Source organism: Dipodomys merriami, unplaced genomic scaffold (assembly GCF_024711535.1).
Source record: "Dipodomys merriami isolate MVZ:Mamm:240054 unplaced genomic scaffold, mDipMer1.0.p SCAF_11, whole genome shotgun sequence".
Taxonomy (NCBI): Eukaryota; Metazoa; Chordata; class Mammalia; order Rodentia; family Heteromyidae; genus Dipodomys; species Dipodomys merriami.
The window spans coordinates 2,009,859-2,154,037 of record NW_027202382.1 but is presented as its reverse complement, the minus strand read 5'-3'; the positions used below and the strand labels follow the sequence as shown (position 1 = coordinate 2,154,037).

At 37.0% G+C, this 144,179-nt stretch overlaps 1 pseudogene; it reads right to left on the bottom strand.

The window, feature by feature from the left end:
• Positions 1–43,697: 43,697 nt before the first annotated feature.
• LOC138815902 (translationally-controlled tumor protein-like) lies at positions 43,698–44,396 on the bottom strand (annotated as a pseudogene).
• Positions 44,397–144,179: the final 99,783 nt, after the last annotated feature.

Here is a 144,179-nt window from a genome sequence, read left to right as displayed (position 1 = left end):
CTAGCGCTCTACCACTTGAGCCACAGCACCACTTCCGGCTTTTTTCTTTTTGCTTATGTGGTGCTGAGGAATCGAACCCAGGGCCTCATGCATGCAAGGCAAGCGCTCTACCACTGAGCCACCTTCCCAGCCCCATGAGTACATTTCTTATCAAGTATTGTTGCCTCCTCCTTTGTTTCCCCTTTGCATCCCTTCCCATTCCCACCCCCCAAAGTTGTAAAGTTCATTTTTCAACATGACTTGTACATCTCATCGTTGCAATGGGTCCTCCTATATCCCTATTTAAATGATTTGTTTTTTCCCTTCCCCTCCACAAATTATACCAACATCAAATACAGTGAAAATCTAGTCCTAGTTCTCTAAATTGACCCAAAGGAGGAATTTGGTCGTCAACTCGAGTTAGACCTATGAGTATGGGATCAAAATCAAACCTTGTATTGGAATGTACTTCCACTCTTACAACATCTGGCTCCTTCATTTTTCCATGGGATAAAATCAATTAAGAAAAATATGGGGATCAGTGTAATTCATTAACAATAATTAAATTACTAAAGTAACTAATAAAAGTTTTATGACATTATAAACAATTTTGAAAATGTGTACATTTGCCTACAATGTTAGTTTTCCTTCTCATTATTCTACAAACACATATGGAGTCAGCTTGATCAACTTTTAGAGGAAAGATAATGGAATCAGGAGAGATATAAATGGATTTGAGGAAGATGCTGAAAGTGCAGCAAGGTGAGTTTTACTCCAGTAACTCAAATGCTCCTGACATTGCAGCCTTCCTTGTCTCAAGGCACACCAAGTGTTCTAACATAGAGCTATGTTAGAAGTATAATTAAAGGACTTACATTATCTGCAAGTATTAATTCAAAATTCTATCCCTTCTCCCTTGGCTGGGGTGAAGAGGAGCACAAAATAGGTGGAAATAGTTCTACGCAATTTTACTTCAATATGTATGTGTTGATCAAGCCTTCTTTTTTCAGTCCACTGAAATACTCCTCATTCCATTAAGTTCTCTTCCCCATTTCCATCAAAGAGAGAAATAATTATCGTAAAACAGAGCCATTTTAACAGATTTTTTTTGTTTCAGCTGAATTTCAGTGAATAAATGACTTGCCCTAATACTAAATGAAGAGCAGCATTTCTAAAGATCTCTTCCTAATTCACTTCCACAGGAAACACCTCTATTTTACAAGTCATTCCAAAAATATTCTACACTTGATTTGTGTAAATATTTAAATAACATTTCTTCCAATATGAGAGGGACACTTTATTTGTGTAAATATTTAAGTAACAATTTTTCCAATATGAAATATTAGTTGAGAGGGAATCAGTAGTTCACACCTGTAATCCTAGCTAAAGAGGAGGGGAAGATCTAAGAATCTCAGTTCAAAGCCAGCCCAGGCAGTACAGTCCCTGAGATTCTTATCTCTAATTAGCTACTAAAAGGCCAGACATGACACTGTGGCTCAAAGTGGTAGGACAGTGCTCAGATCTGTCTCTTTGACCAAGCTGCCTGGATATATTAAGTGAAGTAAGCCAGGCCCAAAGAAACATAGGTCCCATGCTTTCCCTTATTTGCAATAAATAGTATATGTCTGAGACAAGCAGAAAAGGTCAGATAAGATGATGTTAAGGGAAATGAATCCCAAAATAAGGACACAAGTGGTTTTTTCTTTCTTGCTATTGTTTCTAACGTATTTATAAGGTACCACGTGATTTTTTTTTGTTGCTTTGTATGTCCCTCCCCCATGGTATAACCCCTGTTTTCACTGTATTTGAAATTGGTATAATTTGGGGAGCAGAAGGGATAAAACAAATTGTTTAAGTAGGGATACAGGCTGACCCATTGCAACAAAGGGATGTACAAGATGCTATGTTGAAAAACGAATTTTACAATTTAGGCGGGGGTGGGGAATGGGGAGAGTGTAGTTGTGGAGATGGGAGGAAAGGTATGGTAGGGGAAAAAACAAAAGAAGAGGCAACAATGCTTGATAACAAATGTACTCATTACCTTGCTCATGTAATTGTAACCCCTCTGTACAGTATTTTCACAAAAAAAAACTTATTAAAAAAAAGTGGTAGGACCATAGCCTTGAGCACAAAAGCTTAGGCCAATGCCCAGGTCCCAAGTTTACGCCCTAGGACCAGCACACACACACACACACACACACACACACACACACACACACACACACACACACACACACACACACACACACGAGTTTATGCCCTAGGACCAGCGCGCGCGCGCGCACACACACACACACACACACACACACACACACACACACACACACACACACACACACACACACACACACACACACACACACACACACCAAAAATGAGAAAAGTAAATTAAATAACCACTTTGTGAACCCTCAAGCTACAGGCAAATGAGGTCTGCACTAATTTCATCCTGAAGAAAATCCCATTCTGTAATGATTTTTATGTTAATTATTATCCTACAATCCAACCTATATAATGTGTCTCTCCACTACTCCAGTAATGAAGAAGAGCCTTTAACAAACAGCCTATTTCTTCTGTGAAACAATGCAAATCACAGACAACCAGTCTCAGGCAGTGATTACAAGTGCAGTTGGCCTGCTGTGCTTTCTAGACAAATGGCTGCTTAGATTGCTTCTCAGTATGGAGAGTGGAATTCACCCTCTGAGAGGAAGCTAACCGGAAAGATTTTCTAATGAAATATAAAAGTCAATTCATGCCAAAGGGCCCTGATTGAGAAGTTAAGGTGCTGTCATGTGAAGCTCAAAAATAATAATTTACTTTTAGTCAAAATAAACTAAGCTTTCAGATAAAAGAGATCCACAAGTTAGTTGAGTTGTTCTCATTTTCAAAAATTATTTGAACTTTTGATTAGAAAATTGTTCATAAAAATATTTTTCACAAAGAAAAGGTATGAAAAAAGAGAAACAAAAGGGCATGAGAAAAAATAATAAAATGAAAAGTAAAAATTATTAGTTTCAAAAATCTTATCAATAGTTTATCCAGAAATGTGACAAAGTATTTCCGACAGTTAATGTTACTGCTATCCAAATATTCCCTAGCTTGATGATAAGTTAGTACTTGTACAACTATGAATTTCTGTTCAGTATACATTTCTGAATTCACATTATTTATGAAACACCAATGCATCAGCTTGAAAGCACATCCTGACACATAATCCCCAACCTTCTTTTATCACCTCATTAAAACTTGAAATCACTCATATCAAGAATGCTTCCCATTTAGAAGTCTCACATTCATAAAATCCTTTTCTTGCATATTCTGTGTATTTTCTGTATGAACTTCTAACACACCCAACGAAGTATATAGCACTGGAAGTGCTGGACAAGGTACTAGTGAGCTAATAATTAGCATATGAATCCTGGGAGAAACAGAGTTATTGATCTGGTATAAGGGAGGTGAAATACAGATATGTTTGGAATGCTAGAAAATATTTACTTATGAGCAAATAGAGTTACACAGAAGGATTCTCATAGATGTTTCCATTCTGCTGAGCAGCCTCCTCCCTTGGGGACCGAAACTCAGAACAAAAAAAGGAAGATGAAAGGAATGTTCACTTTTCTGGTTATGTTGTGCAAGTGCAACTGAGGCCTGAAATTCTGCTCCTAGAAAAAGCACAGAAGTCATAGTGATTCATCTTTTAATGTCTACCAAGAATGAAGAAGTGACATTTTATATCTTGTGAGCCAAATGAAGCCATCGGATGGACACAGTCTCTCCCACAGAAATGGTAAGAGTTTCTTATATTTACAAGAAAATTATAACCTGAATTCGTTTCTGATATTTAGGGAACTTTGATTCTTTATTTTTCTTTCCATAGTTTTTGAACAACCTAACGCTTTAGCTATTGGTGCTGGTGGGTAATTTCTTTCCAGGTTAAAATGTTCCCACTTAATCACATATGACTTCAGCGTGACTAAGGATATTCTACACGTGCAGTTTTCTTATGATAGAAGTCAGTGTAATATCATTTATTAATACTGTTTGTGGTAACTTTCAATGCCTGCTGAGTGACATAATTGTTTTAGTGGAACTAATATGACTGATTGCATTATGTTCATAATTAATTCATATTATTCAATTTGCTTTATGGTATGAGTGATGTAATAGTGAGGCTTGCTTTTTTATTTCATGTCATAGTCACACAGCAGCACTTGCCAAGACTTTGAATAAATCAAATCGAGCATGAGCTCACATATTTCAGGCTTTGTATGACCTCAAATGGAAGAAAATTCAAATGGGATTGCAAGATATTTGTTCACAAAAAGGAGGGATAATATTTAGGTGGCAATGTGCACGTACCATTAGGTCACAATGAAGACTTGGAGAAAGTGGGAAAAGACTGCAAGGTAGTTCCTACATTTTCAGAGCTCATTGAGAAAAACAAATATGAATCATAAGGCAATTTATTATAGGACCCTTGGGAATTTTCACCATTGTTCATTTACATGCCATGACACAAGCATTGAGAAAGGGATAAAGGCCCATCATGAAGATATAAACAAGTAAGACAGTTAACGAGGACTTGTGTGTTGCTAAGAGAAGGAATTCACTCAATGTCTTGAAAGAAGGCAATGACATAAATATATAATTTAAAAGATACATCTTGGGAGAGGACAATAAGAAAGAAGGATAAAAGAGGTAGAAATGAAGTCATATATATGAGTTTGCTTTGGAGGTGTTCTGGGTGTGGGTTTCCTGTGATCCTATTTTATGGTTGGACAAGGAACTAGTTTGTGACCACATATCTTCTAATTTCAGCATGATTTCTTCTGAGTATGGAGATACTATCATACAGAGCCCCATTGAGATTACTCTGAAGCCACTGATCCAATTCTCATAACAGAGTAGCAAGTACAGTGGGTAAGAAGAGCCAGAAAGTAGCTTGACATTGCCTGTCCACTATACCACTTGGTTGCATTTGAGAGTTCACTTGCTATACTTTTGTTCTCCAATTTTATTTTCAAAACCATCAGCAGATTAACAAACTTTCATAAAGTAACTATGACTAACACTTTGAAGTAAAAATAACCACAATGAAAATGGAAGATGGTAAAATTTCCATTGACCCATAAAACAATCTTGGCTTTATATATAAATCTTCCTTCTACTTCATTCATTTAAATCATTATTGTCTCATGTTCAGATTTACTGACAAAACATCAGTTATTTAAAAGTCAGTCCTCCTCACACTGCCCCCCAAAAACTTTAACACTTGAGCACCACACCACGTTTAAGACTTGAGGACCCAGGCAGAGTCAGAAATTTTCCCTCATACAATCCTGTCATCCATAGATATGAGAATAGATATCCCCAATTTCCTTCAGATTTCCCAAGAACCACAACAAGTCACAATCAATGACTGGACCTCTGTATATTAATGAATAAATAGAAAAGACACTGTACCGAGTCTTCAGTTTTGTGACTATTCAAGAGGTCAGACATGATATCTTCATGAAGGCTCTCTCTTCGAATCAGTGTAAATTCTCGCAGGAAAACAGCCCCTTGGCTTTGGTCTCCGCATACCTAGAGAGATAAGGTAGCAGAATTAAGCCTTCAGACAGTCTAGAGAGAGAGGACATGGAGGGATTAGTCTCAGAGTTGTAAAAACTTCTTGGATTCATTTCAAGTCTGATTAGGGAAATCAAAAACAAGGCACACAAATACATATTAATGTGAGAGCCACTATAATGTTCTGGCATGTGGTTCCTCTGGTGGATGCCAGGAAAATCCTCTGCTAAGGTCCTGCCTCTTAACTAGCTGGTGTCCATAAGGATGTTGAAATCCAATGAGTATAGGTTATCTTTGTGGCCAGGACCAGTGGGATTAGGCTCCTAGATCTATTTCACTAGGCTATTCATATGTATGCACCACATAGTGGGATTTGGACCCTCAGGGATCCATCCTTAGTCCAACAGTTTTGAACATTGAGTTGGGGCCTGTTGTCCTGTGAAGCATCTGGCAAATATGGAGGAGCTGGCCTGAGCCCAGAACTGACTTCCTGCATTTTTCAAATGCTGGTGGAAAGGGGAACTGGAGAACTAGTATCTAGAGCTTATCACATACCAGGTTCTTTACCCATGCTATCTTACAACAGTCCCACGAGGTGTCTGTTATCAGTCACACTTTTCAAATTAGGAACTAGAGGCACAAAGAGTTTCAGGAATTTGCCAAGTTAGTAAGTGTTGAAATCAGCATTCAAATACAGTTCTGACTCTAAATCCCTTAGCTTTCCATTCTATATCACTTTGCTACTGAGTTGCTGAAGAATCCTCAGTGAGGGACAAACTGTTAGATAACGCCTATAAATCCAAGGAATGGTCCATTAACACAGGCCTGCCCATGCTCCCCTTAGCTCACCAATTCTAAACAAGAATGATTACTGCAATATTGTTGGATTGCTCAGAATGGATCACACACAAACACACACACACACACATTCCCTGCACATAGTAATCACTCAGGAAATTCAGCCATTAAGAGTATATTTTATTTGAAATAAAACTAAAAATCTGTTCAAACATCTGTGAAATTTTGTAACCATATTTATAATAGTTGCAGTGAACAAATGGGTATCTATCACAGTGTCTTCATTGATTAACTGCTATAAATTTTGAATTTTTATACCTTTTTACAGTATTCAGAATGATTATAATGAATTTTGGAGTGTTCATATTAACTGATGCCTTCTTGATGTCTGCAATAGTTTATGATAAATTGAAATTATCTTAAATCTAAGTCTTTTGGAAAGGAGTATAGAATAGGCTGTCTAGAATAGACAGTTTTCATTGTGGTGTCTGAGAAATGTTGCTTCACATAACAAAAATGCTTTGTAGATGTGGTAATTAACATTTCTAATTAGCTGATTTCAATATAGAATTGGTATCTTGGATTTTCTATGTGGGCCCCATAAAATCACAGGAGATCTGGAAAAGCCAAGTGTGATAGAGTGCAATAGGTCTGAATGCTAATGAGTGCCAAAAATAAATAAATAACTAGTGAAACAAACAAGCAAAAAATTGATTACCTCTAGTAGGTAGGGACAGCATGGGAATTATTTCCAAAGTAATTTCCTCGTTGAACAAAGGAAGTATGAGGATTTTATTTGAGGAATCTATACATCTTCTTATAGAAAAGCACATTCCTGAACATGCTCTGTTTAAGTTTAAGGTGAAAGAAAGAAAGACAGCAATTATGTTTTATTTCTGGGAATGCTCAGTTCAAAGGCATGGGATCCATGTTCAAAAGGTTAAAGTGGCTGGGAAGGGATGTGAAGGGTAAACAAAGGAGGAGGCTGCAATGCTTGGTAAGAAATGTACGCATTATCCTGCCCATGTAATTGTAACCCCTCTGTACAATATGTTCACAAATAAAATTAAATTAAATTTAAAAAAAAGGTTAAAGTGGTAGACAGGAATGTTTCTTTATGTGCTCAGGATTTTTCCCCCAGAATATTTTAGTTGAAACAAAAGGAAAGGGCACTTTGAAGGCATGTTAGTAAAGAAGTTTACCCTATAGGTACTTATCTCTGTTAGTGGCTAACAAGAACTTTCTCTGCTGAGGGACAAAAGTCAGAGATAGAAGAATAAGTTAGACTCAGTGTGGCTGGGACTTGACTTCCCATTGCTGGCTGATAAAGGGGAACACAGAGAAAGCATGAGAAAGAAAGAAATTCTGCTAATCTATGAATATGGAATTGGACTCCAAGATATGTTTTGGCCAGTATCTTGATTTTAGCCAACTGAGACCCTGAGAATCTAGCTGTGGCTTTCCAGATTTCTATAGGATTTGTGCAATAAAAATTTGTGTTTTATAGTGCCAAATATATGGTAACTAACTATGGCACCAATTGAAGACTAATAGAACCATTAAGAGGCAGGTACAACAAATGAGTATTTTGTTATTTCTCCTATATTAACTTGTAAAAAGTAACTGATAAGTAAATTTGTAAAGGCAGAATTTGCAAAGTCTATGATTGAAAATGTGTTTTTCTAGATAACCTAATTTATTCTTTCCATGTTTAAAATGCATTTTTCTCTTTGGTCTTTGCTCCACAGCTATAATGCTTCCTTGAGTATATCGCTAACTATACTTTGAAACGTGTCTCTATCATCTAACTCTCCTTTCTGAACTTCTCCAGATTTATCCCTTCCTGATTCAATTCTTGCTGGGTACAGACTAAGTATTTGGGCTGACTCACAGCTCTTCAAACTCAATTACTTTCTGGAAAAAAAAAGGAACTCATATTTAGGTGACCTACACTGATGTATTTTGACTTTGTTGTTTGTTTGTTGTAAAAGGATTAAGATATGTTGTGAGCTCCTGAATCTTACTCAGTATCATCCAAAAGTAACAAACATGGAGACTGGATAATTGTGAATGTTAAAAATGTCAGATATAGAAACTTAATACTCAGTAATGCTTATGAGTCAATGACATTAATTAGTACTCCATCTCAGTAATTTTTAGTTTATTGCTGGTTGATTGGAGTTAAAGAGTCTCATAGCCTTTCTTGCCTGGCTTGGCTTCAAACCAGGATCCTTAGATCATAACCTTTTTGAGTAGCCAGGATTGCATATAGGAACCATCAGAAACCAGCTTCTTCCATTAATTCTTGTTTATTTTATTTTGGTACCAGCCTTGGGGCTTGAACTCTGGACCTGAGCTTTTTTGTTCAAGGCTATCATTCATTACTTGAGCCACAGCTCCACTTCCGGGTTTTTCTGGTAGATCAGTGAAGATAAGAGCCTCACAGACTCTTGGCTTTGAACCTTGATCCTTAGATTTCAGCCTCCTGAGTAATTAGGATTACAGGTGTGAACCCAGGGGACCAGCATATATTATGTATGTATGTATGTGTGTGTGTGTATATATATGCTCAATTCCTAACAACTACCAAGAACTACATTGTAGGACCATACTAAGGAACATATTTCCTCCTTTAGTGGCACAGTCATTTTATTGCAGACACGGTTGAGGCTGTGTCACTGTTGTGACTGCTATCTGCTCACCAAGTCTACCATCTTCTCATCATCTTAGGTTCACACTGAATAACATTTCCAAGCTCCTTTGTAGCTAATGTGGCTGAGGCTGAGCTTCATCTCATGGAAGTAATGTGTGTTACTATGAGTCATGGCCCATAAAAATCTCTCATTTCTTTGTCTGTGTTCTCTGTACCTCAGTTCTGTTTAAGGCAGACTCAGAGAAATTTTAGAGTCAATTATAAGAGGTAGCAGAGACTCTATCATCCTTGTTCCCTAAATGACTCCCTGACCTGTTAACTTTCCTGACAAAGAGAACAAAAAATTAATCTGTGACATTTGAGCCATTGTCTATTTTAGAGATTATTTGTTACCATGATTAACCCCATTGTTACCATAAGAAATGGTAGATGAGCACAAAGCCTGCCAGAGTACAGAGGAAAAGGGATTCTTTCACGGAAGGATTATTAAGCCTTTAAAGTAAAACTGCTGGCATAATGGCAATACAGCAGCCAGACAAAGAAGAGAAATCATCTATCGCAGGAAGAGAGAACATCCTAGGCAAAGGCATGCTTTCACGGATTTTTAAATATTCTAGTATGGGACAAATATGGGGCACATTAAGGCAAGTGGTAGGAACTACATTAGTACAGTAGACAGGCTCCTGGTATGAATCATGGTGTCTGAAAGATTTAAGCTGACAAAAAACTTGCTAGGACTTATGTGCTTGAAGAGGATTGTGGTAGCTGTCAGGCAATGAGCCTAGAAATGAAGTTTTTAGATCAGTGCAATTAATCAGTTGAGCACATAAGACCTGATGGCTGGTGAAGGAAGGAACAGATTTTATATATATATGTAAGACAATGGCTAACTGAATGCAGAAGACTTAGGTCACTAGTTTCTGCCTGGATTTAACCAAAACATAGTAGATAGTAGCGTGCACAACCAAACAGAAAATATAGAAAGAGCAAGACTATGGATTAGATGATGATGTTGGCTTCTGAGAAATAGAAACTGGAGTGCTTGAGAGGAAATAGTTGAGAGTGGTATACAAAGAAGATTCTGGACTGGAGATGCTCTGTAAGACTTGGCATTATATACGGAGTAGATAATACTTGATAACAAAGAACTTGGCAAGGCAAAGCCTAGAGAGTTAGAAGACACAAGAACTGAGATTAAAAACCCTGAGCCACATTGATATGTAATATGGAACCAGTTCGTTTATAAGAAAATAAAGTATTAACCAAGAAAACCTAGCTCAAGTTGACTTGGATTTGGGCTTTCTTGTTTTTGTGAAAACACTTTAATGTCAGCTCAACTTATACTATATTACAGACACAGTTCCTTGAGATTGGAGATCATGGATTACTGGGCTATCTATTCCCAATTCCTGAATTTAGTCTAATGTTGAGTGAACCTTGAACCTAAACTCTGATTTAAAACATTCAATTTCCCATTATCAGACTATTTTATTTTGTTTGGAAAATGTGGATACATTAGATTTGATATATCAAAAACCACTTTGTCTTGAGCTAGTTAGGAAAAATTGATTAAATTTTTCACTTACTGGGATTGATAATTTAGAGACATTAGTATTGCAAGTGGGATAACAGAAATTTAAGAAATGGTGGAAATGTGTCTTTGACCAATAGCTAAATTAGGATTAGGGATTAGACATTGAATCTCTTAAATCTACTGGATTCAAGCTCTATGTTTCTGCCTTCCTTCCTTCCTTCCTTCCTTCCTTCCTTCCTTCCTTCCTTCCTTCCTTCCTTCTTTCCTTCCTTCCTTCTTTCCTTCCTTCCTTCCTCTCTCCCTCCCTCTCTCCCTTTTTCTTTCTTTCTTTCTTTCTTTCTTTCTTTCTTTCTTTCTTTCTTTCTTTCTTTCTTTCTTTCTTTCTTTCTTTCTTTCTTTCTTTCTCTTTCTCTCTTTCTTTCCTTTCCTTTCCTTTTTTCTAGTCTTGGAGATTGAACTCATTCTGAGCACTGTCTCAACTTTTTTGCTCAAGGCTGATGCTATATCACTTCAGTCACATCTGTACTCCAAGCTATTTAGTGGTTAATTGGATATAAGGGTTTCACAGACTTTTCTGCCTTGGCTGGTTTTGAATTGTGATCCTCAGATCTCAGTCTCTTGAGTAGTTAGGATTACAGGACCAAGCCACTGATGCCAGGCCTTCAAAGAATATTTTCATCTACAGGGAAGTTTAGAAACACCTATGTGTTTTGATAAGATTTCTAGACTCATAAGGATTGTTAACAAGGGGAAAAAGACTGTCATAGGCTAGAATTTGTATCCTGGGACAAAGAATGCTATTTTACTAATTGTATATTAATATTTTACTAATATTTTAGAAATTAAAATACTACTGCAGTATTTTAATTTTTCAACTTATATTTTATTATCTTTAAATAGTTGTACAAGGGGGTTTCCATTTAACATGTTAGTTTATGAATTCAATGAGTGCATCTTGGTCAGTATTACCCCTTTCATTGTTCTCCCCCATCTCTCCCAACCCCATCTATTCCCTCAAAAATTTTTTCTAGATTCACAGGATATGTATTGAATACCATGACTACATTCTCCCCCTACTTCCTCTCTTCATTTGTCGAATTCTTTCTCCTTGAACCCCACCCCACCTCAAGTATCTGCTCTTCCTGGTATTTGTTTTTATTAAGACTATGTGTTAGCCTTTCTAAGGTATTACACCATTTAAATTCTCCCTGGTTACATTATACTTTGGTTAACATGTGTATGTGCACATATATGTGACCCCATACATGTTTACTTATGTAATTATAAAGTAGATCTAACACCTAGTATAGTCTTAATTTTTGCTTCAGACAATGACCCCTCTCTTTCTGACTGTTGGCACACCAATGCATTCCCAAAAGAACCTAGGAATGCAGATATACCAGTTCCTAGAGTAGAATCCCATTAGATCCAGGCAGGCATGGAAGCAATTTCTTGTTGTGATGTATATTCTCTTTAATGGGCCTTAGCAATCAATTATATAAAGATGTTTGGAAAGGATACAGGTAAAAATAGGAAAGTGGGGAGTCCCTCAAAAATCTATTCTCCACTCCATAAAAGTGAAGAGGAAGAAAGATAACTTAAAACTAAAACAAAACAGAAGTCATTAAACAATAAAAAAAAAATCTTTTGCATCTAGCTTTGGAAAACAGGCAGACACTCAAACTCTTCTACTGTGTGTGTGTGTGTGTGTGTGTGTGTGTGTGTGTATACATATATGCATACACACACACACACACACACACATATGTTTCCTTCATATTTTCCTACCATTCCCTGATATAAACTCTTTTACTGACTAACCTACTGGTCAAGACTGTGAGTCATCTGCTCACAATTAACATATTTGTTAGAGGACAACATAAAAATTCCCCCTTTCAGATTTTTGTCCTTGTAACAAGCTTCCTCTAGGCTCAAATTTGTGAAGAGAAAATTCAGAGCAACTGGTTCACATTTTGGAATCTACTATCATTAAAGAAGAGCCACAATTTCTATCAATTGTAATGTTTATGATGGGAGCTGATTATAGCTGGAACTTTCATGCAGCTATAATTTTCTTATAATTCTGGGGGAGGCTGCCATTTCTTCTAAGGCTAGGAGGGAGTTGTAGAAATAATTGAAGCTTAAACATACAAACATGCCCTCAAATTATTAGTTTATTGTTCTTCTTTCTTCGTGTAGTTTTCTGTGAAAACTGAAATGTAGCCAAGCTTATATCCCATGGGTAGGATTTAGGTTTCAACATTACTTACAACGTATAACACTGAAAACCACACTGTTAAGTTTTTTCCTACCAAAGGATTTTAGAAAGTAAGTTTTATGATCATATTTTGGTTCTAGTTTACTAAGACTTAAGATAGTGAAGCTATAAATTCTCAGAGGATTAGAGTAATAATTTAAACAACTTAACTGGCCACTGTGTTATCTGAATGTGCTCCTATATTTAAATACCAATAGGTACTGAATGATTGATGCCATGGTTATGAGCTCTTGGCCCAAGAAGGACACTCAAAATTTTATTGGATAAATAACTCAATAGAAAATTTTCTTAGAGCCAAAACAACCTCCTATTCTATCTCAGAAAATGGCTGCTAAGTCATAGAAAGAAATAATGAGAACTTACATGGACCCAAGAACCCAGGACAGTTCTGCCATGCCATCTCATTATTCCAAATAAAATCACTCCTGGCTGGAATATTCTAGGGTAGTGAGGTGAGGAAATAAATGAAGGATTCAGTTACAAAGGATGGGAAAAAAATATAAGCATCTAATTCTACCAAAGAAATTCCCTCATTACAATGGAGGAGAAAGTACTTCTGAGGTTTGCAAGTACCAAATAAACAATACTCACTAATGCCTGCAAACTCATAGTCATGTGTCAGAAGAGGCTCAACTGGCCCATCGTGAGTAAGCAACTTTGTTCTGAAAATTGTCAAACTCACCCAAACCTCTTCCCAGTTTTGCAATGAGTCACGAATAACCTGATTTCAATACTGAAAGCACCTACTTAAAAAGCCATTTGCACATCTTTAAAAATATTATTGACTGTGGTGGATAAATTAGGATTTTTAGACAGAGACTGCATTTCTAATCTTCCAGTCCATGCCTAAGGTAGGACAGGGGCAGCGTGATGCACAGAATAGCTTCAGGTGTCCCTGCCTAATGGACGCCAACTATGCAAGCTGATCAGCAGTGGTATACTCCCAAAAGGACTGGTTAAATATGGTCCTCAAGATCACTGGGGGTAGTTAATAAAAAGCTTTCTTATAACTGTATTTAAGCCACTGACATTTATATACCTGGTGTTTGGAGCTTAAAAACATTTCAGTATTCTGTTTGTTCTTCTACCAACTTTAATTACCATTTCTAAGGATTGTAAAGATAATTGCTAAAAGGTTAGAGCTAAAAGAAGTGAGATGGAACATGTTGGTCCAAAATGTTCAGCTGGGCCTCATAATTCTTGGTACAGATGTTCCTGCTTAGTTCAGGTCTGCTTTAAAGGAACAGCTATAATATGGTTGAGGCAAGGTGACCAGATGTAGCTGGATTTAAAGATCTGTCCCAGAATGTCAATGAAAAAGAAACTCCATTACTCTAGCAAAATAACCTTTATTGGGGAAGAAAGTTATCCTTAAAGAAATATCTACTTCATCTTTACCATAGATTGATATTTACCTTGTCAAGGCAAGTCTTCTTAAAACCAAGACAATAAAATAAAAAGCACGTAACACTCCTCAATTTTGTAGAGTACCCTTAGAACAATATATAATGGAAAACTAATAAGAACTCAGTCAGTACATATAAATTGCATATAATATGGGCTGATTTAAAGAGATGTAATGGTATTTCTGTTACTTGAATAATCATAACGGGCCTTGAAATGAAAGTCCTTGAAAGATCTTTAGAGACACCTTCTCAATACTCATCTTTTCAGCTGAGAGGGACTATCAGTTTCCTTTGTATGCACTGGATAGAGAAAACATGTAGGTTTTGCAATAGCTTTCTCTCTCTCTCTCACACACACATATATATGTATATGTATATATGTATTATATATGTATGTATATATATACATATATATGATAGCAAGTTTTCTAAAACAAGTAGCCAGTTACTTCTCTTTTTGCCTTATTCACCAAACAGTTAGAAATGTATAACCTAATCCTACCAGGAGGGGAATACAATGCAGGTTCCACAGAATTCTAAAGACATTTTGCATTAAAAACATTTCTGATATCTGATAGCATCTATGCTTCAGACCTACATTTTGATAATAAAAAGAACTATGGCACAGAAAAAGTACAATCCTCTGCGCTCCATTGTTAGATGTATAGGCACATTTTGGTCACAGCTACTAAGGTCAAAGGGAAACATTGTCTTTCAAGGCTGATGGATACAGTGAGTATCTGAGGTACACCTTGCATTTCAATACTTCTCTCTGCTCTCTCCATGGTCTTCCAGATATGTACTGTGTGTGTGTGTGTGTGTGTGTGTGAGAGAGAGAGAGAGAGAGAGAGAAATGTGTGTATATTTTATCCTACATGTAAAATAAAAGACTCCTACAATGCTGAGAATTAAGCAAAATAGTTGAGTATGTGAAGAAGGCTAAAATGAAGGAAGGGTGGAAGAAGAACATAGGAATATGTGTATGTATCTACACACAGTGGTGCAAGTCAAAGTTTTTGGATTGTATACTTGGTAAATGTTTAAGTAGCTCAACGTTATTATTGAGACTTTTCTAAAATGGTTTGCTTAGCTAAGAGGAGTTGGGATGGATGTGGCATTGTGGCTCAAGTAGTAGAGTGCTAGCTTTAAGCACAAAGAGGCACAGGGACAGTGTCTGAGCTCAAGTCCCAGGACCACCAACAATAACAACAACAACAACAACAACAACAACAACGAAGATAAATTGGGAGTCTAAGTAACATTCATTCTGAAGGGATGTCTTTGTTCATCCAGCTGTTCTGCTGAACACCGTTTAATAGTTGGGTGGCTGATGCTGTACTGCCAGGTACCTCCTTGCTTGCATTAAGGACATGTTTTCCACATATTGCTTCAGGGCTAAGCATAGCAGAGATACCAATGTAGATCCGTTTCTGAGAGATTAGAGCTCTTTGAGGGTGGCTTTTGCTCACAGACTCTCCACCATCTCACACAAACTTTCTAAGCAATGCACTACAGTCTGATGCTCTTCCTCTTCAATTCTCCTACCATCTCTCACAGAAGACACTATGCGTTACAGTCTGAAGGCTCTTCAAGACTCTTGTCACATTTTTTCTGCCAAATATATCTTTTCTATCCTTAATCCTGTCTTTCTCTCTGCTTCTGGGTGGGCCTAAGCTAACAGATTTTCTTCTTTCTCTCTCTTTTTTTTGACTCAAGTACTGTTGGACTATAATTATTTCATTTAACCATTCCTGTCTATATCAAAAACACTTCGTGACTCCATGGTGCCAAGGAAATTCCAGGAACACTTAAGAGTTTTCTTCTCTTTTCTCCACATTGAAGGTTTTTAAATTGTACACAGTATTTTGAAATAATCATCAGAACTGGGAGATGAGAGATAGCTCACTTTTAGTGCCATTATCTGGATCTGCCCTTACTGCTATTCTAGGATGCCTTGTCATCCTAGCCATGGAAGAGATGTACATCAGATTCACTCTGTACTTAGTTAGCTCAGTGCCATTAAGTATACACAAAATAGCCTTGGAAATAAGTTAAATCACTTTGTATAATTGTTAGCTCCTACTGTTTCACAAATTTTAAGGTTCCCCCACTCTTGGTTAGCAGCAGCAGCAGCCTGTGCTTTTCAACTTCTAATAGGGGATGGTTTTTGTCTCAAAAAGTCACATTCTCCCTTTCAAAAAACAATATTCTATTGCTGGCCATAAAAGAAATCCAAATAAAAACCACAATGAGATTTCACCTCACCCCAGTTAGAATGGCCATTATCAAGAAAATAAATAAAAACAGATGATGGCAGGGACACTAAAAGGGACTACTACTACTACTACTACTACTACTACTACACTGTTGGTGGGAAGGTAAGCTGGTTCAACCACTCTGGAAGGCAGCATGGGGGTTCCTCAAAAGACTAAACATGGAACTCCCCTATGATCCAGCTATCCCACTCCTGGGCAGTTATCCAAATGATCTCAAACTAGGCCACACTAAATTACCAGAACAACTATGTTCAATGCAGCATTATTCACCATAGCTAAGATATGGAACCAACCCAGATTTTCCATATCTTAGGTATGGTGAAAAATGGCCCTCAATAAAAAAATGGATCAAGAAAATGTATATATGCACAATGGAATTTTATGCTTTCTATCAGAAAGAATTACATCATCCCATTTGCAAGGAAATAGAAAGATTTGGAAAAAATCATATTAAGTGAAGTAAGCCAGACCCAAAGAAACATAGGCTCTATATTTCCCTCATTTCTAATAATTAGTATATGCCTAGGATAGTCCTGCAACAGAATCATAATAGCTCAATATCTATGTACATATGACCATACAGAATGATACTAATTGAAATGAACTCCAAGGCATGGAAAAAAAAGGTCTTTTTTTATTGTTGACCTTGTTGTCGCCAATGTACTGTATCTAGATCTTTCTTCTTATTTTAATTCATTTTTATTTTTCCATTCCTGGCCATCACTGTCTTTGATTTTGATACCCTGTGTAATATATATCTGATTTGGGGAAGGGAAGAGGACTAACAAAATGCTCAAAAAAGGACAAAGGGTGATCCATTGCAACAAGTATCATCCCAAGACACTATGTTGGAAAAGAACTTTCTAACTTTGGGGGCCTTTTGGAGTGGGGGCAGGAAGGGATAGTGGGAGGAAAAGGAGTGGGTAACCATGTTTGGCAATGTTACTCATGTAACTGTAACCCCTGTAAGCTTCTTCACAATTAAAAACTGAAGGAGAAATCCTAAAAAATGAAAAAAATGTTCTATCACAATTGTGTCTATACGTTATTAGTAAGAGTAGTGTAACACAGATAGAAGCTCAGCAATTCCATCACATCCCAACATACCCTGTGTCTCAGTCTCTAAAAATGTAAACATACAGAACTAAGAAACATGTGCATCAGTACTTAAATTATATATATCACTTAAAGAATCTCAAATATTTACTCAATATCTCATGAAAAGACCCAACAAAGGGGTAGGTTTCTCTTTAATATACAGAAAGCATTCTTTCATGCCTACTCTTTCTTCTACACCCATTTCTGATGCATCATTTTTGATGCAAGAACATAAGTTCTAACCTTTCTCTCTCAACTTCCAGGTGATTTCTATAACTCAGCTGATGTACTTTTTAGAATTATGAGAAAAGGAATCTTGAATATATTTTGGTATCTTAATTTTTTCACTCATTTGTATAAATAATGTTTTGTTCCTGTTAAAGCAGCATGATATTTGTATAAACAGGAAAGCACATCTTAGGCACACATGTCTATGAAGCAGCCACATGGAAAGGCTCCACGTTATACCTGATGTCCATAGACCACATGTTCAGAGGAGCAGATATTCTTGTGGCCCAGCTGAGCCCAGCTTTCTAGATGTCCCAAGTAGGGCATCAGGGAATGACTTTCCGACATTCCAATCTAATTAAGCTCCCAAAGGAATGCAATTGTAACTGATGTCAAAGGAAGCAGAAGAATCATCTAACTGATTTCTACTTAATTGTAAGAAGTAAAGATAACATAGTTGCTGCTTTGAACCACTAAGTTTTGAGTTGGTTTGCAGCCTAGCAACAAGTAACTCATACACTCTGATAATATGTGTTGAAGGAAGAAAGAAAGAGAAAATAATCTTCATAGCCCATGTTTTATAATTGGAGTGGGGGGGGATGGGCAGGGGAGAAGCACAGGACTAGGGGTGTTTTTCCTTTGGTTGTCTATATCTGTTAGCGAATGGAACTATTGTGTGTGTGCCACAACTTAGGGCCTGGGTAGGGTTCCTGAATGTTTTTGCTCAAGGTTGGTGATCTACCACATAAGCCACTCTTCCACTTCAAACATTTTGGTGATTAATTGAAGAGAAAATCTCATGGACTTTCCTGCTTAGGCTGCCTTCAAACCACAATCCTCAGATCTGACTCCTGTGTAACTAAAACCAACAGTACTTGGCTTAGAACGGGATTTTAAAATCAACATAAATGTTGCTTTTTAGCTGATATTTTAAGGAAGAAGACTCAGAATTTCCCTCTTAATTTTTTTAAGGATCTTTATTTGCCATTCAACAAAGCAATTCATGAATATAATGTATCTTGACCAATGTCACCCCTGGATCTCACTCATCCCTTCCTTACCCATTCCCTTCCCTCACTCCTGTTTATTTTGTAGGCTATACATTAGATTCTTGACTGCATTTTCCCCCTCTTCTCTTTTTCATTTCTTCTCCTCTTCATCCTCTTGACCCTACCCCATCCCATTTGAGTAATCAGTTCCTGGTGTTTTATTTTACTGAAATTTAATTTTGCCTTTCTAAGGAATTATACTATTTGAGATCTCCGTTGAATTTCCCATATTTCAGTTAAAAAGTTTGCTTACAATTGCATACCACACAAAGTATTTACTTGTAAGTGTATAAGCTAAATCTAGCTTCCATATATCAAACAAAACATGCATCCTTTGTTGCTCTGGGCCTGGCTTTGCTTAACATAATTTTTTCCTAGTCTTTCCATTTCTTTGCAAATAGTACAATATCAATCTTTCTAATGAATGAGTAAAATTGCATTGTGTATATATGCCTCATTTTCTTGATCCATTCTTTTTTGAGGGGTATCATCCACTAAGGGTCTTTTATTTTATGTCTTGTGTTAGTAATTTCAAAATTGCCCGATGCTGGAATTTTCTATTTACTTCAAACCTAAATAAGATAATCATATTATGGGTATTATAGTTACTAATAGTTTTCTTCCTCAGTATAAGTACTTGCCATTTCCATAAGAACTACATCTCTGAAAAATATTTTAGGACCCTCTTATATTTTGTTTACATGTTATTTCATAGATAAACTTGATAGTTAAGAAGTTATAGAAAGTGATTACTTCTTGGTATAATTACAAAGGTAAAGTCATTATTCTTCATCAATATTTTGAAAGTCCTCAAAACCACTGCCCTTCCATACTTAGCAAGAAATGCTTTTGGTATATGCTTATGAGCAATCTTCACTCATTCTTCCGGGCATCTACTCAAGTATTTTTCAGCCTTAAATGACAACATAAGGCTTTGGGATCAAGCTCCATAATGAATCAGGGCCACCACCACTGGCATAATGATTATTCACTACATTCTAAAATCCCAGCAATGACTGAAAGAGGACTGAGTTCTATAAATAGCTCAGTATTGACCTAAAGAAGGTATATACTGTGAGTTTTTAATTTCAGAATTTTAGAGTAACCCAGAGGCTTAGAATTTATCTAATTCAGCTTCTTCTGGGCCTGAGGAAAATAGATTTACTTTCCCAAGAACAGATATCTAAACAATTGTCAACATCCAGACTAAAATGGAAGTATCTTGTTGCCCAGTTCATGACATTCTCCACTCCAAGGCTCCAGTGTCCTTACTGTGTTTTCTCCCCAACTAAGTGGCAAGAATAGGATGTAAGTGACACAGAATCAGAGCTAAGTGTAAGCTTCATAACTCACTCACTAAATGTGGCTAATATAAATGCGGACTTGTACTTAAAATACAGTGTAGAAACAAAACATATGAAAACCATTTTTCTGTTCCATACTCCAAAGACCATAAAAGTGGGGTAGAAAGTTCATTTTTCACTGTCAAAACTTAAGGATAACTGACAAACCAGCAATTCCTGACAAAGAAAGACCGAGGGTGGCTATCTGGAAAACATATGACAGTTGTGTTAACAGGAGCATTTTGCTGAGAAAAGGGAGAAGGGGGAATACATAAGAGCTGTCTTCAAGTATCTCAGAGAGTCAGCATCCCTCCTTGGGCCTTCTTAACCATCTGCCTGCCCTTCCTTTCCTTCTCATGTGCTTCTTGTGTTCTAACTTGTCATCGCTGCTCTCCCCATGTTCTCTAAGTCTCATTTTCTACCCATGCATCCACAATCATAAGTGCCTGGTGATTATATCCTCTCCCTTGAAAGTTTCTTCCCCTTGGCTTCTGTAATAATTGAGAAGGATCTTAATGCTCTGGCTATTCCCTCAGTTTCTCATCTGTAGCTTCTCCCCCCTTCTCCCCCCGCCCCCCACCACATTAACCATAGGCAATCCCAGGGCTCTACTCAGAGGCATCTTTTCCTCTATTGCCTTTTGCATTGTTGACTGTTGAGCTAAACTTCCAGCCCTGTTGTTTTTGGATTTTGTACACTGGTTTCATATTTTGCAGTCGGGTCTGTGAATTTTGCTTGGGCTGGTCTCCAGTTCATGATTTTTCTGTCTCAGTTCCTGAGTAGCTGGGGATTCTAGATGTGCACCACCAGGGGCTGCTTTTCCATGATTTCTTGACATGTAGTTCTTCAATCTGTCATTGAGCCAGCCATAGCCTCTGGATAGATGATTTCCAAATCCATGATATTCTGAGATCTCTGCATTTGGATTTCAAGCTTTACCATTCCCTTTGGCTGGTATGCACCCCTCCTGTCTCCTGGTACTGAAGAGGACAAGTCCTTAAAACCTGCTTTTCCTATGCATCTTCCCTAATCCCTCCAAGCACCTACAATTTCCCCACCACTGAATCTACTCTGGTGTTGGTAAGATTTCCAGTCATAAGACCTGAATGGAAGTGCTAGATCACTGCTCCCCTGCTGTGTGAACTGAGGAAACTTAAAGTGAGAAAAGGAATCTTAGGTCCTCCATATGTAAATGAGGGTGAATAATAATATACCTTATGAAACTCATAATTATAACAAGTGATTTGTAAACTATAAAGTGCTATACAGAATTTGGCAATGCCATTAATATCAGGATTTTTTTTTTACATTGTTAGCTAGCAGAACATGTCCACTTGAATTAGTATTTCCATCTTGACTGAATCACTTGGCTAGGAAAACATGTGGACATTCCAATGTAAATAGCATTGGGGGGCTGTAGGAGACACATGTCATAATTTATTGAGATATGACTCCTGGCACCTCATTTTTAAACAAAAAGCAGAGTATATTATTACTTTGCTAATGACATGCATTTTCTTCTCTCTTGTGGTCACTCAGGAACTTGTCTTACTTCCACTACAAGACTGTAAAGATAAGAAGGTCAAAGACCCTGACCTACTGATCATACTACAAAGCCAAAAACAATAACTTAAACTAAGTATGTATGTGTTTAATTCTTTGAATTAAACTAAATTTAGCACATTCCATTTCAGCAAAGTGGAAATCAGCTCCTAATTCGAGTGTAATAGACTTTTTCAACTGGTGCCTTTAAGAAGTATTAGCATATATTAATTGTGCATAAGGTTTCATTTTACTTCTCTCTATATAGATGATATACTTTGATCATATTCACCTCTTCTTTCTCATATTCTCTCTCCCAATTGCTCTTCTTAAATTTTCTTATAAATTTTAGTGGATTTTATTATTATTCTTTTTATACGTTCATATTGATTATATTCTTCCCCATACCCTCCTACTTAGGGCATGGAGTCAGCTACTTAGTAAGAAAGTGATACTGAAGGCATTCACCCACAAACTAAAGAAAACATTTAGATGAATGCTGAGACACTGTAGAGGAATTAGGCAAAAAAGTATTGCTATAATTTCCACTGTTATCCACTGTTACTCCCTACTTCCGCTACAATAGTAGATGTAAATTAGATGTTTAGTAAATGATAATGACATTCATGTCCTTGGCACTACAGCTCTGCAAAGGTCTTTTGGCTTATTTATAGCATCTTTGGAACTCTCCTTCTTTAGGCATCTGAACAATAACTTCTTTGACCATTCATTGAGATCACAGATGATGTATAATTCAAATACATTCAATCTGTTTATTCTTTAAATAACTGGACTAGATAATGCAGAAACTACTGTAATAAATTATCCACCATCAAGAATTTGAGTTGAATTTGAGTTTAAAATGTTGCCCAGACCTAGTGCATTTTCCAGTCAGCTTCTTTCTTTAGACTCATCTGAGGATTCCAATTTTACTAGTCCCTTGGTCTTCTTTGTAAATGTCATTGTTACTTATTTCTATTGCACAGAAAACAAAAGTCTTATAGACATCTTTAAATTACTAAATCCTCAAAGTTACATGCTCCTGTCCCCATATTTCAGTATTTTCTCATAGGTTTGCATGATTTTTCTTTCTGGCTAATGCAAGTATCCTCCATCGATGCTTGGAATTGCATTTCTTTGCTGTTCCCAAAGGATTTTGTGCCATTTTTTTTTTTTATTATTCTCCTACATATTGTCATTATTTCCATCCCATTGACTCCTTCGTCTCTGCTATTCAGATGACAAGAGACAGAGAGAGGAGGAGGAGAGTAGAGAGAGACAGAGAGAGAGAGAAGAAACAGAAAATTATATTAAGTGAAGTAAGCCAGGTCCAAAGAAACATAGGTCCCATGGTTTCCCTTATTTGCAAAAACTAGTATATGTCTGGAACAAGCAGAAAAGCACAGATAAGGAGGCAACAATGCTTGATAAGAAATGTACTCATTACCTAGTTCATGTAATTGTATGGTATTTTCACAATAAAAAAACTTATTAATTAAAAATTTTAAAAAATATGATGTTAAGCGAAATGAGCCCCCAAATAGGGACACAAATGGTTTCTAACGTATTTATAAAGTAGCATGTGATTTTTTTGCTGTTTTGTATGTCCCTCCCCCATGGTATAACCCATTTTTCACTATATTTGATGTTGGTAGAATTTGGGGAGGGAAAGGGAAAAAACAAAATGTTTAAATAGGGACACAGATTGACCCATTGCAACAATGAGATGTACAAGACACTATATAAAAAAATCAACTTTACAATTTAGGTGGCGGTAAGGGGGTGAGGGAGTGTAGTTGAGGAGGTGAGAGGGAAGGGATGGTAGGGGAAAAACAAAGGAGGAGGCAACAATCCTGGATAAGAAATGTACTCATTACCTTGCTCATGTAACTTATTTAATAAAAAAAGAAAAAGAGGCCTTTCTTGTCTGTATTCTTGTGTCTAATAGCCAATGAAAGTTTTCAGTATCCTTCAGGGCTCCATAAGATAAAGCAAACAGCAACTTTGACTTTTGATATCATCCTCAACTGAAATTTCCCTGTCTAGAATTATCTAATTACACATGGCAAAATTTGGGTACCAAATCTAAGAGGAATTTTCCAGTCTTTATTTTACATGCACGAATCATGACCTGATTGACCACTCCCTTTTGCTTGAAACCCACTTTTGCTTTCTTTCCCCTGACACCACATCCTTCAGATTCAGGTTCTCTTCCTTAGCCTCCATTGTTTTGTATTCCTCTGGCCACTCTTTAAATGGTGGTCTTCACTAATAGGTAGTTACCAATGCTCAATTCTTATATTACTTATGTTTTATTCTGTTATTCCTGAACTACTTTTCCATGACTATGGTTAATTTTTAAGCCCGTGTTTCTCTAACTCAAATTCCACAATGTATATCCATTTGCCAGCTAAGCAGCACTAAATATTTCACAGCTATTCCCAGTTGAATAATTTTAAATGAGTCCTTCATTTTGATCATCATTTTTCAGTATACTTTTCTATCTGAAAAGTTTGTCAACACTGATATCACAGCTTCCTGTGTAGTGCAACTCAGAAACCTGTTAGTCTCCCTATAATCTGTCTCATCTTTTCTCTTCTACATTAAATTAATTACTAAATCCAGGCCCTGCTGCCTTCTGAATGTGCATCCTATTATACTGATCATCCTTGGTTTCCTTACTTTTTACTTTTTCCCCTGTACTCCCATAGTCCTCTTCCTAGTAGTTTCTCTAGTCCTTACCCCTTCTTTATTCTCATACCTTTATGCTGGAGTGAGATTTATGAAAAAAAACACAAAAAAAAACAGTTCCAACTGTATCAAGCTTTGACATGATATGCTCCAACAATTCATCATTTTCATGCAACATCTATCAAATTTTAGTATACATATAAGACAAACTGTGGAGTTCTATAATATGAATTCACAATTAAAAAGTCTAGGTTGGTGCCCCATTTGTTAGGAAATGGAAAGACTTGGAAAAAATTATATTAAGTGAAGTAAGCCAGGCCCAAAGAAACATAGGTCCCATGGTTTCCCTTATTTGCAATAACTAGTATATGTCTGAGACAAGCAGAAATGGTCAGATAAGTTGATGTTAAGTGAAGTGAACCCCAAGATAAGGATTCAAATTTTTGTTTCTTTCTGGCTATTGTTTCTAACATATTTATAAGATATTTCTTTGTTGCTTTGTATGTCCCTTCCCCACGGTATAACTCCTGTTTTCATTATATTTGATGTTGTTATAATTTGTGGAGGGGAAGGGAAAAAACAAATTGTTTAAATAGGGATACGGGTGGACCCATCTCATTGCAACAATGAGATGTTCAAAACATTATGTCGAAAATGAACTTTACAACTTTGGCACAGGGCTGGGGGTGGGGTGGGAGGAGAGGGGTATGGGGGGAGATGGGAAGGGATGGGAAGGAAAAACAAAGGAGGAGGCAACAATGCTTGATAAGAAATGCACTCATTACCTTGCTCATGTAATTGTAACCCCTCTCTACAGTATTTTTACAATAATAATATTTTTTTTTAAAGTCTGGGTTGGGGTCTGAGGGTAGGCATTTCTAATACATTGTTTGATGCTGTGGTCCAATGGACACACTTAAGTAGCAAGTTTCAAGCATCTCTTCTCCAAGCCTTTCTTATTGGCTCACTGTATTTCCATGAAGCCCTTTCCCCACCCTTTCATTCTTTGTTCTTAATGCTCCCATTAAAACACTGAAGACTTTGTGGATATCCATTATCTGTTCCTCTATATATTTACACTTTCAGGCCCATCTGATCTGCCTTCCAAACAATAGTAGTCTATGGGTTAATGTCCATCCTTTTCAGTTCTATCTTGGCCAATTGCTCTCCTAGCAGAGCAGGAGCTCCTTGAGAGAATGGCCTACTTCACTCATCTCCAAAGTCCCAGCTCTAGCAGAGTATCCTAGCCAAAAAGCTAGTCTCCAAACTTTGATGAATTGATACTTGATCTATTTCTCTATAGCACAAGACCCTTTACCAATTCCCAGTGCTGTATAATGACTTTCTAGTGGATAATAGGCTGGCTACTAATCATAAAACAAAAATTTCAGTGAGATAAGCCTTACAGCTTTTTTTTTTTTCAAGAAGTCAACAATGGCTAAAATGGGTACAGGCCAGGAAAAGACTTACAATGTGTATATGTATTACATATAGAATTAAATGTTATCTTACATGTAATCAACTGGAATTTAGGCAAATTGAGCACTAATAAAATTTTTTGTATGTTCTCCAAACTTTTTCATTTAAGTGTGCCCCTGAGATATTACTAAATGTGTTAAATGTGCCACCCATTACAAAATGGATAATAATGAAGGATTAGCTAATGAGTCACTTGAAGGTCCTGCTTATTAATTTTTACAGCCTCATTGCCTAGAACCTAATCATCAACTATTGTCAATATCCTGGGAGAAATGAGAAAAATACTTATTTATTAAAGATTCCTTATCACTTTACCTTGTTCACTTGTTTCCCTCCTCAACAGAATCCATGTACTCATCCAACATTTTCCCCTCCTCCTGGATTTTTGTGATTTTATTTGTATTTTCTCAGATTTCCATTTGGTTCAACTCTAGTATCTGATCTTGACTTTAAGAGACATTTCTGTTTTACAGTTACCAAATAAATTCCTTTACTCTGTTAATCATTTTTTATTTTTGGCTGTCAGTAAAGTGTAGGTGACTGAATGTTAAATAAACATTCTTTTTCAAACTGAAAATAGGATGTTCCGTTTGTTTATACTATGTAGACATGAAAAAATGTGTCTTTTTTTTTTTTACTTTGAAAAAAATCCACTCCCTTCACTTACAAAGATCTAATGTTTAAACGCCAAAGATGGTTGGGTTTTATACTGTGAAAATGATCCTAAGTTTCTAAGATTTTAAAACATTTACTACTACTTCTAAGGTGTAAGAATTGATTATGGCTGACACTACCCAACAGTTTAATAGGGGAAAGAGGGTGAGAGGTAGCTGCTTCCTAAAATGCCAAAGAGAAGTTTATATTTTCTCTTCAGAGACAACATGCTCCATGCTGTGCATTTGTAAGGAATGGTAGGATGCATGGCTACCTGTGTGAACTCCTGAGAAAGCCCAATTAATACAATTGAATAGAATGGTCTGTAGGTAACAAGGGGATGAGACTATCAGCAAACAGCAATTGAAAATTTATTCCCTGTGTTAGGTTCTATGTTACAGTCTTTATGCTTAAAAACTGTAAGATGGGACTTATAAGATACCCACTTCTTTGGTACTTTAGAAGTGTTTGTGACAGCAACCAAGAGAGAATTCTTCCAAATTTTGCCCAGTGTTCAATAAAGCAAACAGATGATCCTGAGCAATGAAGGAACAGGTGGAAACAGATTGCACTCAGTAGGTGCTAGATAATGAGAGTCAGCATACCACCTCAACGTAACATCTCCTAACATCTTTTTTTGTTCTAGTGTCCAAGCTCTTTCCTGATTAAGTTAAAGATCATGCCATTTCTATCTATAACTCTTTTGTCAAAACTATTGTAGCCCTAAGTTAGAACACGTATACTCTGGAGTTCTACAGTTAGAATTCAATTCTCACAAACTAGCAAGGTAACTTCAGCATAACTGTCTTTTATTTTATAGTTGATAGACCTAAGTTTTAGAGAGGTAAATTATAAAGCTAGAATTTGAATCCGGGTCTTTGTTTCCTTAGAAATTAAGGCAAAATATATTAGTAAATATTCTTGAATGACTAAATATCTGATAATTCTTTCTGCAAGTTGTAAATAATTCATAGACAATACCCATTTTTTTCAATGCTACATAATGTAAAAAGACAGAAAATAAGGTTAGAAAGGCAGAAATTACTTAGAAATGAGGGCTACCAAACTTGCTTTCTATTTGCAGTAAACAATCACAAAAGTGTGAGCTATAGATTTCATGCTCTGACATGAATTCATAAAGATGTCCTTGAATTTTTTTCAATAGCATGGAAACAGAGAGAGAGTATCAATTGAAAATGTCTTAAAAACTATGTGGGGGCTGGGAAGGTGGCTCAGTGGTAGAGCGTTTGCCTTGCATGCATGAGGCCCTGGGTTCAATTCCTCAGCACCACATAAGCAAAAAGAAAAAATCCGGAAGTGGCGCTGTGGCTCAAGTGGTAGAGCGCTAGCCTTGAGCTGAAGAGCTGAGGGACAGGATCAAGGCCAAGATTTCAGGCCCCACAACCGGACCACCCCCCAAAAAAAGAACTATGTTTTTTTGGGGGGGGTCTTGGGGCCTGAACACTGGGTCTGGGCACTGTCCCTCAGCTCTTCAGCTCAAGGCTAGCGCTCTACCACTTAGGTCACAGTGCCACTTCCAGCTTTTTCTGCTTATGTGGTGCTGAGGAATAGAACCCAGGGCCTCATGCATGCAAGGCAAGCGCTCTACCACTGAGCCACTTTGCCAGCCTTGACCTATGTTTTTTTTAACAGTACACTATTGCTGTCAATGAGAACCAAATATTCAGCAGTATTTCTTGACCATATGCCTTACAGATAGCATATAATAAAAATGTATGTTCTTTAATATAACATATCTATATCAGTATTATATAGAATAATTTTATCATCCTTAAAATATGTCCCTTGTGCTTCACTAATTCAAGCTCTCCTTCCCCACCAAACTTTTGGCACAGATCTATTTACTGTCTTTATAATTTTGCCATAAAATGGAATGCCATAAAATTGGAGTATTTCAGTATACAGCTTTTTCTTTTTTTTTTCAGCATACAGCTTTTTCTAATTGGCTTCATTCACTTGTTAATATGAATTTAAATTATTGATGTCTCTGCATGGCTTCATAGCTCATTCCTTCCTATTACTGAATAGTACCTCATTCCCTTATTGAAGGAAATCATGGTTGTTTCCAATTTTCTTGACAACTATAAGTAAAGCTTCTGTAAATGTTTGGCTGCAATGTAAGCTGTTTGGATTTCAGTCATTCTAAAAAGTTTTGATTACAGTTAACTTAGTAAGTTGTTAAACCCCAAACCTCATTGGTTTTAATTAGCATTTCCCTAATGTGTTTGTATGTTTATTTCTCACTGTATGTCGTCTTTAGTGACACATCTGTCCAGGGTTTGTGCCCATTGATTTGTTCTCTTCTAAGAGCTTTTGTATATCTTAGGTAGAAGCCCTTTATCAGTTATGTATTTTGCATACTTTTTTTCCTAGCCTGTGGCTTGTCTTTTCTTTCTTTTAAAAGCATCTGACAGACTAGAAAGGTGTGAATTTTAATTCAATATATTTGAATTGCATTTCAATAAGAATTCTGTTGAGGGCTGGGCCTGTGGCTTAGTGGTAGAGTGCTTGCCTAGCATGCATGAACCCCTGAGTTTGATTCCTCAGTACCACATAAACAGAAAAAGCCAGAAGTGGTGCTGTGGCTCAAGCGGTAGAGTGCTAACCTTGAGCAAAAGAAGCTCATGGACAGTGCCCAAGGCCCTAAGTTTAAGACCCAGGGCTGGCAAAAAAAAAAAATATTGATCAGTTTTCCTTCCATGGGTCATACTTTTGTTGTACATCTGTAAACTCATCACTAAGCACAAGGCCATATAGATTTTACTCCTATGTTTTAGCATATCAGTTTTATATTTTTGCATTTTATATTCTGATTTATGATCCAATTCTGAGTTACTATTTGTGGAAAGTGCAAGCTCTGTATATGGACTCATTTAACTGAATATAGATACCAATTGTTTCAGGACCACAATTGTGCAATTTTAGTAACATAAAATACGACACCCTTATATATTATGTGTGGTTATTCATGGATTAATGAATAAAATTAGCATTGTAATTAATAACTTTTTTGAGTTTCTAAATATTGGGAGCAATTAATGCGAATCATTAACAAAGGAAGAAATTGAAACAGTAAATACAGAATTCACCAAATGTGATATCAAATATACCAGTATTTAACTCTTAGAGAACTGAAAACAAGTGGAGGTGAGGCTCAAGTCAGAGTGTCAACTCTGAGCAAGCAAGTATATCAGAGCATGAGGCTCTGAGTTCAAGCCCCAGTAATAATAGTCCTGCTGGGCCTCAATGGCTCATTCCTATAATTCATTACTCAGGAGGCTGAGACCTGAAGAATCACAGTTTGAAGCCAGCTCCAGCAGGAAAAAAAAATCTATGAGATCCCATCTCCAAGTAAGCAGCGGAAGGCTAAATTGATTGTGTGGCTTAAATTATAGATTGCCAGCAATGAGCAAGAAGAACTGAAAACAAATGGTGGCTGTATTTGTGCAGATGCTACTTATTTATTGCATGAGGATTCTAACAACTAAATGGTGATATTGTCCTCCAGGGTATTTATATGTTAAAAGTGAACTGACAAAGAGAGAAGATGCCAAAAAAATAAATAAATAAAGGTATAGTGGTAACAAAAGAGTTAAGTCTTTTAAAATAACTTTCCATAGATACAGGCATCAGCCACCAGTCTTCAGCTATTCCCATGACTTAATTCTTTCATTTAAGATAAAGTTCTAAAGTTTTTCTAAGGAGCTAATGTCTTGCTGGGTGCTGGCTGTTCATGTCTATGATCCTAGGTACCTAGGAGTCTGAGATCTAGGAGTATTGTTCAAAGCCAACCGAGGCAGGAAAAATCCATCTAAATTCTAACTAACCACCAAAGAGGTAGAAGTAAAGATATGGCTCAAGAGGTACAATTCTAGTCCTGAGCACAAAATCTCAGGAACAGCACCCAGGCTCTGAGTTCAAACCTCAGTACACTGGCATACACACCCACAAGACCATACCCCTGCATACACAAAAAAGCTAATAACTTTAAAACACATTTTAAATTCACATAAACTTGAAGATAAATAATGAAAAGCCACCCAGGGAGTTAGAAAACTGTTGGAAGAATGAAAGAAGCATTGAAATAGGAGAAGATGGTTCTAAATCACCAATTTTGCAGCCATAAAGAGCTGCACAATATTATGATATGTTAGGGCTTCCACAGCCTTTACAGAGACATTTACTCAAAGTTACTTGTCTTTATATTATGTTTTAACTCTCAAAGAGATCATTCTATTCTTCATCCACCCCAAAGATAGGAAGAAAGTGCCACAAAAACACAGATCCTATAGCATTGTCTTTCCCAAGGGTATATTTTACTCAGTTGTTAAACATTCCCACAAGAAATCTGTTTGAAAGCCTTGAAACATATTTCATCTGCCCTGTCCCCATTTTCCTACAGAAACAAAATTAATTATTCCCTCAATAGCAGTTCCCTCACTCCTTTTAAAACTTTGTGAAGGAAATGTGGCTTTGTGCAAGTTATATTCATTCCTCTACCATGTATAATGAAAGAGCCTATTTAATATATTCATTGAGAGAATTATTTAAGCTCCAGTACAGCCCTTCATTTTTGCCAGGGATAAAAGAAACAAAAGGTGATTTGCTCTCGTGAATTTGTTAAAACCAGCAGCAAATATCAGCTTGAGTAGGAATGGGGAACCATCTACAAAGCATACACACGCATACACTTGACCCATGGGGTTCTGACAAGGGAGGACTCCAATATGATTCCATCAGGCAGAGGAACAAAAGCTCTGGCTGAAAAAAACACAAAAGCACACAGCAGCTTTGAGATTCGCTGCTAAGTAACACTGTCCTGAAACCCAGGCCCTACCCCCAACTGCTATTAAAAAAAAAACAAACAGAGAAGTGAAGTTTACTGACTGTGGGAAAGGAAGATATTATATAAAGAGAAAAGCCACAAACCCACTTTTCAAAATCCTTCAATGGAACCAGCGGACTTGAGCTCTAATTGAGCTCTTACAGAGAAGGAAGTTTTACCAGAGACTCCATAGACGTCCTCTGAGCATACCTCTCAGGAGGAAGTACTCAAACATGCATTTGGAGGAATGTAAGGATGCACTAGAGGTACATGCACACCTATGTCATTGCAACACTATTCACAATAGCCAAGCGCCCTACCATGGATGAACGGATCAAGAAAATGTGGTGTATATATATATATATATATATATATATATATATATATATATATATATATATATATACATATACATATATATATATATATATGTATATATATATATATATATATAATAGAGTATTAGTCAGCTATGTAAAAGAAAGAAATTATGTTTATTTCAAGGGAAATGGATGGAACGAATGGATGAAACTAAATAAAAATAATCCAGGTTCCAAAGGAAAAGGGTCACATGCTTTCTCTCATATGTGGATTTTATATATATTTTATATACGACAATACATTACACTATATTGTAATTGTATTTGTTATGTTTATAATTTATATTTTATATAAATGTATATAATGTGTTTGTAATTGTGGAACTGCTTATGGGGATAAAAGGGAGGAGATAAAGGAAAACAGATGGTTAGAACATTAACAATACCAAAATACATTGCATCTGTGAATGAAGATTGGCATTGGAGAAAGCAAGAGTTAAAAAAGGGGTTAATCAGATTAAAAAACAGTATGTGAGGTCTGGGAAGGTGGCTCAGTGGTAGAGCGCTTGCCTTGCATGCCTGAGGCCCTGGGTTTGATTCCTCAGCACCACATAAGCAAAAAGAAAAAAGCCAGAAGTGGTGCTGTGGCTCAAGTGGTAGAGCGCTAGCCTTGAGCTGAAGAGCTGAGGGACAGCTCCCAGGCCCAGAGTTCAGGCCCCACGATCAGACCCAAATAATAAAACAAAAATAAATAAATATGTAAAAACAGTATGTGAATGTATGAAATAACATGGTAAAAACCCTTTGAACAATTAATATAAAATGTAAAAATATATGCCAGTCATCTAAAATAGATCCTGGCCAGGGTATGGATACTAGAGGGAAAGGGAGGCAAACAGGGTGAAGGAGGATATGGTCAAGATACTTTGTGTACATATGTGAAGTTGGAATAATGAAGCTGTTGGCTCTGGCTTGGGAAGTGCAATGGAGGATAGGGAGAGAGACACATGAGATGAGTCTGATCATGGTATATTGTATGCATAGATGGACATTAAATGGAAGCCGCCATGTACAACTCACTGATGGTAATTCAATGTGGAAAAATAAGGTCTTAAGGTAATGGATTCACACTGTGCCTTGGGCTCTTAGGTGGGAGCTCACAGTGGATAGTGAGTAAACTCTCCCATTGCAAGCTTGTGAAACACAAACCAATCCTAATTGTTTTGGGGAACTGTCTCTGAAGATCTTCATGGTCCTCCTCACAGTTAATAATACTAATTCCACACTGCATTCTCAGACCTAGATTAGACCTCAATTCCTTTAGCACATATAATCCTCAAAAATATATCAAGAGCTAGCACTACTCATTCAGTTTCATACTCTAGAAAATTGCTGCCCTACCGGGCCAAGATTTGCCTTCAGAGAGGATTGTTCGTTTCAAAGTCAGGAGGGTTGTAGCACTCCTATGGACTCTAACATAGACACAGAGTTTGGATCATTTGCCTACAGGGAGATGTTTTGTTTGTTTCCTCTCCTGTAAATTCCTTTCAACAGTCATTCTCATTTTTAGAGAGTCAGGATGACAGAGATAGATGGCAGATAAATGCATCCATTCTATGGCTTTCTTGTTTCAAATCTGAGATCCTTCTGCTAGCTTTAGAATTTTGATCTTACTTGACTTCATGCTTTGTTCTTTCTCAGTTTTATCTACTTTACACATTGTTTTGGGTCTAGGATGGATGTTACATATCAAGCTATTAGGGTGCACTTAGCTGTAGTAGATGCATTGGGTATTTACTAATATTGCTTGCTCTTAGAAGTCTCATAGAAAAGGGTTCTATCATAAGAAAGCACAGAAAATCACTCCTGAGGCTCATGATTTTGTGAGGTAAAAACATAATGTACTACAACAAGTGCAGATTTTACAGAGAAAGTGGAAAGAGGCCAGCATAAGCGGTTGGTCCTGTCATGTCTTGCTTTTAAGGCCTGATGGTTCTGAGCTGTGCTTGTGGACAGAGCCAATCAATTTGGAGTTAGTCAATCATCTTGCCAATTTTTTATGTTGTTGTTTAAACATCTGTTAGTCAAGAATTGTTTTACAAGAGGTAGGGAAGATTGCTTGAGAACGAGAGGTTAAGTAACTTGCTCAAAGGTTAAATCAATAGTTAGACTAAACACAACCCATAATTCCCAATTCTCAGGCCACTCTTCTTCCCTTTGAGTCATACTCTTTTTTTGACTAGTTCTTGGCTACGTTTGAGAATAGTTATTCATACTTCAAATCTTGGAGGGGGGGGGAGGATAAATTATCCACACGAAAAAAAAAATGCCAATTGTTCAAACAGAAGTGAATCAAAAGTGATTCACATTAGTTTTTTAATTACTTTTATTACCATAACCAAAATAGACATCTGCATAGGTTCACCAATATTACCAATTTGGCTTTCCAATATAGTTCTTGCTTTCCTCTAAAACAACTATGATTAAGAATGTTTGCCTAACAATCTTCAAGAAAGCAAACAACAAATGCTGGTGAGGGCATGGGAGGGAGAGGGGTAAGAACATTAGTATCCTAGGACTGTAAACTAGTACAACTACTATGCAAATCAATATGTAAATTCCTGAAAAACCTACAGATAGGCCTACCTTATACTACTCTTGGGCTTATATCTACAGGAGTGCAAAATTAGAGTGGGACCTCATACTCATATTTATTGAAGCTCCATTCAAATAATTAAGGTATGGAATCAGCCCCCAAACAAATGAGTAGATCAGAAAATTGGATATATATATATATATAATTCTTAGCCATAAACAATAATGAAATTATATTATTAGCAGGAAAGTGGATGGAAATGGAAATGGGGTTCATGTTGAGCCAGGTAGGCCCTGCTCTAAAAGCCAAAAATTGCATGTTCACATTCATTTGTAGAATCTAGACATAAAATGATCACGTCATGATGATGATAATGGGACAAATATAAAAGGGGGATATGAATGCAAAAGTTACCTTGCTAGCTAACTAGAAGACAGGCAGGTAGGCAGGCAGGCAGGCAGACAAACAGACAGACAGACAGACAGACAGACAGACAGACAGAATAATAAATTCACCAAATCCTCTTTGAAGAGAGTGTGGGGAGGAAAACAGGGAAGCTGAAGAGACAACAAAGGTAGGGACCATGGCTGTCCTTATATAGTCAGTAAGCTGTGTGTAGATTATGAAACCATGGAAACAATATATCCATTCTATATTCATTCTCTAATCTGACCTTAGAAGACATTGCAAGTGGAAGAAACAGAGTCTGGGTATTCTTGGAATCTGTGGTTTGAAAGCTTTCAGAACATGTATCAGTGTCTCTAACATCCTAAGTGAGGCACTGCAAAAGGGACATGGATTCCCACTTACTGCATGTGCTTATTATATCAGTGGTCATGCCAGGTGGTATGAATGGAAAGATTCACTCATATCTGGACACAGCTCGACAAAGCACTGTTCCTTACCTTCTTGTCTTAGTGAAAACATGGCTACTTAGGGAAGTTCCTCACCGACAGATGTGCATGTTTTGCTGGGATATAAGATCTAGTCAATTTCCTGAACTGGAGATAGTCATTTATTTCTCAGTAACATGTGCTGGTGATAGTGTCTATGATGAATTTATATCTGATTTTCTGGAAATGCAGTTGGGCAGCTATTTTGAAGGACTGCTAACTGTGGCATTGTCAGGGAAAATTCTGACACTTCACTTAGAGGGGTCTCAAGAAGGGCAAGCCTCCAACCAGGACATGGAGGGCCACCTGAAGGTCTTATTGGCACATCTATGCAATTGGGCCATTGGGCACTGTAAGCATTATGCCCACCTTTGGTCCTCAGCTCCACGCGGACCTGCTGGCCCCTCCCTCTCTCCACCCAGACCCACCTGACCTTCCATCTACCTCACTTCCTATCCCCGAAACCCTGCTGCTACCTATAGTGGAAGTTGCCATGTGCTCTCTCTCCAGGGGAAATATGGCTCCTCTAATAAACCTTGTAATAACCTTTCTCCTGTGCCTGTCTGCTTCTGCATGGTCCCCTGGCATGGATGTGAAGGATCCCTGATCCTTTCAGGCACCCGTGAATTGCCTCTGGCTGTCTGCTAGGATTGGAGTAAAAGCTCTCCAATTTCTATAACTGTGGTCTGTTATTTGGATTGCTCTAAGTTGATGACTGTGTTCTACGCAGCCTGGACTAGTCTTTAGGAATCAGAACATTATGCTAATGAAATCCAGAACTGTTTTCCCAGCCTACAGTTCCCTGGAGATTCATGTTCCTCTATACCTGATGAGAGATCCAAACCTCTTCCTGCCATCTTCTCTTTTTTTTTTCAATAACCAGAATATTATGATGTGGGGATTTGAAACCATAACGTGTAAGTTCCAGACCAACTCATGCTGACCAACTCATGCTGACACTACTACCTGGTCCAGTGTGGCCCAGAACAAACACTCAACTGAAATTTGTGAATTCTTAAGTGAAATAACATGTGACTCCTCCAGAGTGCTGACTCCTCTGATAGATTTAAGTAAATAAAAAACAATTCTTGTTTTCAGAGCTCTTTTTTTCCCCATAAGCTTACCATACACAATGCAGATCCAATAATGATTAGATTAGTGAAATTGTGTCTCAAGTTACCCAGTTTTAAGAAACTCTATTACATTACATTAACTACTCTGGGACCTATTCTTGGAATTTGCATGTATTTTTGGTAATTTTTTGATGGTACACAAACAAATAGCATACCAGACTGCTGTCCTTTGAAAACCCTCCATACTGGAGGGTCTTGACTGGCATCTGGAAATATCTGGGGACTCAGATGTCAGGATGGATGGAATGACTTATGTGCCTCAACTGCTGGTAGAAACAATGTGATGGTTTTTTCCGAACAACTGCTTTCCATCGGAGAGTCTGGAATTCGGTGCAAGCAACATAGAGAGTATGTTAGCCCTCCCTAAAAATCCTGAGTCTCCAATAAGCCTCGCCTGTGGATGACATTTCCTCCCTGTTTTCAAGCTTTTTGCTGGCATTCTTCAATTCACCTGTGATACTTCCACTGGGAGATGGCTCTGAAGCTAGTTCCTGGTTCCCTCTGGGCTTTGGCCCATGTACCTTTTTTCCTTTTGCTGTTTTACTTTGTGCCATGGATATGACTACTTGCTGAATACTGTGCGAGTCTTGGCAAATCGCTGAATCTGAGAGTGGTCTTGGAACTGTCGACACAGAGGGGCAGAAATAAAGGCTTTTCTACAATTTCCAATGCTTTTCAGCTATCCTAATTTTATGCCCTTAGTTCCTTTGGCTTTGTATTTTAGTCTTTTTTTCCAGGCTTAATTTCCTTTTTAATTCATGGACTCCTTAAAAGTATGCTGAGGCATAATCTACATTTGATCACTCAGTTAAGTGTCTTAGAATTTCATAGAATATACCTAGTCGACAGTTGGTAGCTTAATGTATGGATGTCTCTGAATTATTTCGATTACAATGTCTGACTCAGAGTATAATTATCTCAATTGTTTGAAGTTGAGAATAATAACATCATCCAAATCACTAGAATTCCCAATCTTAATGAACCTTTGAAATGTAAGAAGATACAAAATACAAGCTTTGGTGACTGGCTTAAGACCATAAGAAATAAATAAGGAAGAATAACAGTTAAACTTAGCAGTACGACTGTAAAATATAAATTTGAAAACTTAAATTTCAAACTTTAGTAGACCAGTATCAGTGGGAAAAAATTGTGATTTCACCTCTACATCTTGTTTTGACTTGTGAAGTTTATAAGATTAAAATATAATCCACACAGCAATTGCATAGGATAGCTTCATTTGTCATTACTCGATAAAATTTTGCAACATGTCATGCATTCAACATTGTTAATTCATGCTTTCCTGACTACCTAAAAGTTGGACAGAACTGGTTTCCTTGGGACGTGAAGATCTTGAAGGATTAAAAACTTTTGTGTGGATTGTCCTAGGGGCCTATCAGGACAGTTAGCAGAAGGTAAACTGCAACGGAAGAAAGCAAGCTTCCCCTTTGGCTCCTCTCCCTCACCAACTTGGAAAGCTTTCATCCATCCCCCAAAGAAATTGTACTTGATGCTATTAAATCTAACAAGTAATGTTACTGGCTTTACTTGAAAAAGCAGGGAGAGGACTTTGCAGAAGTAGTGTATAAGACCCCGTGTGCCTTTCACTGCCTTTGGGAAGGAGAGGAGAGAATGGGTACCAGTTTAGGAAAACTCTGTGCTTCATTAATGCTGAAACAGAAGATAATGAGACAAAAGATTGCCGTTCCAACATTGTATTTAAAAATGACAATACCAGAAATCCCAAAGTTTGCTGACTTAATATGTTAGTCACAATACCATAAAATGCTAGAGGAAGAAATCTTAAAGAACATCCTATCTTATCCCTAGTTTCTGGGTGAGAGAAACAAATTTAAATAAATGAGATGATTTGCCACTAGTTCTCATAATTTCTAGAGACAGATGAGAGAGAAAAATCCACATTAGATAATCAGTCTTTCTTGTACATTCACAGATAGACAGACATGCATACCCTCTACCACCTTCACTGTTCATACACAATTGCTGCACACACAGGGACACATGACACATGAGATTCATGACTTTGTGTAACTCACTTGAGGTAGAATATTAGATCTAGATCTTGACATTTCGACAACCCAAGACAAGATGTGCTAGAAGGTAAAGAATCCCATAGAATGCTATTGCTCCAGGAAGGGTGAATCAAGTCAGCAAAAAAGCATATCCTCCTGACTTTCTCCTCCTTTGTTCTCTGGGCCTCCTATAACTGACTTGTTCTGCTCCCCCCAAATAATACTTATCAAAATGAACTCTAAGAAGCGGAAACAAAAGGTGTTTATTTAATGTACTACTTTCAGTTATTTCTTTTTTCTTTCCTTTTTTCCCCTTTGGCTTATTCCCCTGTGGACACTGTTGGATTTCTGCATACATTGCCTTGTATATAAGTTTATCAGATTTGGGGAAGGGAAGGGGAAATCACAGAAATGGTGGTACAAAGAGTGAACCAATGCAACAGTGATACTAGACACTATGTTAGAAATAAATGTTATACTTTGGGGGGGAGAGGAGTAATGAGGAGGGAAGTGGGAGAAAATGAGGGCGATAACACTCTTCATATAGAATTTATATGAAGGGTTACTGTAACCCTCTGTGAATCACCTTTGCAATAAAATTTTAAAAAATAAGAGTAACAGACCTAGAGTCTCCTCAACTTCATAGATCCTAAGTGGCATACTCTTCCTTGAAAATCTTAACCGCTGGCTATGTTTGTGAATACATAATCCAGTTGCTACCTGTCCTAAAAAAATACTTGTGAGATACTGACATATCCTTGGCTTAAAATCCTGAGGCTTGGTTTTATTTGAAGAAAATTCTAAGATTGCATCCATTATAATTACATAACTCTTCAATTTACAAAGTAATTGGAACACATATTACTTCATCACATTTATAATAACTAGTTCTCACCATATTCCCAAGAGGTGAATTTTGTGACCCTTACACTGACAGAGATGGAAAGTGAAGCTCAAAGGTTTGTTTTTGCCTAAGAACATGCAGCCAGCAAGAAGCTGAGCAGATACCCAAATCCAACTCAACATTTCAAACCTTAGGACCAAAAGTTTTATAGCTCAGCCCTTTTAAATTCTTGGTCTACCTGTTACATAGGTGATATTTATTTCAAGAAATCCATCCCCGAAGAACAACCCTGCTTGTCCAGCTTTGTCTGAGTGAGCCTGATAGGTCAAAGGTGCCTCTCTCTTCAATGTTTCTCTTCCCACATTTGAAAAAAGTTACTGCTCTCCACTGATGGCATTCTTAGTACTCTAGGAAAAAATGCTTTTAAGTGAAACTTCTAGTCACTAAAAGGGCCTTTAATTATTAAATAGATAATAAAACAAACTATAGGGCTCTACCAATATAGGCATTCCATCATTTCAAATGGGAATTCCTTGTAATTATTTTTCTTCCACAGGGTTTTATTTTATACATTGTTTTAGTTTTCTCCGAAGTCATTATATAAATCCCAGTGGAAAAATTCATCTATTGCAGAGCCATAAAATGTTTTCTTAAAAATTCCATCACCCACTTTATTACTGGAAAGCAAGTACAGAAAGACTTACATGTTAAGAGATTTAAGTTTGACCACTGGGACTAATGGAGCCTGGACTTGCAATATTAGTCTATTACAATTATTTTTTAAATGTTTTAAAGATACTCATGTGTTTTCCAGAGGTATACTGAAGGCTCAAGGCTTTGACCAGTTCCAGTTTATCCTATATAACACTAGAAACAACTCTCTTCCTATACAGGAATATTTTTAATAGTCAATTTTGTCATTTATTTTCAAACTTAATATTGCTTTATTTCCTATTTAAATATTTTAAAACATCTGTCAATAAAATAGAAAAGAAAATTTAGGATTAGCTTCTGGCAACAACAGATCTTTTCTAAAACCTTAGGATACTATCTATCACTTCATGGATCAATTTCAATAACCACGCTCAAATATCTATCCTCTTTGTTGGTTGATGGCCTTAGATCCCAACAGTCTCCTCTGGTTATCATTTCTTTCTTTCTTATTTCTAGTGACAATTTTAAAGGTCCTTATTTTATACTTCTAGCACTCACATGCTATGGGTATGGTGTTGTCACACAATACACACTCCTCTTGACCAATTACATGCACATTTATTATCCAATCCTGTATTTTCTAGATGCTCTGTTGACTGTATGTATTACAATTATCTAGGATAATGAAAATGGAACCCAAGGCACATCTCTGATAGTCTTCATTAGATTTGCTAATGCACCCCTTGCAAATATTTATTTTTGATATGTTTTTGTACAAAGGAATGCCATTTAGCAAAGCAGTTTATGAATGAAATAAATCTTGATCAATGTCACTAGTTTTAACATTCTCACCCATCCCTCTCCTACACACTCATTCCCTCGCTCATCTTAATTTTCAAGAATATACATTGGATTCTTGGCTGCATTCTCTCCCTCCTGTCTGGTTCATTTGTCCACTCCATTCCCCTTTCCCCCACCCCACCCCTTTTGAGTACTTGCTTCTTGGCACTTTATTTTGTTGAACTTTGACTTTGCCTTTCTAAGAAATTACACTATTTGAATTCTCTCATAAATCTACCATATTTTAGTTAATATGTTTTTATATCAAACTAAAAAGTTTCTGTGAAGCCAAGGATATAGCCAAAAAGGCAAAAAGAAAGCATATAGAATGGGAATTTTTACCAGCTACACAGCAGATAATGGCCTAATACCCAGAATATACAGAGAACTTAAAAATTCTTAAAATAACCAATAGCCCAATTAATAAATGGACTAATGAGAGACTTCTCAGAAGCAAGAATGGCCAATATAGACATATTGAGATTCCACCTTGCCCAGTTAGAATGGCCATTAACAAGAAGGAAAAAACAACAATAGATGCTGGAAAGGATATAGACAAAAGGGAATCCTAATACACTGTTGGTGGAAAAGTAAACTTTTTTTTCTTATTCTTCTTATTGTGTTGGTCTTGGGGCTTGAACTCAGAGCCTGGGCACTCTCCTTGAGCTCAAGGTTAATGTCCTATCACTTGAGCTGAAAATCTACTTCAGGCTTTTTTAAAATTTGTTTTTATTGGAGATAAAGAGTCTCTCTCATAGATTTTTAGACCTGGGTTGGCTTTGAATCCTGATCTTCAGAACTCAGCCTCCTGAGTTGTTTGAATCACAGGTGCAAGCCACCAGCACCTGGCAAAATATTAATTTTTAATGATTCCCAAGTGATTCAGATATGTAGCCAAATTTGGGAACTATTATGCAACTGAACTTACTGAATTTTGTAAGTACTCTTCCTACCTTTTCCACATCAAGTATGGAGGTAGTATGGGCAGTGTGGGATTGTATATGTCTGTCTGTCTATGTGCATATGTGGGTCTATATGTATGAAATTCACAGATACACACATGTAGGAAAGATATATATTCTTGACTAAGTAAGCACTTGATTTTCTATCTTATGGCTAATGGAAAATACCCCATTTCTTTTCAATAATAAAAGTTATATTAAATATTGCTTGCAGGCCTTTTATATTCCATCATTGTTTCTTTCCTGATGGGTCTCACCATTCTTATTAAATGCTGTTTTATGTTTATCTTTGACAACCTGGTCTGTAGGTTTAATGTATGGAGTGCTCTGGACAGTTCAATTATGGTTTATTTACCCCACTGTAATTTTTATTTTCCTCACAACAATCCCATATATGCAATTATCGCTGAAGGCTAGACTTAAGTAATATGTTTATTAAAAGCAGTTTCCTAAGCATAAGCGGAGATAGAAAGTACTACAGGTGAAAACCACGTTACCAACAACATGGAAAAGAAGGGCTAGATGACATTGCTTCCTATGTAACTTTTCTGTAATTGAAGGGACCAGCATAACAACTCAAATGGAAGATTAGTGTGGTTTTATACTCTTCCCTTTTGGTTGTAGAAAATATTACCATCCATATTTAAGCCTCCTAGTTGTCCTCAACAAGTCTTCCAGACTTTCTGATGTCCTTGACACTACTAAAGAAAGTAATCTATCTCCACCATAAACCCTGCCATTCTGTTTCCCATTTTAAAGATCAAGATATCATGTCAGATAATTGGGTCTCATTTCCACCAGTGAATTTATTCCCTTGTATTTTATAATGACTTTAGTAAATCTATAACTGTTTACTTGTAAAGTAAAACCCAGCATACACACTGGCAAATTCTGAGGGTGTTATATAGACTAGTACTACTTTAGTGTCAAATATGTGCTTAAGTTCAATGTCCAGTATGATGGGACAAATTTGTAAATGTCAAACATCAGGATGATGACCTCTTAACTCTTCTCAACAAATTATATAACTGCTCTTTTTATAGGATTCTTAGAGGCAGTGGGAACTTAGGGCCTCTTTCTTGCAGCAAAGCCAACCTCTGCCCACCTTGGACCATTTGTCAATAACCAGAATTGAACTTGAAGTCCAAAGAAGATAGTGAGTGGCTAGATGTTAACTTAATGATACTAATAATCAAGCGCTTTCAAGGACATGTGTCAGTAACAAACTTCCTGCTGTAGGGGTTCAAATAAGTAGCAGCACACTGTCTGTCCTTGTCAGGTTTTGCATTCACAGCATTCACAAACCTCTACATTAAAACCTTTCAGTCCATAGTCCTCTTTCCTTTCACTAGGGATGTCTACTTCCATACATGAAGTGCCTGTTAAATGGCTAGAAGTGCACTGTGCCAAGTTTGTGTTGCACAGATAAAGTTTAATGGGTTTTTATTTTAAGTAATGGCTTACAAATGTAGGCTAAAGAATTATGTGTCCCATTTTCATTCCTGAAAATCCAACAATATGATATTGTTACTGTTACTCTAAGTCCTCACAATACCTTCCCACATGCCCCTCTTCCCACATTTCATTAATGGACAAGATGTTATCATTTATTGAGTCAGGACCACAGAAATACATTTAATACCATATCTTGGCTAAGATCATCTTCTCTATTCTAGTTGCCTGTGTTCAAAGCTAGCTTGGGCAGGAAAGTCAATGAAATTCTTATCTCCAATTAACCACCAGAAAACTAGAAGTGGTGCTGTGGCTCAAGTGGTTGAGTGCTCACCTGAAGCTGAAGAGCTCAGGGACAGCGCCCAGGCCCAGAGTTCAAGCCCCATGACCTCCCCTCCACACACAAACACACAAAGTCTGTGCTCCAAATAAACCATGGTCAAAAGAAATGCAGAGTTCCAGATTTTTTTTTAAGTCCTCGTATTGTGTAGATGACAAGCCCCAGCCAGTTATGGTAACAGGTGATGGATCTAAAATAATTGCCCAATTCATTAACATTTTCCCCTTTCTAAACCATCCTTAAAGAAAATCATAAATGGTTGGCCAGGAGCTGGTGGCTCACCCATGTAATCCTAGCTGCTCTGAAGGCTGAGATCTAAGGATCACAGTTCAAAGCCAGCCCTGGGAGCAAAGTGCTGGTGAGACACTTATCTCCAGTTAATCACCAGAAAACCTGCTCTGGCTCAATTGGTAGAACTCCCCTTGAGATGAAGAGCTCAGGGACAGCGCCCAGGCCCAGAGTTCAAGCCCCATGACTGACAAAAAATAAAATAAAAAAGAAAAGAAAATCATAAATGGGGTCACATGATCCTCACGGTAGTCCAGGAGAGCAACCATGCCATCTGGATTCATGTTTCACCAATTAAAAACTGGTAGTTATTGAAATTAGCAAGGATGTGCTTGATTTGCTCTGCAGCTCCTGTCATAAAAGGCTTTACTCTTTCAGGTTTCCTTCTTCAAGTTTGCCTTTAAGTGATTTCATATAATCTTTGATGTACTTTTTTTTGTAGACTTCCTTTGTGAAACTCCTGCAAGTGATGGTTCATGACAATGTCTACACCAGTGACTATTGTTCTTTTAGTACCTCCACCCTCCAGACCTTCAGCGGAAGCATCTCCAGCAATGAATGAGCCATCAATGCTACCCTTGGTCCTACTGACCATCTTGCCCTCCATCTCCAGGCACAGCCCTTCCGCGATCTCCTGGATCTTGTAGATGTTGAAGAACAGCTCATCACGGCTGCTGAGGTCTGGTAGATGATCATGAAGGAGGCTGGAGGGAAAAATCAAATAAATCCTGGCCAGAACCACTCTGGGGGGGTGGAGGGGTGCTGGTAGAAGAGGATTTATTTGCTTTTACCATTGTAAGGTTGTAAGTATTGCTTAATCTTTCTCCCTATATGTTTTTTTCTTGGGTGTGGGGAGTTGGTTGCTTTTACAGATTCACAAGTGATTCCAGTCTCCAAACAAAATTGAGACCCTGGAGCTAAAAATGTGGGACACCGTGAAGCCACAGTGACCGAGATTTAAATGCAGATTCCACTAGTTGCTGATTATGTGACCATGAATAAGTCTTGTTATTTCTGGTTCTCATCTTTGGCCAACATAGCCAAAAGGTTAATGAGTGAGGCCTGAATGCATATCAGGAATTTTTAATAAAACACCTAGATGATTTTAGTATGTAGTCAAAATTTAAAATGGCTAGACTGATACTTTGCAGATTTATACTATGATATTCCATGTTAGCTCAAATCCTGGCACACAAAGCTCAGTAATGCTGGTGATTGTTGTTAAAACGGGAGAGAGGGAGCACTGACAGGAGCTAAGGTAGACAAATGAGCTAGAGCTAAGCCATCTGAGATGGCCCCTTTCCACTGAACTCACTGTAGTGAGGGCCTACCTAATCTGGACTCTGAGAGAGATCTGAACTCCCACTCTATAATCTATGGCAAGCTCTGGAACCTATTTGAATAAAATCAAGGGAAGTAAAATAAACCTGTTATAATCATGCACTCACACAAAACATGGAGTGAGAGAAACATGAACCTAACATAGTAGGGACAAAATCTGCAACAAAATTGATGGGAAGTCAGACCAAAAATGGCGGGAGTTTGGGTGAGATTGGGCTAAGCATATAAGAAGAAGATTAACTTCAAAGAAATAGAAATGAGATACTGAACATTGGAGTTACAAGAGGTAAATATGAAAGCTAGGAGAGTATTTCTATGACTTAAATGAGGTCCTAGTGAGCACATGGATCCATCTGGCTGTGATTGCTTTATGTAGTCTGTTAAATAAAACACTCTCATAGACGGGTCTTGAAGCACAAATTTAATTTAACATTGTACTTCTTTAACATAACTGAAAGTAGACAGGAAGGAAGATACTGTTTAATGTGTGTGGAGTTTCAGTTTGGGATGATAGGGAAGTTTGGAGATGGGTAATTATGGTGTTTACACACAGTATGAAGGTACTTAATGCCACCAAATTACATATTTAGAGAGGAATTTTATAGTATGTGTAATTTATTCCAGAGGGTGGACAGGGAAAAGTATGGAGTTGACCTTCAAAATTACAATATGACCAAGTACCTGACAAATGATGAGACAAAAGGGTTAGACAAGAAAAACCATATGTTTGCAGGTCTGAGTGTTCCATGCTGGCACTTCTGGGGAACAGGGGTAAAGTAAGGAATCCTGTATGATGATTCTTATGACTGTTATGGTGGACATTTTGTATTTTAGGATAGAAATAATGTATAGGAACAATGACTAATCCTTCATAGGTAGAAATGAAGACTGGAGCTTGAGTGACCGTGAGAAATGATTCCTAAATTCTGGAAGGATCACTGCTGTTACAAAATGGAATTCTATACTTGAATGCTTCACTTTCTTCCTGAAGAACTCACTATGATCATCTGGCCCACTTGTTCTTTGTATGGCTGATGACCCTAATGTGGCTGATGACCTCAATGTGGTTCTTCGAGGTCACTCAGGGTGATATAGGCCTCTTAAAACCTAATCTAGTAGATTTTCTACTTCATTTCAATGATTCAAGAGCCTTCAACTAGACTTTGTAGGGATAAAATCTCCCTGGGAAAATGGTAGCAAGAAAGATGAGAGAAGTGACAATTACTCTCTAGGAAGGCCAGTCAAGAGCATCTAAGAATGTAATGTAAGAAAGAATAAGAGTCCCTTGTAGATCAATCTATCTTTGGAAGGACAGGAGAGGAAACTTCGAAGAGAGAGTAAGCTGGGAAAGTTCTGGTAAAAGCTGGAATGATTATTGTCTCATTTCCACTGATTCTCTGAGCCATTTTACAACTTCATTACATGAGATTGACCTGCTCCAAGAAACTTTCCTCAGTGACTACGTCTCTGCCGGAGGATGCGCTCATGCACCCTCTAGTTCAATGCTGTTGTGGTCCTATTTCAGGAGATGTCAGCTTTATTTAAACACTGTTATTCAAAGACAAATTTCCCATAGAAATATTGGTATAATTTTGGATTTTGTTCCCAGAGAATCCCCAAATGACTTCCTACACCATAAAAACGTGGGGAGGAAAGTTAAAATAACGTACTGAAAATTATTTAAGGAACTTAGTCAAAATAAATGAGACCCAGAGATAGCCAGGGACACTAAAACTTATGCTTTAGGTAAAGTGGTGCTGTAGCAAGAACATACGTCTTAATGCCAAATGGGGCTATTCCCCAGGGCATACAGAATTGGACTATACTCCATTCCTCAGGCAATGTCTAGTTCTGTGATTGGTTAGTCCTTGGAGACCCTGGTTTCTCTGGCTTCCTAGCCTGATCTTGAGGCTTCCAGCCCACCCAGGTTTTAGTTCTAATGAAACTGAGTAAAACCACTAGCCAGGAATGGCAACTACTTTTCAGAAAAGTCCAGAAAAATTTGATGATGGATACTTTATTTGCCAAACCCTAAGTAAACTATCCTTTTCTATGTGCTAAGTCTACTCACAGTCTAAAGTTGGAGTAGAAAACCAGATTGTCCTTTGTACCTTAAGGGAGTTTTAGGAGACAACTGTCTGTTGGAAGAAAAATGTTCCTTATGTGTCTGGTCGTTTATATCTTATTTAGTGCTTTGTATGTCTGAGATGCTTTAAATACTATAATCATGTGTTTTTCTGGTCATCTAAAATGTTTAATCAGTATATTTTAAAAACTTGTGAGCTTGTCTCTGCAAAGATAAACTAAAGGAAATTGTGCAATCAGTCCTATGAAAGCCTCAATTTGATGACTGAAAGAATGCTTTATTTTAGCTGCTGCCAGCCCAATTCTACCAAAAAGGGCATGACATGTATTGGCCAAGTTTTCATTAAAAAATGTCATCATGACAACTGGCTGAAAGGATTAATGAAACAAAAGATGAAAATAAGTGAATGAACATTAGTTTATACTTGTTCTACTGGAAATATTTCCTTTCTCCATTTTAAGAGGATGACCTGCATCTTAATTAATAGTTCCTTTCTGGCCCCCAAAAAGCAAGATCTACTTTATGGCTATGGTATTTCTTGTCTTCCTGGGAGAAGTGATAGTGATCCACAGAGGAAAAAGAGAAGATGCAGAAGTTACTGAGATGACATGAAGTTAACAGGAGACCCAAGGGTTCCACGGGAGGTATGCCATGAGTTACTTTAACTTTCAGATTACAGGCATTCCTGTCCCTGTAATTTGAACTCAGACACAGCGCCTCCCAAGACTCCCAGTGTGGGCTGGCAATGGGCTACTCAAAGTGTTGACAAGGACCAGTTACTGGAATTATCTTACTAGATAAGCTTTCCTTTGCTCTTCCTTTGTCCTTGGAAAACAAGGGAAGACTTCTTGATCTCAGGGACACTTCTTGTTGATGGTGGAGCACTAACTAAATACCATCAGTGTTAGCTACTTTTTCATCACTGAGATAAAACACTTGAGAAAAATCCATTTAAAGAGGAAAGCTTACAGTTGCAGTCCATTTTGAGGCATAGCCTCATAGTAAGGAGACATGGTAAAGCAAAACTGGTCACCTCTGGTGGCCACAAAACAGGGGAAGAAAAGTAGACCTGGGACAAGGTACAGTCTACAAAGCACACCGTCAGAGACCCCCTTCCTTCAACTAAGCTACCTCTTAATGGTCCATTCAGCTATGAAGTCATCATGGGCTATACATGAATGAAGTTAGAACTCCTGAGATCCAGTTATCCTAATATTAAGTTAACCGTAATTAAGTACAGAATTCTCAAAACTCTTATCCATTCTCATGGGCTCATACACAATCTATAAATTGATACAATTAAAAGACACAAACTCATAGAAAAAGTAATGAGGAAAGGATTGGGATGAGATGGGCAGTTCTCCTTGGACACCTCCCCTTCTTTCATGATAGTTATGTCCAGTCCTTGCTCAACACCAATGACTAATATGACCTTGGAAGACTCACTGTTCCCTTCTGAACTACATATGCTTATGTTTAACAGCAACAGAGTGAAAAATACTTATATTTCTTTTCCCTAGTCTCTCATTCTGTCACTCACTCATGATAACTAGAATCTTAGGAAGAATATTTGCATTTGAAAGAGGCTTTTAGGATTTCACAGTTTAACACTAGGAAGTAGGGAAGATATATTTAGCAAGTGGGCCTTTTGTCTCCTTTAACCATAATATTATGCTCAGCTGAGCAAAGTTTATTCCTCACTAGACATAGATATGAAACAGATTATGCCACTGGTAAAATAATGTGCTATTAAAATGAGAAATTTCTTCCAATTATTTAGAAAAAATAATAGGAGACATATTTATAATTTTAGTGTAGTATGCAATGATTTATAGAAACACTTGCACATCATTTCTATGTTTTTATTATGCATGCATTCCAAGAAGAGCTTCTTTCTTTCCTTTAAGAAATCATTTTGCACCTTGGTATTATTTTAGTAAAATCCACAAAAGCCTTGTATGGCTGGCTTCCTTCTAGTGTTGTTTATAAAGTTATATCTTATCATATCTTATTACATAATATCTTGCATATTATTATACCCTATATTTTGTTTAAAAGGGTATAATATTAAACCCTATTATTTTCTGGCACAACATAGGAAAGAGAAAAGGGAAACTGAGAAGAACAGAGGGAAGGAAGAAAAGAGAAAGCTTTTTAACTTCTATTACATAGTTCTACATTTCTAGTGATCTCTGTTTCATGAGAGATGGTAATTCATGTACCATGCTAGATATTTTAGCCCATATGGCATGACTCGAGACTATTCTCACTAACACTAAAGGAATCCATAAACATGAAAACTGGTGTGTTTATAAATGCAAATTTCATTACCCAGCAGGCCACTTAATAACTTGAAAGGAAACAGAATACAATTTTGCAGTTTTCTATTATCATATCCTTCTAAAGCTAATAAAACTCTTTACAAAGTTCACCTGGATTTGAGTCATTAATTTCCAGACATCTTTCTTCATAACAAAAAACACTCTATTGACACAGTATAACACATACCATTTGTGAACGTCACGTAACTAGTCATTTTTTAGCCTTACAATGCACAGAGAACTCAGCAATCATTAGATGAGCTAACACCTTTTGATGAAAAATATCTGAAATGATCATTTGTGTTAGTCCTAAACAGAGGTCAAGGTACCATCTTTGTACTACTTCTTGGAGGAAAAAAAAAGTTGAAGTAACAGTGCGGGAGTAATTTTTACCTTACACAGAACTTGGAGACCATGGCAAATTTCCTGATAACCATTCTTTTTAAAAAATATACTTTTATTGTAAAGATACTGTAAAGAGCGTTTACAGTTACATGAGTAAGGTAATGAGTCCATTTCCTATGGAGCATTGTTACCCCCTCCTTTGTTTTTCCCCTACCATCCCTTTCCTCCTCACCTCCTCAACTCCTCCCTCCCTGCCCCCCAAAATTGTAAAATTCGTTTTCAACATAGTGTCTTGTACATTTTTATTGTGGGCTGCCAAATGGACATGTATATCTCCTTTCTTCCCACCCAGTCCTGAGGTCACTACCCTTCTCCTTAAAATAAGGATGACAAAACGTGAAAATATTCCATGCATAGCATGCCAAAGGTCTAAACTGGATGCATTGCTTTTCAAGCCCACCAAGCTAGAGGATCATTTTGGCACTGGCAATGTGTGCGCACACCGCCCCTGCCCCCTCCACACCTTTGCACCTTCTACATCTGCACACTCCATTTATTTAAAATTCCCTTTCATTTGATTCCCCAACCACTCCCACTCCATTCACACACACCTATTCCCACACCCATTTTACATGTTGTCTCAGGAATGTAGGACAATACAATCTACCAGGTAATCTACATAATGAATCCCAAATGATTCCCCAGTCTGTGAAGGAAAATGGCTGTGTCACCTGTTTTCTTTCTGCTAGCAAGCAGCAGAGGCTTCCCTTCAGCTTTTCTCGACAGGCCGGTGGCCTCGGCATGCCTTTCATGCTAACTCACCCTGCCTGGCAGGAAACCTTAGCAGCTGTGCCATGCATCACACACACAGCAATGAACTGAAGTGCTGTCTTTACAACTCCTGGATGCCTTGTTGCTGGCTGTATCACATCTTGACAGACATGCAATTTAGAAGGTCTCCCTTGTCCCTTCTTCCCCACCCAGGTTGGCAGAAAGCACCCTGGTGATGATGATGCATGCCGATGATGATAAACTGAAATATCTTGTGCAGGAAACTCCCTCCATCTTCTCACACTGCAACTATTTGAGGCAATCTAAGTTTTCAACACACTTTTTCCATCCAGAAGCATAAGTATAAACATGTTTTTCCCCCCAAAGCTTTGGAGATAATGAATTATATAATTCATCACGTTGTTTGGCTAACTACTCCATTTTAGATTTACCCAATCTTCTTTCATTTCTGTTAGAGAACCGAACTACCATTACTGTAAAATTTTAAAGTATTATGATGATGTTTAACAACAGCTGATCCTATGGTTCAAGAGTTTATTTTATGCCTGTTATAAGTGGTGGGCACTCTCTGAAGAGCAGTTGATGCAAATAAAATAGGAAGATGGTTGGCACAATGGCTCCAGCCTGTAATTCTAGCTAATTGAAAGGCAGAAATGGTGGAAGCACTTTGAAGCCAATGGGTAGAAAAGTTCAAGACTCATCTCAACCAATGACTGATGACAGAGATACATGCCTGTTATCCTAGCTACAGGGAACACAATGTCTAGGCACAGTGGCACATACCTTTCATCCCTGGAATCCTTGGGAAGCAAAAGTAGCAGGATCACAGCCCAGGCTAGTCTGGGCATAAAGAAAAACATTTACTTCAAAAATAACAAATACACAAAAGGGGCTAGAGGTATGGCTCTACCGGTAAAGCTTCTCTCTAGCAAACAGAAAGCCCTGAGTTCAGTCTCTAGTACCACTAAAACAAAAACATAAGAAGACAGACAAGAAAACAAGATAGCTATGGTACACTGTGTTACAGGAAATAGAGAAGTTCTGAGCTCTAAATGGAAGACTGGAGAAGGATCTCAGAGGAAAGTAATACTGGAGCTAAGTCATAAAGGACCCAGTTGTTTATACAGAAGAACAATAAGTGATACAAGTGGGTTCCTGAAGGAGGGTCTACTGGTTCTGATTTAAGTGGTTCATTATATTAGTAGTTTCTTAAAAAGTTGAACATGAAGTTTTAATATTAAAGCATTTAATTTAAAGCATTAATTAGAGCATTAATACAACATAACAGCTCAATTTCTAAGTACAGACTAAAAAAATTATATGACCATATGTTCACAGTCTTATTATTTACAATAATCAAAAAGTAGGAATAGCCAGGAACCCATGGCTCACACTTATAATCCTAGTTACCCAGGAGGCTGAGATCTGAGGATTGCAGTCTGAAGCCAGCTGGGGCAGGAAAGTCTATGAGACCCTTATCTCGGATTAACCAACAGAAAACTGGAAATAGCCTTATGGCTCAAAGTGATAGAGTGCTATCCTTGAGTGAAATCAAAGCTCAAGGATAGTATGCAGGCCCTGAGTTCAAGCTTTATGACTGACAAAAAAAAAAACCCAAAACATAGGAACAACTAATATATTTATTTTCTGAGTGAGGAAAACCATGGTACTATCATGATATATTAAAAAACATATGACATATATAGCATATAGTTATAATATTTGGCATATTTTATGGAATATTTATGTGCTATAAGTATACATATTATTTAGAATTTAATTATACTATAATTTATATGCTATGAATACATACTAGTTGTATGCTATAACTATTACTATATTACTACATATTACTATATTATTACATGTATTTAATATAATCTTTATATGCTATATATGTAATATATACATAATGTATATTATTATAACATCATAAAATATATGCTTCATGTTATATTATTGAATACACAATAGTCTATAATATATACAGTAGTATATTATTAAATTATATAATAATATACAATAATTATTCAATAAGGCAAATGAATAGTGTATCCAAGATATAACATCAAATAACCTTAAAGACTTAAGCTTAGCCATATGATTATTTTTCTGTGAAATACTCAGAGCAGGAAAATCCACGAGGTAGATAATTAGATTGGTATTTGCTTGGAGCTAAGGAAGGAGAGCTTAGGGAATGTCAGCTAAGTGCTACAGAGGCTCTTATGAGTTGATAAAAACATTCTTGTTAGTAGCATGTATCTCTAGCCTCCAGCAGCATCAGCAGAACACCCTCCACCCAGACCTGACCTCCACCCTATCCTTCACAAAGATTTGTTAGGAAATGGAAAGACTTGGAAAAAATTATATTAAGTGAAGTAAGCCAGGCCCAAAGAAACACAGGTCCCATGGTTTCCCTTACTTGCAATATCTAGTATATGTATGAGTCAAGCAGAAAAGGTCAGATAAGGTGATGTTAGGAAAATGAACCCTAAGATATGTATTCAATTTTTTTTTCTTTCATGCACTTGTTTCTAATGCATTTATAGATTATTTCTTTGTTGCTTTGTATGTCCCTCCCCCACAGTATAACCCCTGCTTTCACTGTATTTGATGTTGGCATAATTTGTGGAGGGGAAGGGGAAAAACAAGTCATTTAAATAGGGATACAGGTGGACCCGTTGCAACAATGAGAAGTACAAGTTGTCATGTCGAAAACGAACTTTACAACTTTGGTGGGGAGGGGGGAGGATTGGGGGGGAGGAGGCTGGGAAGGGATGGGAAGGGGAAACAAAGGAGGAGGTTACAATGCTTGATAAGAAATGTACTCATTATCTTGCCCATCTAATTGTAACCCTTCTGTACAGTATTTTCACAATAAAAAATTAAAAAAAGAAAAGAGAACTCCCAAGACAATATGATGGAAATTAACTGTACAACTTGGAGGGGGTGGGCTGGGGGGAAGACAAGAGGAAGATAAATGAGTGAAGGAGTAACAAGTTTGACAAGAAGTATACTCACTACCTTACATAGGTAACTGTAACCTCTCTATACATGATCTTGACAATAAAATTAAATTTAAAAAAAATTTAAAAGAAAAGAATACTCTCCCGAGACTCCCACTGGTTTCTGCAGGATAGGTCCATATACTCCCCATGCAGATCTAGCTGTGCATGCAGAGTACCTCCCACCTCTAGCCCCACTGTTATAAGGATGCCCCAGAATAGGGAGGAGCACCATTTCCCCAATGGGGGAGGTAGCCTTGTCAGCCTCAATAAAACTCCTTTTCCTGTATGTGACTGTGTCAGTGGTCTTCTGGGATGGGTACTTTTAATTCTAAAAAGTTTTTTAGAAGTGTGATTGCAAATGTTGTGTGCAAGGTAAGTTTGAGGGTGGGCAAATAACAGAAGTAGTCACCAACAAAACTCACTGTTGTAGGGTTTGTATTTGCATAGCAGACATGTACCATTATTTTCATTTATGTTTTCTCAGAGCAGGAATCTCAGGCATCTTCCTCTTGTGTGGTATGTTTGTCATACACAGCTACCTCACACATATCAGTCCTATGATGGGGCACGGTTGACTGGGAATAATCTAAATAGTAACTGAAGTCATCTCTGTTTTAGTACTTATCTTTCACAGGATTTCACAAAATTTTATTTTTCTTGTAAGTTTTTGGGTTTCTTAAATAGTCTACAGTGGGTTTGTATTACTTTTGTAACTAGGGGAATGTATTTTAGTAGTTTTTAATAGGTCATAGTAATATACTTGGCTTCATTTCTAAGTTGTCATTTCGGCATCTGTATTTGTAATAAAATAGCAGGTGGGTATTGCAATCACATTGCTGGATTCATTAATAACACAAAACAACTTAGGTTGAGATTTGTGTCTGCTCACCTGTCATGATACTCCAAGCTGTCTTATAAAAAAAATGGGAATCATTTCCAACACACAGCTTACTTTGATACATAGACTTTCTCTCGTTATGTAGATCTGTCTATATGTATTTAGGCAAGAGGGAGAAAAGTTCCTGATGACATTTTGCAAATACCAGTTGATTTCAAAACTATTTCCTTTTCCTAGAGCCAACTCTATTCTTTGGAAGTCTCATACCATCTGCCATCAATAAAACAAACCTTATCTTAAAACATGTTTTTTGAAATGTCATTGCAGTGCTCCACCTATTTTCTTGTGAGAAATAAAAAGAGATTTTGTTTGACTGCTACATTCTGGAAGAACAGACTATGTTTCTATGTATATAGTCTGTGTAAGAAAAGGGTTGGAAGGGCGGAGTCTAAAGACAGTATGTATGGATCGAGAAATTTAGCATCAAACATGAAAATCATGACTTTGTCAGCTCTGCTTCATTGTTGATTTTCAAGTTATATTATGTTTTATTAATTAAAATTTTAACATATATGTTCTAGCTTGGTGCTTCTCAAACTATACATGCACATACCTGTAGCTATACATATGCATATGTATTCACATATATGTACATATGTACATGAATTTTCTTAATATCAAGTTAAAATGTAGATTCAAATCCAGGAAGTTTGTACAAATACAAATTTGTGTCTATTCATGCTTAATAATGATACATATTCAGAAAAATCATAATGTAATTAAAAATAAAAATTCTAGGAATTGTATATAAATGTGGCATTTTGTTGGTTTTGAGGCTTGAATTCTGGGTGCTGTCCCTGAGCTTTACTGCTCAAAGCTAGAGCTCTGCCACTTTGAGCCACAGTGCCACTTCCAGTTTTCTATTGGCTAATTGGAGATAAGAATCTCAAGGGCTTCCCTGCCCAGGCTGGCTTTGAACTCTGATCCTCAGATCTCAGCCTCATGAGTAACTAGGATTACAAGGCATAAGTCACCTGTACCTTGAAGATGTTACTCATTTTTAAATTGAGAGTGTTCCATAGCTAGAGGCTTATTTAAAAAAAAAGGTGACATGAAGTTCTTGGCCTATAATCCAAGCTAATTGAGAGGATGTGGGCTCAGGACCAACCTTGGCGAAAAATTATAAGAACCTTTTTCAACCACCAAACCAAGCATGACATAAAATGCCTGTGATCTTGGATATCTAGTTAGAGACCAGTCCCAAAAAAACCTGTGAGAGGGCTGGGAAGGTGGCTCAGTGGTAGAGCGCTTGCCTTGCATTCATGAGACCCTGGGTTTGATTCCTCAGCACCACATAAGCAGAAAAAAAAAGCTGGAAGTGGTGCTGTGGCTTGAGTGGTAGAGCACTAGCCTTGAGCTGAAGAGCTGAGGGACAGTGCCCAGGCCCAGAGTTCAGGCCCACGACCAGACCCCCCCAAAAAACAAAACAAAACAAAAAACCTGTGAGACTCTACATGAAAAATTACTAAAGTATAAAAGAGTGCATTGTTCAAGTGCTAGAATGCTTGCCTACCAAGTGTCAGGCCCTAAATGAAATCTTCAAGTAATACTAAATTTTAATTTGCTTGTAAGTTTTTGGGTTTCCTAAATATTCTATAGTGGTTTGTACTACTTCTGTAACTAGGGGAATATATTTTAATAGTTTTTTAATAGGTCATAGGTAGTATACTTGGCTTTAGTAGTACTAAATAAAAAATAAACATGGCTGTGGTAGCCAAGCTTTCAAGATGGGTCCCCAATATTTCCTATTTCTTGGATTTCACTCTCCTCCAGTCCTCTACTAGATAGTTTATGGGCTAGCATGTGGTGAACAGGATTGAGTAATACTGATGCTTATACCCTTTCAGAGATCAGGTCCTAATTACTTGCTCTGGAAGAAGCCAGCTGCCATGTCATGGGCTTTCCAATGGAGAGGCACACCTGATTGCAAAAAGTACCTCCTGCCATCACACACATGAGTGACCTCAGAAGGGGCTTCTGTCACCCAGGTAACTCACCATATGCCTGTAGCCTAGTCTTCCTCTGTACCTTTAGGGAGCCTGCTCCATCACTACCCAGCCAAGCTGCTTCCAGATCCTGACAGTTCAAAAAAGTCTGTGGTTTTAAGCTGCCAAATTATATTTGTTACATAGCATTAAGGAACAAATATATTGGCGAAAACAATATACAGAGGAAACAATGAATCCTTGTAAAATTGGTCTAGCGGCCATGAGAATTTTAGAACTCTCACAGTTAAAAAGAACACTCTGTGTAATGAATGAAGAGGATCAGTCTTTTTCTGTCACTTGGAGAGCAGGGTGGGAAGAGGTGAGCATGCAGTCAGTCCCTTCTCACAGGGATCCACCCTGAGCACCCCTCCTGGCAACCTTATCACTATGAGCCCTTGCAGTTCGGCAGTCCACTCTGCTCTCCTCCAGAAACTGGCCAATGATTCAAGTGGTAGGAAGCACAACTCCTCCTTTTCCAAAATGTACCATGCCAATGGAGGAAAGCAACCCCATGTGATGATAGGCAGAAAGGTAAAAATCCCAATGCTTATCCTACATGCAAACTAAGCATATTGGGAAGACAAGAACCTTTCATAATAACAGCAACTGCTTGTCTGCTTTTCATTGCAGCTCTGATCTATCTGACTGACTGTCTGTCTGTCTGTCTATGTACCTATCTATGAGTTAACATAATTCTCATATCCATGGAGTGGTTTCCATGATTATTTCCATTCACAGATGAAGAAATGCCAGGTTAACTTGTTTCACGTTATGCAGTCAATATGTGCAAGACCAGTGTAGCTCTCAACTATACTGTTCTCCTCTAAAACAGCAAATGATTGCTGTATTAATATGCTGTTCACTCAAAATCCTCAAGGAGATGACATACTTAGCATCATTCCCTTCCTCCTTTATCTTCCACCTTGGTTAAGGAAATGAGACACTCATCCCTCATCTCCCAGGGATGCCAGCCAATGTAGGAGTAGTGGTACTTTCAAATCACCTATGATGTTTATAGAGGAAGATGAGTTTAAAGAAGTCTGTGAGGAATTGGTTCCTTTCTGCACCAAACTTGAAAGTTCAAATGACACTCCAGCTTCTTCAGTCCCACCTAATTCTAAGAGCTGAGCCTAGAAGGATAAAACTGTCCCTTCTGTATTTTGTGAGTTTCATATTTGGCCATGCTGTTTCTATGTTTATCTTTGTTTCTGCTCCTTGGATCCAAAGTTTTCAACCTTTCCCCCCATTAAAGGCGACTGCAGGCTGAGAGTGGGTTGGCCCAACACTCTCAGCATACCAACTACATCATGAGTAATGACTGGGTGCTTTCATTTAGGGATGAACCTAACAATAGGACTGAATCCAGCTGCCATATGTTGCCTAAACTGAACTTCAAACAAGGTGGAAAACACTAGACCTGTGTCCTTGGATACTGTAGCCTCAAGGACTGTTTATTGCTCAGTATCTTAAATTAAAATAGGAGATCTCACATCCCTTTCCAGTACATATCTCCTGCAGTTAGAGAGGAATCCTTCTGCAACAAGTCTATTCCTTCATTTTTAACAAGAATCACCTAGTAAACTCAAACTTTTCTTTTTCTGAAAAGCAAATGCATCTTAAAAAAATTTCAACCAAGATATAAATAAACCTTTTAGATTTTCACAACAGAAAGATAATTTACAAATTCATCCTTATCTATCAGATGTTTACCTCTAAGTTTGCTTTTCTCTTTTAGGCAACTGTAGATCCATGGGATTTCATTGTTATGGTGGGTGCTTGTTTTAAAACTTTGCTTTTAAGACTATAAAACTGTCAATAATTAATCATTAGAGCAACACACAGTTAGCATATATTTTCATCACTATGGCTAGCCATGGGAAGGCAAAGCAGCCAAAGACAGTCACAAAAGAGATGGCCAGACTCTCATGCCGTGTGTGTGTGTGTGTGTGTGTGTGTGTGTGTGTGTGTGTGTGTGTGTGTGTGCATGCACGCGCAGGTCCTGGGGCTTGAATTCAACCTGGTTATTATCTTTGACAGTTCTTACTCAAGGCTAGTCTTCTACCATCTGAGCCACAGCTACATTTCCAGCTCTTTTTGTGTGTGTGGCTAATTAGAGGTAGAGTGTCAGAGACTTTTCTGCCCAGACTGGCTTCAAACCACAATCCTCAGATTTGAGTAGCTAGGATTACAGGCATTGGGCAATCAGCACTCAGCGCTCAAGAATTTTAAAATGCAATTATTTGTTTAAAAATAATGATCATGTATTTATTGAACATCTACTGTGTCAGACAATATTTTTAGGATATTTCAAAAAATAAAACAGATACAGGTTCCTAACCTGAAGAGTATACTTTCTAAATGTGGGAGATAGGGCATTGTCATAATAAAAATGTATTAAATAATAATATATTAATTATAGCTAGTCTTCTGCATTCACAGTTTTAACTGTCTCTATTATACCAACATCAGAGCCATTTTTGAGTAAGAAAACTGAAATTTAATTCCTTATTCTGAGTTTTGAACTCCAAAGTGAGACATATGTGACATCCTCATGGAATGGAAGTATTTTAAATCAACATCACATTTACACTCCTGAAAGAATAATGACCAGGAACTAGTGAAAATTTTACCACAGGTTTTTAACTCAATGGGAAAAGAGGAGACTTTTAAAAATGCAGAATCACACTATTGCAGTGTGATTGGGCACTAGGGAAGCATGAATAAAACATATGTGAACCAAAAACACAATATGCAGAAGAAGATATTGTCTATACTGACCATGTACATTTTTTGCCATTATTGCCCCCAAAACATAGCATAGCAATTGTTTAATGTGACATTTACACCATGTGGGAATTCTAAGTAATCTAGAAATGATTTAATATATATAGAAGGATATACATGGGTTGCCTGAATGTATTACACCATTTTATAGAAGGTATTGGAGCATTCTTGTATTTGTTATCTGTGAGGGGTCCTGGAATAAATCCCTCACAGGTTCTGACTACCAATTATATTTTTGTTAGGTGGTAAGCTCCTGCATAAAGAAAATAGAAGGGATCTTGGGAGTAGTAGAAAAGTCTTATTTTAGTAAGACAGGAAGACTTATTAACAAAGTGAATTCAAATTTAAAGGATGTTTTTGATGTTGGTATAATTTGGGAAGCAGAAGGGAAAAACAAATTGTTTAAATAGGGATACAGGTTGACCCATTGCAACAATGAAATGTACAAGACGCTATGTTGAATAACAAAGTTTACAACTTTGGCAGGGTGTGGGGGTAGGGGTGGAGGGGAGTATAGTGTTGGAGATGGGAAAGAAGGGATGGTAGGGGAAAAACAAAGGAGGAGGCAACAATGCTTGATAAGAAATGTACTCATTACCTTGCTCATGTGATTTTAACCCCTCTGTACAGTATTTTCACAATAAAAAACATATTTTTTTAAAAAAAAGGATGTTGAAGGGACTTGTCTGGTGGGAGGAAGCGCTTTCTAGACAGTAGAAACCAGCCAATGCAAAAGACCCCAAGCAAGCATGTGCTTATAGATAAGAAACAACAGTTAGTCAGCTTCCTTGAATAAGAAGCACAGGTGAAAGTATCAGGAGGGGGTGAACGGAGGCCAGCTGTACCAGGCCCTGGAAGCCATTTTAAAGGCTTTGAAGTTAACTCTGATGAGGAAATCTACTACAGGGATTCCATCAGAGTGATGATATTGTATGACATCTTTTTACTGGACTTTTTTGGCTGCTGAATATGGGCTAAAGCATAAGCACTGAGATTCTTATAGTGACCCAAGTAGAAGAAGAAGGTAGTTCAAAACAGAAGGCAGTATGAAGCAAAATAGGACTGACTAGATTTTGAGCATACTCTGACAATGCAGATAGGATTCACAACCGAAGTATGAAAAAGAGAGATGTAAAAATATGACTCCAAGGTGTAGGCATTTGAACTTGAAGGCTGGGCTTCCTCAGCCAAGATGGGGGATGGATACACACAGGGAAGATGGTTGTTACATGCATTTAAGTTTGAGATACCCATTAGAAAAGGAGAGGTCAAGAAGACAATTTGCAGAGCCAGAGAACAGAAGTTTGTACTTGAGAGATGACATTTTAATAAAAACTGCATATTTTGGTCACCAAATAAGACACCTGCTATCTAAAGGATAGGCTCACCCCATTCAATGATCCATATGCCTTGTGAGATATGACTTGTGAGATTAACACTGTTTGCTGAAAACCAATGATGGGAGGGAGATAGTTCCTATAGCGCCTTGAGTAGAAGACCATTTCTATGTAATAGGTTAGCCCAACAGAGACAGATATGTGTGTAAAACAATATCCCAGGAATGGAGAGCCTTTGCCTGAGATGAAAATCTCATTGAGAATAACCAATATAACTGATAGAAATCTAATGGTGTTATTGCTTCCCAAAAATGTATCTCAAGAGAAAAATCCTATGTAAAAGCAATTTTATATTTTCTTTCTGCTTCTCACTATTCTTGAAGTTATTGACCCTCTCACTATGATCTGTCAATATGATGCAACTCTTTAATTGTCCATAAATGCCTACATTCAGACACTATTCAAGACAGAATCTATGTTCACAAATACTATTCAAAACAACAGCTTTATGCCTGAAAGGAAATTGTCTTTGCTTTGACTTGTGGGATAAATGGGTGGTGATAAACAGCATGGCATCAGAATCCAAGCTCAATTAGATATAAACTCCACACCAATGCCAGCTGTGAGACCATTAGTAAGCTACTTAAACTCTCAGCCATACCATCAGTTATAAAACAAAGCTAATCACAGTGTTCACTCTGGGCTTGATCATTAATATTAATAATAAATGTATTATCCAGAAAAATCATTAGAAATGTGCCCTGAACACACAATAAGCCCTAGAAGTATTCAGTCAATAAATGAAATCCTGATTTTCCTCCTTTAAAATATGCCTTGTTCTGCATACTACTGCCATTGGTGCATGGTTTTCATAGTTGTTATAGCTTTTCAGAAACTGCTGGCAGCTCTTAAATGTTTTTGAGTCTTATTCCCATAATTGCAGACTTGCTTCTCTCTCCAGCTCATCTCTGAGTTAGTTTGTGAGGCATGCCGGGTCCCTCTGCCTGCCTTCCTGCCTGCCTTCCAGAAATTGCCTGCAGCATGCCTGGTGAATTTCCAAGCTCCCTCCAGTCCAGCCAAGTAAGGTTTAGTGTTATTTTTCATCACCTTGACGTCAGTGAGAAATATCACTAAATTAATGCAAAAAAGATGTTCAATAGGATTTCATGAATAACTCAAAGCCCACTGCAAATACAGGATTGTCTGTGATGTTTCGAATTGATGGGACTCTATCTAGGGATTTCTAGCAATTCATAAACCAATTTCGGCTGACCGATTTAAAGTTTTGTTTTGTATAACCTGGCAAGTTCAGTGAAAGTAGAGCCCTTTCTAGACAAACACTCTCAATTGATTGAATTATGGTTGACAACTAATGAATACACAGCAGGTATCAGCAAAATTCCCTTATGGAGAAAGCTGACCACGGTCACTTGCATCCAAATGGCTTGCCTTACAACAGGACAGAGAGAATTGGCTCTGCCTCATTAGGCCTCCAATGATTTCTGATACCTGCATCCCCATCAGCCCTCACCACTGGCTTTGTATCTGCCTTTACCTTCATGTTCAAAAGGTATCCCACTTGTACTCAAAGCTGGAAAATTTTCTCTGATGTTTCTTGTGAACTGAATATGTGTCAGCTTTAGCTGCATGCACATTATATGCATATATGTACAAATCACAATGAATCTCATTTGCACACTGAAAAATAGTAGGCAATATTGAAGACAGCAAGGTTCAGTCCAAACTGTTAACAGAGTTAACAGGGTGAATGGTGAAGAGTACAGGTTGAGGCAGAAGAGCCACAGTCCCAGTCTTTGGCTTTAACAAGTCATTGGTACAATTCTTGAAATAGAGCTGGTATAAAGAATGTATGATAAGAGATGATAGATCTTGAGCATCTAGGTGAAGACAATGTGCTCGTCATCTTTCTATTACCATATGAAAACACCTGTCATAATTAACTTATAAAGGCGGAAGGATCATTTTGGTTCATGGTTTTAGAAATTCCAGTCCACAAAGGGTAGGTGAAGGAAATTGCTTCTAGGCTTTTGGTAGGAGTGCTGGATGCAGTAACAGGAAGCATATGGTGAATTAAACTGCTTACCTCATAGAGGGAAAAGAGCAGAACTATGGGAGGTGAGAAATAAATATTCAAATTATGCTTACCATATGGTAATTACTGTTCTGACACTTCTTAATATTACATCTAATTATTAAGTACATTTTATACTGCTGATATTCATGTAAGTATCAAGTAATGGTAATATAATACACATAATAATATCAGCACCTAATGCAACAACTTTATGAAGTATGTGCTGTTGTTCTACTTTAAGGATGAGAAAATGGAAACACAGAGAAGTAAAAACCTTCTCAAGTTTGTTGTTAGAGAATGATTAAGGAGATTTCTCTGTTGTATAAACCAAGAAAGAAGACAAAATATCATGACTGTAAGGCACAGGATGGGAGTTTGAGATAGGTCAAGATTCATAAGAAACTCTTAAGTGACAAGAAATCAGGAGGTAAGAGATCAGCGTCTTCTAAGAGGGTCAAAGAGGAAAGGCCTTAATCATTAGCAAATCCCATTGAGAGCTGAAGCAACAGGAAGACTAAAAGATATTAATTGGATTTCATGCATGAAAACAGAGTAGTTTTTTTGCCAGTCCTGGGGCTTGAACTCAGGGCCTGGGAACTGTCCCTGAGCTGCTTTTGCTCAAGGCTAGCCCTCTACCACTTGAGCCACAGCACCACTTCTAGCATTTTCTGTGTATGTGGTACTGAGGAATTGAACCCAGGGCTTCATGCATACTAGGCAAGCACTCTACCAGTAAGCCACATTCCCAGCCTCAGAGCAGTTTTAATGGAATGATGCTGAACAGCCATTTAACTCAAATAGTCTCCTTTTGCACTGCACCTAGTTTTATTTTCTAATATGTGGTTATTATCCAAGATCAAAATCTTTCTGCTATATCCTGCCACCTCAACAATCCCTGCCATTAGTCCCCGAGAGCTCAAATGTCTCAGATGGTCTGCCGTGTCTTCCAATTGCCTTCTTTATTGCTCTTAATCTGTTTCTTTTCCATTGTAACCTGCTCCTTACAATCTAATCCTAACAAAATGAATTGTTTTGCTAAGTACATCATATTTGCTCAGAACTCAGCTCTCATACAAATTTCTCTACTCTTAATTTTCTCCACCTTCCAGATAATTTCATATGCATTCAGAGTCAATTAGGAGATCAGTCTGGAGCTAGATATTAGAACTGGGTTGGGTAGAGTAGTTCATACCTATAATCCCACATACTCAGGAGGCAGAGATCAAAAGGATCACAGACTAAGGCTGGCCCTGGCAAAAATTCACAAGACTCTATCCCAACTAGTAGCTGCATGTGGTAGTGTACACCGTCATCTCAGATTTTTGGGAGGATTGTAGTTCCAAGCCAGTCAGGAAAAATGATCATCAAGCTCCCATCTCAACAGAAAGAAACAAAACCAAAACTGGGTGGGGGGTGGAGGTGGTATGTGCCTGTTATCCCAGCTATGGTGGAAAGGATATATAGGAAGATTGTGGTCCAGGCTTTTCTGGACAAAAAGTGAGAACCGTGTCTTAAAAATAACCAAAGCAGGGCTGGGAAGGTGGTAGAGCTCTTGCCTTGCATGCCTGAGGCCCTGGGTTCGATTCCTCAGCACCACATAAGCAAAAAGAAAAAAGGCAGAAGTGGTGCTGTGGCTCAAGTGGTAGAGCACTAGCCTTGAGCTGAAGAGCTGAGAGACAGCGCCCAGGCCCAGAGTTCAGGCCCCACGACCAGACCCCAGAAAAATAAAAAAATAACCAGAGCAACAAGATCTGGAGACACAGCTCCAGCAACAGACTGCTTGCCTAAGTAAGCATGAAGACTTAATTTCAAGCATTAGCACCACACACATACACACAAAAGGAATAACTAGGATTTCTTATCAGCTTGGCAGTTACTGATTAACCTTACAAGTGATTGTCCTTTCTAAAAACCTATTTTCTCTTGATGAAAATTTGTCATTTATTCAATGAGTATATATGAAGCGCTCTCTCATATCCCAGGTCCTGTACCAGGCTGTAGAGATGTAGCAGTGGTTAGAACCTCTGGCTGCATGAGATGTAAACTAGAAGGATCAGTTAATACTGAACTAGTAAATCCACCCACAAACCCCTATTAAATGAAACAACTTCTCTGTGTATATTAGAATTGTCTCCTTCTACTCTACAAGCTTTTGCTATAGTGTATATCATTATAGTGTAATGATTGATTTTCTGGGTGCTTTAACCTAAGCCAAGTCCCAAACAAATGACCAGACAGGTACTGAAATAGAGGTGGTTTTAGAGAGATGGTATCAGAATACACAGGTGAGAAAAAAATGAGAGAAGAGAGGGAAGAAACAAATATTTGTTATGGGCAGTTCATCCTCATTCTCCCTTCTATCTCACTGAGAAACTGTGGAAAATATTTCAATAGTGTCACAGCAGGAGGTGGAAGAGCTGAATCCCCCAATCCCTATTTATAGAAAATGTCCTTGAGGACAAGCACTCAACTCCACTTCTAAGTGCTTAAGCAACAAGTGACCTGAGGTGAGGCAAGGCAAGAATGGGCAGAAACTCAATGACATCGACTACACTGCCAAGTTCTCTTATCTGCCTTCACTTCAGAAGCATGCAACATTCATCTTCGTATTCATGTAATTTTCTAGGGCTCCTAGGGCAGCATGGCCATGCTGGATAGCATGAACAAACCTCCAGCGCATCAACAGGCTGAGTGAAGTAAATACTTGAAACAAGTTCCTTATTTTCAGCAACACTGAAATCTTAAAAGGCACAGATCCGCTACGCAGAAGGCTGAGATCTGAGGATCACAATTCAAAGCCACCCAGAGCAGGAAAGTCTTTGAGACTCATCTCCAACTAACCACCAGCAAACTAGAAGTAACACTGTAGCTTAAAGTGGTAAAGTTCTAGACTTGAGCAAACAAGCTTAGGGACAGTGCTCAGGCCCTGAATGCAAGCCCCACAAATGACAAAAAGAAAAAAAAGGGGGACAGATAATTAGCTACCTATCTGAGGAAGTAGTTTTCTTGGTGAAATACCAAATATGAAACTCACTGGGTAGATGCCTGAGTTGTTCCTATTGACCATATTTGGTGGGTTATGTGTTCATAATATTAGCTGATAGGGCAATTTCCCTAACCATATCCAGAAAAATTACATGGAAATTATCAGTGATTGTTTTTTGTGGGATCAATACTTGACCTATATCTTTTTGAAGATGTTGACCCAACATTTTTTGTATTTAAGGCTGTCTTTAAGCAAAAATCAAGATTGTCTGCAATCTTGTCAATTTTGGTCCATCTCAGATGAATTAAAAAGCTTATTGTTTAGGTTTTTAAATAAAAATATGAAATTTTAGGGGTAAATATTTGGTGAATGATGGTGATAGACTTCACACAGTTTGCTTTTTGGCATAAAATGACTTCCCATTTCATAGGAACATAAAATAAGCATATAAAATGGTTAAAAAGTCTTCTTGGACTTCAAATAACTCATACTAAACATACTGATGAGTTAAGTGTAAATAAATGAGAAACACATGGATAAAATTTTCCTTAAATACATAAAGCTTTAGACATTAAGTGAAAAAGAGACTGACAAAACACATCTGGGGTCTTGCCCACTGCACAAGTTATTTTTAGTTTGGATATTAAAACAAATGACAATTCAATATGTCCAGCTTGAGCAAAAACTCTTGATTTAGAAAATAATGTCTGTCAAATAATGATTGGGCAAACAGTATAGATAGTTAATAGAATATAGCTCTGATCCTGCATGGGAAGAAATCTTCAATAATCATTTGAAAGTAAGAGGTCAATTTTCTTATTACAATCTTTAGCAAGGGAAGTTTGGGGAAGATCATTTTACTCACCAGTGTAAATAATGAATGCAAGGAAAGAATAACTTTTTGAAAATAAAATCATTGCTACCATTTTTTTTTAATCAGTCATGAAGCTTGAACTCGGGGCTTGGGCACTGTCCTTGAGCTCTTTGCTCAAGGCTAGTGCTCTACCACTTTGAATGACAGCCCACTTCTGGTTTTTAGATGTTTAATTACAGGTAAAAGTCAGTCTGGCTTCAATTTATGATCCTCAGATCTCAGCCTCCTGAGTAGCTAGGATTATAGGTGTGTGCCACCAGTACCTGGCAATTGCTACCATTTTTACATGCACTGGAAATAAAGCATGGTTTTAAAGGAAGTAAGAGAGGTATTTGTTTTAAGTTATTTTAAAACTAAGGATAAACAAGAACTAAATTTTAACAGGTGAGGGTCTACGTTAGTGGTAGAGGGCGTACTTAGTATATCTGGGCTTAACCCTAGCACGAAGATAAAAAAACAAAAATTAAATTTCAATGCTCTCCTCTAGTTCCCTGATAAATATTATGAGAGTGATGAATAGGACTAAAAACAAAACAAATCAAAGTCTGGCCTGAGTCTGAGGTCTCATTAAAGAGCCTTTGTCAAAGTTGGTCACGTTTCCCAGAAGTAGAAAACAGCAATTTCCATCTAGCTGTGAGTCTTCCAGTCTGAGGCAAGGATCTGTAGTCACCATGCAAAGGATGGCAGCAGCTGCCCCCCCCCATCCCCACAGGTGTTTCTTCCACAAAAGAAACAGTGGGCAATTGGCTCAAACTTGAACTGAAAGCATTCAGCCTTCGATATCTTGGTGAGTGCTGCAGCTTTCTTCAGAGTGGTGCCAAGGAGGTAGGTTAAATAATTTATTTATCTGTGGATTTCCTCCCTTAAAGTGAGAATTTTCATGTCAGTCTTGGACCCCGGTGGCCTGAGGGCTCAGAAAGTCTTGTACTATACCCTGTCTCCCTCAGCATTCTCTGGGCCATCAGCAACCCAAACCAGTTCCTCCTCTGGTCTCAGTGTGAGTTAAAATGAGTGAGTGATCATGGGTAAGCCTTGAGATGCTCAAGAGCCGGGCACACAATACCCTCCATGGCCAGATGCTCTCAGATGCAGATCAGAAACACACAACAAATGCCTGAAGAAATAATTTAAAGAAATGGAACCCTGGGGCACCCACAAGGAGACTGCCACTCAAAGAAAAGGAAGCAATTGAAAATAGTCTCGAAGGAAAGAGGAAAATAAGCAGTGAACAAACACAAGGAAATCAGGGAGAGCCTTCAGTCACCCTTGTGGCTGGACTGGAGCAACACTTCAACTATACTCCTTGGCCTATGATCCACCTTCTGTCTTCTGGATGACTCTCGACTTCTTTCTTCTTCCGAATGAATTTGCACAGAACCATGAAAAATAATACTACTCATTTAAGAAAATATGACATAAGCCTGTCACTCTCTCTGCTTTCTTAGGTCCTACAGGCAGAGGCAAGTAGAATCCAAATACGACTCTGAGTCAGAGGGTGTAGAAGTCAGAGGACCTGGGGCACTCTGCAATTGCAGGAGTAGTACTAAGCTTGTCTCAGCTAAGAATTCGGAGGAGCCTGAAGTTCACTGTGCCTAAGAATCAGGCTATATCATTTTCTTTCTTTCTTTCTTTCTTTCTTTCTTTCTTTCTTTCTTTCTTTCTTTCTTTCTTTCTTTCTTTCTTTCTTTCTTTCTTTCTCTCTCTTTCTCTCTCTCTCTCTTTCTTTCTTTCCCTCTCTTCTCTCTCTCTCTCCCTCTCCCTCTCCATCTCCCTTTCCCTCCCCCCCTCTCTCTGTGTATGTGTGTATTTGGGGGGGGTGAGAAGGGGAGATGGGAATGATAAGGGGAAACAAAGGAGGAAGTAACAATGCTTGGTAAGAAATGCACACATTACCTCGACCATGTAATTGTAACCCCTCTGTACGGTATTTTCACACACACACACACACACACACACACACACACACACACACACACACACACACACACACACACACACACACACACACACACACACACACACACACACACACACACACACACACACACACACACACACACACACACACACACACAAAAGAGTCTTACAGGAACTTTTTCTTCCTGGGCTGGAAAGACACAGTGGTATAAGACCACTCAATTCATTATGGCCTTAGACTTTGATTCCTTCTATCCTACTATCAGAAACAAGAAAATGGGTAATTGCTTGTGAATTTCAGTTGCAAGGTACTTTTTCCCCCATAGTTTCTATATTACTATTGTAAAGAGTTTCATATGGAGACAGAATTACATATGATATCCTAGTTAACTCTCTAAAGTCCATGAAATTATTAGAGGATGTTAAATAGTACCACCATTAAGTTAAGGTAGAATCTAAGGCTAATATACAAATATTTCTAAATACCACCCTTACTATTAAAGATGCAATTTTTTTAAATAAATGGAAGAATTTAGAATAGAATTCTAGGGGCTCTCCTATGTCCCATTTTCTAAATGCAAACCAATATTTTGCTTTTTAACATTTTTCATGATTTGGCCTCCCCAAATCTATAAAAACATAATTTTCAAATCTCTCACCTTTCAGAGTTAATGTAAATACTTTTCACCCACTGCTCTCAAATATAAGATTCTTGGGCCTTACAGGAATGTAAACACTACAAATTCTTTCTTCAAAAGAGGCTTTTTCTTTGGAAAGTCTTTGCTCTCCTCTAATAAAGAACAACTCTCTGAAATCATTAAATAGAAAGCCATACATGTTAGAAAGAGAATACTATTTCTATTTGCCTACCAGAAATTGGCAGTATTTTGGTGGCAGGAAATCACCAGAGGCTCAGGACTGTGGGTGTGAAGAACCAAACTACCTTCCTAATTTGTTCAAGATTATACACCTGCCTTTCGGGTAATGTGTGAAGTCAGGGTGGTGACATCATATTCACAACAAGGACTTCATGTTTGTTGAAAAGAAAGCCCAGGAAACAATCTGGACTTTATGGATCTTTCATGTCTAAAATCCCCCCAAAATGGTATTTGTTGTTTATTTTTTTAATTTTTATTTTGTTGGTGTTTATTTTCAAGTCTCCAAACTTTTCTATGTATTCTCAAGTCCTAGAATTTAGTTATAAATCATATTTTTCCAAATTCATGGACTCTGAAAGAAAGTAAAACCCATCAGAGATGTATTTGTGGAATAGATATATCTCTAAATCACATGAGCAACTTAGTGTGTGTGTATGTGTGTGTGTGTGTGTGTGTGTGTGTGTGAATGTGTATGTGTGCCAGTACTGGGACTTAAATTTGGAGCTGGGGCACTGTCCTTTACCTTTTTCATTCATGGTTGGTTCATGGTAGGTAGAGTCATAGCTCTAGTTCTCCTTGTCCTATCCTTGAGAGAAGTGTCTCAAGACTTTCTTTCCTAGGCTCACTTCGCTTGATCCTCAGCTTTATGAGTAACTAAGATTATAGGCATGAGCCACCAGGCCTAGCTACAAATATTTAATAATCCAACCTCACTGAACTCTTAGGGTGGTGAATATTGCAAGTACATGAAAAAGATTAGATATAGGCCAATCTAACAACAAAAAAATGAGAAAATAAGTCCCCAAATGGCTGAAAGAAGTTCCAAACTAAAAACCTAAGTATGGGGTCTACAACATTTCATGTTAGTCAATAAAGTAAGCTTTAATATGGTGATTTTCTAATTCTACATGAGCTTTCTTACCTTTTAGAATATAACTCTGGAAATATGCAGACAATTTGATGATATATAGGGAATGGATAGCCACACAATTTTTTTTTTTCAGTTGTGGGGTTTGAACTCTGGGCCTGAGCTCTTCAGCTCAAGGCGAGCACTCTACCACTAGAGCTACAGCGCCACTTCTGGTTTTCTAGTGGTTTATTTGAGATAAGAGTTTTATGGACTTTCCTTCCCAGGCTGGCTTTGAACCACGATCCTTAGATCTCAGCCTCCTGAGTAGCTAGGATTACAGGTGTGATCCACCAGCACCCGGCTTGCCATACCAATTTTTATCACCTAAGCTACAGCATCTATCTACTTGGGTAGAAATTCATCCAAAATATAAAGCTCAAATATATAATTGTCATGATTGGCTAGCTGTGCCATAATGCTCCAGTAGAAAAAAACTAAGCAGTGAAAGCAAAGGTGTCATTTTCAATGTCTAAAAGAGATAACATAGACAATTCATTTTCATTTGTCTACATGCTGTCATTTTGATCATGGGTAATTGAGAATTGGCTCTAATTTAAAGCCAACCAAAACTCTTAAATGCACACAATCTTTACAAGATGTATGAATATGTCCTGCTTCTCTGGGTCTTTTCTCCTTTGCACAATAAACGTGCACCAAGCAGAGTTGAAACTTGTCTCACAAGACTCATGGCCTCAGGGTTCCACGGAGAAATACGGTGAGTGGCAAACAATGTTCGCTTTTTGCAGCTTTGCAAATGATAGGTTTTCACTTTATAAGGTATCTTCACTGCATCCTTGAAGCATCTACTGACGTAAAATGTCTTGGGCCTGCATTCCCAGTGCAGTCCTAGATCTAGAAACCAGTATTTATTTGTGGGATCCTCTCTGTTTCCTTCTCCCCTAGTTAGCCGCTTCCATTCAGAAACTGGAAGAAAGGAATCTAAAGCAAGATGCTTGTCATAAACAGTATGTTTCCATATACCCTCATGTACATCTCCCTAATCACTGGTCTGCCTAGTCAATGGTTAGATTAGATAGTCTGTGCAAGAAGCTAGCAAGAAAGAAGGGATGATGAGAACCCCCTAGGAAGTCAAACATATGAAACATTTGCATAGAAAATAAACCAAGACCTTTCTAACCAATGTTGCAGGGTAGTTTCTGAATGGAGGACCCAACCAGAAGAACCCAACCAATCCTACACCCATCTTTTAAAATGAGCCTTCTCAGTTTTTTTCGAACCCAGACATGATGTAGTGGGGTGATGGGTTTTAGTCTACACTCCAGAGAGAATTGCTTGCCTATTGTGTCAGTGGAGTTCCCAAAAGGAAAACTAGTATGAGGTGTTACTAACTTGAAAAGAATTATGTCTCTGTATACATTTGAATGAACTGTATCTTTCTATAACATCACCCCATGGAAACAGACCGTGTCTTTTACTGCATTTGGCATTATGGGTAAGGTCTTCAAAGTACTCTCTGTGAGGCCAGTTTACTTTCTGCTTTCTTGTTGCTATGTGATTTCTGAAATACAGCAATAGTCTTTCAAGTACTGTATTTTTCCACTATAGGCCAGAACACTCCAATAATTAAAAAGATGATGTTTTATAAAATAAGGGACTTAAAATATCCTGTAATGAACAATAGGTGATTTCAATTTGGCAGTATTAAATTTTAAAATGAAATGCATAGCTTGGAAAGATGTGAAAACATAAATTGGTCATTGGTTGGGCAAGGTTCTGAGGAATCCTAGAGGATTTTGTTTTTCCATTTCTTTCCAGACCATTCCATTAGGATTCTGTCAGACTAAACAAATATGTCCAAGTCCTGATTGTCCATAGTGATCAATTCATGGATAATTAAAACTCACAGATCCATAGACTCACAGAAAAAATCTGAGAGCTAGAATGAACACACATAGCATGTAGTCCACTGAACTGTTTTAATAGTTGATTAACCAAGATTCAGGACAATGAATATCTTACACAAATTTATATACCTCCTAAGTGATAGAGCTTAGAATAGACCCATGTATACTTACTTATTCGATCACTCCCTCCTATGCACTAGGTTCAGAGGTCACTAATTAATTTATATACTTAAAATATAACTTTGACCTCTCTCCCTAAAATAAATGATTTTAGGGTCATAGTTGCTGAGTAAACCCTAATTAATTATTTCACACTTAGTTGGATTATATTTTCTCTGTTCACCCTGAGTGTGAGGCATCACCAGCAGCGACAGGAGGATAAAGTAAGCCTAGAATATGAAAGGTTAGGGGCATGACTAATTTTATTTCTTAAAGGGACATCCCAATACTCTGTCTATGGCTCCCTCCAGGTAACAGAAAGCACAAGTGGTAAATGGGAAGTGGAATCAACATTGAAATGCTGGACACTCTATAGCACAAGGCACTGTAGGATCAGATTCAAGCTTTGTGATAAGGATGGAGCTACTCATCCTGACTTCATCCCTCTTTTTGGGTGGAAAGTTAGTCAGCAGGAGGAAGTTTATGGTAACTAAGAAGAAAGGGAAATGTTAGGTAAAACATGGCTAATGGTATAATACATATGAATCAATGAATAGAAAAGCTGATTGAGAGTTGGAAGATACAGTCCAAATTCTGTCCAAGTTAAAGTGATCTGAAACAGTTGATACAACTTTCTTGGCCTCAGCTTTAGTTTCTTTTAGCACAGATTAGTTCCTTGGACTTATTTTTCCAAGTAGTGATATTTGAATCTGGGGCCTTGTGTTGCTAGACAAATGTTTTATCACTTTAGACATAACCCAGCCCTTTTGATTTTAGTTGACTTTTCAGATAAGGTATCTGCTTTGGTCCTGCCAGCTTTAGATCATGCTCCTCCTGTATCGACCTTCTGAGTACCTAGGACTGAAGGCATATATATTCATGCCCAGCTTGTTTTTTGAAATATGGTTTCAGTAACATTTTGCCTAGGCTGGCTTTGAACTATGCTGTTTCTATCTCTGCCTTAAAAGTAGCTAAGATTATAAGCATAAGCTACCATGTCTGGGCTCTTAATATCCCAAAGGTTCTAAATATCTCATGTATTTTGTTATGCTGAGAGAATTCTGACTAATATGTTATCTTTACCTGGACATGATATAAGGACTTCAGGTATCTCTCTCATATATTTGATTTATGTATGTGCAGACAAATGGATATACAAAAATAAGACTGAGAAATTCTGAGCTATACAAACTGAAATCCTGTCTATGATGGAAATATATTATATGTATGTAAGTTATATCACAATGGTACTCCTCCCAATGCACAATTAATGTTTGCTAAGAAATTATGAAAATAGTAATATATAAAAACAAAGTCAAATTGATTTTAACACTGTATTTAATATGCTAATAAACATTCCCATTTCCAAAATCAGGGACATAGTATGCTAAATGCAACTGGAAACTGAAAGATTACCAATGGCATTGACAGGAAATATATTTAGAAATTTTGACCAAGGAGATTTCTGAATTATCAATTCTTAAGTATGATTCCATGAATATAGATAGGAAGATCTAAGATTCTTTTTTAATAAACTGACTCATAGAATGCTTAACCTTGCTATTTTATAGCACACATTCAAAAGCTATTGTAAACCTACAATGGCAAATAGTTCATGGTATGCCTAAAATATATATAATTATGTATTTTGAAATTGTTAACTAAGCAGAGAATACTCAACTGTAATACTCAACTGACATAAGAATTTGAGATTTCATATCTGATGCTCAGAAATTCATTCTGCCTAAATGAGAATAAAGCCGAGTTCTTATTTATCTTAGATTAGTACTAAAACTACATCTATAATCTTAATATCAAAAATAGTATTACTTTTGAGAGAAAATAGTTATAAGTATTATATCCAAATCTGATCATAATATATTTAGCATTTAATGTGCTTTCTAAACTTCTTATTTTTTCCACTGAAAACCACCCTCCAAATCATCAGTAATCCTAGTTCAGAGCCTGTAAAATATTTACAATGAAAAGTCCAGATGTCTTTAATTTTTCAATGAAAAACAAAGTGTTTCCCTGACCTTTCACAATTTGTGTACATATCACTAAAGACTTCTTAATCCCGGAAAATTTTTAATGTCTCTATTTGTTATGAAATAGTCCAAGAATGGAGTGAAACTCCACTTTTTAGACAACAGACCCAATGGCGACACATATACATATGTACAGGAAGGGCAGAAGACAAGAGAGAAGAGTATCCATTTCCAATGAAGCAAAAAAATTGTCATCACTGAGCCCTTCATCTGTAGACTTCGTTCCTCTTCAAATCACCTCAATAGTCATTTCTTAGCTCTAATCATGTAATTATGTGAAAACTTTAGAAAGCTCCCTTTATCTATAAAGTTAAGTACAGGTCCCTCTACCTTCTGTTCAATCCTTGACAATCTACATAGGTTTTCTAGTTAATTCCTACAACTTCCCTGACCAGATTCTTACTAGACTAATATCCTACTACTGCCTCACCGTGCCCGGGCTTTCCTCCTTGACACCATTCAAGCCAGCAGTTTCAAACCATATAGATACTGCAAAAATTACAGACTAACTTCAGAACATAAGCTGAAATTGAGAAGGGTTGGGTCAATCCAATAACAGGTAGGAAACGGGTTAATGGTAAGATCTGAAGGTTATGAGGCATACTGGCCCCTATAAATCACTAGCATTTCATGCCAGTACTCTTTTCCAGGTCAAGGCCCTGCAGTGAAAAGAAACTACAGTACAGAAAGTAGAGTCAAAATTGAACAATAAAAGAAAAATAGCACTGAAAGAGACAGTACAGGGGCCGGGAAGGTGGCTCAGTGATAGAGTGCTTCCCTTGCATGCATGAGGCCCGGGGTTTGATTCCTCAGTACCACAAAAGCAGAAAAAGCCAGAAGTGGCACTTTGGCTCAAGTGTTGGAGCGCTAGCCTTGAGCTGAAGAGCTGAGGGACAGGGCCAGAGTTCAGGCCCCACAACCGGAAAAAAAAGAGACAGTACAGAAAAGAAAAGGAGTACTCAAAAAGTAAACTATCATAAAAGTACAGAAGACTGAGTTCTGTGGACTTCGAAAAACTCACCCAAATGCATGATGGCTCTTTCAGAAGATCAGAGAAAGCTGATTATGATGGGTACACTTGTAATCCCAGCACTTGTGAGGCTTGAGGGAAAGAAGATTATGAACATGGCATACATAGCAAATTCTAAGGCAGCTTTGGTTATTTATAAAATCCTGTCTCAAAAAATGAACTGAAAAAAGTAGTTTAGAAAAACATGTTTCACATAAGGATAAATAACCAAAAATGAGGTCAACTCTTCAAAGATATTAAAAACCAAAAAGGACAATGAAACTAAATGATATCTTGCCAGAGAATATTTATTTATATATATATGAGATCAGACAGACAGACAGACAGACAGACAGACAGACAGACAGACAGACAGATATCCACAGAATAGCTTAATACTGTAATGAACTGGAAACAGGATTGGGAGTATCAGTATGGCTTCCTCTACATTTGGGGGCCTATGTAGAATGAGCGATGCAGCAGTGGTAGTCACTGCTAGCTCTCAGGTTAAGTTACAGAAAAACATTTTCCATAATAGAAAATTCTCTTCTTGAGGAAATGGCTGGTTCTAGGATTGAAGCAAGGAATCTACAAGATGAACCTGTAATATATTAGCAAGCCAGCAATAAGAATGATATCAGGAATTACTAAAGTAATGCTCCTTACTGACCAGTTTTAAGACAATTTGAACTTCCAATACTATGATCATTAAGACAAGGCTGAAACTCATCGTATAAACTTACATGAGGCATATATGCGCACACGCAAGTATTTGTACATGCTATGTTAGCTGCTGATCACTATTAAGTAGTGTCCAAAAAGCAGAATATGTGCATGATTCTTCTAGACACCTTGTTAAAGATAGGGTCTGATTTGGAATGTTTCAGAAGGGTTCTGGGAATTGTCATATCCAGTCAACTCAAAAACTTAACTGGATGGTATATCCATTCACAACATAGCCTGCATAGAAAAATAGCATGGAGGAAAACAGGGTTTGAAAAACTACCTTCACAATTTGATTTCTATTTAGACACAAGTGACATTTGGCTGGACTTGACAAAACAAGGCAGGGTGAACCTGAAGTAAATCAGGAAGTTAGACCTGTAATTGTAGCTAAAACCTGGAGTATGAGACTTGAAGGCCAGCCCAGAGAGAAAAATACCAGCAAGAATACATCTCTAAAACTTGCAGACTGGAATTGTGGCTCAAGTGGTATGGTGCCAACCATGAACAAAAATGCTGAGATCGCAAAGCCCTAAGTTCAAGCCCTATACTGGCACATGTACACAGGCATGTGCACACACACATGCATGTGCACACACACACACACACACACACACACACACACACACACACACACACACACACACACACACACACACACACACACAAAGGAAATCAGAAAATACTCAGAGGACCAGGTAGTCTGTGGCCATACAGATGCCATCTACAAAATTCTGTTCACTGAAAAAGAATAATTAATCCAAAATGAAGGAAGGAAGAAGGAAGAGAACTACACTGCTAAACCCCATCTAAGCAGCTCACACTATACTAGGTACGGTGGTGTGTGATTGGGACACAATGCTGGGGCAGTTAAAACTGCTACCATGTTAGTGACTCTTGAAAAGAGATTTTCCCTCTCTTGATCTGAATCTGTTCATATGACAGTTGGAAGTACGATCCAATAAGAGTGTGAAAAATGCATGTGATTTTTTTTTATCACAATGAGTATGACAAATGATAATGGTACTTATTCATAAGTTTTCTTGCTCTAGTTTCTAGCTTATGAAATCTACCCTGGGTAAGCTCTCCAATCTTCTAAATGCCTTTCCAAGTTTAACAAAAGAATGCATCACCAAAGGTACAATCTTACCAGGGGACCATTTTACCTTTCCACTATTCTATATGACTCCAATTGCCTACCATCTTTCATTTGTTGTTGGAGCAACCCCATTGCACATGCTCTTCCTGTATTTCTCTCTTCAGTTGAACTCTCTCTTCATTCAGCACCAGCCTCTTTATCGCTCAGTTCAAATACCACTTCCCCAACTAGCCTTCTGTGACCTCTTCCTCACTGAGAAATGATTTATTTTCGAAGGTCAAAGCTCAAATACCGTGTTCATCACAGTCTTTTAATGCCATTTCTATAAATGGCTAAAAATTAGGAGAACCTATTTCTCAGTTTCTAGAGGACTTGTTTTGATTTTTATAGTTGTGTTTGTCACTAAAGTACTCTAAGAAATAGTACTTATATTTTTTCTATCTATCCTCTTAGCTTATTGATAGGAGGAACATAGCAGCATCCCTTGAAAAATATGGTCATACAGTCGATAGGCGTTTCCTAAATCTAAAAGAACAGTTTAAACTGGTATTTAGACTAATTTCAACCCTGGCTTATTCATCTGAATTTCCTACCTTTAACCACAGAGAGAAAGATACACAAATATATTCTACCCAAACTGACTTTCAACTAAAAGTTGAAGCTTAAAGCCTATTAGTCACTTAGATCATCAGCCAAAGAGGTAACTGGATGAGATGGGAGGAATCCACATAGGGACAATGATACAGAGGACATTTTCTGATGTTTTTAACTTGTAGAATTATTCTTTACTATCTTTTTTCTAAACGCTGTAATTTCTCCTATATACTAAGAAAGACCAGTTACAGGAATATCTGTTCTCTACTTGCAGGCTGCTACCTCTACACTTCACTCTGAATACTCATTAGCTGCCAATCTCAGCACTAGTACAACGAAAGCTCCAAAAACCCCATCCCATTGGTCACTCCAAAAATGGCACAGCTGCAAAACAATGTCAGTTATGATTCGGCCCTAATTTTCCCTGTCAACAGCCTTGTTCAACTTCCCAGATATTCCTACTTGTTGCCAAACCCATTTTGTAAATGAAATCTGCCTTTTGAAAATCACCATATGAATATGTCAACAGGTCATGAAATATTTTCATTACAAATCTTAAAGAAAAACTTAGCTCTAAAGAAACAGCTTGGAGAACGTCTATTTCATTAAGTGCAAGTGTGAAATCTTGATGGAAAACATTTATTTTGGCAACTTTCTGTTCTACTGGTGGCCCCTAAGTATCCTAACCAGACTATCTTTGTGGGAGGTGGTTTGGAGTATTCTGGAGCAAATGAAAAAAATTCCTTCCTAGGAGCCCATTCAATTGTGGGGAAAGATGGGGGAATGCAACATGCAAATACCAGGCATCAGAATTATAATCTCCTTTGCCATTAACATCATTTTTCAACTATTCACATTAAGACAACAGAAGCAGCAGAAGAACTAAAGACATAATTTCCCATTCATTTTTTATTTTGGAACAAATGTACATGTGCACATACACATTTCCTTTCCTCGAATCAGTTGTTAAATCCATTTTTCCCTTCCTATAAGTGCTTTCAGCCTCTTTTGTCACTTAACCATTTATGACCCACTACATATCACTTCCTCTGTGAAGCCTTCCTGGGGAGAGAGACAGTGCTCATACAACCTTAGCTATATTCATGTATCATTGTATGTTTTCAGGAGATTTAGGAGTATGCAATAGCTCTTAAAATTAATTTCAGTTGTTTATCTTCCTTTTTAAAAAATTCACTATTCCATCTTCAAATTAACTTGCAAAATAGTAGGGCAGGAAGCATGGTTCAAGGGGTAGAGCACCAGCTGAACAAACAAGCCTAGTGAACCAAAGACCCTAGTCCAAACCCCGGAACTGTCAAAAAATAAGACAACAAACAAAAAGCTGCTTAAATGTCAATTATTTCACCTATAACCAAACAATTTCTATTAAATTGCTATAACTTTCTATATCCTAAAGTCAAATATATCTACTGGAACAAAAGTTCAATTTTTTAAAATCTTGAAATATAGCCAAATAGCTCTAGAGTGTATTAGAAAGTATGTTTCATGAAGAGATACATTAAAACTAAACATTTCAGCAAATTCAAGCTGACTCATAGACCATTCCTTTTCATACCATTTAACTTTCAATGATCCAGAAGAAATTCTCAGTACAAACTAGCTAAACACATGGGTATTTCCAGTCAATAGTTTATCAATGTAGGAATTATCCATGAATTAAACTTAATTGCTTTTAAAAGGGTATGATTATTTTCCATATAAAGCATTTCCATCCCCCAATCCATTGGGCTATTATTTTCTAGAATGTTTTGCTAACATTTTCTTTAGAATTGTAAGATGCAATGAAGCATGAAATATTTCTTGCTGGTGGCATTTCTAAAAAACTAGGGAAGGAATGAAGGAAGGATTGTGACTGAAATTAGCTACAGTACGTGATAAAAGAGAAAAACAAAAGCAACAATTAAAGTTAATATAATAAAGTACTATCTAACCCAAGTCAAGTAAAGCAAGAATTAAATATCCAATAACAAATTCAGACAAGCCCCATGAGAATTTGGACTGCGAGAGGGTTTTGCAAAAACAGCTGATTATAGAATGATTGCATGGGCCAATGTTTGAGATTTCTTAAAATTACAAGCAATTATATATTATCAAAACCTTAAGTCCCAAATATGGAAAACATTAAAAATGAGAAATATTCCCTTTTTCCAAAGCATTGAAATCAAATTTTAAAAGATAAAGTCACAATTTTAGGAAAATTAAAATGCAACACAGTCATTAAGAGCCAGTGCCCATTTTTATTGTTATAAGCAGCATTGTAATCATCTAGACCCATCTTTGTTGTATAAAATAATTTCAAAGCTCTCTAAAGTGTATTTAAATAAAATGGCCAAATCAACCCAGTACTGATAACTTAGGGTTATATTTTAATATCCTGTGTATCAGAGTGTACAGTACAATTCTTATCTTACTGCCAAATAATATGTTTTATTTTTATAGATATAAATCAGAAGAAGGTAGAAGAATTTAATTATCATAGCCTTCAAATTCAGGGAGGCAGCATTAGGAAGATTTTGATCTAAATTTTGAGGAGATTTAGGACTATGTGATAGCTCTTAAATTGATTTCAGCTGTTTATCTTACTTTTTTTTCACTACAAGTTACTTTGTACCAAGCCCACTGATAGAACTCAAGTCATTGGTCATTCTTGTATTTAGGAGTAGTCTCCTATTCCTCTAAACTATAGTTGCAACTGGTAAATGAAAACAGATTCCACTGGTCTACTGAGTGGTCACTGTGTCTGGGGAGGTGTCTCCTCCTCCAATCTGGACTTCATCCTCTATCTATTTTAATTGATGACAATCTCTATCAAGTCCAATAGACTTAGACGTGTAATAGACACTTCAAACTTAACACAACTAAACACGGATTTCCCGTAAAAGGTTGCTTCTCTCACTAAGTGCCAGTGGCTCAGGCCTGTACTCCTACTTACTCAGGAGGCTGAGATCTGAGGATCACTGTTTGAAGCCAGCTCTGGCCAAAAAAAAAGAGCCCACAAGACTTTTTTCTTCAACTAACCACCAAAAAGCTGGCAGTAGAGTTGTGGCGCAAGCTCTGAGGACAAAAGCCCAGGGGCAGCACTAAGGCCCTAAGTTAAAGCACCAGGATGGGTACACGCATGCGTGCTTGTGCACACACACACGCACACACACACACACACACACACACACACACACACACACACACACACACACACTACTGCTTCACATGTTCTTCTTGTTCTTTTGGTAAATGGCATGGTTAGCCATCAACCTGCTGAGGACAAAAGGCTTAGAATCCTCGTTGACTATTCTCATCTCACATCCTGTCTCACAACTGTTTTTATTGATTCTACCTTTAAAACGAATCTTAAAATCTAGCCATTTCTTATTAGTACCTCTACCAATGCACTGTCATCTCTTGCCTACAATTGATGAGATCCTCCAAAGGGATCTTCCTATTCTAACCATGTAGGTGATAAGAAAGATGGGGACTGGAGCTGTAATTGTAATTGGTCAGTTTTCTTGAGCATCAGAAATGATGATGAGTTAACACAAGTAGAATCTAAAGGAATGCCATTCCTACAGAGCAAACCATAGTCACCCAATCCACATGGCAAATTGCAAGTTAAGATAAGAGAACTAGATTTCAGCTAGATCTTGGAACTTGCTTTTTAGGAAGAGGTGTGAAAATTAGGAAAGCTTGTTTTCCAATGGGAACTGTGAGGAGGAGAACCTTCTTAGGAAACAAAAGTAAATATACTTCTATTTTAATCAGATTTTTATTTTCACAGTGAATTGCTGAATCTATATTGACATCTAGAAGGTTTTGCCCATATAGGATATGGGACAGCTAATTATCTTGGTCTTTATAGAAATGAGAACAAAGACTACATGTTTTATAAGATAATAAATCTTTTAAAATGAACAACTCAAATGTTAGGGTTACAACAAGAATGCTGGGGAGACAGTTCTAGCTGGGAATAACATTTACAAGTTATGAAGTTTACCCAGAGACATTGTTTAAACTGAATAACTTACGAACAGGGTTATTCACATAATTCTGAACAGCAGGCCCAAAACAGCAAATTATTCCTCATAAAGAGCTGTAGTCACACCAAGGCTCAGAATTCCAGATGACTACAAGTCTGTCTTTCACATAACTCTTTTAAGTGCTCTGAGATTTTCAGAGTTTTACATAAGCCTGAAATTACCTACAGCATATGAACCGAGTCATCTTTGTCAACATGAAAACCAGACACAGATTTTTCTTGGGTGATGTATGCCACTGTCAATCATATGGCATTATTATTCAGAAAAGTCTAGTCACAGTGGTATTGAAAGATTTCCCTACCTAACCACTTCTTCAAAGATATTTTGAGATGAGTATCTCAAGACATATAATTAAACATTACAATGTTCTGTTAAACCTAGTCTTATTAGAAAAATCTTGCTTTTAAAGTGCCTGACCTTATCTTTTAATTTCTCAGCACATCATTGTTTTAAAGATTTGAAGACTTCAAGTAATCCTTTGGGTGCTAGTCAAATCTAGATACCAAGTTTCATGACTAGCATAAATCCTTAAAGCAACATCAACAACAAAAAAAAACCTGACTTTTGATCACAAGCGATCGATTTCCATGTGGCTTTCCAATAATGCTTCAATAAAGATGTATTTTTAATTTCTCTCTTTATTCAGGAACTTCTATCCAATATTTTGCATCATACATTATTGTATTAGAATCCAGCTTCCTGGAAAATCAGTAGTGATATATTACTTTCATTTATAATAGATAACATTGGTTTTCACTTCTAAGCATGGGATTTCTATTGTCCTTATAATTTTCTCATGTGGCTATTTATTCAGTTAGTTCATTATTGGTACAGTTTCTGAGGCTTGAACTAAGGGCCTTGGTGCTATTTTTGAGCTTCTTTTGCTCAAGGCTATCACTCTAACACTTGAAACAGAGCTCTACTTCCAGGTTTTTTGGGTTTTTTGTGGGGGAAGGAGTAGTTTTATTGAAGATAAGAATCTCATACACCTAGGATGGATGGCTTAAAATCATAATTCTCAGATCTCAGTCTCCTGAGTAGCTAGGATTATAGGTATAAACCATCAGCACCTAGCTATAAGGATAGTTATTTAAGGAGTTTTAGATAATGATGACCAGGCATTATTCTTTCCCATTATATGTTTCGCATTTATTAGGGGGCTTCTTCACACCAGTTACCAAAGAGAAGTTGAAAGAGTAAGTCCAGCATCTACTTGTGTCTAAAGCAGAGAACCATCTAGAGAGAGGCTGGTAGATAGCTTTGGGACCATCTGATTTGAAGACACTTAAAGACAAAATAAATGAAAGATGCTCACATAGCATTTGCTTTTAAGAGATTCAGATTCTTAAGGAACTAAAATAGTGGATTTATTCAAGTAAATAGAAAAATTCAAAATATAACTGTCCACTTTAAGTTAACTATTCCTTCAAAAATTAATATGGATATAGTTTCACATCCCATCTCATCCATATATTACTTGACAAAATCAAGGTATTGTTTTGCTTTTATACAGACCTAGTATGCTAAAAATGAATTAAAATTTTAGCATTACAATAAGTATAGTAGAAAATGAGCTTATTGTGTCTTGCTTTTGTTTACAAAAATTATCAACAGATCTTCCAAAGAATGATTCATTCATACTCAGTAAGACCAATGTAATATACACAGAGATACCAAATCATAACATTTGTCATATAATAAGTATTCTTCATCAATATTAACTTGCACTCACATTATCAATATCAAGTTTATTCAGAACCTATCCATAGCAATCATATTTTATTTCCATAGTACATAACTTCCCTTCATTGTGCTCAAACAATTGATTAAAAGAATATCACATACATACTACTTTATCATAATCTATCATAGTAAGATGCTTACAATTCTAGCTACTCAGGAGGCTGAGATGTGAGAATTATGGTTCAAACCCAGACTACACAGGAAAGTCTGTGAGACTCTTATCTCCAATTAAGGACCAGAAAAATCCAGAAGTGGAACTATGGCTTAAGTGGTAGAACATTACTGCCTGAGCAACAAAGCTCAGGGACAATGAGCTAGACCCTGATTTCAAGGTCCAGAATCAGCATTAAACACATATATTTATTTATATTTATATATGTATACGTTTATATATTATATGTAAATACATATGTAAACAGACATCAGGAATTCTACCCTTGTTATTTAGTTTGGAATAAAATTAAAATGAAAGTCATTTTCTTATTCTTCAATTGTTCTTAATTTTCATTCCTTCAAGATAAGCTTAAAATAACATGCACTGAATCTTGGGAAACTAAAAAAAGTGTCATTAGATATACAAATTTTAAAAAAGTTTGCCTGATCCACCTGCGTACAATTTTCATGAAAGCTTGTTAAATATTTAACAGGACTGCCGAGTACTCTGTGTGCAAGGTCAACTATAATGCAATTAACTGTTCTTAGAGACTGGGAATGTTTTATAAAGTGAGAGCAATGAAAGGCAGAAAATAACAATGGAAAAGTTACTTGTATTATGTTCTTGAAAAAAGACTTTCATACTAAAGAAACACTAAAAATGAAATAGGAAGAAATAGTATATTTATAAGCAATACATTGGATAGCATTTCCTTAGCAGTCCATTCTGTAACTATACTAATTGTCTACGGAATGGATCAAATAGACTAGTCTTCCCAAAGTCTATCATTACCCAACGTTGCAAGTATAAGGAATATTAACAAATTTGTTCCAAAGCAGTAATCAGGTCAAGATATCAAGTCTTTATGTAGAGAGTTTGTATCATTGCTTATTTGAGGTTGCTCTATTTTTTAAATTTAGTCTCTCATAGCTATAAACTACCATCTTAGAAATGTCTTGTAGTATCCACAGATTCTAATATGATGTGTTTTCCACTTTCACCTAAGTTTAGGATTTTTTTTTTTGGTAGTCATGAAGCTTGAACTCAGGGCCTCTTTGCTCAAGGCTAGTGCTCTACTACTTTGAGCCACAACTCCACTTCTGGTTTTCTGGTGATTAATTAGAGATAAAAGTCTCACAGACTTTTATGCCAACACTGGCTTTGAATTGTGATCCTCACATTTCATCCTCCTGAGCAGCTTAAATTACAGGCATGAGTCACCAGTGACCAGCAAGCTCAGGAATTTTTAAATTCCACTTCTCTGATTTCTTCACTGACCACTGACCATATAAAGTTGTGTTGTTCAATCTTCAAGTTTGTGAATTTTTTGTAGTTTTTTTTGTCTTCTAGTTCATTGTATTATGATCTAAAAAGTTGCAGGAAATTAGTTCAGTAGTTTATACATGCTAAAAATTGCTTTATGGCAATTTCTCATATGACTATGAGAAAGCTCAAGGAGCTGCAGTTGGTGGTTGAAATGCTTGCTCAGACTAATTCATCTATAGTGTCATTCAATTCTAACTTTGTTTATTGATTTTTTTTGTCTTGAGGATCTATCTATTGGTAAGAATAAAATACTGGAGTAACTCACTATTTTTCATTAGGACATATTTCTTTCTAGCCAGTACATTTGCTATAGAAAATTAACTACATCAATATGTAGCCATATGTGTTTTTAATTATATGCACTGCATATATGTTTATAATCACTATATATATATATTTATCATTGTATTGTTCCCTTTATCAATAGATAGTATCCTTTTTTGTCTCTTCTGATTATTTTTGTCTATAGGTTTGTTTTCCTGTGAATATAATAACCCCTGTTTGCTTCCACATTGTTTGCTTAGAATATCATTTTCTGTCATTTCACTTTTTCTGTGGGTTACATATATATGCCTTTGTCCATGAAATATGTTTCTTGCATAAAGAAAATCATTGAATCTTAAATTATCCTATCTCCAAAAATGAATAAACACACAATGCTAGTGGCTCACACCTGTAATCATACCTACTCAGGAGGCTGAGATCTGAGGATCACATTTCAAAGCCAGCCCAGGAAGGAAAATCTGTGAGAATTTATCTCCAATTTACCACTGGAAGTGGCATTGTAGCTTAATTGGTAGAGTGCTAGCCTTGAGCTGAAGAGCTCAGGGACAGTGCCCAGGCCTTGAGTTCAAGCCCCAAGACCGACAAAAAAAAAAAAAAAAAAAGAAACAACAAAAAAGAAAAAGTAGACCAATATCACTGATGAATGTGGAAACAAAATCCTCAACAAAATACTTTCTAATTGAACAGAACAATAAATTAAAAGGACCATATACAGTGATCACATTGTTTTAAATTCAGAGATACAAGTAGAGTTCAAATACACAAATTGATACGAGTAATACACCAAGGACAAAAATTACATGGAATCAAGGACAAAAATTACATGAATACATGATAATATCAATACATATGGAAGAAGCATTTGACAAAATTCAACATCTCTTCACACCTAAATATATTAGGTGTAAAAGGATCATACCTCCACATACTAAAGCATATATGACAAATATGTTATCATCATAGTAAGGGAAAAAAATGAATGCATTTCCTCAACTATCAGGAATGAGACAAGGGTGTCAATGCTCTCTACTCTCATTCAATGTAGTACTCAAATACTTATTGCCCAAGTAATAAGGTAAGCAACAGAAAGAAAAGGGGGGATACAAATAGAAAAAGAAGTCAAGCCATCCCCTATTTTTAGTGATATGATCTTATACTTAAAAAAAAAACTTAAGGCTCCATTAAAAAAATCTGTTAACAGTGAGGAAGAGGATTACAGTATCTAAAAAGAAATATATTCTTTACCTGACTTATAACTGTAACTGACTTGTACTTGCCTTGTAATTGTAACCCATCTATATATCACCTTTATAATAACAATAAATTAATTAAGAAAATAAACGTCTTAGACTTGATCAAAAAATTCAGCAAAAATATACCAGAATACAAAATCCACATACAAGAATCAACAGCCTTTACATACACACTATTACTGAACACACTCAGAAAGAAATCAAGAAAACAATTTCATTCATAGTAGTATCAGAAAAATATGGCCAATGGAGCTGGAAAGGTGGCTCAGTGGTAGAGTGCTTGCCTAGCATGCATAAGGCCCTGACTTCCTCAATACCACATAAACAGAAAAAGCTGGAAGTGGCGCTGTGGCTCAGGTGGTAGAGTGTTAGCCTTGAGCTGAAGAGCTCAGGGACAGAGCCCAGGCCGAGTTCAAGTGCCACAAAAAAAAAAAAAAATTAAAAAAAATATGGCCAAGCACTATGGTTCACACCTTTAAATCTAGTTATTCAAAAGCACCTATAGGATTGTGGTTTGAGACCAGTTTATAAAAAGTTAGTGAGTTTCTCTCTTAAAAATGAGAGTTCAAACCTATAACCCTGACTGCTTAGAAGCATCATGTTCTGAGACCAACCAGACAAAAGCTTGAGATTCTAACTAAAAAAAAACAAACTAAAAACAAAAGTTATGGGCATAGAGCTCAAATGCTTAGATTACTTGCCTAGCAAACACAGGACCCTAGTTTAATCCCTAGTACCATACATAAAACAACAAAAACAAAAAACAGTAAAATCCAGGAATGACAGGAATATATCTAACCAAGAAGGTAGAAAGTTCTCCAATGAAAAGTATAAAACACCAAAGAAAGAAATTGAGAAAAATATTAAGAATATAGAAGTACCTCCCATATTCATGGATTAGCAAAATTCATATTATGAAAATAGCTTTATTTCTGAAATCAATCTCCAACTTTGAATCACTTCTCCTAAGAATAATGATCACATTAGAAAATTAATCCTAAAATCTATATAGAACCATAAAAGACCACAAGTTGCCAAAACAATTCTGAGAAATATATATTGCTAGAGTTACCACATTATCTGATTTATAACTGCATTATATGGCCACAGTCACAGAAATATTATAGTATTGGCATAAAATCCTATAGACTGACCAATGAAATAGAGTAGAAGACTCAGAAATAAACCTGGTATTTAGAGCTTTCTGGTTCTTGACAAAGTTGCCAAAACAATGTTGGAGAAAAGACAGCCAAATGGATCAAAGACCTTGAGGTAAAAGCAGATATCTTGAAAATATTACTGGAAGGAATAGGAGAAACACTAGGGTTCATTGGCACAGGTATAAACTTCCTAAATGAAGATCCAGAAACACAGCAAATCAAAGAAAGGTTGGATAAATGGGATAACATTAAATTGCAGAGATTCTGTATGATAAAGGACATAGCCAGCAAGATAAATAGAAAGCCCACAGATTGGGAGAGGATTGTCACTAGCAATACAACAGATAAGAACCTCATAATCTAAAAGATACCTAGAGCTCAAAAAATTAAGTCCCTAAAAACAAATCCTCAAAGACAAAACCACCCCATTAATAAGTGGGCTAAAGAATTAAAAAGAGACTTCTCTGGAAGGAAATAAGAATAGCCAATAGACACATCGAGAAATGTTCAACATCTCTGGCCATAAAAGAAATGCAATTCAAAACTGCATGAGAGTCCTTCACACCTCAGTTAGAATGGCCATTATCAAGAAAACAAATAATAACAGATGCTGACAGGGATGTGACCAAAAGGGAATTCTACTACACTGTTGGTGGGAATGTAAACTGGTTCAACCAAACTGGAAAGCACTAAGGAGGCTCCTCAGAAGATCCAGCAATCCCACTTCTGGGCATTTACCCAAATGACCACAAACAAGGCCACACTAAAGCTACCAGCACAACTATGTTCACTGCAGCATTATTTACCACAGCTAAAATATGGAACCAACCCAGATGCCCCTCAGTAGATAAATAGACCAAGAAAATGTGGTATATATATATATATATATATATATATATATATATATATATATATATATATATATATATATATATGCAATGGAATTCTATGCTTCCATCAAAAGGAATGGCATCGTCTCATTCATAAGGAAATGGAAAGACCTGGAAAAAATATTAAATGAAGTAAGCCAGACCCAAATAAACATAGGCTCCATGGTTTCCCTCATTCATAATCATTAGTATACATCTAGGAGAGTCCCAGCACAGGATCACAGTACCTCAATAGCTATGTACATATGACCATATAAAATAATGCTAATCAAAATGAACTCTAAGATATGGAAAAAGAGGGTGTTTTGTTGGTTTTTTTGTTTCGTTTTGTTTCTGTTTTTTAATGTATTGTATGAAGTTATTTCTTTTCCCTTTTGTTTTTTCCCCCTTGGTTTATTCCCTGTGTCACTGTTTTTGATTTTGGTACTCTGTGTCTTGTAAAGTTAACAACAAAATGGTGAGACAAAGGACAAAGGGTGAACCAATACAACAGTGATACTCATAAGACAATTTGTTCCCTCCCACCTCATCCCCCTCCTCTCCCCCCCCAGACTAAATTGTAAAGCTCGTTTTTCAACATAGTGTCTTGTACATCTCCTTGTTACAATGGGTCAACCTGTATCCCTATTTATTTCTTGTTATTGTTTCTAATGTATTAAGGTACCATGTGATTATTTTTGTTGTTTTGTATGTCCCTTCCCCACTGTATAACCTCTGTTTTCAGTGTATTTGATGTTGGTATAATTTGGGGAGGGGAAGGGAAAAAACCAAGTGCTTCAAGTTTTAAGCTCCTTAAAAATAGGAACTATGTTGCTGTCATTTACCTACTCCTACCTGTGAGGTGGGTTCTAGGGGGAAGGTGTAGACAAATGAAGGGGAGAATAATTCAGTCAAGAATTCAATGTATATCCTAAAAACATAAGAAGAGTGAAGGAAGGGGTAGATAGGGGAGGGGTGGGTGAGAATGTTGAAAGGGGTGACATGGATCAAGATGCTTTGTATTCATAAACTGCTATGTTAAATGGCAACGCCTTCATAGAACACTTAAAAATAATAATCAAAATATTCTTACCTACAGAAGGAACTCAGTAATAGTAGAAAAATGAATGTGTTAATCTGGTAGTACAGCAACATGGTAATGACCTAACTTGCCTAAATTTTCCTAGGTGTTCCCTCAAAGAACAGTAATTTTACTGAAGCTCAGCTTTCCACACAAAGACTCAAAAGGAAAGCTTAAATCATAGGAGCAAACATGTGTATAAAAAGAAAGAAGGATTTGAGGTCAGGATGAACAGGGAACTGAGAGAGAGCAAGGAAAGGAGAAACACTGTCCAAAAAGAAATATACTCTTTACCTCACTTAAGTAACAGTAATCCCTCTGTACATCACCTTTATGAAAACAATAAAAATGTTTTTAATGAAAGAAGGATTTGAAGGAGTCAAAACTGTTAACTACCACATTGTTTCAGGAAGATAAATAGCAACCTAATTTTTTTAAAGAGAACTATTATTTTCATTCTTGAATGGTGATTCAAACTTGAGGTAATGTTTTCAGCTGGGTAACACTTAGTTGCTCATTACTTAGGTGAGTGTTTATTCATGTAGATACTACTATCCTACTCCCTTTGGAATTCAATAGATTGATTGACAGTTTAGAAAATTGAACACTGGGTTCCATGGCTCACTCTGTAATCCAGATACTCAAGAGCAGATCTCAGGATTGTGTTTCGAAGCCAGGGACTCATAATTTTAATTAACCACCAAAAAGCCGGAAGTAGAGGTGTGGCTCAAATGGTACAGCACCAGATTAGAGCAAAAAAAAAAAGAGAAAAAAAAGAAAGTCAGGCAAAAAATATGAAACCCTAAGTTCAACCTTGAACAGAAAAGCCAAGCAAGAGCACCAGGTTCTGAGTTCAAGCCTTAATACTGGCACAAAAACAAGACAAAAAGTTGATCAATACTGTTTCATTCTTTAGATGTATGGGTGTGCATTCAACATCACATCCCCATATCAGCTCAGTACTCAGTCTGGAAATGCCCCATTCAGGGGCTTTGGCCTTCTATGTCCCGTGTCTCCAGGGTGGGCCTGAGCCAACAGTTTCTTTCTCTCATACATTTTTTGATGCTGGCTATGACTTTTGCCTTTTCTCCCTTTCAAAATGAAACTGTTTTCCTTCTTAGATTAATCAATGCAGTCAGCTGGAGTACATGCCAGAACTAAATGATTTTGGTGTGCTACAGCTGTAAAGTAATAAAATTGACTTTTATAGAAACCTTTAGATTGAAACTGACTGCTTCAAACTACACACATTAAACACATTCTATTTAATAGTGATCATACTGCTCAGCTTCAGGAGGGTGGGATTGGGTGGAGCAAATCCCAGGTCCTTAGGGCTTCCCACACCTCTCACTACCATGACATTTTGCTTCTAGTAAAACTCTTTTGGACATCAACTGTCACCTCGAATTAGCGGCTTAGTTTTAAAACATGCTTACAAGTGTACCTTACATACTTCTTTGTGTTATAGAGCTTTTAATAAGTCTTATAACTACTATTATATTAATCTCATTACAATAAATTAAATAAATGTCAATTGCTGTTACAGTAATTTATATAAGAGCTCAGAGGGAAGTAGTTTTGTTTTCTACCCATAAAAATTTTATAAAGGAAGAACTGAAGAAAAGGAAGAAAAGAGGAAGAAGAGAAAAAGGGAAGGTGGAAAAGGGAAAGAAGGATGGAAAGAAAAGAAAAAGAGAGGGAAATAAGGAGGCTCATTCATTCTATCTGGACTCTCTGTTTTTCTGTCTCTCTGTCTCTGACTCTCATGCTCTCTTATGATGATGATGATGAAAAACACATAGCAGTAAAATGAATAAAGTTACAAAATATAGCCAATGTAAGCACCAAAAGAAGGCTTATGAAAGATGAAAGCTACTGCCACACTTGAATCTTTCCTTAATGTTTTTTATTGTAAAAATACTGTACAGAGGGGTTACAGTTACATGAGCAAGGTAAAGAGTACATTTCCTATCGAGCATTGTTACCTCCTCCTTTGTTTTTCCCCTACCAACCCTTCTCCTGTCGCTGAAGTTGTAAAGTTTGTTTTCAACATAGTGTCTTGTACATTTCATTGTTAGGAGCACAACAAACAATGTAGAAAACCAGGCTGAATCATGATGTTCTGTTTAGAATTCTGAGGTGCTTCAAGAAATGAACCTAAAACATAGACTACCTCCTGGAAAGAAAGCAGACCTGCCTCCTCCCTTTAAGAGTTTAAAGTTTAGTGTTTTATGGAAGCAAGGCATCAAATAGGATGGTAACAACTTTTATAAATCTACCTCTTAGAACATTAACTAAAAGTAGGACTTAAAGATTGTACTATTCCCCAATGACCTGCTGAAATTTAGTAAATAATGACACTGGTTCACCACAAGTTGAGGTGACTTCCTCACTTTCAAAAATCCCTCAAGTAAATAATGTATAGTTATATATAGTTCCATGGGTATCAAAAACATCTATATATTTCTCAAATTTCAGTAAGATGATTTAGTTATGCATAAAATTTCCATGTTTTCACCCAGAATAGAGAATACCCCAAATGTTCTATATACACACAATGGTTCCATCCAAGGGATTTTGCTAATCCCCATTCAAACACCACTTTCAAATGGAATTTTCCCTATAATGTACAAATAAAAAATATTCAGAGCCTCTTAAGAGCCTTCATGATCCTGTCAATATCATCTAGATTGATATAGAAATCAGCTTTTCATGAATATTTATGCAACCAAGTAGAAAGGAGAAAATCCAATGGAGATATGGATGCTCTTCCGGCTGGGCATCCACATGAGTTGTACCATACATATCCACAATTTCTTTCTGAGGCACACAACTCAAATTATGCATTGCTGTAGGTCAAGTATTTTAGGGCAATTTTGAAGAATTGACACTGAGTATATTTAACCCACAAAATTCCAAGGAATCCTGGAATTTAGAAAAAAAAGGAAATCATATGGCAGACATGGTAAGCCTATACTCTGTTTCTTTTATAATGTCATGAACTTGAATGTGTTTCATTGATGAAGATAACAGTGTGATGACAACTCTATTAATCTACCAACAGAAAGCTATTTCTCTATCACTACCATTGTCTTGCTTCCTACATAGGAAACAAATATTGAATTAGACAAATGCAAAACATCCTTAATGTTGCTCCTAAACTGAAAATGAATAGCAGGTCCCAGTCTTTAGTAGAAAGAAAAAATACTATTTTTTTCCTGATAAGACAAAAAAGGTAGCCCCAAGTAGAAGAGAGTTTTGCACATCATTTCTTGCTAAAATAAATTAGGGAATTGTGCTATATTTTTCCTCATCCTCAGTGGACACAAAGATTATCAGACTAATGGCCACAAACCCTTAGAAGACAGGGGTACCCTATACAATGCCTAAATAAAAATATAGATGACCAGACACCAGTGGCTAGCTACAGAAGAAGCTAAGAATAGGAAGGTTGTGGCTTGAGGCCAGCCCTGACAGAACTTTGGCAAAGCCTTCCTCAACCTATAATTTGGCACAAGAGTTAGTGTCTGTCATCCTAAGCTATGTGTGAAGATAAAATTGGGAGAATCATGGTTCTAGGCTAGCCTCAGCAGGAAATTCTATGACATTTCATCTCACTAAAAGCAAGCTAGATGAAGAAGCATGCACCTATCATTCAAGTAATTATAGGAAGTTTAATCCAGAGTTCAAGCCCCATGGCTGACAAAACAAAAAACAGAAATAAGTTAAAATAGGTGATGGTAACCTGAGCAGTATGCTGAAGCAGGAAACAAGACCTTAACTCAAAAATAATGTGTAATCTGGGTGCCAATGGCTCACACCTGCAATCCTAGCTACTCAAGAGGCTGAGATCTGAGGATAGTGGTTCAAAAGCCAACCCAGAAAAGTCGTTATGAGAATCTTATCTCCAATTAACAACTCAAAAACTGGAAGTGACACTGTAGCAGCTCAAAATGAGCCTTGAGTACAAAGGGACTCAGGGACAGCACGCAGGCCCTGAGTTCAAGCTCCACAACTGACTAAAAAATAATCAGTATAAAGCAGTGGTGTATCTCAAATGGTTGAGCACCTGCCTAGCAAGCAAGCACAAAGCCCTGGATTTAAATCCCCGTTTCCCCCACACACACATCACATACCTGCACCACATACCCGCACATGTGTGCGTGCACGCACGCACGCACGCACGCACGCACGCACGCACACACACACACACCACACCACAAATAAAAAAATGAATATCAGGTAGGGAAAGATTTTTCTCCTATCTGAACAAAGTTGATTGATTGAGATATCTTCTGATGATTAATGTCTAGCAACACCACTATTTCTTACATACAATTATATATGTACAAAAACAACACTATTTTAAACACAAGAAAAACCACAAATAGTGAGTTCCTACATAGAGGTCATCCGCAAATACTATTAGTTTTAAAGAAGGAACCAAAGGTTGGCAGGACTTAGCTCCTCAAATATAAATCTAGAAGCTCTACAAAATGTAAATAAAAGATCAAACACTGAGGGAGATAAGCATGCTTTGCAGGTCTAGAAGGCTCTAATTGCAATTCTTATTTCAGACCACCATAATTTTCTTCTTGTTTTTGCACACTCAGTAATGTGGCTACCACATGAAATCATGTTTTTCATTAAAAGTAGTAACAAACATAAAATACATCAGTTGTCACTGAAAGTAATAAAAAAGACACTGAAAGTCCTTCAGCCAACACATTCATTTTTTTATTTATTTTTTGCTGTTGTAACTATCATCTCTGAAAAACTAGAAAAATGACAACTATGATCCAAAAGTGAGATCCCCATGGCTCGTGGCTTTTAGACCACCCAGAAAAAGCAAGCGTGGACATTTGAAGGGCAACGTTCTTCTTCTAACAGTTGCCAGAATCACTGAGTATCTTAGGAAGTTTCTGGCATTGTTAAAGACTTGGAACCATTAAGCTTGTCCCATATTAAAAGAGAACTCGGAGTGCTTTTTCTCAAATCAACATGGAGTTGAGCTCCAGATCAACTTGTAGCAAAGGAGCACATAGGAAGCGTGGCTGCTCATTCTCATTGTTTATCTTCTTTCATGTGATCTGTGCGGCACTGTCACCCAAGTGGCACAAACTCATCATCATGGAACACACAGTGGCCGTCCTCTGAGGGAGGGAAACACGCTTACAACTGTAGCCAGGACAAGCGACTCTCCTCTCTTTTCCTTTACTTGTGCTTTTCTAGGTGTTACAGATAGAAGCTACAAAAGTCATGTCACCTGTACTTGCCATTAGACCTACCATTACTGACCTCTGACTATATTCTTCCATTTTTAAACTATTTTAATTACTCATGAGAGATTTTCCACCTTTAAGAGTATGGAAAATCTCCATAATCAATTACTAATCTTTTGTCTCTATTCTGAATTATAATTTATTTAACTATTTCTTCACCATGGAGATCCTCTTATATGATAAGAATCCTGTTCATTCCAAGCAGCTTGACAGAACATACAAACAGACACACAGACACAGACACAGACACAGACACAGACACAGACACAGACACAGACACAGACACACACACACACACACACACACACACACACACACACACTATTGTTCTTATTTCCAAACAAATTCTAAATTGCTAGTGTGGCATAGTCTATAATCGAATCAGATATCTGATAACAGACAAAAAGATAAGTTTCAGATTTTGCTCAGGATTTGCATGGCAATGTCATCAGCAAGAATTCCTGTCATATTCCACAATGACTCTCTCTTAACATTGATCTCAAAACCTTCACTCTTGATACAGTCTCCTCTCTTTTCTGCTTCCTCTTTCCAAGTACACTTGATCTTTGACTTCCTTAAAGTCTTTTGTTTCTTGCTTCCTATGTCTTTTTGCTTTGGGTTCTTTCTTGCCTTGACTAGTAGACTCTGCTACTCTGGAATAAAACTAACTCTGAACCAACCTGTAACTTTTCTTCCCCTAGCCCTGTAGCTGGAAGATGAAGTGTTGTTGAAACAAGACACAAACTATATACTTTATGGCATCAGTCAGGTAGTGTTCAGTTACCAGTATGGAGAGAGATGTGTGGTTCTCTAATACATAGCAAACAATCATACATCCCTGCCTGCCTCCCATCCCATTGCTTTCTGCCTCTCCAACCCTCTTTTTCAGGACTTCTGATTCAACCAAAGATCCCTTCTGTCTCCTAATGAGTTTGTTTCATTATCCTCCTCCATGGTTATATTTTCAAACTCACCTTCATTGTTGGATCAGTTAATTCAAGCTTATTAGGCTATCTCAATATTTCCCTCCTGAAAATTAAAGGAACATATAGCCAAGCACCCCATCGGATTGCCTCCTATAATTTCTGTCATTCATTCATTTATTCGCTTACTTATGAATTACCATTCCCTTTCACTTTCCTCCATTTCATACTCCTCCAGACAAATTCTTCTATTATCTACATTTTTTCCATTTTATTAACATTCCAACCTGATGCAGCCCTTTGTCAGTTCTTGTATTGATACCTTCAAAGACCATGTCAGATGTGGCTCTCTCAGCACTAGTCTCTCTGTGGAATGATTAGATTTCTATTCCTGCTCAATATTTTCTCCTTCCTTGGCTTCCCTAGACTGTGTTGTCTCATGCTCTTTAAAAGTTTCTGTTTCTCAGACTCATTCCTATTCCCAGGTTTTTCTCTCCATAGTTTATCTGTGGGTTTTCCAGTTTTACTTGCAGACTCTCATTTAAGATAAACACAGATAACCTGATCCAGTACACTATATAGATGCCACACAGAATTCCCTACAATAAACCCTAATTCCAAATCTCCTCCAAACAAACTTGGTTTGTACTTTTTTCACTGCAAAAGACATCACATCATACCAACCAGAAAACCAAAGTCTCTAGTGTAGACCCACAGGTCCCTCATTCACATTCATTCACTAAATCCCATGATAGGTCTTTTAAGTAGCCCATAGCCTACTCTTTGCCTACTCTTTTCCATTCATTCTCCTTGTTGTCAATACCACTGCCATACTTTCAACCCTCCTGATCTTTCTCTTGGATTCTCATAGTGGTTTCAACTCAGTACTGTATCTGCATTCTAATTCGTTGTTAATTCTGCTCAGTTTCTCTCCCCCTGAGAAGCATATTGACAGATTCTCAAGGAAAGTGCACTCATACCACTGTACTGATAACACCACACACAAACATATACATACGTACACGCTAACACACAACTAGAGAATCAAGTCAAGTTAATGGGTAAGAATATATTCAGTATTTTGAATTGTCACCCATAAGTGAGTTTTGAAACCAAGTTAGTGAGGTTCAACCAGCATTGACAGAATGGTTTCCCTTATTTGTAATAACTAGTATATGTCTGAGTCAAGCAGAAAAGGTCAGATAAATTGATGTTAGGGAAATGAACCCTAAGATATATATTCAAATGTTTTTTTTTTCTTTCATGCGATTGTTTCTAACACATTTATAAGATGATTTCTTTGTTGCTTTGTATGTCCCTCCCCCACCGTATAACCCCTGCTTTCACTGTATTTGATGTTGTTATAATTTGTGGAGGGGAAGGGAAAAAACAAATCATTTAAATAGGGATACAGGTGGACCCATTGCAACAATGAGACGTACAAGTCGTTATGTCGAAAACGAACTTTACAACTTTGGTGGGGGGTGGGGGAGGAGGGCTGGGTGGGGGGATGGGAGAAGATGGGATGGGAAGGGGAAACAAAGGAGGAGGCTACAATGCTTGATAAGAAATGTACTCATTATCTTGCCCATGTAATTGTAACCCCTCTGTACAGTATTTTCACAATAAAAAAAGAATATAGTTAAGAAGTATAGTACAGATTATATCAGAATGCATGGCAAATTATCATGGTAAACTTACAATTTTGTTTCATTTTTACATATTTCTGTAATATATAGTTTTTACTCTAAATTGTGAACACATATGTAATTGAACTTATTTTGTTAATCACGCAAGAAAAGTTAAAGTGAAATCAGCTTTGAGAGCATTTTATTTAACTCACTAAATTGAAAATATTTCAACATTTAATAAAGTATGAAATACACTCTTGTTTTGTGTAAAGTTTTTGTAATCATGCACGTATGTTACTCTTAGTTCAGATCTTTCTGTCTTATTTCAGATACCACATTTCAAGTACCCAACAGCTACATAGTGTTAGAGACTATATATTGACTACTATAGGCACTACTATATTGGTTATGGATACATAGTTTCTAACTAAATCCATTCTCCTTTATACCTTATGTCTTCTCACATGCTGCTGCCTAGAGCTGGAATCTCCAGGTATCATTTTGTTTTTAAATAGCTCTAGGAAATTCCTAGTCATCTTTCTATCTTTACCTGAACTGGAAACTTCCCTAGCTCTACGAGGCCTAGCTAGATACCCTGTTCCAGGGTCCCCAAACACACTGTTCCTAAGCAAGCAATGCCCTCCTTAACAATTTCTCTTTGACATGCAGCCTTAGATACTTAGAATGGGAGATTTGATTTTAGAAAGTAGAGAATGCATATTACGTGCTTTTATATCTTAAGAGTGTAGTAATTATCACATAGAGGGTATTCATTAAAAATGTCTAAACACATTAAAAACTTCTGCATTCACAATATAAAACATTTACAAAAGGATCCAAGCCACCATCATGGCTTCATCTCGAGGACTGACAGGTTCATGTTTTAACATGGTAAAGTTGGGTTGGCTATGGGAATGCTACTTTTAGCTATCTGCACTGTTCATAGGGAAGAGTTGCTATCTCTAACAAGGGTATGTTTCTGAGATTCTGACTGGAAAGCCCTTTTCTGCTTTGCAAAAGGTGCTTTCTTGGGCCGTATAACCCAGCCTTACATCTCAAGACATGGCCAGATCCATCCACTTGAGATGGCTCTTGTTATTAAAATCTCCACAAAACAGACCTTAGTTTCCCTTTCAATTTTTTTTAAATCCCCCTGTTGAAAGCTTCCTCAAAACTCTAAATCCCTGCACTGAGCTGTCAGCCCAACCCCCCTGCATAGACTACAGGAAAGCCATAGAAGAGCTTACCATGAAGCTCTAGCAAAGAACCCTCTTATGCTTCAGAAACAGTAGTAAATCACCCTAAGTCTTCTCTTCTCCAGGGTAAACAATCCAAATTTCTGTAGTCTTTCTCCATAGATCTTCTTTTACAAGCTTTTAATCACCATCTCCAGATGAGACTCTCCAAGTACTGCTGTCCTACTGCTATTGTAATCTTAGTACTCCTGGCAACTCTATGTGCTGAGTATCACTCTGCTCTCCACTATCACTGTGAAGAATATTCTAGCATGTTATATAATGTTCTCAAGAAAAGTGGAATGTAAAGTAGCATCATGGTAATTCTCAAAATTAGGATTTATTTTGTATTAAATGTGGATTTCCTATTACTGAAATACACTAAAATGTGTATAATATAAAAATATATGTATTATAATGTTTCTCATCTCGTACCATGGCCAAAGGCTCTCTAAGATATGTAGTAGGCAAAGTGATACCTGTTAAACTGTTTGTAGATTTCCTGAATGCCAGTCCTTGTTCTATATATTAAATAATACAAATTGTAAGCAAAGTCAATCAAGTAAGCATCATCATTGTTATTACTGATAAGAAAATATTTACAGAACAATCAAATAACTTGAACAAAATATAAGGTTAATAAACAGTAGATCTCAGTTTGAAATCAGTCTTCCTAATTCTTAATTACTTTCATTTCTCATCTAATAGATGTCTTCTGAATCTAGTAATATTCCCTGTATTGACAACTGACTATTCATAAAAATTTTTAAAGCCCCCCAAGAATTGATGTTGAAATTAAAGAAGTATACACTAAGAAAAAAGTTTCACATGATACCTAGTGAGAATAGCTGTTGCTAATTACTTAAAAATATAGAAATAATATTTCAATAAAGAACAATTCTTCTAATCACATGCATCCTCCACATACTATATGGACATATTATATATTTTCACAGTGGTCACAAGATCATTATTTTAGATATTTAGCTAGATGCAAATACTTCTACTTACTGAAGCTAGTTTATATGAACATTTGTAATGATATTATGTAACTCAAAATTAATTCTCCTACTGGTGATAGCCTCCCAGCAATCCAAGAGTTACTGTATAATTTGTCATTGCTTTATTGTTGTCACTTCAGTACCTTGCTGAAATCCTCACTTTATTATCGAACAGTAAGCTCAAGACTGAGATTCCTCAACTTTGGTGGGAACACCCTCGTTGCTATTAGTAGCATGCAGAAGTGTAGTGATATTATAACATAGTAACATTTCATGAAAAGACGTTACATTAAAAGACATTACATCTTTTTGCACATGTTTTACTCATTCAGGTTAGACATCTGACAATGAGTCATGGTTATACTGCTCTTTAATTCATTGAAATACTTGAAAATCTCCCATTTCAGAAAGAGTGCATGGAGAGTTGAGTGAACAACAGTACACATAACTGGGAGTTAAAGATCTCATTTTGTTCTTCTTGTGCTTATTTGTATAGCTTTTCTTGATCTTTGGCCTGTGGCAATGATTTTCCCATTTACAGTCATTCAGTTTTAAATTGAGTTATAAAGTATGTTGATTTAATAATGTATATCAAAAAAGCCTAATGGCACATGGAATGGTAATAATTACAAGGAGTATATGCAAATGATTGATCTTTAAGCAAGAAATGATGAGGCACCATGAGTTAATCTACTCTTACTGGGGATGAAAATCTAAATCCTTAAAGATGTGCAGGCTTCTTAGTCTGTGACTAGAAACTGCAAGCCAAGAGAATAGCTTATTCTTTTTCTCTATGTACAGGAAATCCTTGCATACACATTCCTGCAGAGATGAGAATTTGTCCCTCTGGGTAAGAAATGAATCTGAAATATAGAGCTAGCCTTCATATTTTGGAGCTAACTGTGAAAAAAGTTTTACATGAATTCACTTCCCCAGCTGCAGTGGAGCTTTTGGACGTTTGAGATTGTTTTTCCCCAAGGTATTGAATTGCTTCAAACATATTTAATAAAAGTCTACATCTCTTTCAACCTTGTTCTTGTTCCCAGATTTACTCAGAGACCATCAAAAAATCTACAGCAAATATTACTGTAACAATCCATCTTGAACACCAGTGTGGTATTGTTGGAAAAGGATTTGATATTTTGTATTTGATATTTTGTTCCAACTTCTTGTTTTAAAGATATCTCCAAGAAATATTAGCCTTCTTAATGTCTATGAAGTTTTCTACTTATACATAACTGTTTTGCATTGCTTCATTTCCTTTTGTAAATATCTTTAAGTAGTTGTATAAAGGGTTTCAATTCAACATGTCAATTTATGAGTAACATGTGTCTTGACCAATATCACCCCTCCCATCATTCTCCTCCATCTCACCCAATCCCACCCATCCTCTCAATTGTCCTAGTTGTATTTTCACATTTGTCTGTCATCTTCTTACCCTTGACCTCATCTCTGCCCCCACCATGACACTTCAAGTTCTACTTTCCTGATATTCATTTTATTAGACCATAGGTTAGTTGCTCAAATGAGTTATACCATTAAAATTCACCCTTGTATATACCATACTTTTAATACATTTGTGTACATATGCATATGTATATTTAACCATGTATTTATAAATTATATCCAACTTGGACATATGAGAGGAAAACATGCATTCTTTAAGCATTCCCCAATCTCAAAAGAAAATATAATCCATAAAGGAAGCAAAGGAGCCAGTGTGATTTCATGGAAACTAGTCCATATATGAAATGTAAACTAAAGCAAAAATGGATGGTTCAAGTGACATAACACTTACCTAACAAACACAAAGCCCTGAGTTTCAACTCTAGTACCAACACCAAGTAAGCAAGTAAGCGAGAAAGCAAAAGAAAGCTAGAAAGAGAGATAGATAGATAGAAAAATAGACAGGTGTAATTAGACTTCCACTTTATTTTCTACAGATAGTCTTTTAAAATTAATTCTGACAAAACAGAAGCAAACACTCCATTGTGAATGATGAAATGAACAGCCAGAAAGTTCTGAAATCCCAGGGGCTTTAGTCATCTACAGTAAACTTGCAATTGAAGAGGATGAGAATCATCTGAGATGGAGGTGAACATTTTGTAGCCTTCTCCATTCATATGCCCACAGACTATATTCATCATTCCACTGTCTCCCAACACATACACCCTTCTTTATAATAAAGAATCCTATCCAACTTCATTTTCCTAGTGGGTAGAGCTCAAAGGAGCTCAGCCATACATCCTAGATCGACAATGTGCTTGTTTAAAAAGTAATTTCCATATGGATTGACATCTATTTCTTCTGACTTAACTCTGAAAAGGGGAGGAGATTTATAAAAATATACCAAATGTCATAAATAAGGACAGATATGGAAGGCTGCAGGGGGTAACATGAATCATGTGATTGCTGATACTGTAAACTACACAGAAATTTGGTCCTGTTTCTGATAATGAATTCCTTTCCAGGAAGGGTGAAGCTAAACTTTCCTGTGATAGTGAGGTGTGAGAAATTAGGTTTTAGAATGACCCAATCATTTTCCCCAAAGATTTTTATTCATGGGTGGATACTCAGACTCTAATAACTTTTCCTAATCATTTTATTTGTTTATATATATGTTTGTAGATAGAGATAGAGCTATTTCTCTTTCTCTCTATGTATGTATGTATGTATGTATGTATGTATGTATGTATGTATGTATGTATGTATGTATGTATGTATAGTGCCAGTCTTGAGGCTTGAACTCAGGGCCTGGGTACTGTCCCTGGACTTCTTTTGCTCAAGGCTATTACTCTACCACTTGAGTCACACGCCACTTTTGGCTTTTTTTTGAAGTTTATTAGAGATGAGTCAACAAAGGAGGAGGTAACAATGCTCGACAAGAAATGTACTCATTATGTTACTCTTGTAACTATAAAACCATCTGTACAGCATCTTTATAATAAAATTCAGTTTTAAAAAGAGTCTCAATGGACTTTTCCTGCCTGGCTTGGCTTCTAAACATGATCCTCAGATCCCAGCCTCCTAAGTAGCTAGGATTACAGGCATGAGCCACTGGCACCCAGCCCCAATCATTTTACTTAGAATGAAATCAAAGTCTACCACCTGTGTGGATACATACATGCTCTTCCTTAGGGTACATTGTGCTGTCCTGGGTGATGCACTTCCCATTACCACATGTCTGTCATTGACTTCACCACCTGAAAGAGCTCTGAACTGTACCATAGCATGTCTCTGTGACCTCTTTCAAGACTGAAAACTAGTCCTTCACAAATATGTTTTGATGAAAGAGAGTAGATTTAAGAATATTCTTAGGAATATAATATTTTATTTCAGTTACTAAAGGCTGTCCTTAGTTAAATATTACCAAATACAAGTATGCACAGACCAACTTAAAAAATAAGAGGGCTTGGCTACCTCTGATGGCTTCCTGGGTTTACTAGGGAACTGCCTGAAGGCTTCCTGGTATCTGCACATACAGCAAGTTATCTGTATGTCACACTTGAAAAACTAAAATCAGAAGAAGCCAAGTTTTAAGTCCACAATGCTGTCAGCTCTCACATTGCTCAGCTAAAGGCTTTCCATTGCTAACCAACTATTATGATTTCAGCAGGTGATGTAATATGTATCGCCAATGTTATGGTGGGTATACTCAGAAATTATCTTAGAGAAGAATTCAGACACAAAATGTCAGGTTGTGGCTCCTAAACGTCCCAGATATAGGTCATATCTGGACTGTTTAACCTTTTTCTCACCTCTTTAAGAATCTCAAAAATAAAGAAGTGAATTGCAAAAAAAAATAAGAGGGCTCGGGTCTGGGAAGGTGGCTCAGTGGTAGAGTGCTTGCCTTGTCAATAATATAAGGAATAAAATTATACCAAAAAGTAGGAAAATTTAAAAATCCAAGGAAGAGGAATTGTTTACAAGTAGCTAGTTAGTGGAAGGTTTCATTGAGGTATTTAACTATAAATGAGAGGACTGAATTTGAAAATATAGTTTAAAATTTAACATGAATAGAATCATTACTACAATCCACAGACTGAATGGGAAAAATGTGATTATTCAATTAGGCCATTTTAAGTTTTAGAATCTTGTATAATTCCTTAATTTCAAATATTTATTCTATGACTATTGTCCTTATAGGTTACTCAAAATTATTTCCTGGTGCTATAGAGCAAGTATCAGACCCTAGATTCATCTTCAACAGCACACACGCACACACACACACACACACACACACACACACACAAACATGCTTTTCTTATCCCACTTTAGAAATATTTTCATTCTAATTACTAATTAATTAATGTCAATATTAATTAACTAATATTAAATGAACAAGGTGGTTTCCTTGTGATATTTCCATATATGAAAACTATATACTCTGGTCAAATTTTCTCTATAGGTAGACTCCCCTTAATTCCTCTTGCCTCTTACAAACATTCAACAGGTTCTATTCATCTATTTTCATATATAGAGTACATTGACAATATTCACCCCTATTTACTCTGTCCTTTTATTTTTCCTAATCCCACTGTTAATCTACCCCCAAACAGAACCTGTTTTACAGTTTTAATGACCAAATTCTATATGAGAGAGAACATGTCATATTTATCTTTATTAATCTAGCTATTTTGCTTAATATATCTAACTCAATCTGCTTTCATATGAATGACATAATTTCATTCTTTTATGATTGAAAAGCAGTGTGCATGCAAGCCACATTTTCTTCATTGATGAGCACCTAAGTTGACTATTCACTAAAGCCAATGTGTGAAATTAATCTAGATGTCTATTCATTCTAGGGCATTTAACAAACATTATTACGGTACTTATTCAGTACCTTGAACAACAATATTCAACTACATTTTGTGATATTTTGCAAACTACTGATTTAGGCAGGACTGGGGTCCAAACTCCGGCCTCACACTTCCTAACCTGGCATTCTACCACTGAACCATTCCACTAGCCCTCATTTTTCAATCAGAATAAAATGTTGTAAATTACCCTGAAAATTTCCAGAACAGAAATACTCAGGAAACAAAGATGAAATAATTTAAATTTCTCTAAATTACCAGCTTTCTTAGGACCTCAGTCATGTCTTTTTAGGAAATAACATTGTCCATAAAACACCCATTTTTGCCATTTTAAGAATCCACCATTGATCAATAATGTACCTAAAACCAGTTGTTCAGATAGCTGTATATTACTTAACTTGCCTCAACTCACTGTACTGAAAAATGTACTGCCTCCATTGCACCTCTAAATAATGAACAAGACTAGCATTATATAGTCTTTTCTTGATCATAGGATCCTGTGCATGAATGCTCAGTCATTACTCTATGGAAAACTTCAGATGCCATTTGCTGATTCAAAGCATTTCTATTATTAGAAGTTTTGCAAACTCCTTATACCCTTTATCTGTTACATAGACTCAACTAAACTGACCATACACGAAAATCTTTGAAATGCAAAATAAATAAATAAAATGAATGATTTGCAAAACAGAGAGATCTGGAATTTGTTTCAAATGGTAGTGATAGAATACTATTTCAGTCAGATTCACATTTCAATAAGTGCTGAATGCAATGAGTACAGCACACAGAACACATCCCCAGCTTTTCTCGGACACCTCTTCTGATACTAGTTAAAGAAACAAGGTTTATTCACACAAAACAGTTAGATCCATGTCCTGAGACAAATTTAAGAAAATAGCACGGTAATATTCTGTGTCTGCAGAGTATCCCATAGTTTTCAGGAACAATCTCGTATATAGTATCCCCATGCTTAATCTTCACAGTACTTTGATGACATAGTCAGGAAAAGAGTTGGTACTACCAGTTTACATGAATGTAAACTGTAGCTCCCATGGTTTGTGGTAAATGCAAATAGGTAACAAGTCAAAAAAAAAAAAAAAAAAAAAAGAGAAATCGGAGCTGGGAAGGTGGCTCAGTGGTAGAGCGCTTGCCTTGTATGCATGAGGCCCTGGGTTCGATTCCTCAGCACCACATAAGCAGAAAAAAGCCGGAAGTGGTGCTGTGGCTCAAATGGTAGAGCACTAGCCTTAAGCTGAAGAGCTGAGGGACAGCGCCCAGGCCCAGAGTTCAGGCCCCATGACCAGACCCCCCCCCAAAAAAAAGGGAAATCAATGAGAATCAAATCAAAACAAAATCATGGGGCTAGAGCTATAATTGAGTGGTAAATTCCTGCCTGACAAGTGCAAGGGCCTGAGTTCAAACCCTAAACCACCAGGGAGGATTTAAAACAATTATTTGGTAAGTGTTTTGTGCAGTTGTTGATTATGCCACTAGCAAAGATCCTAAATTGTATCATAGTACAACCCTAGCTAGTGTAAGTACTTAGATTTGATCAAGATGTATCTGCAAGCCAAGCCATGGCTCTTCCTTCAATCCCTTCCATCCTCTCCCCTCCCTGGTTTAGATTTTCCTACTCAACAAAATGTAAGAATTTCATGTTAGGACACCATGATACTAAAACTCTCATTGCTAAAGAATTTGAGTCTCACAAAACTGTCATTCTTAATAGACAGAATACTTCTCAAGTGCAATCTGAGTCATTTATTTAGTAATGTTTCTGAGATACTTTCTTCTAGTTAGATGATTTAATACCTATTTAATGCCTGTTGCTAAAGACAAGGAAAAAAGATGTTTATCATCACTCACATTTCCTGACTTAACAAAGATGAAGCCAAAGAATGGCCAATAGACACATGAAGAAATGCTCAACTTCTCTAGCCATAAAAGAAATGCAAATCAAAACAACATTGAGATTCCACCTCACCCCAGTTAGAATGGCTATAATCAAGAACTCTAATAACAACAGATGCTGGAGGGGATGTGGACAGAAGGGAACCTTATTGCATTGTCGGTAGGAGTATAAACTTGTTCAACCACTTTGGAAAGCACTATGGGGGTTCCTCAAAAGACTCCACATAGAGTTCCCCTATGACCCAACAATCCCACTTTTGGGCATTTACCCAAATGATCACAAACAAGGCCATACTAAAGTTACCAGTGCAACTATGTTAATCACAGCATTATTTACCATAGCTAAGATATGGAACCAACCCAGATGCTCCTCAGTAGATGAATGGATCAAGAAAATGTGGTATGTGGTATATATATATATATATATATGTGGTATATATATATCCAGTATATATATCACATATATATATACCATATTATATATATATATATAATGGAATTACATATATATGTATATATATACATATATATAATGGAATTCTATAACTCCATCAGAAAGAAAGATACTGCCCCATTTGTTAGGAAATGGAAAAGCTTGGAAAAAAAATATATAAAGTGAAGTAAGCCAGGCCCAAAGAAACATAGGTTCCATGGTTTTCCTTATTTGCAATAACTAGTACATGTCTAGGACAAACAGAAAAGGTCAAAAGCTAAGTACATATGACCATATAAGTTGATGTTAAGTAAAATGAACCTCAAGATAGAGACACTAGAGGTTTCACCTTTATTGCTGTTGTTTTTAATGTACTTATTAATGTATTATGTGACTTTTTTGTTTCTTTTGTATGTTCTTCCCCTATGGTATAACCTCTGTTTTCTCTGTATTTGATTCTGGTGCCCTGCATCTTGTATATACATTTTTCTAATTTTGGGAGGGAGAGGGAAATAACAAAATGTTGAGACAAGGATACAGGTTGATCCATTGTAACAATGAGATGTACAAGACACTATGTTGAAAATGAACTTTACCACTTAGGGGGGAGGAAAGGAATGGTAGGGGGGAAACAAAGGAGAGGAAAACAATGCTCGATAGGAAATGAACTCATTACCTTACTCATGTAATTGTAACACTTCTGTATAATATCTTTACAATAAAAATATATTAAAAAACAAAGGTGAAGCCAAAGAGGTAACAATACATGTATATTTATATATTATATATATATTACATTGTACATATGTATATATTACACATATTGCATATATACATAAATATAACATAAGCAAAAAGATAAGAAATGACAATGATTCTTAACCAAAAGAGTCATCAAACATTGGAATGACAAAAACAGAATATCTGAAAACTTCTTAAGGTTGCCAGTAGAGGTGGTAAGAAGAATTACTGAGGTAAGTAGTCAGGTCAGAAGAGCAAATAAAACATAAATAAAGCAGTAGGAACATAAAAAGAATTAAATGACAGGCATTTCTTGTTTCTTTGCCAAATTTATATAGGCAGATAACTAAAGAAGCTTTCTCTTTAGTCTTGTCCTGTATGGCAGAAGTTGAATCTGGTAATCAGTGTACTCACAGAGTCAGAGGCCCTGAATGGGTGGAAGCCAGATTTTTAGGTGCTTTTGAAATGGAGAAAACAAAATATAGCAGGTGGTTAACCCATAGGGTCATTTTGTGGATTGTCTGATTTATATACAACAGTAACTAAACAGACTTACAAAAAACAGTCATATGAACAGATGAAAACTAATTGTAAACACAAATGTCTGATGCAGGTTAAAGGATTAAACATATTCCCTTAAGTAAATACAAGTGCAAAGTAGTATATACAGTATGCTATAACTTCAGTGTAAAAAATACTCATTCTCAGCTAGAAGCAGTGGTTTAAGTTTATAATCCTAGGTAGAGATAGGGCAATCATGAATTGAGCCAACCCAGGCATAAAAGTTCTTGAGACTGTATCTCAACCAGTGGCTTGGTGTGGTGGTAAATGGGTTATTCCAGATACAGGGGCACCACAATTGCTTGGTGCAATTGGTATCCCTGTAATCTTCCATGACATCAGGAAATATAAACAAAAGTATTATACATTCCAAGATGGTCCTGGCAAAGATCATACTTTGAAAATAACCAACAATGAAAAGGTACTGGAGTTATGGCTGAAGTGATAGAGTACCTGCCTACTAACTATAAGGCCTGGAGTTCAATCTCCAGTATCACGAGTAATGAATTAACTAATTAATTAAATGCATATAATCTGTGTGTAAATATAAAACAGTTTTGGAAGAATACCTAAGTTGTGATAGAACTCAATTCCAAGAAAATGAATTGTGCAGCCAGGTATCAACAAAACCATAGACAGCATAATACTATATGCCTCTTTTCATACTAAATGATATAACTTGTTCAAAAAATAAAATAAAGAAAACAGGAGGCATTCTTAATTCTTAAAGGGGGGTTGTAAAGAATTTCAGTCATTGGGGATAATAAGCACATAAAGAAAACTTTTAAAAGGGTACCAAAAAAGATTTATAATACATGTCGAAAATTAAACCTTTTCTGTATTTTTCTGTATTTCCAAATTTTAATGTTTTAAAATTTAATGTGGTAAGGTAAGAACCCAATTTTATGGCTTAAAAATAATAAAAACATGGAATACAAAAACATTCTGGAGTAAGATTTTCCAAGGTCATAATTATTAAAGAATAGCCCTTGTACTTGTTTTTATCCAGACTTATGCCTGATGCAATGTGTGTATATATGCATGTTACATGAAAATAAAACCAGCCATGTCTTTATCATTCATTATCTGTGAGAAAAAAAAGTGTAACAAAATTGTACCACTACTTTTGCTGCAATAGAGAGCAAACATATTGCAATATTACCAGCTTTGAATATGTCAGTGTTCCTATTACCACTTAAACTCCTACTAAAAAATACTACTTTTGTATATTTTCTAACATTTTACAAAGTAGATGACACCAAACTCATACAATAAATGGATCGATAACAATAAAAATATTAAGTTTTGCTTAATTCAACAAGTACTGATTGATCATCATTACCACTCTGTATGAAACAGGCAGCTCAGAGGTAAAATTAACTTACTCAAGGGAAGACTGGGACACATGCTACATTGAATTCCAGTAGTTTGTGTTTGTGATGCCCTCCAAAATTAATTCAGCACAAACCTGATGGGAAAATGGGGATATTTGAAAATAAAGAAGTAAAAAGAAAGGCAAAACAGTGGATGGGGTCAAAGGAGCAGAAGCATCTTAAGTGAGTTTATCTTAAGTAAATACCAATGGCCATATAATTGCTTAAGTTTAAATAAGAATGTGCTCTTATAATTGGCAACCTTCACTCTAAAGCTAAAATGCAGAAGTCTCCACCAAATTTCCAAGCATTGCAAGCTTTCAACTTGGAAGCTTGTATGGGGCTGGCAGAATAATTTGTTAGAAACTTAAAACTGGCAGTTACGTCTGCAGTTTCTTTTGCTGAAAATGTTCTTGTAAAAGATTTATGAGAGGCAAACGTTCTTCTTTGGCTTATTCATAAAAGAAAATGCTGTAGAGATACAATAGATATACAGGCAAAAATGGTTTAATATAGTCTTTCTGTGCATTCACAACATAAAGACAGAGTAACTTCTCTGTTTTGAAAACATCCAGTGAGACTCATTTCATGGGTCAAAAATGTGGCATTTTATACAGTTTTCCTTCTGTGAGCCATGCCAGTGTATATATTGTGTCAGTAAAATTCCACTCATCCCCAAATCTTCATTTTTAGTTGTAGTCATTGAAAAAGGATTGTGCACACAATATTACAATATTGGAGCATTATACTTTGAAACTTAACAAATGACATACCTAACAGAAAAATATAATGTTTTCTATTTTTTTTATTGTGAAAATACTGTACAGAGGGGTTACAATTACATGAGCAAGGTAATGAGTACATTTCTTATCAAGCTTTGTTGCCTTCTCCTTTGTTTCTCCTTATCATCCCTTCCCATCTCCATCTTCCCATCCCCTGCCCCCGCCTCTTCCCCCTTATGTTATGTTTTTCAACATAACATCTTGTACATCTCATTGTTGCAATGGATCCATTTTTGGTTAGTTGTAAGATTAAACAAAGACTAAAGAAAACAGAGCCCTTATTTATAAACAGAATACCAGAGAGGCAGTATCCCATCTGATCTCTCAGTAGAAATATTTTCAGATACTCAGCACATACTTTCACTTGGCCTGTGGCAGAATATTTTCTAGAGATGAGGGAGTTTATCAATTGATTCTTAATTAAGATGATTTGACTTAGTGATAATGATGCGAAACTGAAAGGATATTGTGGATTCCTAAACACTCATGCATTCTCTGACTTATTCATTAGTGCACTTATTTTCCAATCATCCATTCTTCCATCTATTCCATTTTTCTAACCATTCATCTAGCAAGTACTTACTTAGATGTCTCGTTGTAGCATGCAGGATATTTTGTGCTAGATACTAAAGAAACAATAAATAATGAAGCAAATTTCCTGGCCTTCTAAAGGATAGAAAGACTATGATTAATTATCAGCAATGATGAATCATTACAACGTGGTCACAGCTGATGTAAGTTCTTTAAGGAAGAAATACTGCAGTCAACTGAAATGGTAATGCAAAGATCTAAATGAGTCTATGGAGCCAAAGAAAATGGCCTTCATGAAAAAGTGATATTAAACTCAATCTTAAAAAAAGAATTAGCCATATGAAGAGTGCTGGAAGGTTACTGGCTAGAGAGGAAACTGAAGGTTAAAAAGTGTAAAAAGAGAAGACTTGATGGAATGGCTAAGCAAGTGGGGTCAGCACCCAGAAAACATGGCATGACTTAGAACTGACCCTTGTTAATGTAAAAATCTGTACGCCATTGATCAGTCACAATCAGATATTCATTTTTGAAAGTTTTAAAGTAGCCAAGCCTTCCTAGGTTTTTATAGGTGTTTCATAAATATGCTTCAAAAATCATGCTAAGAGAGAAAACCCAATTTTGTACTTTCTAAGAAAACATTTTCTCATACCTAATGTTTGCCAAAACATTCCATAACATCTCATAACCAATTTCCAATAAAGCAAGTTATGAGAGATATAATTATTAGGTTTACTCTTAGGTTACTCTAGACGACTTTTAACTAAGTTGATGCTGCACATCAGTCCACAAACACACACACAGAAGAGAACTAAGTCCTCCGAAGTGGAGAAAACAAAGCCCTCATAATAGCCACCTTCTGTGGAGCTGCTCCTGCTTGTTACTATAAAGCACCTGCACCAGGTGAACATTCACCTGCATCAGGACCATGGTGATGTTCAACTCAATGCTTCCAGATGCCTTGAAAACTTCTCCATCATGACAGTTACTTGGTTTGTTTTTAAATAAATTCAGACATGAATGGTACAAATGCTTTCATTTGTCAACCCCCTAAGCATTTGTTTTTTAAGTCTCCAGGCTTAAAGGAAATAGGGAAAGTGAGACAAATGGAAAGTGAGAAAGCAGAAGGGAAGAGAGGGCTGAGGAGACAGTGTGGGTAGAGAAGTCCAGCAGAACCCCAGAGGAGTTGCTTGTGAGTCCAGAGCATATACGAGATGAAATGAAGCAGGACATTTATCCACCGTGGCTCTACCTGGAGGGTCTCAGCGCTTAGACGTGTGTTTGTGTTCTTAAGTTCCCTCATCTTGGCCAGTTACCATGCTCTGAACTGCTGCCATGGTGAGATTTGCAGTTTTTAACTGTCTTAAGTCTTTTTTTATTGCCTCTTCTTTTGCTCCCTACGCCTCACAAGAAGATACCTCGCCAACAAATAACCCACTGCCTATGTGTTGTTTATATCAAGAATGTGCAGGGATGTGCCAACAGGTCATCCTCTGTAGGTGGAGTTACTCATCTGCTTTCTGGAAGGATCTGTGGGTAACATTAACATAACTCTCAGCCACTATTGCTGGGGGCCCTGGCTGAGCCAAACCTGAAGAAGTGGACCAAGCTGTCATGCAGGCAAGCGCCGACCACCAAGCCTGCCTCCACAGTCATAAAAGAAGAAATTCAGATCTTCTCCCTAAAAATTCCCTTTCCATATCAAGACTTTATAACTTTGAAAACCTATTTTGATCATCTTTTTCTTGCCAAGTGCCAATGGCTCATGCCTGTAATCCTAGTTACTCAGGAGATGGAGATCTGAGGATTGTGATTCTAAGTCAGCAGGGTGAGGAAAGGCCATGAAACTCTTACCTTTAATTTACCACCAAAAAGTCAGCAACAGAGATATGGCTCCAGTGGCAGAGCCCCAGCTTGAGCAAAAACGCCAATGGTCAATGCCCAGGATCTGAGTACAAGCCACATCAGTGTCACCAAGGGGGGTGGGGGTGGGAGATATGGTTTTCACTTGTTGAGAGGAGAAAAATGTCATCCTTCCTAAAAGTCCCTAACTGGGTAAAATGTGCCACAGAGACCCATGATTATCTGTCAAGAACTCAGATAGTAAAATTTTCCCCCCAAAATAAAAAGAATGTTGCAATGATAGCAATTCAAATTAATGAGCATATTTTTAAACTTTTACAAAACTAAACATGAAAGCGTAACTAATAGCTGATTGCCCCCACAAGGGCTTCCAGCCCATATTTTGAGTATTAAACCTTGTGAGGATGGCAAAGCAATGACTTGGACTTGTAAAAGCCTGGAAATTTAAGACTAAAGCCAGAGCTCCATCCTAATATACCTCATTATTCTTCTCTATCGTAAATATCCTCAGCTGCCGCCGGCATGTGCAGATTCAATGATGGGATGTGAAGCATGCTCTAAGACAAAACACCCCAGCGATTAGGTGACATGCACATGATGCATGAGCCCATGACTCTCTGTGATTCTGACTCCGAAAGACTTAGTGGAATTTTAGAGAAGAACCACACCAAAGCAGAACAATCACTTTGCTCTTTGTATGGTATATTAAGCATTTAATGTATCAACATTCAAGTAGGCTTATGTATAGCTTATAGAGGGTTTTTAGAACCAGCCTTTATAGTTTCCATGAGAAAACTTTTATCCACAAAAGCATGATGAGAGCGACCTTACTTTTACACACTTCCTTCCATGGGCCTGTGGCAGCACTTACTACATGGATAAAAGTTAATGCAAGTACAATGACTGTAAACAAATGCTTTGAAAACAAAGCCAGTAAAACTGGCCTGTGTTGGTGGGGCCCAAAGTCCTGTGGTTTACTACTCAGTCTGTTAAGAATAGCTACATGGCTGGCTGCTTTTACTAAAAGGCCTATGAATAGATGCTAAAGTAGTTCTGTAACCATGCTTGTTTTATTTAGGAAAACTGCTCAGTACAGGCCATGTGCATACCATCACCCATTTGCAGAGTGTATGTAGAGGGCTGTGTCTGAGCCTGAAGAACAGGGAATATCCTCAGACAGCTGCCCCACACTGGTGTTCTGTATTTCCCAGGCCACAGACTCACTCCCTTCCCCCTGGCATTGCCAGTAGGGATGGGCCATATGCTCTGACATCAAAATAAATGCCCTTCAGGACTTTGTAAGAGATTCCAAAGAAATATCTGCACTGATTCAGTTACAATTTTTACAGGAGGAATTTTTTTAATTATTTTTTTTTAAATCTGGGAACTAGTTGCTCATACTTGTGATCTCAGATACTCAGGAGGCTGAGAACTGGAGGATGAGATTTGAAGCTATCCTAGGCAGAAATATCCAGAAGAATTCTCCAAAATAATCAGCAAAAAGCAGGGCTGGAAGCTCAAGTGGTAGAGTGCCAGCTGAGCAAACAAAGCTGAGTGAGCTCAAGTTCAAATCTGGCCAACATCAAGGAAAAAAATGCTTCCTCCAGGTTAAGAGAATCATAGAAAAGACATTACATATCACAAAGCACCCCTGCCTCAAAAGAATTCTAGTTTATCCATATTCTGTCAAGCATCTACAGGTATAAGGAACTATCTAGATAATAAAAAGTTTTATATAATAGAAAGTTTTGTTTGTTTTTGTCTGACATGGGCCTGGAACTCAGGACCTGAGCACTGTCCCTGAGCTCTTTTATCAAGGCTAGCTACTCTACCATTTTGAGCCACAGTTCTATGTCCAGTTTTCTGGTGGTTAAGTGGAGATAAGAATCTCATTAGGCCTTTTCTGCCCAAGCTGGCTTCAAATTGTGATAATCAGATCTCAGCCTCCCAAGTAGCTAAGATTACAGCTTGTGAGCCACTAGCATATGTCCAAAGGTTGTTTTGTTTTTAAATATTATTGACCTATGTGCCACATTGCCATTTTTACTTAATAGCTGAGTGACCATAAGTGACTTGGTCAATAAACCAGTATCCCCACCATCAAGAATGGGTTGGAAAATACAGTAAGAAATAGGTACCTAGCATAAGCACCTAGAGTATAGGAGAGAATTCATAGCATGAGTTCTATTCCTCCACATATACATATTTATAATCAAGAAATGAAGGACAATGTTCAAGAACCTTTGACCTTTTCCAGTTTCTCAGTTTTATATAATGTGTGTAATGTGTATAAATATATACATACACAATATACATGCACTCACACATATACACACACATAGATTCATGTTTTCTGTGTAGAAAAATATGCCTTATAAAAGCTGAGGAAAGCTCCTATTTTAAATAAATACCTGTGTCCTTTTATGTCCAGAGCTGTGCAGGCTACTGAAACATTGTAGAAAAGTAGTATGTCATTAGATGGTGCTTTTAACTTCATGGGAATATTGGCCTAAATGTCATCAGTAGTCAAAGCTGAATGCCACCAGTTACAGAAAACTCCAAAATGCACTTCCATGGCAAATATATATATATTTGTGTGAGTGTGTGTGTGTGTGTGTATATATATATATATATATATATATATATGTGATAATTGTTCTTGTTTGAAGATACAAACAAGAATAAACAGGATCTCATTCAGATTTTCCTTGAAGTCTAGAAGCTGCTACATTGTAATTGTTCAGCAAATAGTTGTTCAAATATTTAACAAATATTTCATAGGAGTGATGGATAACCATACTGACTTCCAGCTTTCTCTTTTGTTTGTTAACAAGAAGACTGGGACAAACATTGATCAACTGAATATATTCAGAATGAGACAAGAATGGTAGACCATTAAGAAGGAGGAGTAGATTATGATTATTAGAATATACAATTTTTCATGAAATCAGAATATGTCCTTCATTTAAAAAAATCATGAGAGTGTCACGTATGAAACATATTGAACCAATTTTCTCATAATTTTTGGAAATAAATTCATCTGTTCACTATGTAAAAGCATGAAAAAAATCTTAATTCCCTATAGGACTCTTTTTGAAAAAATAAAAGTCCAACATAATGAACAGTGACAGAGACACCTCCTCCCTCTCCTGTCTTCTTTGTCTCATTATATGACGAAAGACAAAACAGGGAACAGAGAGCATTGTCTTCAAAGAAGTGCTGATCGCAAATGATCCCACAACCCCATATGTCCGATGTCCTCATTGTCCAGCCTCTGTCTCCCACAATGTCCTGCAGCTCTGAGATCTTGTTTCCTCACAAAAGTATAAGAACAGAACAGCAAACCTGGTGTTCTTTTAGCTTTATAGGTTTTGATTTTGACTCTGTTTGAGCAAGGAAAGGATCAAAGAAATAATAAATCTGAGGAAACAGAAGGGATAAAGCCGAGAGAAAAATAATCTGTTTCCAAATTAAAGTCCCATGCTCAGAGCTTCTGAAATGATGGTGGCCATGACAGAACTGTGGAGCCAGGTTTGACTTGGTTTCCTGTTTTCTGATAGTTCTGAAAAGATTCAGAGTATTTCCTGCTCTGACTTTCAAAAATGTGTCACCTATCCTTCACTACAAAACACAACAGGGTTAATTTAGTAACAACACAGATGAAAAGACTTCGAGAAAGGTAAAATAAAACAGTGCTGTGGCAAACGCAGTGTCTACTATGCATAAGCTGTCATATCTTCTTTAGTCTCAGGAAAAGACTGCAAAGGCCATTATTGGCCTCATATTACAGCCAAGACAGTGGTGGTAGAGACATTGGCTAGCCTGCTCCTCATCACAGTCTTCAAGCACAGAGCTGGACATCTAGGCCAAGATAGCCTGACCCCAAATGTCCTAAGATCAGCAAATTTTTCCTCCTCAGGGGCATCACATATATTAGGACTGCAGTACCAAACTCCTCATGCAGTACCAAACTCCTCCCAACTCTACTTGATCCTTTCAAGTTCAGCTTGACTCTCGCTGCCTCTGAACTGTCTTTGCAAAACAAGGGTAGAGTAAGCACCTCATTCTTTTCTTCCTTTTGTATTTATTGTTTTCCTCCAAGGCATTTCTTTCAGTAATGCAAGTGCGTGTTCATGTGTGTGCTAAGCTCCATACAGGTAAAGAAATGTAATTGTTCAATATCTGCTGGCTTACCCATTGACCCATTAAGTTCAACAGTGATTTTCTAGGATGGCAGATGAAAAGCCTTTTGTCCTCTAGTGTGTAAACGCTGCATGTTCTAAAACTAGGAACTCCACTGTCATCCATTTATGTGTTCAACCTCCCCATAGGACTTTGAATAAAGCTTCTCAAGAACTTAATTTGTAAATGACTAGTTCGCGATGGTTTCTACCATTGGCACAGAGAGACAGTGAAGTGAGCATGAAGTTGCCTCAGTCTACCCAGTGTCTGCTTATGCAGAAAAGGCTCAATAAACTAACCAGCACAGACAGTTGTGGGCCCAAATTCTGATGAAGTTAACCTTTTTCCCAAGGCTTCAAATTGAATAAAAGCACTTCTTATCTATTTTGTTTATGCTGTATGATTAGTGTGTATATAATGACATTAATAAGCACATGTCATTTACATAGTAAGTAGAAAATTAGTGTAGAACTATATTTCAAGAAGGTCCTTGCTAAATGTACTTTAAATTCATACATGATATGTATTTTTATATTTTTCTCACTCTCTAGGGAGAATCTAATTCTCGAGGATGAAGCGTATGGCCCTGAAAGACACATGCTTCTGAAAGGCCTTGCAAGATTCACCTCTCTAGATGTTTTGTTATTTATTTTTTTTTTAATTTAATTTTGTTTTATTTGTGAACATACTGTACAGAGGAGTTACAATTACGTGGGCAGGATAATGCGTACATTTCTTACCAAGCATTGCAGCCTCCTCCTTTGTTTACCCGTCACATCCCTTCCCAGCCTCCCCCCTCCCCCACAATCCCAATCCTTCTCTTTCCCCCCCCCTCCCCCCCCCCCACACCGACGTTGTAAAGCTAGTTTTGGACATGACAACTTGTACTTCTCATTGTTGCAACAGGTCCACCTGTATCCTTAAACAACTGGTTTTTCCCCATCTCCTCCACAAGTTATACTGACATCAAATATAGTGAAAGCAGGGGTTATACTGTGGGGGAGGGATATACAAAGCAACAAAGAGATAATCTTATAAATGCGTTAGAAACACATGCATGAAAGAAAAAAACGTTAAAATATACATCTAAGGGTTCATTTTCCTGACATCACATTATCTGACCTTTTCCACTTGACTCATACATATACTAGATATTACAAATAAGGGAAACCATGGGGCCTATGTTTCTTTGGGCCTGGCTTACTTCACTTAATATAATTTTTTCCAAGTCTTTCCATTTCCTAACAAATGGGGCAATGTCATTCTTTCTGATGGAGGCATAGAATTCCATTGTGTATATATACCACATTTTCTTGATCCATTCATCTACTGAGGGGCATCTGGGTTGGTTCCATATCTTAGCTATGGTAAATAATGCTGCAATAAACATAGCTGTGCTGGTAGCTTTAGTGTGGTCTTGTTTGTAAACATTTGGGTAAATGCCCAAAAGTGGGATTGCTGGGTCACAGGGGAGTTTAAAGTATTTGTTACCTTTCATGGAAGATGCCCCTCTATACGAGGTGTCAACTCCATCCTAGGAAGCTCAATAAATGGCCACTTCAAGTTTTTGGTGAAGACAGGTTAAGGATTAGGTTAAAGGATTTCACTGACTAGAATGGGGTTTAGCCTGGGTGTGTAAAGGGTGTGTAAAGGCACATCATATGACAACTGATATGCAACATCAATATTGCAAAAACACGTCCTTGTTTTACCAACCCAGCTGTCTGACATAGTCAGGTGACACTCTGACCATCCTGCTGTAGGGAAGCAGTGCCTCCCATTCTCTTCCCTCTCCATAAGGTAAGTCAGACTCTACCTGTGACAAATATTTAGCTCTTCCTCTGGGCCTCACACTGTAGTACATGTCTGAAAGCCAGCCCTTGAAAGAGATTTGTGTGGCTATATTTACAAATGTCTATTTTCTCACAATATTTTTGCAGCCAACTAACTTAGAAAATAAATATATTTCAAGTCCCAACATGAGTTCACACAGAAATTCTTTTGATGAAATAAGAAAAACTAAAAGCAAGTTGATATTAGGTGAAATGAACCCCAAGATAAGGATTCAAATGTTTTTTTTTTCTTGTGATTGTTTCCAACATATTTATAAGATGATTTCTTTGTTGCTTTGTATGTACCTCCCCCAGGGTATAAGCCCTGCTTTCACTGTATTTGATGCTGATATAATTTGTGGAGGGAAAGGGAAAAACCAAACTGCTTAAATAGAGTTACAGGTGGACCCATTACAACAATGAGATGTACATGACGTTATATCGAAAAATAAACTTTACAACTTTGGTGGGGTGAGGGGTGGGGGGGGTCGAGTGGGGGTAGGGGGTAGAGAGGGGAAGGGATGGTATGGGGAAACAAAGGAGGAGGCAACAATGCTTGATAAGAAATGTACTATCTTGCCCATGTAATTGTAACCCCTCTGTATGGTATTTTCACAATAATAATAATAAAAAATGGCAAGTGGTACCAATGTACAGAAAATTTATGTTGAACTAAGGTAGAGTCCTTTAGATGATGAGTTTCTTTTATTCTTCTTATAGGGAAATTCTTATTTAAAAAATCAATTGGAAAGAAAGTAATAACTCACTGACTTCCCACGCAGTATTCAATAATTTGTATAGATATATGAAAACTTAGACAAAAGTTGTAGTAGTGTGTATACTGGCCTTTAGAAAAGATTAGTCACATAAAATTGAAATGCAAATATACAAAGTATTTATTGTATCAAAATAAACTAATTAATATTTAAGAAACTTTTTAATTCTGACTAGTTGCTTTATGTCCTCAATATGATGAAAGAGTTAACTTTTAAAACTGGTCTTGGAGCTTGAATTCAGAGCCTGGGCACCGTCCATGAGCTTGTGTTCTCAAAGCTACTGCTCTACCACCTCGGCTTCACTTTTGGCTTTTTGTGATTCATTGGCAGTAAGAGTTGCCTGAGTTGTCTTCAAACTGAAATCCGCAGATCCTTAGGATTACAGGCATGAGCCAGGAGGACCAGGTTTACAATGTAACTTTTACCCAGCTATACTAGTTTGTGAGAAAACTCAAAGGCTATCTACAATTTTCCACTGGATCAATGAGACCATTAAATGTTCTCTCAAGATGTTCTTAACCAAAGATAATGTATCAATTGTTCTTCTTTAAACTCAAAATGAAGACATTGTTAAGCCTCAGAATAAGAAGTCTGAAAATAGATGATTTCAGGAATAGTGACATTAGGCATCTTCCTTTCTGATTCTATGCTCTGTCTCTCACCACTGGGTGGCTTCATCATGGACAAGATCCCCACACACAGAATGGCTATGTCATTCCAGGTTCTATGTCTATACATACAAATGTCCAAAGAAAGAAGAGAAAATGCCTTTAGCCTTCTTTAAGAGCAAGAAAATCTTACCCCAAAACCCCAAGCAAGCCTCCCTTTCCATCTGATTGACAAGAACAATAATTTCCATGCTGAAAATGATTACTGGTAAAGAATGAATGGTCTTTCACCATTACTATTAATGTAAACCATCTGAGATATAATGGGTTAAATCATGTCTCCCAAAAAGATATGTCCTAACTCCTCTTAACAGTGAATATATTATTTGAAAATAAGGACTTTGTAGATGTAATTAAGTTAAGGATGAAGTCATCTTGGATTTACAATGAGCTCTAAATTGAATGACTAATGTCATTACAAGAGAAAATAGAGGGAGCAGAGAGCCACGGAGAGGGTGGCAGATATTGCTACAATGTGTAGTTATCTACAAGCCAAAGGACAAGCAACCACCAAAACCTATGAGAGTGACATGGAGTAGATCTACCTCAGATCCTACCTCCAAACACACACCAAGACCCAATCCTGAAGATACTTTCCTCTTAGGACTTTTGTCTTACTGAACTGTCAGAATAAGTTTTGTACTCAACCTTTAAGTGCTTTATTACAGCAGCCCTAGAAAACTTATATAGAGATTGATTCCATGAGTCTGATTTCTTAACCCAAACACTATAACTTCAATGTGGAGGATATTTAAACAAAGGTGATTCACACTAAGGGAGAGAATGAAGGATGTCTGATATAGATATCTGTCTCACTTGAAACCCATAACCATTCATTTGATCCTATTTTAACACGTTTTATTTTTAGTGGATGCATAAATTTTACATGTTTATAGTCTATCATGTGATGTTTTAATAAAAGCATGCAGTATGTGATTGAATCAGGGTAAATCTCTTTCTGTTTCATACATTAACATTCTTTTTGATGAAAACACTCAGGATCTGTCTTGAAAATTCTATATATTGTCAATACCTGCAGTCTTCTACTGGATGATAGCACACCAGAATTTCTTTCTGTTATCTTTTACTTAATCAACATTTTCCTACCTATCTCTCATCTTCCCTAAAATCTACTTTATAAAATGAAATTTTGGGGTTTAAAATACTGTGAGATTTGCAGAAAATTTTCAGATAGCACAGAGTTCCCACATACCCCAATTTCACCTATTATTCATATTTTATGCTGCCCATTATATTATACAATATTTATACAATGGTAACTGTTGCAATTAATGAACCAATTTCTATACATTATTATCTAAATTGTACAGTAAATTGTCTTAGTGTCTTCTTCTGTTCCAGAATATAACAACTGTGAAATACATAAAACCAGTTAGAACTTTGCCTTTATAAAATTTCTTTGTAAGCCAGGCAACTTGGTGCCTTATGCCTGTTATACTAGCTATTCAAGAGGCTGAGATCTGGGGATCATGGTTTGAAAGTCAGCAGGAAAGCTGATAAGACTCTTATCTCCAATTAACTACCAAAAAGCCAGAAGTGAAGCTGTGGCTCCAAGTGCTAGAGTACTAGTCTTGAGCACATAAAAGCTAAAGGACAGTGTCCAGGCCCTGAGTTCAAGACCCAGGGTCAGTGCATGCGTACACACACACACACACACACACACACCACACACACACACACACACACACACACACACACACACACACACACAATTTCTTTGTAAAATGAAGCAGTATAATTTTACATACCATGCACTTTGTGCATTCACCTATTGTGGTATAAAGGAAACAAGCAGAATAGATTCACACACACACACACACACACACACACACACACACACACACACACACACAATGTGAGTTAAGAAAATGAGCTTTTGTTCAAGAATAACCCAAAGATGCAGGGCACCATAAGCTGGCAGATCCCATGTTACAATAGAATAATCTGTGTTAGAACTGCAGTATTGCTACATAAAAATCCTAACCACTTCTCCAGGACAATGATGCCAGCAGCATGATGTCAAATGTGTACTCCCTGTTCCTAAATAGGGCAATTCTGACAATTATGTGCTCAGCACTATCCTCCTGCCACCCAGCTTCTCTCCTGCTGATCTCATCTGTTTCCAGGGCTGCCCTTCTGAGCTGGCCTCTGGGCGGAGGACTCAGATCCATATCTATCGTCACTCCTAAACCACCACATAGTTACTTGCCTCTTGCTTCATGATTCCAGTTGGAGGTCACCAACGGCAATGTGAACTCAGCTTTCTTTCCACATCAAGTAATTGGGGAAATATTTCTTTCCCCAATGCTGAGCATTAGACCTCATAGTCATTTTTCTTCCCCTTGGCCTGCCCTCTACATCTGATTATATAATACTGGCATGCCAATTTAAAGTCTCTTGGATCAGCTGGATCCAGTTACTCAAATATAGAGATGAACTGGTCTCATCTCCCAAGCCCCAGAACACCAGAACCAATCAGTCACTATCTGCTTCTCAGAGGCCCAAGGCTCAGCCCAAGGCCCCTTCCTCTCGTCCCTAAGACTTTAGGACTAGGGGCTTCCCAGGGTTACTACCTTCTGATACCTCAGAGGAAGCTTCTCCAATCTCACTACTATTGGTATTTAAACCTGCATTCATTGTTGTTATGGGGACTGCTTCTATATATGTAAACTATTCAGCAGCTGTCCTTTACCAACCAAAAACCAACTCTGACAACAAAGAATATCTCAACACGTTGTCAAATGTACCCTAAGATAGAACCAGAACCTCTGCTTTAGATTTTCTTTTTCTCTTTTTTTCATTACCTACTTCATTTTATACCCAGGAAATGCTTCTTTAATTGAGCTTTCCCTGTTCCAATAACTACTGTGATTTTTGTCTTTTAGCTACAGCCCTCCAGTGGTCTGTGGCAGCATCTCCTGTCTGTGTCCTCTTATTATGTCTTCCTCCTTGTTAGCAGTGGGGTTCCACAATCCCAAGACGTCTTCCTCAAAGCTATCCCCATTCTCCACCTCTCCACACTCACTTCTGTCTTGAATCCCAAACACATTCCTAATCAAGTTTTCATCAAACTGTGTTCAATGCAGTTGCTGACATCCTAAAGAAGAAGAAAAAAAAAACCTCTTTTTTGTCTTTTGATCGCTCAAAAAGTAGGGAAAACTTCCATAATTCCAAGGATATTAACTACTTATATATGTCTCTTGGAGCCTCAATTTTCTTCTTGTTAAGATAACTGCTTTACTTATACAGTTGCAAGGTTACATATGAAGCAGTTAAAATTATCAAGTCAAATATCTTATTTCTAATATTAATACAGTTTTTAATATAGTTAAGTACACAAAATAGTTTTTCTAAAAATTTACTTATAGAGACTGTAAGTTCTTTTTTCACTTATACTACCAATTTTTAGCTTCACACATAGTCACCAAGCTAAAAACTACTTAGGTTGAATATCTTAGTTTAAACCTATTTATGTATAACTATGTTTTAGCCAATTAGATGGGAGGTGAAATAAATTTTAGGTCAGGTCATTAACCTGAAGATCTTACCTGCTTCTTTCCTTGTCTGCTTCCTACTGAGTGACATATGTACATGCTGACTAGGGCTGGAGTAGCCATTGTAAGCCACCAAATTGCATCTGCCACCCTAAGACAGATCAGTGAACTACAAAAAGCCCAGGCCTGAGAACTGTGGAACCTAGGACCATCTACAAGTGTCATGTAAGGCAGAAATGAAAGGCTACTATACATAAGTTCATGTAAGCAATCCTTTGTTTTGATAAAGGTAAATTTTACCTAGTATATTATATTAGTATACCAATTTTACCTATGTATATTTTACTTACTGTATTTCCCTTATTGTATATCACTTCTATAATTACAAATTCATGTAGTTACTGTCTACATGAACTTGAACACTAAGAAATAATAAAAATACATTATCTAGGCTATGCTCTCCACATGGTTATAAACATATTTTTCCTTCCTTAGATACTAGGATTATTTTTTGTGGGTCATGAGGCTTGAACTCAGGACCTGGGTGCTATCTCTGAGCTTTTTGCTCAAGACTGGTCCTCTACAACCTAGAGCTATAGTAGTTTTCTGGTAGTTAACTGGAGATAAGAGGCTCACTGACTTTCCTTCCCAGGCTGGCTTCCAATTGCAGATTTCAGCCTCTGAGTAGTAGGATAACAGGCATGAGCCACCAGCATCCAGAAGGACTTCAGTTATAATGACAAATGGCAATGGTTTTTTTCTTCCTCTCTTTTCTTCTGAACAAGGAAATTTTGATCCAAAATTGGTGAATGATATACAAATGTTAACATTTTAATTTGCATATCTTGAGAAAATAAGGATAGTAGGTAAATATATATGAATAGGAAAGATCCATACAACTTTTCCATAAAGGAAACAACTCAAGGGTAATTTATTAACAAGTCAGGGAGTCTGAACCATGGAGGAAGATGACTAGAACATATGAGGGTATTGTAGAGTTAAATTCACTGCAGAAAGCTATGACCTATTACTATACATGGAATTTTCTACAGAAGGGCAGTGCTTTTGTGTTTGGGCAATGAAATTCCCTCTGGGATCTACCCATTCATCTAATTTAATAAGCATTCATTGATCATGAATGGGCATCTTTGTGGGCAGATTTAAAGCATAATGCCAAGTTTTAGTCAAAACCATCTCTGCAGATTTGTTCTTTCTTGCTGAATTTGCCTAGAGTCAGCGAAAGAAGGCAAAACCAGTTTCTTTGTGCTGACACTTCAGAGCTCCCCTTCTTGGTGCCTCTTTCACTAATGCCAACTCTCTCTGCTGACTCAAGAAATACTTCATTAGTAGAATAACCAACCACATCAGTGCCCATTTAGGAAAAGCACAACTTCTAAAAATTCTCAAATTATATATAGTCAGTTGTGACATACTCTTATTTTCTGGCAACAAACTTTTTTAACATAGAAAATACTAAATTCAGAACAAATGAAGACTCTCAGCACTTAAGTACCTATGGAATAGAACAGGCTTTCTTTGTTAATGAGGGACTAGAGGCCTAGAAAGGTGGATAGCGCTTACCTAAGTACCACAGGCTAGCACAAGTCTTCTCCCTCTAGTCCCCATTCATCTGTAAGCAAGATCAAGATGGAGACTTAGAAATAAAAATGAGCCAAATTCTTTCCAATTAGATACATTTTAGAACTTGAAAAGGAATGCAACTTCTTTTTTTTTTTTTTTTGTTTTGGTCCTGGAGCTTTAACTCTGGGCCTGGGCACTGTCCCTCAACTCTTCAGCTCAAGGCTAGTACTCTACCAGTGCTAGAGTACTAGCCACAGTGCCACTTCTGGCTTTTACCGTGTATGTGGTGCTGAGGAATCGAACCCAGGGGCTCATGCATGTGAGGCAAACACTCTACCACTGAGCCACCTTCCCAGCCCAGAATGCAACTTCTTAATACATCATATTCCAGGAAAGTCACACTTTGCAGAGAAAAGAGTTATAAACTGCCAATGGTCTGTACAAACATGATTCTGCTCATACCTGACTTCGATAAATTGACTTAGATAAATCTAGAAAATGTAAAATTTAGTAGTTGAATAATGCTCTTAAGAACCCCTAATATTAGGAAGGGTAAAGGGAGCACAGAAATGGTGGGACAAAGGGTGAATGAATGCACAGTGATTCTCAGTAGACAGTATGTTGAAAAATGAACTATACAACTGGTGCGGGGTGGAGGGCTGTCAGGAGGGAAAAACTTTCAGAAAACGAGGGAAGAGGTGAATGAAATTGTTCAAAAAGAAATACACTCATTGTCTGACTTATGTAACTGTAACCCCTCTGTACATCACCTTTACAACATCAAAAACAATTTTTAAGAGATTCTAATAGTCTCTGCTTCTATGATTCCAGAATTGGGAGAAAGATCTCTGAACATCTTGACTTTGCTAGGCAATCTGAAGTTAAATTTGTGATAGACATTGTCTCCTCTGTCTTCTAGGTAGTGGAAGTAATAAAAAGAAAGTGTTGGAGAAAGTTCATCCAACCAAAGGAACAAATTATTAAGATTTTCTTCCACCTGAAACTCCCTGCATCAAACATAAGTCAAGAACTATTCTAACCTTCTCAGGCCTCTTTCTTAAGGAAAACAACCTGACCATCCTCCTACCTAGACTAGTTATTAATTCATGGAGCCAAAATAAACTTCTCTTTCTCTAGGTCTTTGCTGATACCTCCATATGATCTTCATTTCTATCAACTGAAGTCATCATTTTTCTTTCCAAGTCCCACTTGAGCCCCAGATATTTCATACATCTATCTAGACCTAGTCTTTTTCTAACCATCTGTTTGGGCCTTAGCCACTTGGCACTTGGTCTTGGCAAATGCTCACTGCCCAAACTAGATCAAAGTCCATTCCATACAGGAAATGTGAAGGACCTATTTTTATATAGAGGGCAGTAATAGCCTACACACAGCAGGTGCTCAATAAATATTTGTTGTTGGTCATGATGATAATGATGGTTCCCAAGGATGACAAAAAGAAGAAATTATAGAAAGCAAATGACTGGCTAGCTGGGCATGCATCTACGAAGAAGAGCTTAATATTATGGTAGAAACAGACTAGAAATTGGGTAAAGGATAGAAAAGAATGTGAAGAGAGAGGCTGGTGACCTGGTTGATGCCAGGAAAATCATTCATTACCTTCCTTCCCATCATACTATTGTACACTTTGGAAAAATTTACTAAAATCTGGAATTATATTTTTATTAAGATTATCAGCAAGCTAAAATAACTGATAGCAGTGTTATTAGAATTAAATAACAACTAAATTGGACAAATGGGATTGCATGAAACTGCACGGCAAAGGACATAGCTAGCAAGATCAATAAAAAGCCCGCAGATTGGGAGAAGATCTTCACTAGCCATATAACAGACAAGAGTCTCATATCTAAAATATACTTAGAACTCAAAAATTAAATCCCTGAACAACAAATCCTCAAAGAAACAACCACCCCATCAACAAATGGGCTAAAGCCTTAAAGAGAAATTACTCTGAAGAGGAAATAAGAATGGCCAGTAGACACATGAAGAAATGCTCAACTTCTCTATTTTAACAGAAATGCAAATAAAAACAACATTGAGATTCTACCTCACCCAGTTAGAATGGCTATAATCAAGAACTCTAATAACAACAGATGCTGGAGGGCATGTGGCCAAAAGGGAACCCTACCTACTGCACTGTTGGTGGGAGTATAAACTTGTTCAACCACTTTGAAAAGCAGTATGGAGGTTCCTCAAAAGACTCCACATAGAAATCCCCTATAACCCAGCAATCCCACTTTTGGGCATTTACCCAAATGATCACAAACAAGGCTATACTAAAGCTACCAGCACAACTATGTTTATCGCAGCATTATTTACCAATATTGAACCAACCCAGATGCTCCTCAGTAGATGAATGGATCAAGAAAATGTTGTATGTGTTATATATATGTATGTGTGTATACACACACATACACACACTGGAATTCTATGCCCCCATCAGAAAGAATGACACACCCCACTTGTTAGGAAATGGAAAGACTTGGAAAAAACCATATTAAGTGAAGTAAGCCAAGCCCAAAGAAACATAGGTCCCATGGTTTCCCTAATTTGCAATAACTAGAATAAGTCTAGGACAAGCAGAAAAGGTCAAAAGCTATGTACATATGACAATATAACATTCTGTTAAGTGAAATGAACCTTAAGCTAGGGACATAACTGGGGGTTTTTTGCTGTTGTTTTTTAACATATTTAAAATGTACTATGTGATTTTTTTTTACTTCTTTTGTATGTTCTTCCCCCATGGCATAACCCCTGTTTTCTAGTGTCCTGTATCTCGTATATACATTTTTCTAATTTGGGGAGGGGAAGGGAAATAGTGAGTACATTCCTTGTCAAACATTGTTACTCCTCATTCTCTCACGTTCCCTTTCCCCAGGCCCCCCAAGTTGTAAAGTTCATGTCTATCATATAGTTTAGTCAGTATCACTGTTGCATTGTTCACCCTTTGTCCTTTATCTCACTATTTTTTTGTTCCCCTTCCCTTCCCTAATTCAGATAAATGTAAATACAATACATAGAATACCAAAATCAAATACAGTGACAACAAGGGATAGAGAAAAAAAAGAAAAAAACGAAGGAAAAAAGAAATAACTTCATAAACAACAACAACAAAAGAAACTCCTCTTGTTTCTATAGCTTGGAGTTCATCTTGCTTATCATCATCTTAAATGGCCATACGTACATAGCTATTGATCTATTGTGATCCTCTTCTAGGACTATCCTAGACACCTATTAATTATTACAAATGAAGGAAACCATGGAGTCTATGTTTCATTGGGTCTGGCTTACTTCATTTAATATACTCTGGTTTCTCTTCATATTGTATAAATCTTTTGCCTTTTACAATCTAGTTATTTTAGAAGCTTTATTGTTATAAATACCATAAATGTCTTTACACATAAACACTCATGTTTTTAAGGAATTTCAGCACTTTATTAGGGTAGTTTTTATTTCTCCCTAAACTAATCAAAGTACAGTCCCTTGCTAGGTAGAATTCTGGTCTGTTGGTTCCTAATCTTGGCTATAATCTAAGACTTGCCTCCATGCTGGAAGTCCCACCTATTAGAAATTCAGATACAATGGTATTCCATAAAGCTCAGATATTAGTACAATTTCACATTTCCCAGGTAATTTTGTTAAGTGTTAGTTTGGCAAATACTGATTGTACATCATAATGTACAGATTAGCCAGTTGACTAACCAGTTGACTAGTTGACTAGCCAGCAATGTTCACTCTAACCCTTATCACAAAGTTGATACAGATGAATTCACAGGTTCCCTGTGGATATTTTTCTGGCTGGCAGATTTCTTAAAGAACTACTAACCATCCTAGACTTGGGAGGATGCCATGTCACACTCTTACCATCTCTTCTACGTATTAGTTAAGACTTAAATGGACAGCAAGATTACTTATTAGAATTCCTACAACTACTGCCTAGAATTCCTACATCCTAATTCCTTAGACTATTGCCTAACTCCAGGCTTTCATGAGTCTAATCTCCAAAAAAAAAACTTTCCATGACAATTGGTTTCCAGAAAGAAGCAAACAATATAAAAGGTATAACAGGGAATCATTCTGACTTGCAACTTTTCTTGGATAACTCTAACAATACAGAGTAAGGAAGTGGAGAGCTTTGTATTCAATACCACTGGGTTTCAGATTCCATGTATTAATTAGTGTTGGTCTTTAGCAAGTGACTTGAATACCAGCCCTTCCTGTTCTTATCTAGGACTTAGGACATTTTAACACCTCGGGTACTATCATAAAGATTTAATGTTATGGTCTGTAAGGAATGGCATGTAATGAATATTTAAGTAATATAATTTTTATTTTATTTTTTATTGTTACTACAAAGGTGATGTACAGAGGGGGTACAGTTATGTAAGTCAAATCATGAGTACATTTCTTTTGAGACAATGTCAACTTTTCCCTTGCTTTCTCCCAGTTTTTCCCCTCCCATCCCCACCTACCAGTTATATAATTACTTTTCAACAATAATGTCTAGTGAGTACCACTGCTGCATTTGTTCACTCTTTGTCCTTCTGTGCCTCCCTTCCCTCCCAAAGACAGATAAACAAATAAGACAAAAAGAAAAAACAAAAACATAACCCTTGTTTCCATTTCCTGGAGTTTTCCTTTGAGACAGAAATTCATCGATTTTGCTAAATTCAACTAAAATTAGAGTTCTAATATTTTCTGCTAATAATTTTTAATTTTACCATTTAGACTTTAATTATATGAAGCTTAGCTATTTCTTTTTTGGTTGTTTTTTTTTATTTTTGGGGAGGGAGGGTCCGGTCGTGGGGCCTGAACTCTGGGCCTGGGCGCTGTCCCTCAGCTCTTCAGCTCAAGGCGAGCGCTCTAATACTTGAGCCACAGAGCCACTTCCGGCTTTTTGCTTATGTGGTGCTGAGGAATTGAACCCAGGGCCTCAGGCATGCAAGGCAAGTGCTCTACCACTGAGCCACCTTCCCAGCCCCGAAGCTTAGCTATTTCTAAGTTTTGTATTTCATATATTATTTTGGATCAAAGATGATATTTGTTCAGTAACTCCCATGCTTATGGAGAACTTAATTTCAATTTCTCAATGCTTGCAAGCATTTTCTTCAGTAATTATAATTCACTAAAATTCAAAAGTAAAAGTTTATGCACTTAATGTATTAAATAATTGACCAAATACATCACTCAATTGATTTTTGAATATCGTATGTTCAAACTTCAAAGTACTCATTAAAAAAAAATCAAAATGGCTATAGGGCACTTGAGTTTAGATGCAAGGCCATCTATCAAAGTTTCAGGTATTTCTGAAATAAGATTTATGGATAGCTGAGAAAGAGCCTGTTAATTCCATGCTGAAGTGCTGGCTTTGTTCCTGAGGAATTTAAAAAATTGAATTTCAGGTAATTTTGCATATTAGTATTTCTTAATTTGTATGAACAAAGTATTTATTAATTTTGAAAATTATAATTTCTGTAAAAACTGGTAGCATAGCTTAATTTGTAGACAAGCAGGTTACTGGACTTCATTATGAATTGTATGCACACTACAATCATTTCTAAAAATTATTTTGTTGCCCCACAGTTTTCTGAATTTGTTAAGATCCTTTGGGTGTTTCAGTCCTGTACCAACCTGTGTAATTATATCATCTCATCATTGTGTTTAAATGTTTAACTACATGTACTAACGCACTCAGAATGGTAACAAATGTTTTTTTTTAATCTCCAATAGAATTCATTTCAAATATTTCCCATCTACCACATATCCCATAAGTGGAATGAAAATAACCAAATATTACTAGAATTTGCTTAATTTGGGGATTTTTTCTATTTGAAGCAGCTATTACCACTGACACAAACATTAATAACCCCTGATTCAGTATTTTGCAACATAAAAAGGAAATAAATGAGATTAATTCAGGAAACTGCCATTGATTCTAAATGAGAGGGGAGGCTCCATAGAGCAGTGTAATTCACTTTCTGTAGTTGCCCGTGTTAATCATTTTTGTTGCCTCTCTGCTTCTAAACGTAACGACTCATTTCTGAACCAGTCTCCATGCTCTGACAGATTTGTGTCTTTGGTTCTCCATAGGCTTTGATGATAATAACACTGTGGTTCCTCTAGTAAATGCCAATGAGTATTTGTATATTTCCCATTAATTATCAGTTATTTGAAAAAAGAAAGTTTTCATCAAAATATACTTTTCAAACTCACTGTCAAGCAAGTTTATTCAGCAAAAAAAATTGAAGTTTAACATAACAATAGGACAAATGACTTAAATAGAACCTCCAGATTTTTGGATTATTTTCTCGGGTCCTCCTTTGAAAATAAATAGAAACTATAGTTTCTATCTTTAACAAGCCTAACTAACTAGATCATGTTTTTCCATTTTACCTGGCTTCCAGAAAGAAACAATAGCCAAATAAGAACAAATCAGGTACTAAAGGCTTACGCTGAAATAATTCTGACTTACAGATGAAAAAAATATGTAGGTATAGATTCACAGCCTTCAGGAAATGACAAAATCACTATACATTATCTATGATCAGTCTCCTTGGCTAGATTATATCCTATGTGTACCATGGCAAGACTCGTCAGCTTCTGCTTCCCACACATACTGCATCTATACCTACTCTAATTATCCCTGGAACTATAAACAGGAAGCCTAAAGATTTTGTAAATCTTGCCTGCATGGCTTTCATCCCAACCAGCAGGAAAATCTAGTGACCACCAGGCATAGCAGCATCAGGAACTTAGTTCACCATCACTTAAGACCAGAGGCATAAATTCTCCCTGTTTCTGCTTAAGACTGGAGTTTTATAAGAGAACATGCTCTCATTGCAGAGGGCATGTCACTTAGCTTGCTTCTAGGAAAGGTTAGGAGAAGAAAGGTAAATTGTCACTTGTCTTTCAAGTTTAGTCATAATTTGAAGAAAGGCCCCTGTTCATTATACATGTATCCCATATCTATAAGTAATACCATAGTAGAAGCTATTTGGGCTTCTTTTTAACATAACATTAATGAAAATAATTTTAAAAGTACATCAATACTGTATTAATGCTAAACTAAACAAAATGCCAAGACCTATGGCATTCAGAATTCTCCTAGGGAAACTAGGATTCTGTGGTGACCTCTCATTTACAGATTACATTTTTATAGCAATGTAGAGTGGCTTGGGCCTAAAAAGAAGTGACATTTTTTTATGTGCTATGAAGAAAGACAATTCAGATCCAGATATATCCAATTAACTACTTAAATACAAAAATATCTTCACTATTAACCTTCTTTCCTTACCTGGACTCAGTAATAAAGACAATATTTTAAAATGGATCTATTAAGATTATAATTGTATCACCATTCTTTGGTCTCTGGTAATCAGTACAAGAAACAGACAGAAACAAGCCATGTCTGTCCGGATGTTTATAAAATGTGCATATCTATATAGAGTTGAGTTTTTCCAGTCTAAATTTTCTAAATTCCCATAAATACTAGCCTTGAAAAAATCACTTGGTACTGTGATGGGCTGTGAAAAGTAAAACTTCTTGTAAGAAATGTTTGTACTTCAGGCAAAGTCCTATATCAAAAATGTTTATAAAATAAACATGAATTAACAGTGGTTCTTTGAGAGGGAAATTATTTTTTAACTCTATAGGAAAATATTGTCACTATGATTGAGAAATATAAAAGATAATAACTCTTCAATCTGTCAATGTGATGGTCTACAACATGATATTTTCTAGATGAAGAAAGACAACTTTGTGTTCAACTCTTAACCACTTAATAACATTATAAAATATATACACCAGACATAACTCAATCTTCTCTTAATGGTGCAATATATCATTTTGTGTAACACAGTTTGTTCTAAAAATAATGGCCAGCAGTATTTGATATTAACTTTTACTCTGTAACATTCTTTCTCAACTGACATCAGCCTTTTGTTGATGCTATTACACTTGAGGTCCTGAAGTACCATATTCTTTTCATAAATATCTAGGTTAGAATCTAGGGTTGCTGCTTTATTATTTCAATGTCAAAAATGTTCACCCATTTGGTAACAGGAGATCAACTTATTCTTTAACTTACATATGCATAACTGTGTCACTAGTACTTCCAGTCAGAAATATTGAGGTTAGGCTATATGGGTAAACATGTTACTGATAAATTTTAGAAAACTGTTTCTCCGTAACATTTTTCTTAATGTGAGGAAGAGGAATTGACACATTCTGCACCTTGCTGTCAGGTGTTCTGGGTTCGTTAGCTAGTCAATTTGCTCCAGAACTCCATGTGAAAATTTAATAGCACATTGTTTAGTGTTAGCAATAGAGGAGGTAGTGGAACTGGAAGGCAACCCAAATCAGGCAGATCCAAACCAGCACTCTCTCTCCCCTAGGTCATGCTACCTCATCCAGTGGATTTCTATACTCTTCATCCTTTCTGTCTCCCAGTTTGAAATCCTATATGCACAATACCAAATTAAAAGTTACCATATCAAACTGCCATTAGGTTGCAAGTTAGTATAATTTCCAGTGTGTTTAATACTTTCAAAATCAGACTTTTACTCAGAGTGAAAAAACAAGTCCTTGCAAGTTGATCTTTTAGGGAGATTGGGGACTTCTTGATTTCCTAATTAATTGAAATGCTGGCAAGAATGGTTTTCATTTTGACTTGGGTTTTGGCTTTGGAGTGTATGTAGAACAGACTATTCTAAGATCCCCAGCGGTCTAGAGAGGGACAACAGCCAAAGAGGCCACTTTGAAATGTCCCAAGCCATTGTCCAATAATAACCAACCTGGCATGAACAACCAAGGCTGTACTCCGTCAAGTAGCAGAGCAGAGGGTGCACCTGGTGACAGGCATGGCTAGAATTGAAGTGACACACAGACATCACTGATGCCCAGGATGGCAGCAGTACAAAGTTGGGTTAGGCCAGGTCAATGACATTCTGAGACTGTCTCTCCTCAGCCAGGTTTTGAATCACACCATCCCAAGTATCCTTTGATATTTTTTGTATCATCATGATTAAAATAAAAGATTGCATCACCCTCAAATACTTTAGATTCTTAGTATATATGCCAGGCTAGACAATCCAAAAGTAGAGACAGGATTTTGAGGCCTGCTTGGGATGTAGTTCCTGAAGAACATGCCTATTTTAATTGTGCGCCATTTGTTTTGTTTCTGTAATAAATCTTCAGATGCTATTTCTGCACTTTCTATTTGGAGAGGATATATTTCTCTAATAAGAAACAATCTTACTTTAGTCAACTAAGTGATTATAACTGTGAGTTCTGGTTAAATACATAAACTTTCAGACGTTACATTTTATATATGTATTGATATCAATATTTGAGTTCTAATAACTTGGAATGTTTCAGAGCAGCAATCTATTTTTTCCTATTGTTGTTATTTTGTTGGTATCTCAGACTCCAGTACTTTATACTGATTTATACCTTCAAAATACCCTAAATCTTACACAAATAAAATTTTGGAAGTCTAAAAGGAGGCACTTAAATAATACCTCCTATGATACTTCCATAGTTATTTAATACTTACTTAACTCCCTATAGAAACAAGTATAACTTAAAAAGTTGTAGGAATCATGGGAGTTCACTCTTCTAATTCCTTTTCTAGGCAAGCTGAGGCAGGAAGATCATACATCAAGGGCAGCCTGTCTCAGGAAACAAACAACAAAAACAAAACAAGCCTCCAAGAAGTTAGGAAACAGATCAAGTTCTGTGACTATCTTGAATTAGAACTCTGTCTTCTTCCTATTAATTGATTTCTCTTTAGTCTCAGAAACTAAACAGTTTCACCCAAACTAGAGCAGTTAGCCATAAACAGGAGTCTTAAAGATCCTGTGACATTTATTCATCACCCATGGAAATCAAGAGGCCTTAAAAATAGACAATGTAAATTCATTTAATGCCTCCATCATTTAAAGTGCACATCCTGCCAAAAAGTGCAGCAGTCATAATGAAAGATTAAGTTAGCACTACTAGAGAGTAAAATTACAAATCACTTAGGAAAACTCATCAGGGAGATGATGGGACAGAAGTGAGTTTTGCAGTCTTAGTGGCAGATTTGCCTAGTTATACGTCTGGTAATGTTACACTGTTCAACTAAAGAACCAGAAGGTAGAAAACCACCAATAAGCCCAACATAGAATTTTAAGAGAAGAGAGAGAGAGAAGAAAAAAGTTGTATCAAGAAACTTTTTGGCAAACCTCTACAATAATGTGGTTTGAGCTTGGGCCTCTATACCAAAATCAAGAGGATCTTAATACGTAATTAATAAGAGGACACTTTGATCACTGTAGGTCTGTACCAAAGAATGTAGTAGACAGCTCCTAATACTATTTGCTTGCCTCCTCAATTTGTATTATTATCTATTTACTCTGGAAATATGTGCTAAAATGTGCTATGTTGTCTTAAACAAAGATCTGAATATTAAACAAGCCATTGGTTAATGCCAAACCAAACATACCATGGTCAGAATTGAGACTGCTCCACAACCACAAATGTTAAAAATAAAAATGTGATATTATACCAAGAATTACTTTGACCCAATGCATATTTCTTTACAAAGCATTTTTCCAGTCATTGCAGTTGCATGACAAAGTCAACTCAAAGATGCTCATACTTGGAAATGCATCCTATTTCATTGGATAGTGTAGAGCATACTGAGAGTCCAATGGCCTTTGGGAAAAGTGAAAACTCTATAGGACTTAGAAAGGCCTCTCCAACTTCTTTCCTGCCTCTCATGGTAGCCCTCGGCCTCCTTCTATTTTCTACCATCCAGTCATTTGAATTCTGGAAATTCTTTCAATTAATACCATTTTAACTATGCTTCGAAGAAGCTTCTTCCTCCTTCTCCTCATCTTCATTTTGTCATTCTTTACCTGACCAATTCTTTATAATTGTCCTCAGGTCTCAGCTTGGTCAACTTGAAAATAAGGATGAGTTTATGCATATATATATATATATATATATATATATATATATATATATATATATATACATACACACACACACATGTTAAGATATGATGAGAAATGAAACAAGAGCCAGAAAGAAATATGAAACAGAGGCCCAGTAGAAAATTGTGGGATCAAGATAAGGATGTAAGGATTATTTGATTGCAAGTTGAAGCATAGGAGCAAATGAAATCAACCAAAGACAAAAGGTTAAAAGGAGAAAAAGAAAAACAGAAATGGACAGGAGAAAAGAAGTTTGGAGAATAGCTATATTAAGTGACAGAAAAAAAAGAAGTGATAATAAAACTGAAAACTGAATGTCAGCAGAGCTCAAAGTAGGAGCATGATGGTGTTATTCCTAAGTGTAAAGGGAGTGTAAAGATAAGGGGGGCTTACAAGGGTCCAGCTTCAGGAATAAGAAGGAAGAGCCTAGCCTCGGCGGAACCATGTACCTAGAAGAGATTGATGGATCATAGTAACTGCAAGCAATTTTTGTCAGAAGCTGTTGGTGAGAAAGGTAAGATGCACAATACTAATTCAAGGAATGAGAGGCTCAATGCAAAGGTGAGAAAGAGAAAGTTAAATATCTGTAAAAGGAAATGAAAGAAATAGGATGCAATTGAAGGAGCAAGAGAGAGAGAGACAGAGAGACAGAGGTAGAGACAAGGGAGGGAGAGAGAAAGAAAGAGAGAGAGAAGAGAGAGAGAGAGAGAGAGAGAGAGAGAGAGAGAGAGAGAGAGAGAGAGAGAGAGAGAGAGAGAGAGAGAGAGAGAGAGAGATCCAGAATCAGAACTCTGTCATTAATTTCTTCTCCATACTCTGAGGAAGGAGAGAATAGGAAAGTGGCAGATTAGAACATGTTAGAGAAGTAAAAAAACAGTAACAAAAACAAATGTACAGACATCTATGATGGAGTTTATGAGGGATGTAGACTTATGTAAGAGGAGCTCTCTGCCCATAAAGAACTTAAGCTAATGGATAAACACGAGGGTAATAAGTAGATGCCTATGACCTCACAAGTATAAAGATGGAACTAATGTGGGTGGACAGTGAGAGCAAGTGTTAATTGTGGACTACATTGGAAATTTGATTGCCTCAAAGTTCAAAAATGGGACATAATGTTGAGAGATTGTTTCCATTTCTATTTCAGAGGTTGGCTACCCCCAGAGTCATGCTTCTAATCTTGTATCCAAGAAGCAGACTGTACCCTCCCTAAACTTCCCACTTTTTTTGTCTTCACTTATGAGCATCCCTATTTGAAATAGATTTTGAACCACTACAGAAGCTTCAAACAAAGGAAAAAAGCAGAGATATGCTAAAGGCACACAAAATTTTGTAAACTTTATAGTGTGATTTATTTTTAATTGACCCAAACTGTGTATATTTATGGTGTACAATACAGCATTTAATAAGAATATTATTTAATGATTAAGTCAATTGAATGCACCTATCCTTTTGTATCACATATTTATCATTTGCTTGTGGTGAGAAAAATTAAGCGATTTATTAAAACAGTATCATAAAAATATATCTTGCTGTCAAAATATCTTAGCTCATGAGAAAAATACAGCTAACTCAGAAATATTGTACAATAGTATTGTAAATGTATAGAAATAGTGTACATTAATTTGGAAAAGTTATTCATGACTGTCTTTCATAGGTAGATTAAATAATGGAGAGATCTATTTATCATAAGCTATAGGATCAGACTAATAATTTTAGCACAATTTTAAAACACTGTTTTATTAGATTTCTTGATTCTAGCCATTCTAACTGGGGTAAGGTGGAATCTCAGTGTTGTTTTGATTGGCTTTTTTTTTTTTTTTTGTCAGTCGTAGGGCTTGAACTCTGGGCCTGAGCGCTGTCCCTCAGCTCTTCAGCTCAAGTCTAGTGTTCTATCACTTTAGCTACAGCGCCACTTCCAGTTATATGGTGGTTTTATTGGAGATAAGTTTCATGGACTTTCCTACCTGGGCTGGCTTTGAACCGCAATCCTCAGATCTCAGCCTCCTGAGTAGCTAGGCATGAACCACCGGTGCCCGGCAGATTTGCATTTCTTTTATGGCTAGAGAGGTTGAGCATTTTTCATGTGTCTATTGACCATTCTTATTTCCTCTTCAGAGAAGTTTCTCTTTAGAAATTTTAAGCCTTTAGCCCACTTATTTATTGGGCAGTTGCTTCTTTAAGGATTGTTGGGGGATTTAATTTTTTGAGTTCCAAGTATATTTTAGATATGAGACCCTTGTCTGTTGTATGGCTAGTGAAGATCTTCTTCCAATCTATGGGCTTTCTATTGATCTTGCTAGCTATGTCCTTTACTATGCAGAAGCTCTGCAGCTTCATGCAATCCGATTTGTCCAACCTTTCTTTGAATCAAGAACTCTAATAACAACAGATGCTGGAGGGGATGTGGCCAGAAGGGAAGCCTACTGCATTGTTGGTGGGAGTGTAAACTTGTTCAACCACTTTGGAAAGCAGTATGGAGGTTCCTCAAAAGACTCCACATAGAGCTCCGCTATGACCCAGCAATCCCACTTTTGGGCACTTATCCAAACGATCACAAACAAGGCCATACTAAGTCTACCAGCACAACTATGTTTATCGCAGCATTATTTACCATAGCTAAGATATGGAACCAACCCAGATGCCTCTCTATAGATGAATAGATCAATAAAATGTGGTATATATATATATATATATATATATATATATATATGTATATATATATATACATATATATATATATATATATATATATGTATGGACAATGGAATTCTATGTCTCCCATCAGAAAGAATGACATTGTCCCATTTGTTAGGAAATAGAAAGACTTGGAAAAAATTATATTAAGTGAAGTAAACCAGGCCCAAAGAAACACAGGTCTCATGGTTTCCCTTATTTTCAATAAGTAGTACCTGTCTAGGACAAGTAGAAAAGGTCAAAAGCTATGTAGATATGACCATATAAGATGATGTTAAGCCAAGATAGGGACACAATTTTTTTTCCTTTCTTGCTATTGTTTCTAACATATTTATAATGTACCATGTGATTTTTTTTGTTTCTTTGTATGTTCCTCCCCCAAGTATAACCCCTATTTTCACTGTATTTGTTGTTGGTGCCCTGCATCTTGTATATATACTTCTCTAATGAGAAGGGAGGGGAAGGAAAAAACAAAATGCTTAAATAGGGATACAGGTTGACTCATTGTAACAATGAGATATACAAGACATTATGTTGAAAACGAACTTTACAACTTTGGTGGGGGGAAAAGACAACTTTGGTGGGGGGAAAAGAGGGGTAGTTGTGGAGGTAGGAGGGATGGGTTGGTAGGGGAAAAACAAAGGAGGAGGCAACAATGCTCAATAGGAAATGTACTCAAATTACCTTACTCTGTACAGTAACTGTAACTGTAACTGTAATCCCTCTGTACAGTATTTTTACAATTAAAAAACTTACAAAAAATAAATAAAACACTTGGTCCCAGACACACACCAGTGGCTAAGGTTTATAATCCTAGCTACTCAGGAGTCTAAGATGTGATAATTACAGTTAGAAGCCAGCCCAAGCAGGAAAGTCCTAGAAACTCTTATCTCCATTTAACTACCCCCCAAAAAACAGAAATAAAGCTGTTGCTCAAGTAGTAGAACACTAGCTTTGAGCAAAGAAGCTCAAGGACAGAACCCAGACCTTGAGTTCAAGCCCAAAGACCAGCACACAAAAAACAACAACAACAGAAAGCAATTGCATTGGTTGTTTCAACATTAAAAAGTAAATATTTTCATTTTTTCCCTGAATACAACAGTTTAACAAGGTGAAACTCTCTAGCAATTATTTTCTCTTAAAGTCTCTATATAACTATATTTTGTCCAGGTCTTTTAGTGAATTTCATATGAGCTATCATTATGAATCGTTAAAAATTTTTTTTAATTTTATTTTTATTTTTATTGTGAAAATACTGTACAGAGGGGTTAAATTACATGGGCAAGATAATGAGTACATTTCTTATCAAGCATTGTAGCCTCCTCCTTTGTTTCCCCTTCCCATCCCTTCCCATCCTCCCCCCACTCTCCCCACCCAATCCTCCCTGCTACACCCCCCCCCTCGCACCAAAGTTATAAAATTCATTTTTCGATATATATCGTTAAAAATATTTTTGAAAAGACATACAACCAGCTATTTGGAATTTTTACACAAAGAAACAGAAAAGGGACATGTGTCCTAACCTGAGGTATTATGCACAGATGACCACAATCAGATGTATGTCATAAGACTACTCCACTCCTATCAATAAAGAAAACTCTCCAAGCCAAAAGACACCTTGAGTCCATCAAGAGGAATCCAAGTTTAAGTGTTAGTGAGCAAGATACAGGGCATTTCCTGGAGATTAGAATTAGTCTAGAGAAAGTAATCTGAGGGTTCTAAACCCCATCTGGTCATAACTTTCAGCAAATAGCCTACTTCAGGTTTTTTGTTTTCGTTTTTGTTTTTTTTAGTTATTCCGCAAGACAAATTAACAAATAAACAGTTCAATGACACCTAAAACAATAGCTTAAGTCAGTGCTTGGTTCAAAATGTGGTCTCCAGAAGAGCTGTAAAAGCATCATCACTTGGAAAGTCAGTTCTGGAGCCTTCCCTTAGTCCTACTGGATCTGACACTTCAAAAGTCAGAAAAAGTAACTGGCATAATAAGCACTCTAATGCACTTACTATTTTTAAGTGTCTTGGACATACATAGGCAAATAACTAACATACACTCAAACTCAAGAGAAAAAGAGACAGAGAAAGATGAGGGAGGAAGAGAAAAGGAAGGGGTAGAGGAAGAGATAGGGAAGGGAAGGGGTGAAGGAGAGAAAGAGAGAGAGAAAGTAAATTGTTTTGAAATCTGAAATATTTTGGAAGTACTTTCAGGAAATAGCCACTTTAGAATGATCTCCAAATCAGTTACACCACTGCATGACTAAGTCACATGAAAAATGATTTAAGAGCAAAGAAAGAAGGAGAAGGAAAGAAAGAAGGGTGTAGGAGATCAAAGAAACTTAGCACGTGGGAAGAGAAGAGAGGCCAGTGGTTCAGGAACCTCCATTCTATCTACCCAAGAGATCAGGAAGCAAATTAATGGTAGTCCTAGATTCAAAATAGTATCTAATAAATATGTTCAATATAAACATTAGTATGCTTATATTAAATGGTTAGAAAGACCATCAATACTTTTAACTTTACTTTGCATTATGATATCAACTAAGTAAATAAATGCTAGCATACTTCAAATTCGCAAACCTTGCATTTTGTCTGAAAAATCAGATAAACTTTATTTGTATTAAAATCTAGAGGCAGAGGAAAGAGGGCAAGATTACAGGATTTGTGATTTCCCTGACTGCTTTATCACTCCATTATGAGAAAGGACATTGAGGCAGAAGGCAAGGATGGCATGGTCATCAACCCTCACAGAACACACATGCTGCATCCCTTCAAATATCTATGACCTTTTCAAGGTCAATTTGAGGCAGAGGAAATACCCAAATCCAACTTCAGATTCTTTCCCTGGTTTTATGGTGGTCTCTGTCATGGGGCACAGAGAAGATGCTAAAATAAACCCAGCACTTCAAGGTGGTAATGATTACAGGCTCTTTGGTTTAGAAATGTTCCAGACTCACGAGGATTAGAACAAAATGAGGGGGAAATGAGTACTGTGAATTCTAAAGGCTATGCAGATTCCTTCCCTCTTTAATTCAACCTTCTCTGCCAATGTCTGTTATCACCTCTTTCATGGAATCATAGGTCTAAGCCAGTAAGCTTTCACTATGAACATTCTTCAGAAACATCCCTGGTGGCCATCTCTGACCTGTTCATTAATACCAAGTCATTCCCTGATTAGTTTGTCAGAAGTGTTTATTATCTTCTTGTTTCAGAAGACAGGAAAGATTAAGAATGTTCCAGTCATGATGTGATACTCCCCATCTGCAATAAGCTTAAAATAGTACATAAGTGGCAGAATAATTTCCTGGCATAGTTCAGCTGACAATTAATGAGAAGACCCCCAGATAGATAAGCAGATAACTATCTTCTTTTAAATAGCATCCTCTGGGAAGTTATGTAACTAAGCAGTTGTTAGACCTTTGTTAATCATTGTTTTCTAATGGCACAGAACCGTTATGCTTGACTCTTGGAACTAGGACAACAATCACTTATTTTGAAAAGAGATTTAAAGATAGATAACTCCAACTGCAAACTTAAATTCTGAAGCTTTTATATTTACTAATGTTAATAGTGTAGTTCAAATAAAAAGGGTAAGCAATTTCCAGACAACCAAAAAAATTATAGGAGGGTCCAGCAGGGGAAATATAGTTGTATGTAAGATAGATCTAGTCTGTTGAGGAGTTCCCCCTTTTGAAGCAATTTTTTTTTTTTGCAAACCACATTTTGAATGTAAGTATTCCACAGGAGGAAAAAAATGAAGTGTGAAGAGACAAATTCACTGTGAACAAGGTAACTCTTGCCAAAAGTGTGGGAACTGTATATTTCAAGTTTCAGAAAACTGCAACAAAGGTAATCAGACTGTAGGCCAGGCTCACAAGTGCCTCTCAAACTACACCTGTTAAAGCACAAATTCCAAGACCCACCCCCAGGGAGCTAGTTCTAGGACATCTGGGGTGGGGCCCAAGAATTAGTATTTGAAATAAGACCCCAGGTGATGTTGACACAGTCTTATACAGATCACCCTTAGAATGGTACTGGAACTCTCCAGCTCTCACCACCAGAGCTTTCGAGAACAAAAGATGGTTTGGCTATGGTATGCCTAATGTCAGAGAGAGAGAGAGAGAGAGAGAGAGAGAGAGAGTATTCCTGGGGTCAGTGTGTATGTGTGTGAGAGACAGACAGACAGACAGAAAGAAAGACAGACAGAGGAGGGAGAGAGAGACAGAGAGAGAAAGAGAGAGAGAGAGAAAGAGAAGGGCGGGGGGGGGAATGTGTCTCCAACCTGGGATTTGAATTTAGGGCCTGGACACTCTCCTTGAGCTTGTTTTGCTCAAGGCTCTCCAGTTGACCCACAGCTCCATTCTGGCTTTTTTAGTAGTTTATTAGAGATAAGAGTCTCAACAGACTTTTTTGCCTGGGCTGGCTTCGAACCACAATCCTCAGATTTCAGCATTCTGGATAGCTGGAATTACAGGCGTGAGCCACCAGCACCTGGTGCACATTATTAATCCCCAAAGAACTGACTAAATTACTTGAACATGATGGAATCATCAGAGATCTCCTGGTGATAACCTGGTAATTCCACTCCAATTTTATTAGGTATTATTTGGAGGCCATACATGTGAGGGGCAGAAAGCAGACGAAATATATCTGTACCCTCCACTCAGTTTGGCTGTGAACCTAAATGGCTGTAATAAAATATGTTACAATGTGAAAGATACTAGTTTAATCAAAACAAAGAGAATTAATGTTGTGATTTCTCTTTCTATCTAGACCAGGAATTAACATAATCATCCATGTTTGTGCCAAAAGGCTACTTATTGGGCTGGGAAGTTGGCTCAGTGGTAGAGCGCTTGCCTTGCATGCCTGAGGCCCTGGGTTCGATTCCTCAGCACCACATAAGCAAAAAAAAAAGAAAAAGAAAAAAGCCGGAAGTGGTGCTGTGGCTCAAGTGGTAGAGCGCTAGCCTTGAGCTGAAGAGCTGAGGGACAGCGCCCAGGCCCAGAGTTCAGGCCACACGACCGGACCCCCCCCCCAAAAAAAAGGCTACTTATCTTATTATTTTGAAATTCACATTTTACTTAAAATGTGTGCAT